Source organism: Haliotis rubra, unplaced genomic scaffold (genome assembly GCF_003918875.1).
Source record: "Haliotis rubra isolate DU_JTF1 unplaced genomic scaffold, ASM391887v1 Scf156, whole genome shotgun sequence".
NCBI classification, from domain to species: Eukaryota; Metazoa; Mollusca; class Gastropoda; order Lepetellida; family Haliotidae; genus Haliotis; species Haliotis rubra.
This window is the reverse complement of record NW_025765514.1, coordinates 1,405,317-1,549,495: the sequence shown is the minus strand read 5'-3', so window position 1 is coordinate 1,549,495 and position 144,179 is coordinate 1,405,317. Positions and strand designations below refer to the sequence as shown.

At 40.1% G+C, this 144,179-nt stretch overlaps 5 protein-coding genes and 1 long non-coding RNA gene across 8 annotated transcripts; 3 read left to right on the top strand and 3 right to left on the bottom strand.

The window, feature by feature from the left end:
- The first annotated feature begins 6,423 nt into the window (after positions 1-6,423).
- On the top strand, positions 6,424-7,324 carry LOC124270914 (sperm-specific protein Don juan-like). The gene is made up of 3 exons (XM_046705975.1): positions 6,424-6,597; positions 6,867-7,030; positions 7,123-7,324. Exons 1-3 carry the CDS (start codon positions 6,424-6,426, stop codon positions 7,322-7,324), a joined length of 540 nt encoding a protein of 179 aa, XP_046561931.1.
- Positions 7,325-8,070: 746 nt separating this feature from the next.
- LOC124270961 (proto-oncogene c-Fos-like) lies at positions 8,071-12,193 on the bottom strand. Its single transcript, XM_046706031.1, has 3 exons — positions 11,805-12,193; positions 11,329-11,433; positions 8,071-9,670 (listed from the first exon to the last, which is right to left on the bottom strand). Exons 1-3 carry the CDS (start codon positions 12,051-12,053, stop codon positions 9,437-9,439), a joined length of 588 nt encoding a protein of 195 aa, XP_046561987.1. The 5' UTR covers positions 12,054-12,193; the 3' UTR covers positions 8,071-9,436.
- A 43,552-nt stretch (positions 12,194-55,745) lies between these two features.
- LOC124270960 (activating transcription factor 3-like) lies at positions 55,746-60,197 on the bottom strand. Of its 2 annotated transcripts, none has more exons than XM_046706028.1 (4): positions 59,989-60,197; positions 58,330-58,760; positions 57,803-57,910; positions 55,746-57,411 (listed from the first exon to the last, which is right to left on the bottom strand). In XM_046706028.1, the coding sequence occupies exons 2-4, from the start codon at positions 58,756-58,758 to the stop codon at positions 57,271-57,273; spliced, it is 678 nt and encodes a 225-aa protein (XP_046561984.1). In that variant the 5' UTR covers positions 58,759-58,760; positions 59,989-60,197; the 3' UTR covers positions 55,746-57,270. The 2 variants fall into 2 exon arrangements, with proteins under 2 accessions (XP_046561984.1, XP_046561986.1); XM_046706030.1 differs by lacking the exon at positions 59,989-60,197 and adding an exon at positions 59,377-59,489.
- A 241-nt stretch (positions 60,198-60,438) lies between these two features.
- On the top strand, positions 60,439-125,878 carry LOC124270959. The gene is made up of 2 exons (XR_006896911.1): positions 60,439-60,582; positions 124,906-125,878. It is a non-coding gene; the product is annotated as an uncharacterized LOC124270959 (long non-coding RNA).
- Positions 87,766-91,319, bottom strand: LOC124270958 (transcription factor kayak-like). Of its 2 annotated transcripts, none has more exons than XM_046706026.1 (4): positions 91,064-91,319; positions 89,683-90,015; positions 89,066-89,176; positions 87,766-88,798 (listed from the first exon to the last, which is right to left on the bottom strand). In XM_046706026.1, exons 1-4 carry the CDS (start codon positions 91,163-91,165, stop codon positions 88,343-88,345), a joined length of 1,002 nt encoding a protein of 333 aa, XP_046561982.1. In that variant the 5' UTR covers positions 91,166-91,319; the 3' UTR covers positions 87,766-88,342. The 2 variants fall into 2 exon arrangements, with proteins under 2 accessions (XP_046561982.1, XP_046561983.1); XM_046706027.1 differs by lacking the exon at positions 91,064-91,319 and adding an exon at positions 90,228-90,403.
- Positions 125,879-141,734: 15,856 nt separating the features above from the next.
- Positions 141,735-142,055, top strand: LOC124270913 (probable serine/threonine-protein kinase DDB_G0280133). The gene has a single exon (XM_046705974.1). It carries the CDS (start codon positions 141,735-141,737, stop codon positions 142,053-142,055), a length of 321 nt encoding a protein of 106 aa, XP_046561930.1.
- The last annotated feature ends 2,124 nt before the right edge of the window (positions 142,056-144,179 follow it).

The following is a 144,179-nucleotide window of genomic DNA, read 5'->3' as shown; positions in this document are numbered from 1 at the left end:
GGTGTACGCAAGACGCGATGTACGTCCCACCTCATGGGTCCTTAGAGTACACAAGACGAGAGGTACGTCACGCCCCGTGGGTCCTTAATGTGCAAAAGAGGAGAGATATGCCATATGTCCGTGTGAGTACAAGAAGAGTGAGTGAGTGAGTTTAGTTTTACAACGCACTCAGCAGTATTCCAGCTATATGGCGGCGGTCTGTAAATAATCGAGTCCGGACCAGACAATCCAGTGATCAACAGCATGAGCATCGATCTACACAATTGGGAACCGATGACGTGTCAACCAAGCCAGCGAGCCTGACCGTTAGTCTCCTCTGACGACAAGCATCAGTTACTGAAGATTCATTCTAACCCGGACTTTCACGGGTGAGTACAAGGGGAGATGTAAGTCACGCCTTTAAGGTCTCATGCCTACACACTATGGATTCGTGTTAAATAACGATAACATATAATTCTCAGCCTGAACTGAACTGAACTTCATTAATTTCAAGCCGTGGTGCACGGCATTAGAAGAACATATACCTATATTATAAAGATACAAATACCATGGCATTCAGAGGACAGGCAGTTACAACAAAACATATACATACAATTATAAGATACAGGTTAACATGTGATCGATATGTTTGCATAATTAATTTACAAAAGGTACTTAATTTTGTTAACAATCCAATCTGTTTAGCTGATAGTAGCAGGGGAAAGAATCTGAATATTGGGATATTTACGATAATATATAGGTATTCAAGTATTTCTCTGTTCTTTTAACCAAGGACATATAAATATATAACGTAACTCGTCACCGGCATCTCTTATGTCACATAATGGGCATACTCTATTTGTTATGGTAGTCGGTTCCATCTACCTTTTTCAGCTGTAAGTCGACGATTTGAAGTTCTAAAATTTCATATTAGTATTCTATAATTATTATCCAATATTTCAAGATATGGCTCAAACAATATATCATACTTAAATAGCTTTTATGTAGTACATTACGAGGTATTTTCTATTTCGTTTCTCCATGCTTGTAGATATTGATCTATATAATCTTGTGTAAATAACATTATTTGGCAAAAGGGTGAAGAAACCGTCTTTAGGTTGCCATATATTACTGAAACCCAGGTTATCCAGATTGTATTTTACAAAGTTAATCCATTCATGTTTGTAATAATCAAATTCATAATCTGGTAATAAAATTTATACACAATAAAGGTCAAGTTATTAGTTTTACTTTATACAAGTTTAGACCTATAACACAATATATAGTTTGTAACGTCAGTAGATATGTGATATAAACCATCATCAACGGTGTAGGCGGTAACATGGTTCGGTGTAGGAGTTAACATGACTAAATTCGTACGTACACTGGAATTTTAATCGTGATGCAGTGGGCGGAGGATATTCAGCACGGGCTTCTACATATTTTCATTACAAAGACGAAATTCCCAACCACTAACTTTATAAAGTTTAAATTAGCACCCAACACATATATCCGGTAGTTGATATTTACATTTAATTAACTGCGACAAAGAAATTCACCCTGACATGTCCCTATTTTGATATCGGAAATATGTAGTAATCATGAGTTTGTTGAACCGATTCTGTTTATTATCAGCGACAAGGGAGAGGGTTGGGGACGTTAAAGGACCAGTTCCCATTGTGTACAATGAGGTTCTACTTGAGGGGTTGATTTGGTATCCAGAGTTGTATGTAAAACATAAATCAATTATTTCTACTTTTGAAACCACTGATTCTAGATAAAAATGTGTGTAATATGAAACAGTTTGTGAACTACTACATATTCAAAACAGAATTAACATGTAAACAATTACAGTAATTTTTGACTGTGAATTTATATTTCTGTAAGACAGTGATTTTCACAAATATACAAAGGCTGTTGTGTCATTAACGTTAATATGATCGCACAACACTGGTCGCGTGGTGTTGACACCTTAATCTTAATTCGTATTTATAAAGATATTTAACTATTCAGTTGATATTAATGTAAGTCAAACGGACAAACTAACAACTCGAAACAATTATGAATACATCTCACCTCGCTATGATAAATATACCTTCCTTTTTACGCTTGAGAAATTTCGTAAGACCATGCAACACTCGACTTAACTCCTAGAGTTACCTCCCTTACTCTTCTTCCCTAACGTTTCATTTGTTTCAACCATTGCGTCAGTGAACGACCAACATGCATTCGATTAAGTTCTAGAACATTTCCAATTTAGTCATACACTCATGCGAGTGTTGATACGAAATATGAGTCTAATGGGGGTGACCGAACATATGAAACTGTTTCGTCATGCTAAAAGTCCTCAAAGGACACGTCAGCTTCTAATATTTTCCCGATTGGTAGATTCGATTTGAGCGTCGTCGTTTGTCTCACAGGTCAAGGTTGCTCAAGGTGCCTTCTGTTCCTGACAGTCGTCTACATGATGCAAGCTTGCATCAGCCAGCAGGGTCAGAGGTCACAGCACCTCAACTGGAAGAGTCTATCATGAACAATCACAGATTGCACTAATAGGCTCGAGTGTCTGCGTGAGATGTTAAGTTGGATAAATCCAAATTCGTATCTTGTCTCACTATAAGTTTATGACTTTCCATATCTTTGATTCCAGCTTTTTGTATTTTTTCTCGTACTTCAAGACGAATGAAATATTTTCGTTGTTTGAATAGATATGATAGTTATATATTATCCTACTCTTATAACTATTGTCACCCCCAACATACTAGACTAGACTAACGCTTAGTCCCTGGATATATATAACTATTGTCACCCCCAACATACTAGACTAGACTAACGCTTAGTCCCTGGATATATATAACTATTGTCACGCTTAGTCCCTGGATATATATAACCCAACATACTAGACTAGACTAACGCTTAGTCCCTGGATATATATAAACTATACTGTCTAACGCTTAGTCCCTGGATATATATAAACATAACATACTAGACTAGACTAACGCTTAGTCCCTGGATATATATAACTATTGTCACCCCCAACATACTAGACTAGACTAACGCTTAGTCCCTGGATATATATAACTATTGTCACCCCCAACATACTAGACTAGACTAACGCTTAGTCCCTGGATATATATAACTATTGTCACCCCCAACATACTAGACTAGACTAACGCTTAGTCCCTGGATATATATAACTATGACAGCAACAAAAAGAACCCATTTAAATTGAAAATGAGCCCCAGTGAGTTGGAACATGGGGGAATCTAGACTTGCTTCACTTAGGGCTTTAGCATTGCAGGGAGGACTAGGCAGAGGGGAACATAATGCGGTTCAGGGACTGTGAAACAGACAAGCACTGGGTGACAATATTTATGAGTGTGGACGTACATTCGAATAGCACAATAACGGTTGAAGCTTAACGAGTGAGTGAAAGCGTTTCGGTTTACGCCATTTTTGCAATAATCCCAAAACATAATCCACAGCATGAGACACCAGCAACGGCCTTCACACATGGTGCCTATGTGGGGAATCGAACCCAGGCTTTCGGCTTGACGAGCGAACGCTTTAACCACTAGGTTACCCCATTGCCCCACAATCTTAATGAATAGTGTATTAACACATAGATGCACAATTCACCATTAAGTATTCGTGCTGTGTAAACCCGGTTAGAGCTGATCTTCAGTAACCCATGCTTGTAGTAAGAGGCGACTAACGGGATCGGGTGGTCAGGATCACTAACTTGGTTGACACATGTCATCGGTTCCCAATTGGTAGATCGATGTTCATGCTGTTGATCACTGGATTGTCTGGCCCAGATCCGATTATTTACAGACCGCCGCCATAAAGCTGGAATATTGCTGAGTGCGGCGTAAAATTAAACTCACTCACTCACTCGTGGTGTGTATATAGATTTCCTCTTGTCTGCAAGAATCCGTTTTGACTGTAAAATACTAAAGAAGGAGGCCACGTAAATGTTTCTGGCTTTAACACAATCCAATTCTTTGCAGTCTCAATATACAATATCATCAGCATTTAATAACACTTTCACTTGTCACTGTGAAACTATGAAAGTGCATTTTGTCAAACAATGGTCAGTGGATATTGGCATATATACCTTTGTATATATGTAGCTTCGAGATAATAACCAGTAAGGTTTATACTTTAATTGGCAAATAAATCTTTGGCAATAACTACAGATCATGACACACTGTCAGGTATGCGGTGTGGTGTGATTGTCTCCTGGCGGCCACGTGTGTGTGTGACGTAACAATAGCGTCACTTGTCTGTGGGTGTATTGTTACACTGTATATATGTATGTAGGCAGTTAATGAGAGCATAGGTTACAACTGTTCTTTGTTCTCCGACACCACGACTAATTTAGATTAGACTAAAGTCGTCACGATGTGTCTGATAAACCCGGATTTAGTTATGCACTTTAGAAACTTTGGAATAATCTCCCTTTATATGTTAAAGAATCAGTTTCGCATATAAGCTCGCGTAAGTCAAAAGCACCAGGATATTTCTCATTTGGTAATAGAAAACTCAATGTAATTCCTACCCAGCTAAGACATTCAAATAGTAGATTAAATGGTGATCTATATAGGGTTGGTCTTATAGAGAACCCCGAATGTAATTGTAAATTTACCTGTGAAAATTCTCATCATTATTTTATGGAATGTTCAAAAATATATATCAAACTCCAAAAGGTTCAGTAATTGGATATAATGTTTATGATCCAAATAATTCATGTATTCATTGTATTGTATATATCCTTCAGTATGTATCTTTCTATCCCTGTACATATAGTTTGTTTCACTTTTGCATGTAAGCACTGTAAATAGGAGAGGGTTTCACTAAGTTGGCATAACTTGTACCCAATCCATTCTCTTGAATAAATATGTTTAAATCAAAATGTGTCTGATAATCCAGGATTTAGTTATGCACTGTAGAAATGATTGTTTATATATTACACGCAAAATTAAACATTTATTTGTCCTATGTTTTTAAACACTATGTGTTTATTACCTAAACGTTGTTTATGTTATAAACAAGTGTTTACCAACTAAACAATGGTTTAGTTTCTAAACGGTACTGGTGTTTACAATTTAATCACTTAACTCTGTTTAACGCAAGAACATGTTTACATTATCGCTAGTATTTAGGAATAAAACATATTGCGATTAAACACAACTAAAGAAAAACTGACAAGGTACCTGTATAAGTGTGAGAGAGAGCTCGCTGGTAGACCTTCTTGGTCACGTTTTACCCATATTGCTGTAAATATACCTGTTAAAAGCAAAGGTGTGTAATGATGGAGTTATGTATACTGTCTAATATGCTAAGGCTGATAGCACTAGGTAGGTATAATAGAAGTAGAGAGATGTATGCTAAACATTATATTTATTTCGTCTTACCTAAAACATGAATTTTACCAACACTATGACATAGCTGTGGAACACAACCTCACAATGAAAAACGGAATTTTTTGACAAATTCATTTGGACTTAAAGTCAGGAACAGGATATAAAATATCAAACCAAGTGTCAGAAACATTAACAAAAATTTGCGTGTTTTTAATATTTTTGACAACTGTACCATGCCATATACGTTTTTAATGCATTCATTATATTATACTGTACCGTTTTCTAATGTACCGTAATATGAACATATATGATTGTAGGTTCGAGTCTCAGATTGGGCTTGATAATGCTTCCATAAATATTAATCCCCCCAAATCGGTAATGGAATAAGACCTACAGCACTGTTCTAATCTGAAACATTTTTCAAATCGGCCTTTAACGCATCCAGTCAACTATACTCCCCATCTAGTATAAAAACTTACGAAAGTCAATTAAAAACGTTCGGATGGTCGCGCCGGGGAAACAGGCGAATGCCGTGAATGAAAATTGTACATATTATTAATAATATATATCTTTGGATGAATCATTGGCACTGGTTGGCCGGGCCAACACCCGATAAGTTCATGTCATCGCGATATTTGAGTGAGTGAGTGAGTGAGTGAGTGAGTGAGTGAGTGGAGTGAGTGAGTGAAGTGAGTGAATGAGTGAGTGAGTGAGTGAGTGAGTGAGTGAGTGAGTGAGTGAGTGAGTGAGTGAGTGAGTGAGTGAGTGAGTTGAGTGAGTGAACGTCAGTGTGTCTGTATATGCGCGCGTCGAGTTTGTATGTCAGCCTGTGTGTGTCAATATTGGCGCTGCATATGCTGTTCATGAACGCAGGCAGTGTACAGAATGGGTCGGGTCACCGACTTACACAGTTCCAGGTATCTAGAGTGAACTCGGCAGGCTGTCATCACCTGTGTCTGAAGAAGGAATATTTGATTCTTACTCATACATGCACGCTTATCCACTATTTTCAAACGCATTGTTTCAGTACAATGAACGATGTCTGGCTCGTTGCTCATGTGGTCAACCACGGGTTTGCATGGAAAAAACTGTAACCATTGCCGTCCACTGTAACAACGCAGGGACCCACTACAAGAAGTGTCCCTGTAACTATCGAGGGCCCCACTACAAGAAGTGTCCCTGCATCTACCGAGGGCCACACTACAAGAAGTGTCTCTGTAACTACGAGGGCCCCACTGCAAGAAGTGTCCCTGTAACTATCGAGGGCCCCACTACAAGAAGTGTCCCTGTCCCTGTAACCACCGAGGGCCCCATTACAAGAAGTGTCCCTGTAACCAGGGAGTGCCCCACTACAAAGAGCGTTCGTGTAACCAGGGAGTGCCCCACTACAAGAAAAGAAGTGTCCCTGTAACCAGGGAGTGCCCCACTGCAAGAAGTGTCCCTGTAAGCAGGGAGTGCCCCACTACAAGAAGTGTCCTGTAACCACCGAGCCCCCACTACAAGAAGTGTCCCTGTAACCAGGGAGTGCCCCACTACAAGAAGTGTCCCTGTAACCAGGAAGAGCCCCACTACAAGAAGTGTCCCTGTAACCAGGAAGAGCCCCACTACAAGAAGTGTCCCTGTAACCAGGAAGAGCCCCACTACAAGAAGTGTCCCTGTAACCAGGAAGAGCCCCACTACAAGAAGTGTCCCTGTAACCAGGAAGAGCCCCCCACTACAAGAAGTGTCCCTGTAACCAGGAAGAGTGCCCCACTACAAGAAGTGTCCCTGTAACCAGGAAGAGCCCCCACTACAAGAAGTGTCCCTGTACAACCACCAGGAAGCCCCACTACAAGAAGTGTCCCTGTAACCAGGAAGAGCCCCACTACAAGAAGTGTCCCTGTAACCAGGAAGAGCCCCACTACAAGAAGTGTGCCCCACTACAAGAAGTGTTCCGTGTAACCACCGAGGAGGCCCCACTACAAGAAGTGTCCCTGTAACCAGTGTCCCTGGAGGGGTGCCCCACTAACCACCGAGGGCCCCACTACAAGAAGTGTCCCTGTAACCAGGGAGGGCCCCACTACAAGAAGTGTCCCTGTAACCAGGGAGTGCCCCACTACAAGAAGTATCCTTGTAACCAGGGAGCGCCCCACTACAAGAAGTGTCCCTGTAACCAGGGAGTGCCCCACTACAAGAAGTGTCCCTGTAACCACCAACTGATTGATTTCGATCACTAGAGACGTGTATGGTCCCGTTGCCGTAGTGCCGAGTTTCGCTTTTAAACAATGATCTGCAGGATAAAGTTCGCATCCAAGTATGATCTTCGTCAGTAAGCACCGCACTGTTAGTTTACTGACTTCTTGAACATGCTTTACCTGTGACTTTACTCCCCCGTTAAAACACGGAGCCTTAAATGGCGTTAATCTTACCCACTCACTCCCTGCATCATCCACACCCCCGTAAGAAATGAACCCGTGAAGGTCCGGGTTAGAATGAACCTTCAGCAACCCATGCTTGTCGTAAGAGGCGACAAACGGGATCGGGTCGTCAGGCTCGCTGGCTTGTTTGACGCATGTCATCGGTTCCCAAATGCGCAGATCGATGCTCATGCTGTTGATCACTGGATTGGCTGGTCCAGACTCGATTATTTACAGACCGCCGCCATATAGCTGGAATATTGCTGAGTGTGGTGTAAAACTAAACTCACTCACTCTGTCCGTAAACAATGATAACATACGCTTCTTGGTTAACTTGAGTGCAATAAACACAGTTTTATTGTACAAAAATATGAAAGACTTATGCAATTTGAATATTAAAGACGTATACATCCAGTAACGAATACATGTCACTTCGCCAGTCTGGCTGTTACCATGGTAACGTATATCAACACTACTGTACCATCATGTGATCATTCGTCGGGAGAAGAGCGCACAGATGCCAGAAAACCAGTGTAACCGCATGCATTGTATTGCGCATGGCGATTCACTGTGTAGGTAGTGGTCAGTTGATTCACATTTTAACAATCTCAAAATGCCATTTTGTGTTCGTAACACGCTTTGACAGGGTTTTCCCTGAATAAAAATAGACTATGCATTTACAACCAATCGTTAGAACAGTAGTGTTCTGCATACAATCAAAACCCTAATGTTTTGTCTGTGCAGCTTTTCTCGACTACTGAATAGCACCGCTACAACTTCTAGATTTATGGTAAGGAAAATGAGAAGTACAAATCTGAAGAGCATGTACAACAAATCAATTGCGAGTAAATCTTGTAAAAAGCAAGGAAAATGGTGACATGACACTACAATGCTGGGAGTGTTTGATTACTGTCATCCCTAGAGGTAAATTGGAACGAGTATTGTTAATCTCGGATGCTGGCCTTGACATAATTACCTCTTTCTGATGCAAGATCCTCTGAATAAAGCGTCATGTTGCCATAGGTTACTGACTTTGACTGATGCAATCGTTAAAATAAGTGACGTCAGTGTCACGTGACCTCACGCTAAGATGGGAGATAACTGTTGACAGATCACGATGAGCGACTGAGGAAACAAATAAGGCAAGACAATACCATGACGTCACTAACATTGGATCTGCAGATAAATATAATATACTGTCCGACATTGACCAGACTGTCCAAATACGAACTGAATGACAGACAATATGGAGATTGACCACGATCAAGTACGACGACAGCAATGTTCAGCTATAAGTCATAGAGGTAGGGTTATGTAGTAACTACACTGACATGAAAGATGATGAGTAAACAAGGCGATTCCGTTCTGTGGTTTGCCAAGTTCCCCGCCCCCCGCTCGGGGCTCCATCACCAGTCTCCGTCCACTTACGGGTCTCCTTGATATGATTCGAGATGATGGTACGCGAGATATATGACGAGATATAGACTGTCTCAAAATGGGATTCAATGTCAATAAACACAAATCTCATAAAGAAAGATTCGGTCACCGAGGTGGTCGAACTCGTCACTTCCTTTTGGATCCCTCCCCAAGATCAGCGAGACATCCCAGCTCACCCCAGGTTTCCGTGGTACCCTGGGTCCAATCCGTCCGTGCCGGGCTCCGCTGTGAACTCCCTTCACCGATGATGCCTTCTCCTCACGATACGCTCATGATTGCAGGAATGTTGGAAGAACGACACAGATTCTCATGATGTCGATGATTATTATGGAAATGATGAGCCATGGTATCCATGGATGAAGAAGCCTGAGGGGCTGGCTCCTGTCGAGTGAAACAGCTACGGAGGAAGGTCTCAACCTGACACTTTTCCTTCTGCAGTTTCTCGATCTGCTCAAGCAGTTCCTTCTTGTGGTCCTCCAACTGAGTCAGGATCTGCAAGGGGAGATAACCGGATTAGCCATTGTTCAAGTGGTGGAGTCATTGTAATGAGGAATTACTAGCAAACACGGGATCGAATCCGCACCTTCGGAAAGAAAAGAGGTGACATTTTGTACGAAAGGATAACCTTATTACTTTACGCAGAAGTTTGAAACATGCAAATGACAACAATATAATTCAAGTCCACAATGTAATAAAGCATGCCATTAACAATCCACCTGATGCATACTCAGCTGTCACGTGACCACGAGAATGCGGAAGTAGCATTTAGTTTCGTTATCGTTTCTATTTTCACATCAATGTCCTGCTCGAGAATCACATGACTGATACAACGGCATTTGTTAAAAGCTATATCACCACTGTGATGACTACATAATTAATCAAGCTGTACTTTGCCCTACAGGTGCTACGGAAAATGTAACAAAATAGATTTTCGTTTCATACGAGACTCTAAAAGTGTATTCCGGTTCGCAGAATGTAACAGATGTTACAATATATGATTAGAAGAGGGAAGTTCTTCTGTATAAAATCTCAACTGATCTGTGACAGGAGTTTTCAGTTTACATTCCATCACTAAATAAGCCTAGCAACTATTCGGAGTAACAATAGACACAGCGATGGTATAAAGCTCTTCAGAAGTGTTCACAAAGTAATTTTGATTACGATCGCGGCTTAATGTAAAAACAATAAAATATAGATGTGATACATTTAGCCATCGGAAACATCATTTACCGCTTACAACATTGTATTAGAGCTATGACTAGACTCTACGTGAGCAGTAAATTAAAATAGTTACAACATAACGGACAAAATTTGTGACGCAAGCCTCTGGGTTATTTTAATGAAGGTTACAATAAGCAACCATTTTTCTCGACCAAAATGTTCAAGGGATTTCGCTTTATTTATCCTACAAAAACATCTGAATCTGCAGTACTGCATTACTGACAACCCTGACATTCACTAAAAAACAAACCAAAAAACAAACAAACACAAAACATGCCTACACTCACTAACCCAGATATTGCATATGAATATGAATCATAATTTATCACCGATGCAATTACGCAGGGAATTTACCATGCGGGGTGGGAATTGTCGTGTTTTGGGTGCTTCGAAAACTGAAATCTGAAAACTGACTTTCAAAATAATTTATCACTGATGACAATGACCTCGATCACTATTCCGAGCCACCCACACGTAATGATGGAAACGTGACATCTTTCAGGTCATACAGTTATGACAAATGACATGATGACTGGATCACGCATTCCATTCCATGGTAACGATACATCACTGAGGTGAATCTAGGATTTTGAAAAAAGGGGTTGCACATAATACCCCAAACGACGTGAATAGGCTGACATCTAAGCACACACCACCACCCCCCAACACCATCCCACCCCCACCCATCGTGATCCGCTCCATCATATTATGAGAGAAACAAATAAACGAAGCGAAAATCATGTTTTAATATTAATGTCGACGGTAACGAATGAATAACGAAGTATAATCAAATCGAATTTGTTAAAACCATTACACCAGGGACAACAATTTGTTCGAATTTAAGATTTTAAAACTTTTTATCAGAATGCCTTTTTTTAAACACCCAATGTAAAAATGGAGACATTATCTTCCCGCTTCATATATCTTACCTTCTGCTGAGAGAGTGTCTGTTCTTTCCTCCGCTGGCGGTAAGCTTGTGCTGAAACCTTATTTCGCTCCCTCCGTCTTGCTTTGCGTTTCTTCAACAGCGCGTCCTACAATACAACCAAATCCATCAATACTTCGTGTGCCGATATCGCGCTAATATTGATCAGCGAGTTACCTCCCTTTTCAATGCAACCTGCGCAGTAGGTGAATAGGGTCGGCAACGGATCAGCTGAGCGTAACTGCTGACGGAAGACTTTTTGCGCAATTTCATTTAGCATGACTTGGATCTATTATTGCACAATCGCATAGTCCCGTGACGGTGATATATGAATAGGCAACTCCACTAACAATTAATGAATGTCGTCAACACTTGTTATCATGTAAACAGCTTTATCTATACGGGAGTGCAGTTTCTACGTGCGGCCCCTCACAGCTGATCGTCAGCTGAAACTCGGTGAATTAGGTCAAGCTAACCTACCTTGTCTTTGGGTGGCTCTGCTCCGCTGTCGCTAGTTCCAGCATCCCAACATGTACCTCCATCCGATTCCCAACAGGCATCGCTAGATGTTTCTGTATCTGAATCAAACTTGCGTCCCTCCGCGGCGGTCATCGTGGTCAAGGCCTCTGCGGCTCTCCGTGCCAAGTCCGAATCAACGGAATAAGGCGACTCGCCCGAGGTATGCCGGCTTCTCGGCCGCTGGAAATTCTGACACACGACGCGAACCATCTTGAAATGAAGCTTTTAGATACTGAGATCAAGCAGAATAAAATCCAGTGTTGTTTAAAGTGAACTGTCAGGGTAAATATCCGTCCGTTCAACGAGGAAACTTAAACTGACAATGAAATCAGCTGGTCTACTTGCCGGTATATATATTCAGTGGGCTTGCGTCACTGTAACCTCTTCAACTCTGACCCTACTTGCATATTTATTAACCAGTCAACAACCAATAGCTTTTCTGCATCACGTTTTAAGCCCGTTTGATCATGAATATTCATGAGGTAAACGACCTTGCCCTTCGTGAAATGAATTCTAGATGTCTCTTTGTGATGAAATCCCAGCTGTACCAGTCGGACGGGCAGCGAAGTTAGAAATGACGTGTATGAGAGGAAGGAAACGTGGGGAAGACCGTTACTATATTCGGAACAACACGTCAGTAATCGATGAATCAATTCACAGAGCACGATTGTTTTGTTGTGTTGAAACAGATCGCTGTCAACAAATATTCGTTGTTGCGTTTCGTAATATTCCCATCGATTTCATTTGTTAGTGAAATAATACGTTATATGGAGTCGTGATTATTGTGTTGAGGCTGAGTGGCTTGACGGGCAGGACAGTTTATAACACTCGCTATTGAATAACTGAATGTCGCCGTGTACATGGGCTATAAGTGGGTCCCGACAAACGGTGCAATAATGCTTGACTGTTGCGTGTGATAGCTCTATAAACGATAATGTTCATTCGTTTGTACAATTCTTTAATTTTGAAGTTCATTGGAGATAGGTACATTGATTACAATGCACTCAGTGGCTCTTGTGTTGGTTGATATTGTTATCAGCTATGAAGTATGATTTTTTTAAAGAACCAAGGCACTTGACTGAGGCCTGGGACATAAACGCAGACGGTTACAGTCCAAACGATTTCTGATGCAAGCTTTGATGTGAAACATATGCGCAGATGAAGTAAGGTAGCTGAAATAGTAACACAAACAAACACACACAGACACTTACAACACGCACGTACGTACGCACGCACGCACATACGCAGATACTCGCACGCACACACTGAGAAAGATGGATCAGGGTGAATTTGTACATGAACATATTTCCAACGGGTTTGAAAATTTTGACTTCAATGCCATAAAAACGTAAAAGCATTGTATTGGTGTATATTCGAGCACTGCATGTTCACAAATCAAATCAAATTGTTCGTGTTGACAGGTATTCCTAAAGAGTTGTAATCTGCAGGAATTATGATTAGTATCTTGATTTATATCCTTGTATACACCGACTACTCCCACCCGCGCAGCACGAATCATATCTAAATTTAAACAAGAAGTGATATATGTTCAAGAAACAACTCACCCACATGTTGGTGATAGAGGTGACTTTAGTGCAGTGCATATATATATCCCTTATCCAAGTCCTCAACCTAACACTATATATATACACCAACCCAGCCCTCAACGCTAAACCTCAACCCAGGACTCAAGGCTCACCCTCAAAACAGCCCTCAACGCTCACTCTTAAAACAGCCCCCAACCCTCAGCCCCAATCCAGCCCTCAACGCTCACCCCCAACCCAGGACTCAAAACTCACCCTCAAAACAGCCCTCAACGCTCACTCTCAAAACAGCCCCCAACCCTCAGCCCCAATCCAGCCCTCAACGCTCGCCCTCAATCCAGGACTCAAAATTCACCCTCAAAACAAGGTTCACCCTCACCTTCAAACTAGGACTCTACGGTCACCCTCAACCCAGCCCTGAACGCTCACCCTCAAAACAGCCCTCAACGCCCACCTTCAGCCCAGCCCTCAACGCATACCTTCAACCCAGCTCTCAACGCTCATCCTCAACTCAGCCCTTAACGCTCACACACAACCCAGGACTCAACGCGCACCCTCAAACAGCCCTCAACGCTCACCTTCAACCTAGCAGTCAACGCATACCTTCAACCCAACTCTCACCGCTCACCCTCAAAACAGCCCTCAACGCTCAGCCCAACATAGCCCTCAACGCTCATCCTCAACTCAGCCCTCAACGCGGAAACTTAAGCTAGACCTCAACGCTCACCCTCAACACAGCCATCAACGCTCACCTTCAACCTAGCAGTCAACGCATACCTTCAACCCAACTCTCAACGCTCATCCTCAAAACAGCCCTCAACGCTCATCCTCAACTCAGCCCTCAACGCTAACCCTCAACCCAGGACACAAAGCTCACCCTCAAAACAGCCCTCAACGCTCACCCTCAAAACAGCCCTCAACGCTCATCCTCAACTCAGCCCTCAACGCTCACACTCAACCCAGACCTCAACGCTCACCTTCAACCCAGCTCTTAACGCTCACCCGCAATTCAGCCCTCATAGCTCACCTTCAATCCAGCCCTCAACGCTTACACCCTCAACCTAGCCCTCAACGCTCACCCTCAACCCAGCCCTCAACGCAAACCTCAACCCAGGACTATAGCTCACCCTCAAAACAGCACTCAACGCTCAGCCTCAACCTAGCCCTCAATAGCTAACCCTCAAAACAACGTTCACCCTCAACGCTAAACCCTCAAAGCAGTCTTCAACGCTCACCCTGAAACCTGGACTCAACGCTCACCCTCAAAACAGCCATCAACGCTCACCATGAACCCTGGACTCAACGCTCACCCTGAACCCTGCCCTCAACGCTCACCCTCAAAACGGCCCTTGAGCGACGCTCACCCTGAACCCTGGGTTCAACGCTCACCCTCAAAGCAGGCTTCAACGCTCACCCTGAAACCTGGACTCAATGCTCACCCTCAAAACAGCCATCAACGCTCACCATGAACCCTGGACTCAACGCTCACCCTGAACCCTACCCTCAACGCTCACCCTCAAAACGGCCCTTGAGCGACGCTCACCCTGAACCCTGGGTTCAACGCTCACCCTCAAAGCAGGCTTCAACGCTCACCCTGAAACCTGGACTCAATGCTCACCCTCAAAACAGCCATCAACGCTCACCATGAACCCTGGACTCAACGCTGACCCTCAAAACAGCCCTCAACGCTTAGCCTCAATCCAGCCCTCAACGCTAACCCTGAACAGTCACCCTCACTCTCCAACACCCCGTTCCGCCTCCACACAACACATATTCTCAGTCCAAACACCAATATTTAGTCTTAATCATCTCTAATTCCCTGATGCAACACTAAAATTGACCCTAGCTCCCTCGTCCGTGTAAAGATATACTGTATAACTATCAAGTTTGAATAAAAGTATTTAATCTATTTATTTTATTTATTTATTTATTTATTTATTTATCAATTTTGTATTTATTTATTTATTTATATATTTTATCTATTTCATTTTATTTTATTATTATTATTATTTATTTATTTATTTTTTTTTTGGGGGGGAGGGCGTTCGGGAGGGAGATAGCAAAACATATTATTCATATACAAACCTCACTAAGTCTATGTTTTGTGAGTACCAAAACGGCAAAACCAATCGTTAACCGAGCGATATCTCAGTTCTCCTGTTAATTCACAACTCTTCAATATCATAAATCGGACATGACTTTGTTAAACAATCCACGAGTAGGTAAAGGCAGAGATTGTAAACCTGACCCTCGTCGTGTTCTCTCTAACCTGTCCGTGGTAACGGAGTGTGTTAGCTGCGTCCCGTCACATACACACATTGTCTCCGGTCAGATAACGCCTCTCAAGGTCCTTGCTATCTGCCCCCAGTGTTCGGCATACCTTCAGTACACCCCCGCACTCACATTGCTTATCTGATAACAGCTCTTTGTTTGGGTGACGAATCGAAATGTTTGTTCATAATCTACATTAACTGTACAACTGACTGACTGACTGAGTTTGGTTTTACGCCGCTTTTAGCAATATTCCAGCAATATCACGGCGGGGGACACCAGAAATGGGCTTCACACATTGTACCCATGTGGGGATTCGAACCCGGGTCTTCGGCGTGACGAGCCAACGCTTTAACCATTAGGCTACCCCACCGCCCCTTAACTGTACAAACTATACAAGGCTGAATAATTTTTAGTGCTAAATACCGTAAGAGTTTTTCCCTGATCTAGTTTGCTGGGCATATTATTCCTGTTTATGAATCATATATCCGCATTGTCTGTTCTGCACTATCCGGGTTTATTTATATTTAAACTTTCACCACGCTTCAGGTAATGCGGTTATGATAACAACATAATGTCATGGTGACAATGAAAACAACCTGTGGTTGTAAACGGGGACAGAAAGCGAATAGTGTATTTTTTATGCATGCGATTATTAATCTTAAGTCGTTATGTATTTAGCTCGCTGAGAATAGCTGCAAGATTGCTGACGCTAAGGTAAACAATGCCCCGTCACTCACTCATGCAGGATAGCACGCAAGCAAGAATGAAACAATAAGATACTGCTTGTTGTATTCGACTTTAATAAATAATCTGTCTGTCTGTATTTCATGAGGGTATCACCGTTTCAACATTAAGTTTGCAGTGTTTTGGCGGTTGTTGTTGGCACATTTAAGCTTTGATAACGTTTTATTCGTGTTGTTGCTCAAAACCAATTGATTTGCATGCTACCATTTGTCCGTCGGTGTATTTGTGAGTTGGCTTTTACGCCGCTTTTAGAAATATCACAGCGATATCACGAACGGGGAACACCAGAAATGGGCTTCACACATTGTACCCATGTGGGAAATCGAACCCGGGTCTTCGGCGTGACGAGCGAACGCTTTAACCACTACGCTACCCTGCGATTTGTGTAAAATCCGCGGAAAGGCGTGAATGTATTATTGACAACAGAAAGGTCTGGACTGGTTCCCTATATCAGAGTGGGGGTGTACGTATTTCATTCTCTAGTATAGGAGCCTTGTCAGGAGAGTCACTTGTGAATCATCGTTGGAGTTGAGTTTCATGATGTGATGAAATATCCGCGACCATTGAAGCTCGATATCAGTGACCTACCCACTCTCTGAACCCACTGCGATAATGACTCGATTACAAGATACGATTTAGGTCAGAGTTGCCTTCACTGTGCTGAAGGGCTATATACCTGTGTCCTCGGGATGTTACTGACTGAACGTACCAACACTAGGTATGGTATCCTGTTGTAGGGTGAGTGAGTGTATTTTTACGCAGCACTCAGCAATATTCCAGCTATATGGCGGCAGTCTGTAAATAATCGAGTCTAGACCAGACAATCCAGTGATCAACATCATGAGCATCGATCTGCGCAATTGGGAACAGATGACATGTGTCAACCAAGCCAGCGAGCCTGACCACCCGATCCCGTTGGTCGCCTCTTGCGACAAGCATGGGTTACTGAAGGTTCATTCTAACCCGGACCTTCACGGGTACCTACTGTAGGCCCGGTGGGACAATTAAACTGTGGGGGGATGTGTAGTACATACTTAAAGGTTTGCATATATCCAGTACAATCATTTTCATACAGGCACTAGGTATGGTATCCAATTGTACGACCGGTGGGGCAATTAAGGCGCTGAACTGCGAGGGTTGTTTAAGGACATCCTTAACCGTTTGCATATGTTCAGTGCAATAATTTCCAAACAGGCTGGGTTTCAACAAAGACACAACCTGGCAGCATATTTCAGCGGGTATCAAAATGAAGTATAAGTGGATGCACAACATTGTTAACAGAAGACTCATCAAGCATCTGACAGGCCCGAACCTAACAACCCACGTGGTCTTTGTGTGAACTTAAGGGGATTGTGCTCCTTCTCTTTCCCCAAGGTAGGAGATGCGGCACCAGAGTTCGAAGGGGAGACCCAAGATGGTCCGAGATCAGGAACGCCTTCATCCGCCACCACTAAGGAAAATGTTAGAAGAAATATTCTGACTGATGATCGACGATGAGCCGAGCATGACCAATGGTTCCAAGGCTTATGACTCCTGGTCAGAAACGTTCCGACTTCATCATTTGTTGAGCGATTTGTAATCATAAATGTCTGTGGTTCACTACTGTCAACCAACCATCAGTCAGTGAATGGACACATCGAACGTGTTCTCCGAAGGTTAAGACAAACTGTGTTCCATCCCCTGTCGAAAAGATGGCGTTGTCTTTGGCATCGTACACGTGGACAACATCAACATGGTCCTTACTATATTGTACAAAAATAAAAGTAAATATATTTCTTTTTAAATACATTTGTCTGTGAAACAGACAATCCTAGTGTATTTTCTTAAGAAAAAAGTATTAGTTTTAAATGAAATTGTGTGTTAAAGAATATAATCACGTTGAAGTATTCGTTGAGCCATTACAGGGGGCCTCTCCAGACTAGTGAGACCTAAGTTTAATCCCTACCGTGCGACTTTGTATGCCTGACACTATTATGCTGCGTATTTGTCTACCCTCAGGTTTAGGCACCAAGTCTAAATTGCTACTCGAGAAGTTTAAACATCACTAGCTATATATTATTATTCAATGTGTATATTCATTCCTCCACATGTATTTATATACTTATGAATCTTTGCAAATGATTACATGAAATGTATGACCACGCGCTCACGCTACTAAACAGTCTGTATTGCCATGTCTTCTCGGCCTCGTGGCTTCATATACGAATAAAGTCTGTCTATATTATTGGTCTGGATCTAAACTACATCGAACATATTTCATTTGAATAACCTTTATGGATGACTTAAAAAAATATTCGTTGAGCGGTGGCTAACGGTACAGTTCCTTTCAACAGACTATCACTAACTCAGAATTATTTCAAAGTAAAATTAAACATGAAAAAATAAGTTAAAGGGCATAGTTTCTCATGCTTCTCCGTTTACAAACAGGAAACAATGCTGCAATACAATAATCTCCATTTCAATGAAACCAAGGGCTAACCTCAGTCTTCTGTTTGAGTACAGTAAACAACGGATATAACGAACTCAATGGGACCACTCATTTTAGTTCGTTATAACAGTAGTTCGTTATAACAGTAGTTCGTTATAAGCGTGTTCGTTATAGCAGTAGTTCGTCATAAGCGTGTTCGTTGTAACAGTAGTTCGTTATAACAGTAGTTCGTTATAAGCGTGTTCGTTATAACAGTAGTTCGTTATAAACGGACGGGGTTGCGTGATCAGGCTCGCTGACTTGGTTGACACGTGTCATCGGTTCCCAATTGCGTAGATCGATGCTCATGCTGTTGATCACAGATTTGTCTGGTCCAGACTCGATTATTTACAGACTGCCGCCATATAGCTGGAATATTGCCGAGTGCGTCGTAAAACTAAACTCAGTCAGTCAGTCAGTATAAACGGAGTTTCACAAAGATGATGCACGAATGCGAAGTGAATTATTCGACCGTCTAATCGTCCGTTTTATCACAGGATATGCACTGGAGGAGCAGTCATTGAAGTCCGTGACAAGGCGAGAGAGCATTGCGGGAGGAGGGGTGTTTGGGGTGCGTGCATCAAAGAATGCATTGACAGATCAGCTAGTCCAGGATTGCGCATGCATTGTGAGGGGAGCAGTCCTCTTATCCTTTTCTGCAAAGTCAATACATGGAAAGTCAACGCTATCGTCTCGGTTATCTGCCGGAACAAATTCTTTAGATTAAAAGACATAATAGTGGGGAAATTATATCAATGAATCACCGAATATCAGTCCTGATACCTTGTGTGGTGAAAAGGGTATCCATTGCCTTTCCTAAATGTTTAGTGTTTGTCAAGCCTTACGCCACACTACCTCTGTGGCCTGTACACAAACTAGTCTTGGCCAGATAATCCACTGATTATAAACCAGACAGCCCAGTGGTACATGACAGCGGATTTGCTGATTAGTTGAAACTTAAAACAATGTCTTACTTCTGTAACACGTCATTTCGTACAAGTGCAGCGATTCTACTGCTTATAGGTAAATGAGAAACACTTCAGAAATATGTTCGGTTAACAACGCAATAAGAAGGTGGGGCAGTTAAAATACCTCAACCGTAGACTGCAATGGTATGGGAGTCACAGAATGCATTGGGAGGTATGTGGTGTGGTTGGGTTTAGTCACAGAATGCATTGGGAGGTATGTGGTGTGGTGGCGTTTAGTCACAGAATACATTGGGAGGTATGGTGGTGTGGTGGCGTTTAGTCACAGAATGCATTGGGAGGTATGGGTGGCGTTTAGTCACAGAATACATTGGGAGGTATGGTGGTGTGGTGGCGTTTAGTCACAGAATGCATTGGGAGGTATGGTGGTGTGGTGGCGTTTAGTCACAGAATGCATTGGGAGGTATGGTGGTGTGGTGGCGTTTAGTCACAGAATGCATTGGGAGGTATGTGGTGTGGTTGGGTTTAGTCACAGAATACATTGGGAGGTATGGTGGCGTTTAGTCACAGAATACATTGGGAGGTATGTGGTGTGGCTGGGTTTAGTCACAGAACACATTGGGAGGTATGTGGTGTGGCTGGGTTTAGTCACAGAATACATTGGGAGGTATGGTAGTGTGGTTGGGTTTAGTCACAGAATACATTGGGAGGTATGGTGGTGTGGTGGTGATGGTGTTTGGGTTTTGTCACAGAATGCATTGGGAGGTATGTGGTGTGGTGGTGATGGTGTTTGGGTTTTGTCACAGAATGCATTGGGAGGTATGCCGTGGTGGTGTGTTTGGGTTTTGTCACAGAATGCATCAGGAGAATATTCTATGAAATCAAAGAATGTATTGGGAGGGCGGTCATAGAATTATTTGTTGGGCGGCAATCAAAGAATGGCCTCGCACACTGGAAAGCAAACAGCGTACCTATCCTGTGGTTGACTTTGTATTGATCCAGGCGACAGTAACTGTAAATAAACCCAACGATCCATTTCCCTGGTCACGTGACCTGCATATGATATCCTATCGCCAGCTTGTGTTAGCTTCACACGTTTTAACACTGTCAGATAGGGCTGATAATGAATACAACGTTTATGTGATTTTATCCCTTAGTCGACAAGAATAGATACATGTACGGTAAACAATATATGTAATATCTACCTTTGCACTAACTCTCTGTAGAATAGGGCCCAGTTCCCCGTGTTTGGGAAGGGACGATTAGTGGATTGAATGGTTATAGAGAGAGAATTGGGTGGCCAAACGTGCGACAAGACAACTCTGTGGATTCGTCTCATGTTATCAACCACAATATATGTGATATCTACCTTTGCACAAACTCTATGTAGGGTAGGGCCCAGTTCCCCATGTTTGAGAAGGGACGATTAGTGGATTGGATGGTCATAAAGAGAGAACTGAGTGGCAAAACTCTGTGAATTCGTCTCATGTTATCAACCACAATATATATAATATCTACCTTTGTACCAACTCTCTGTAGGGTAGGGCCCAGTTCCCCATGTTTGAGAAGGGACGATTAGTGGATTGGATGGTCATAAAGAGAGAACTGAGTGGCAAAACTCTGTGAATTCGTCTCATGTTATCAACCACAATATATGTGATATCTACCTTTGCACAAACTCTCTGTAGGGTAGGGCACAGTTCCCCACGTTTGGGAAGGGACGATTAGTGAATTGGGTGGTCATAAAGAGAGAATTGGGTGGCAAAATGCGTCTCATGTTATCAACCACCTTTATGTCTGGACTTGATTATATATTGGGATTTACGACATTCATCCACTTTTTGACAATGTAATATAGCGAGAACATGATATACAGAGTATGCGTTGCCATCGACAAAAACATGATATACAGAGAATATCGCGGGTGTTATGTCACAATGTCTAAGAGTTTCCGACGCAGTTTGTAATCGATAACAGGCTGTAAAAGTGTATTGCTAACCAGACAGAAGTGGCAGAAATATTATTGAAGTCATTACATCGTGACGTCATAGTAACTGGTGACATCACAGTGGTCTGTAAAACATCGTGATGCAATGTCATTGCAACGATATCTCCTACGAAGGCCAGTTTATGATGACAAATCTGTTCCAGGCAATGTATATACTGTTTGTTTGTTTGTTGTTTAATGCCGCACTCAGCAACATTCCAGCTGTATGGCGGCAGTCAGTAGATAGTCGAGTCTGGACCAGACATTCCAGTGATCAACAGCATGAGCATCGATCTACGCAGTTTGGATACGATGACATGTGTCAACCACATTAATTAGTGAGCCTGGCCACCGATCCCGTTAGTCGCCTCTGATGGCAAGCAGGGGTTGCTGAAGAACAATTCTAATAAGAGGCCCTCGTGTCTTTGCGAGGATTAATGATTTAAAAACTATTGTTCTTGAGATGACCCCCGACTCGAAATTCTTCACAGTACAATACATCATGATGCATTTCGAGTCGGGGGTCATCTCAAATTTTATATTTTTAGTCAAATCTTTAATCTTCGCAAAGACACGAGGGCCTGTGATTCTAACCCGTATCTTCACGGGTCCTCTATATATGTTACGGTCTGAAGTCTCGGGCCACAACCAACACGGGTTAGTTCAGATTGGCCAGAGATGACAGAGGTTTAAATATAAACATGATAGATGTAAACATTGTTACATGAACATTATCAGTCATCGTGCTCTTGAACAAAAATACACATTGCAACACCCGATTGCAAGAAGAGGTCACCCGACTTGCTCCAAACCTATACATGTATACCGCTTACACAGATTTAGTTGCGCATCTGGCTTGTGTCCAAGCCTCTCATGTTATTCGGAGTCTTAAATAGTTTATCTACGTAGTACATACCCTTACTTACAACATTGTTTGTTCACACTCGCTGACCTGAGGACTGTCGGCGAAAAGGCACCTGTCATGCAAGGAAAAAATACAATGTGAATCGTAAAGTATGTAAGAAGCTATTGCTTAAAGCGCTTTCACCTTTCGCTGACACAGCAGTTCTTACGTGGCCTTGCGCATTACACAAGTACTCGAGGCTGTGACAAACATGTAACGGCTGTGATGTTCCCATTTCGCCTACATCCCATTTCGCCTACAGTCTTAAAACAACAATTCATGGTCTGGTGACTGTTATTTCATGCATGAGTAATAAGTTTACCCCCTTCAGATATAAATGGAATCCCCCTTAGTTTTCCTTTAATTTGATTAGTAGCACATGTAGACAACATGGCTTTTTGCATTAAAATAAAAAATTGTTCTTCTTTCATATTTTTTATTCACAGCAAATCATAGTACAATATAATACAATAATCAAAATAACACTGGCTGTTAACTAGTACACTGTACTTGAGTTCATGGATGTCTGAGTTTATTGAAGCTTCAATAAGTGATCTGCTGCGTCCTGGAGCTGAATAGGTGATCTTCTTCCACTTTCAAGTTGTTGTCTCAGTCGGTTGAGACGCTGGTCAAGATCTCTGTAAGCTCGTGAGCATGGCCGAGTTGTTGCACCATGGTCAATCTGAAGGCGAGTGATCTTGTTGGTGGATTCAATGTTCTTGATAGCTGTTATGAATTCATAAATGTTCGGATGGTGCTTTCCCACATGTTTTTTTCAGACCATTATGGTGCTGCATCTTCCTTTACATCCCTGGATCACACACTTCCAGTGTGTAGCTAGCTGACGCTCCACATCCAGGCGGTATATGTGACCTGCTAGTCTGTCGTACAGACCCTGAAGTAAATATATCCAAGAAAGCCCACGCAAGTCTAGAAAATGTGGCAAGTCTAGATTTCCACAGCTTCTGAAAATGAAGAAAGTCTCAGGGCTCCGTTTCATTATATATTTTTTTTTTACTATGAACTATTTTTTCAGTAAAATATGTTCATTTCAGAGACTCGTTGTTAGTCAAGTGACCTGCTTGTAACACTTGTCTTGCTCCCCTCGGTGACCTGACAAACTCTGCTTGCTGAAGATTAGCCATTTTCGATGACTTTCTGGCCTTTTGACTTTCCCATTTTATACATCAGTATGAGATCACCCTATCTCAATTTTAAACAAAGTAATTAGTTTTAACTTTGATCTTTTAATTTTATATTGAATAGCTAATTAAAACTATGTACACAATCCCTTTTACTCATGTGCAACAAAAGGATTAATATTTGTTTATAATCACAAACTGGTGTAAGTATGTCACTGCTACTTTTGATCTTCATAGCCGTAATCCTTAAGCCAATTGCTTATATAAACACTGGTTATAAGTTGACTCCATTTAAAGACAACATGGTATACTTCTCTTTTTACTCATACATTGTGAACTGACATTCCTTAATTCCACTAAGTCAAGTCCATTCTCTCAATAGGGGTGCATATTGTATTCCCTATTCGCCTACATCTTTACTGTAGGCGAAATGGGATGTAGGCGAAATGGGACTCAACCGACGGCAAGTGTGGTCTGCAGAACTGTGTTAAGGACAGATCTTCACTAGTGGGTGTTATTTAGACAATACTTTATTACCTTAAAAGGAATTCGTTTTGGATCACAGAGCTTGAGAATAACAACATAAAATATGAAATTACTAAAAACATAAAAAGAGATAAATATGTGCTTAAAAATATTTAAATGAATAAGATGATAACTGGACAATCAACATTTGTTTAAAACTGCAATACTTTTAGGTACAAAAGACGTTCGAGCTCTTTTAGTCTCGGTGATTGGTACTGTGTAGCGGCGACCAGATGGTGAAAGCTTATACTCTTGATTTAAAAAATGTGTTGGGTCATTAATGATTTCTTCAGACGTTGAGAGTACTTGCCGCTCATAGAGAAGTGAAAGATTATCGAAAGTGACCCCGGCTATTTTACTAGCTGTATTTACAATTTTGTTAAGTTTTTATTTGTTTTTGACTGAAAGAGATTCGAACCAGCACTGAGAAGAAAAAGTGAGTATTCTGTGCATAAAAGTTGTATAAAACAACATCATAACAGATTGGGAAACATTAAAACATCGCAGTTTGCGCATTAGATGGAGGCGTTGTTGGCATTTACTATACAGGGCATCTGTGTTGGTATTCCACGTTAACCTGCTATCAATAAAGGTTCCAAGGTACTTGTATCCAGTGACTGTCTCAATTGGTTCATCATTAATGAACAAAGGTGGTACTGTTGAGGAGTTCGTTCTGAAATCAATACACAGTTCTTTTGTCTTTTTCACATTTAAAATCAAATGATTCTCTGTACACCATGATGTGAAATTATGTACATTATCTATGTATCGTCGCTCTGATTCGTAATCATACATCGGACCAACAATGGCTGCATCATCAGCAAACTTCACATTTATACAGTTATTTTCTACGCTAGTGCAGTCATTGGTGTATAGAGTGAACAGTACTGGTGACATAACACAACCCTGCGGCACTCCTGTATTGGTAACCTTCATGGCCGATACACTGTCGTTAACTTCACACACTGAAATCTTGCATGGAGGAAATCTCAGATCCATCTAATCAGTTGTGAATTCACTCCTATAGTTTGCAGCTTTCTTACCATGATGTGCGGTTGGATCGTGTTGAAGGCAGAAGAGAAATCAACGAATAGTAATCTAACGTAGGATTTGGGGGTCTCGAGATAATTGTATACGTTGTTGACAAAGAGACAGTGTGGCGTCAACAACTCCGCGCTTGGATCTGTATGCAAACTGTAGAGGGTCTAGTAGATGGTTTACTTCTGTCTTCAGAAACTACAAAACGATGCGCTCGAGACACTTCTTAGCAATGGAGGTTAATGCGACTGGCCGATAATCATTTAGTTCTTGTGGCTTGCACTTCTTTGGAATGGGTATGATCTCTGACGTTTTCCAAACATTTGGAATGGAGTGATTGTCCAATGAATGTTGGTATAGGCGTGTGAATGCTGAAGCCAGATGTAGTCTACACTCCTTGAGTACCATACCATCCGGTTTGTCTGGTCCCGAAGCCTTTCTGATGTTGATACGTGCGAAGCTCTGTAGGACGTCATGGTGATGGTTACGGAAGTGTCCGAATGTTCGATGTTATCGTATATGTCCTCTCTCTCTTGACTGAAATCATGACAGTCAAAACGACAATAAAATGAATTCAATTCTTCTGCAAAGACTTCGTTGTCTGTTGTATGAATGTCCTCACGTTGCTTTGTATCGCCAATCATTGTCTTGATCCCCTGCCACGCTTGTTTCAGATTGCACTGCTGGAACTGGCGTTCCACCTGTCCTTTGTACTCGGCTTTACATTGGCGTGTCTTCAAATTGATTTCTTTCTGTGTTAGCCTAAGTTGAATAATATCATTTTTCATGAAGGCTCGCTTTTTGTCATTAAGCAAGGATTTGAAGTCTTTAGTGACCCAGGGTTTATTGTTTGGGAATATTTTGATATTTTTTGTAGGTACCACATTGTCTTCACACAAGTTGATATAACTTGTGATGACATCATTTAGATTATCAGGGTTGTTATTGTCAACGTAAAATACAGTCCAGTCGGTGCAATCAAAACAGCCTTTAAGATTTTCTATAGAGTCACTAGTCCATGATTTCACTGTTTTAACTTCAGTCTCTTCTGTCTATACGTTGGTAGGAGAAATACACTATTGTGATCTGATAGTCCAATAGGAGGCTTCTTGTATGATTTGTAGGCTTTCCGTATATTTCCATAGCACAAATCAATTGTTCTTTCTTTCCTTGTTTCACATTTGACATATTGTTCGTAATTGGGTAGAACTGATTTCAAAGTACATCCATTGAAATCGCCGAGCACAAATTTCGGCGCATCTGGGGAAATTGAGTCAAGATTTTGGACATGCTCGTGGATAACATCCGCAGCTTTCTTATTGTCCGCACTTGGGGGATATAAACAAGCACAACAAATACTTGACCAAATTCACGTGGCTAATATATTGGTCGCATTGACACAGATGACAGTTCGATGTTAACTGAACACAGTTTGTCTCTAACAACAACGTTCTTACACCACTTCTCGTTAATGTACATGCATACTCTCCATCCAATTGTCTTCCCTGTATCCTGCACACTTTTATCCAAACGGATGGGGGAATCGAATCCTTCAAGACGAAGAGATTCACTGCTGACTGTCAAGTTTCCGTGAGACACAACACACAACTGTTTCTATATTCAAACAGATATCTCGTGCTGGGGTAAAGTTCATCAAATTTGTTCCTCAGTGATCGAACGTTAGAGAGGAGTAAGGTCGGTGGAGGATGTCTTGATTTCCGCGCCCGGACCCGCCGGCGGACTCCTCCTCGCTTACCTCTTTTCCTGGAGCGTTTCTTTTCAGATTTGAAACTAGAATTACATTCAGGGGGTAAGACTATAGCAGATGTCCTTGCAGTGCCAGCAGCTCATCACGCCCATACTGGAGCCGATGACGTCCATCTTGGTTCGCCGTTATTGAGTTCAATAACGGCCTCCAATTCGACGACTCGTAACGGATTAACATATTCAACGTCATGGCCAAGATGACACACCGGTGGAATCCGTCCATATTTGCTGGGTTGCCAAACACAAAAATAATGGCCTTCAGCACTGATTCACATGTGTAAATACAAAAAACAATAGGAGCTCTGTTGACACCTGTTGCCAGCAGAGCAGCGCCACCTATTTATATTACGTGAAACAAATTAAAGAACATCTGATTGATAAGAAATCTAGATCATGACATGGGCATTCTTAAAGTAAGTGCATTTAAAGTATAAGAATGCTAGTGCTTAATTGTTATAATTTACAATTTGTCATTATAAGCACAAAAGTGGTTAATTTATGTTGTTTAGTGTACAAAAACAAAAAGTTAAAAAGTATATAACATCTTCCCATATGATTGTTTGGTGATTTTTCATGTCAGTTTCATTTTGTATGCCTGAAGATGCGGTGGGGCTTGGGGTTGGAGGATGGGCGCATTCACCACCTAAATCTGCATCTCCAGCGCCCTGGTATTTGCAAATCAGTGGGTGTGACTGACTTTAGTTTTACGCCGCACTCAGCAATATTCCAGCTAGATGGCAGCGGTCTGTAAATAATCGAGTCTGGACCAGACAATCAAGTGATCAACAGTATGAGCATCGATCAACGCAATTGGGATACGATGACATTTGTCAACCAAGTCAGCGAGCCTGACCACCCGATCCCATTAGTCGCCTCTCACGACAAGCATGGGTTACTCATGATCAACCCGGTTGTGTTTGCATATCAAGCGCACTCACTGCCCATTTCAGGTGTACCCCGCCGTCACGTTGCTGGAATATTGCTAAAAGCGGCGTAAAACTGAACTGACTAACTCACTCACTCACTAAATGTTCCCCACATGGGTACAATGTGTGAAGCCCATTTCTGGTGTCCCCTGCCGTGATATTGCTGGAATTTTGCTAAAGGCGACGTAAAACCTCACTCACTCACTCACTGAATGTTCCCCACATGGCTACAATGTGTGAAGCCCAATTGTGGTGTCCCCTTCCGTGATCTTGCTGGAATATTGCAAAAACAGCATAAAACCATACTCACTCACTCATTATATGGGTGAGTGATTCCACTTCTTTGAGTCCATTTGTCTTCGGTCTGGAATACTACATTTTGTTTGGCCAGTACTTCTAATCTTGGAGTCACTTATAATTCAGCATTGGCTATTGATACTCGTATCTCCATCATAAGTAACAGCATGTTTTCATCTACTGGATACTCCAACAGCTACATTGTTGATGCAGCGCCTTGTGTCTTCCAGGCTTCATTATTGTAAATCTTAAATATGTAAATCTGACAAATATGTAAATCTTAAATATGTAAATCTGACAAATATGTAAATCTGACAATATGTAAATCTTGAATATGTAAATCTGACTAATATGTAAATCTGACAAATATGTAAATCTCAAATATCTAAATCATACATATCACTCTAGTCTGTCATACAGACCCCGAAGCAAACATATCCAAGAAAGCCCACGCAAGTCTAGAAATGTGGCATATATAGATTTCCACAGCTCTGAAAATGAAGAAAGTCTCAGGGCTCCTTTTCATTATATCTTAATATTTTTTTTACTATTTTACTATGAACTTTTTTCAGTAAAATATGTTCATTTCAGAGACTAGTTGTCAGTCTTATATCACTCCTGCTCTCAAAATCTTGCACAGACTTCCCGTCCCTTCTCGAATTATCTCCAAGATGTATACCATCACCCATGACTGCCTCCACAATGAGGACTGTCCTTCACCCTGTATTCTCCAGATCGTGCACTTCGATCCTACAGTGGAGCTCTACTCTACCAGCCTCTGTTTACTGCTGTCATGTCTGACCGAGCCTTCTCAGTTTGCAGTCTCCAGTAATGGGGACCTAGAAACACAAAATTTACACGTCTCTCTGCAAAGCTACCCTCTCTCGCTCAGCCTTTCACAAGACTTTCAGGATTGTATGTATACATGTGCATGGACTCAGTTTTAACTTACGCACTTAAGAAATGAGTTGTTGTTAATGTTGTCAATTATTATTATTATTATTATTGTTATTATAATTGCCTTAAAGCGTTCGTACGTCTCAGCGAAGACCCAGGTTCGATTCCTCATTTGAGTACACTGTATGAAGTCCACTGTTGATGTCCGCCGCCGTGATATTGCTAAAAGCGGAGTAAACCATTCTCACTCACTCACTCACTCACTCACTCACTCACTCTTATTATTGTCATTGTCAAAACCGACGGAAAGGTTGGCTTTCACACTGGCTTGTCTGGTCCAGTATTGACCACTCTTTGTAAACCGCCGTCATATTTTTTACATATATGGTGCTTCACAAACCCAAGTATACCTCACTCACTCCAGAATGTAAGAATTCTAACCCATACTTCACGCGTAAGGACATTGTGGTGTAAACTTTGAAAACGTTTTTCGATTGTAAATGATAATTTATCAAAATGTCCACCAAAAGCAGAAATATATAAAAGTTGTACTGAGTATTTTGACATGAGATTATCAAACATGACCTTGTCGCCATAAGGGTTAGAGTCTCACTTGAGAGTTTGTATTAAAACAGTATTTATATTTATATAGCTTTGTAATCTAACATTCACGCTTAGAACACACTACAAGGAATAACTGATCTATGTGAGCTTCAACTCCCGAGGGAGTATACTGTAAGCAATAGAGTGAGTGAGTTTGGTTTTACGCCTTTTTTAGCAATATTCCAACATTATCATAGCGGGGGACACCCGAAATGAGCTTCACACATTGTACCATGTAGGGAATCGAACCCGGGTCTTCGGCGTGACGAGTGAACGCTTTAACCGCTAGACTACCCCACCGCCCACGTAAACATCAAAGAATTCAATATCTTTATTTGAACATATATGTCATATATATGGTTTACTTACTACCTTTTACTTCATTAGAAAATATCAGACTGTTATTCCCATAAATGCTTTATTGGACATTACATCAATGTCAAACTGGAAACTAGTTTCCGACGAATGTCAACTGGATATGTACAATTAATTCACCTCTCGGCTGTCTAAGAGACATGTGCACTGCATTCACATGTTGAGTCTAAACACGCAATGCTCTATTCTGGGTTGTACAACAACCACATCGCTGTCAGTCCTATTTATAGTTGTACGTAAACGTAGATCTGGCACTCGGGCAAAACCGGTATCGGTGATCACGCGCGGAGACCGTGATACAAATACCCGGCGCGGAGCATGCCGGGAGCGTTCCAGCCAATGACAGCTGAGCGTTGCGCTGTGACCGCCGTGAGCAAGAATCAGCTGAGTGCTGGCGCGGTGATGTAATGTTAGCTGAGAGGGGCTGTAGTTTTAACTCATTCAGCATCACTACATACAAATGACTCTGACGGAAGTACGACTTTGTCACACAATGCTTTAGTAGGGATAGGCATTTTATTCATATCGCGCAAAAATGTCGTGTAATTAAATATGTCACAGGTCACCATGTAGTGAGCTTCGAGAAGAAATAATTCATGAATATGTAATATAAACATGATCCTTGACATAGCTTCTTGGGCATTGTAGCGGTCAGACATTTGATACCATTATCCTTAGCACGATTTACAAGTGGTAGCGTAGTCCTTGACGGTTCCGTTTCGGTGCATTCTCTGCAAACCCATCTCAACTCTCAGATCTCTTGTTGTACGTCTTAATCCAAATGTTTTTCAGCTATTTTAGAGTTATTGCAACTAGCCAACCTAATATCTCTTACAATTTAACTGCCTTTTCTGTCATTAAAAAACTTCTACTATGCGTGTAATTTTGACACTTAACAAGAGGTTCAAAAGTCGAGAAGTCTAGACCCTAACCTTCACCGCATTTTCACAATAAGTGAAAAAGTAGCTTTCAAGAAAACGGTAACCGATCGATGTTATTATCGAACAGTAGATGTCGAAACTGGAACACTCTTATATATATAGGCACACATGAACATCTGAACGGTTAATTTGTTCACCGGAGTATAATTACTGCACGTGATCAGCTGATATATTATGTTGACCGAGAAACGCTGAAGAGCTGGAACGCAGCCAAGGTTCGCTCACTGTGAAAGGCCGAGAACGAAGGCCAAGCATAAAGGCGGATATCTAACGCATTCGATCAGGGCTGCTGCTCTGTTCAACCCGTGCCCCGATCGAGCTCTATGCATTGTTAGCGAGATGTACTGTCGACTAGTAATCAGACTGTGACAGCCTGGTTGCCGCTGTCATCGACGACTTTAGCCGTGTCAATATTGACAATACACCATACATAGTTGGAATTCCGCACGAACGCAATCGATCTGCCAAGCAGAGGGATTTTATTGACGCTTCAAATAGGCTTATTGAAAAATTATTGTGAACAATTAAAGAATATGTCAGATTTCCATATTATGGGTGGGCGTGTCTCAACACATTTCTTTAAGAGTGTGTAATATAAGCAGGGACTTCATGCAACGTTTCAACCAAGTTCACCTCATGCCGCACACTGCTCTACAAATTAGGTTAATCCATCCCCCTCACCTCCGGCAATCGTTCAAGGCTATATCCACTGGCTTGCTTCAATGATTTACCTAACACAGTACCCTCTCGAGATCTACCCTGACCTATCAATACGTATTCTTTGGGGATATTTCACTGATCTACCCAAAATGGTACCCTGATCTACCACAAGGGTACGATTTCGATACTTCACATATCTACTTACTATGGCATCTATCATTATGGTACCCTTGGTCGGTCATACAGACCCTGAAACAAAACTATACCCAATACAGCCCATGCATGTCGAAAATATGAGGACAGTCTAGATTACCAGCTTCAGAAAAGGGAGCGTCGCCACTGTCCTTTTTGTTATACGCTATACTCATGGAGTTGTCAACCCCCACACACACACCCACCCCCTCCAATTAAAAAGATTTACCATTATTTTATGAATATTTTATGAATATGTTATGAATGTAATTTATGTTCATTTCAGAGACTAGATGTTAGAGTACCGTCAGAGACTAGATGTTAGAGTACCGTTTTTGGATAGTTCATACAGACACTAAAACAAACATATCCAAGAAAGCCAATGCAAGTCTAGATTATGTGGCAAGTCTAGATTTCCACAGTTTCTGAAAACGAAGAAAGTCTCATGGCTCTTGAACATCATATTTTATTTTATTGTATTATGAACTTTTTTTTCTGTAAAATATGTTCATTTCAGAGACTAATGTTAGTCTAGATAGTTCACTGACCAACCGGTACCCTCTGGGTTTATTCCCTGCTCTACAACTTGTGGATACCTCCCTCATCCACCCGCTTGGGTACCCGTATCTACAACAAGCATACCCTTACGGATCTATACTGATCTATCACTACTGTATCTTTGGAGGTACGTCACTAGTCTACCCAACCCTATACCGTTTGGCAATACCTCCCCGATCTACCGACTGTGGTATTGGAATACATAGACTTGCTCCAAGGCTGGAGTGAAAGCTAAGTCCGCTAATGTATAGTAATTCTATCCTTTAAAGACCCGTGAAGATCCGTGTTAGAATTGATCTTCAGTAACCCATGCTTGTCGAAAGAGGCGACTAACGGGAACGGGTGGTTGACACATCGTATCCCAAATGCGTAGATCGATGCTCATAATGTTGATCACTGGATTGTCTGGTCAAGACTCAATTATTTACAGACCGCTGCTTATAGCTGGAAAAATGCTGAGTGCGGCGTAAAACTCACTCACTGTCCTTTGGAGGGACCAGTCTGGATAATCGGACAGTGATATTTATATTTCTTAGAAATTATCATTTAAACTATTAATTATTACCTTAGAGACTTGTGCAAGTCTGTGTAATACCCAACAAGTCGGGTTACAGACGAATGTCAAATAGATTACATCAATTTTGCTGACCCACTTTAGACTTCACACGTCATCTTTGTCTCTGCAAGTCTAAACACTGTCTCATTACGTAATTAAAGCTTATACGGTTGGTCATAATGACTTGTCCTTTCAGATTAGTCACAAACAAAATACATCTTCGCCAATTTATTTGTTTTAAATTGATACTCTTCACGACCCCCTTACCTGGGATCAATGAAATAAAAAACTACTTGATGCCGGCATAAATAGTCTTTTCAAAGTAAAAAAACCCACATACCCAGCATACGTGACAGCAACTATGGAAATTGAAACCCAATACGCCATTACTCAGTGAACTGGCGGTGGGGTAGTCTAGTGGTTAAAGCGTTGGCTCGTCGCGCCGAAGACCCGGGTTCGAATCCCCACATGGGTACAATGAGTGAAGCCCATTTCTGGTGTCCCCCGCCGTGATATTGCTGGAATATTGCTAAAAGCGGCGTAAAACCAAACTCAGTCAAATGACTGTTAAAGACAGGTAAAGAACATATGAAGGTGTAAAATCCAGCCCACTGTCTGAATCAAACCGTCTGAAGCGCCCATACAATCCTTGTACATGACGTAATACACACACTCGAAACAAACAAAGAAGAGATCTTGCCATATAGATCGACTAAGACAATGACAAACTGATTTTCATCTTGTGTGGATTCATTGGAGTAAGTTGTTATAGAATAGGATTCAACTAATTAGCTACGGGGTGTGCGGCGACGTCTGTACCATGTTGCCCCTCGTTAATGTTTTTACTCCATGTTTTATCCCTGTTCTACTATGTCAGGGTGGATGTCATTACGTACGCCTCACACAACAACCGGCTATATGGGAGATATGCAGAGTTCCCGAAAACGAGACTTGACATAGGCGTATGCATGCTGTACATGGTCTAAACAAACATCTGATTGTACAGAACCAGCATTCCATCTGAAAGGTCTGTTAAGAACTTGTCAGTCAGTCACATTCATTATAATTATGGCCAAGAGCTAAATGCAACGTGAAAGAGTGTGTGAGTGAGTGATAATGGTTTGACACCGACTTCACACATTCTGACCATGCTGGGGATCGAACCCGGGTCTTCAGCGTGACGAAGAGAGAGAGAGAGAGAGAGAGAGAGAGAGAGAGAGAGAGAGAGAGAGAGAGAGAGAAGAGAGAGAGAGAGAGAGAGAGAGAGAGAGAGAGAGAGAGAGAGAGAGAGAGAGAGAGAGAGAGAGAGAGAGAGAGAGAGAGAGAGAGAGAGAGAGAGAGAGAGAGAGAGAGAGAGAGAGAGAGAGAGAGAGAGAGAAAGAGAGAGGAGGGAGAGAGAGAGAGAGAGAGAGAGAGAGAGAGAGGAGAGAGAGAGAGAGAGAGAGAGAGAGAGAGAGAGAGAGAGAGAGAGAGGGAGAAGAGAGAGAGAGAGAGAGAGAGAGAGAGAGAGAGAGAGAGAGAGAGAGAGAGAGAGAGAGAGAGAGAGAGAGACACACAGAGAGAGAGAGAGAGAGAGAGTCAAGGCTATATGACAGAGACACATGATATATCCAGAAAAAACCCTTCAATAACAAACGTACTGAATGTCCACTGTCACGTGGGATTTACAAGTGCTTCAGCTTATCTCCCCGAGCCTGCCATTGACCTACTTAGTAAACTCGTGACTTAAGTAAACAAACGATAGCTAATACTTCCACAAACATAGGATAGTGGCGGCTAACTGCACATCGACATTCCTGACACGGCTTGGAGAACTAATACACCATTAGACTGGCGTTAATTGATGCAAGGGCTCGTGTCAATAGAGATTTCGGCCCCGCAAAGGTCCCGTTTACCAAATCAGACACAGCTCAATGGGACAGGTGGTTCCAGCACTTGGATTGGTGATCACATTAGGTGTAAATCTTACCTGCAACTTGGCAGGTAGACTAACGCTTAGTCTCTGAACATATAAAAATTATGGTAACAAATAACCCAATTTAAATTGAAAAGGAGCCCCGGTGAGATATGAAATTCACCTGAGGAAATCTAGACTTGCTTCATTCAGGGCTGTAGTATTGCAGGGAGGGCTTGACAGTAGGGTAAATAATGTGGTTCAGGGACTGTGAGCCAAACAACTTGGTTGGTTGTGTTTCCCCAATGCTCAGACCGACAACCACTGGTTTGTGACGCATTGGATGCAGAGTTTATTTCCTCCTATTTAAAAATCCAAATATATTTATTCTGCCGGTGATAAACATTAAAACTTTGAAGGCAACATAGTTTAACACTAACCTCGCTATACTATCTTTCACTAGAGACACTCTTCATTATCAGAAGTGCAGAAATATATACTTGCATAAAGTTGTGGTTTCGTATTTTGGGATACCTTTGTGTGTGCATATATATCTATGTATTATACTTACCTTCAAAATATAATTCGTAAAAATGTAATTAGCTTTGTAAAAAGATATGCGTTATATCATAAATGTGAATTATATATCACAAAAGTATCGCAGAAATACGAAACCAGTTCCCATAACTTTATGTATGATCAAGCATGTAGCACCGATGGAACTTTTTTCATAAACCGTATCCGTTTCCGCACCATGTTGATGTATGTCCATTGACTGTTAGATATTCACCGCACGTACTTGTGTTTGAAACAGACACGCCCCGTCAGCTGATAACTCTTATATAGCAGGTTTAGGAGCGTCGTGTTGTGACATAACATGACAATCCCCTAAAACCATATTACATATTCGATTCCCACAAGGAAAACTCATCCATAAATAAACATATTTTATCAGCCTCTCAACTAAATTAATTGGTAGCTCAGCCGCATCCACATCTCACCTGAATATAATTTTTAAAGGATTTAGTCTGTTCACTGGAAGCGCAGTAGGAAGCTGTCTCAGTACGGTATTATATCGGGCCTAACACGTACTTTAGCCCTCTATTTTGTTATCAAAGACGCCCAAATTGGAGTACGGCAGTACCACGGATTCTGTGGTCGTGGGTTCGAATCTCAGATTTGGCTTCACCATGTTCCCTGGTTTGTCTGTACCACGCCAGTGACCGATGTTTCACTAAGTTTGTAAATGTCCACAACCTGTACAATTTCTGACTTACGTCCGACATAAAGCTGTCAATTTACCTTATTTACTCTGATTTACTGTCAAACTTTACAAAGCGAGAGGAAACATGACTCACTAACTTTAAAACATCGTGTTAAACTTTAAAACAACTTTTCTCATTCGCGAATTTACAATGACTGTGCCTATTAAGCGAATACACGTTGCCGTCCGAAAGTGTACGTCAGTCAGATAATGTATCAGTTGAAATATAGCTCCAAAATTTTACAATGTCTTTCACGTGATAGTTTTAAAGGTATGTCATTTTGATTTGAAACCGCTGATTGTATACTAAACAAAACAAATCAATGAACGCCCATAACAGAAACACCGTTTGTTGGAATACTCACAATGCATTACAGTGAGTGAGTTTAGTTTTACGCCGCTTTTAGCAATATTCAAGAGATATCACTGCGGGGGACACCAGAAATAGGCTTCACACATTGTACCCATGTGGGGAATTGAACCCCGGTTTTTGGCGTGACGAGCGAACACTACCACTAGGTTACCCCACCACCCCTACAATCCATTACTAACTAACTGTAGTACTTTTTTAAATATCAGATCTTCTTTAACCTCTTTTGAGAAGCAAAACAGCAATTTTTATTTGTATTATTTGTCACTTCACATGAGACAGATATTCAAAAAACATAAACCCACAGGTAAAGTAATGTTTAAATCAGAAACAATGAACCTGTATTAACTCTGACACATACAAATTCAGAAAAAGAATGTTTCGAATCGGGTGTGAAGACGTCCCCTATCTCTCTGTCATGAGTCAGTTATGAATCAAAGGCGATGTGTAATGAGACAAACGCTTGAGGTTTGACCTCCCTACGTGTACGAGACGGGTACTGATAGCGGGCCAGTCACCAGCGTGTTACTTCTGTCCTGGTCAATATTGAGGTCACTATGATCACAGGTGACGATTACACCAGATACTTAGCTGGGGAATCGTGTCTGATAGCTCATGTTATCTAAGTAATAAAACTATGATGATAATATCAGACTGTTTGTTTGTATATGATAAAAAAAGTCATATACTACTTTAAAAAGTTAAGAACACCAATTATTTCATTTCTCTACAGTTGGCCTCTTATGACATTAAAACTCACAGTTACAGTCTGGGTACAGGTTAACTGTAATAATATGACATAATCTGTCTTCTTTAAGTGTTTTCTCTAACATTTAAGAATAAGAAGGCAGGAAAAATACGTCTTGAACTGCTTTTTAGAATTGCCGTAAAATAAACGTGATCAGCTCCCAGTCAGCCCAATGTCCATGGTCAATTGACCAGCATGTTTCTCTGTACCAATCCCCTGACCGAACCAAGGGACCAGCCGTATCCCCTAGCTTACAGTCTATAGTAAGCAGCCAACAGGCCTGTTGACATGATCACTCGGAGCACAGTAACATGTGGGATGACCTAGATGTGCAATATGTAACACAGACTCAGTAAGACTTGAAATGACCTCGCTCATGGTAAAATAACACGTTAGGCGACTTGGCCTTGCAACTTGAAGCACCACATACAGCGCAGTTACATAAAGGATGACCTATCACGGTATCATATAAGTATACCTGGAGCAGTAACATGTAACATGAAGTAGCTCAGTAGCATGTAACATGGCGTAGCTCAGTAACCTGTAACACCAATCCTCACAGAGAATACCCAATTGGAAACACGCAAACTGTAAAAAAATGTCGACACTATTTCTGTCACTTGTTGTTGCTGTTTTATTGAAGAAAGTGTCCAGAACGAAAATCAGAAATTGTAAGACTCAAGGGGAGCTTGTAAAAATTCCATCATATCTCATACAACACCACCCTACACGATCGTTGTAATCTACGTGACTTTTCTTCTTGATGACTGTATAACATGTTGAAAGGAGATATTATTCACACAGTTCAGTCGTTAATTCCAAAGTTGTGTTTCTTTAAGAAAACAACATTACATTGTGTACATGTAACGTACTCTCCAATCAGTTGAGTTTGTTAACACTATAACTATTACCTTGATCAAGTCAAAGCTCTTGAAAATATTACCTTATAAACTTGATGATTCTTGCCCATTCTGAATTCATAAATGATATTGTGTAATCTACGTTACTTTACAAGCTAATTCATTGTACGTAAAATCGTCCTCCAATAGATGAAGGTATACCATATATGAAAGTCATTATTGCTACTAGATTAGCAGTAAATACAATGTTTATAACAGTTACCGAAACATGTTTTGTAGTTGTGAGGGTGTTACTTGATTCATTGCAATCTACGTTACCATGCTTTGAGGAGCGAGTACAAAATTGAGGTGAAAGATATGTTGAAGTATTCTTAAGAGATCGAAATATCATACATTTACTGTTAATGTCACTATTTCTTTAAAAATATTATGTTGTGTTAGCAGACTTCATACAAGCTTCATGAAATACAACTTCTATCAACTGAAATGATGGCCAACGACACCGAAATATATTCATTCATCATTTCCAAATGCTTCTACCAAAGAAATTCTCTACAGCAGAAAAATAGTTTTGAAATATTGTGAAACTACATCACTATAATGAAGTAAATAAACAAACATTCTTACCTGTTGTTTCATTGGGAATTACCCGAATTAAGATGAAGTTTCCCTTCCAAATTTGAATTTTGTCAAATGTTACTGAAGTGTTGCGACCACGTGACAGCAAAGGGTGGTAACTGTTGATGGTCATTAAATTAATTGCATGAGTTCTATGACTATGTTACGAAGCGGAATGTTCTATTTCTAGTCATTGTTTGTAGAATTCCATATCAGGTGGTAACGTAGATTTCATAACGTAGATTACTTTCACCGTGTGCAAACTACCATATGGAAGCATATTACTCCCTTTTCGGTTTTATTACACTATAAAAACACAAAGCATTCATTCTAATAACTTTTATTGGTAGCTGTTATTCATGTTTCTGTACAGTAATGGTAACGTAGCTTTCATGCTTAACGCAACTCTCTTTATAGACCGGGTTCGTGTTTGTGTACAGTTATAAATGGTATGATGTATTCCAAGATGACACTTTTAGTACATATAATATATATAGTAAAATGTTTGCGAGCATTCAAAACAAATGTTTGTCAATATACATGCATTGTACGCTGCATTTTACGTTCTGTAACGTAGATTAACGCTACTAATTTTACCATGTTTACTTGGTAGTACTGGAGGCGTATTTGACTTTTATTCGTGTTTATTCGTCTGCTAAAAAATACAAATCAAAACGACATCAGCAATAGATGATTGAGCATTTTCTCTCAGAATTGGTGGTAAGATGACGTAGCTCAGTAATATGTAAGATCACGTTGCTCAGTAACATGTAAGATCACGTGGCTCAGTAATATGTAAGATCACGTGGCTCACTAACATGTAAGATGATGTAGCTCAGTAACGTGTAACATGACGTAGTTCAGTAACATGTAACATGAGGTAGCTTAGTAACATGTAAAATGGCGTTGCTCAGTAACATGTAAGATGATGTAGCTCAGTAACGTAAAAAATGACGTAGTTCAGTAACATGTAAAATGACGTAGCCCAGTAACATGTAAAATGACGTAACCCAGTAACGTGTAAAATGACGTAGTTCAGTAACATGTAAGATGATGTAGCTCAGTAACATGTAAAATGACGTAAGCTCAGTAAGTAACGTAGCTCAGTAACATGATGACGTAACTCAGTAACATGTAAAATGACGTAGCTCAGTAACATGTAAAATGACGTAACTCAGTAACATGTAAAATGACGTAACCAGTAATGTATAATAAAATGACGTAAAGCTCAGTAACATGTAAAATGACGTAAGCTCAGTAACATGTAAAATGACGTAGCTCAGTAACATGTAAAATGACGTAACTCAGTAACATGTAAAATGACGTAGCTCAGTAACATGTAAAATGACGTAGCTCAGTAACATGTAACATGACGTAACTCAGTAACATGTAAAATGACGTAGCTCAGTAACGTGTAAAATGACGTAGCTCATGTAAAATGATGTAGCTCAGTAACATGTAAAATGAGTAGCCCAGTAACATGTAACATGACGTAGCTCAGTAACATGTAAATGATGACGTAACTCAGTAACATGTAAAATGACGTAGCTCAGTAACAGTAACATGTAAAATGACGTAACTCAGTAACAGTAACGTAGCTCAGTGTAAAATGACGTAGCTCAGTAACATGTAAAATGACGTAACTCAGTAACATGTAAAATGACGTAGCTCAGTAACATGTAAAATGACGTAACTCAGTAACATGTAAAATGACGTAACGTAGCTCAGTAACCAGTAACTCAGTAACATGTAAAATGACGTAGTCCCAGTGTAACGTAACTCAGTAACATGTAAAATGACGTCAGTAACATGTAAAATGACGTAACTCAGTAACATGTAAAATGACGTAGCTCAGTAACATGTAAAATGACGTAGCTCAGTAACATGTAACGTAATGACGTAACTCAGTAACATGTAAAATGACGTAACTCAGTAACGTGTAAAATCGCGTACTCATGACGTAGCTCAGTAACATGTAAAATGACGTAGCTCAGTAACATGTAAAATGACGTAACTCAGTAACATGTAAAATGACGTAGCTCAGTAACATGTAACATGACGTAACTCAGTAACGATGTAAAATGACGTAGCCCAGTAACATGTAACATGACGTAACTCAGTAACATGTAAAATGACGTAACTCAGTAACGTGTAAAATGACGTAGCCCAGTAACATGTAAAATGATGTAACTCAGTAACATGTAAAATGACGTAGCCCAGTAACATGAACATGACGTAGCTCAGTAACGTGTAAAATGACGTAGCCCAGTAACGTGTAAAATGACGTAACTCAGTAACGTGTAAAATGACGTAGCTCAGTAACATGTAAAATGACGTTGCTCAGTAACATGTAAGATCACGTGGCTCACGTGGCTCAGTAACATGTAAGATCACGTGGCTCAGTAACATGTAAGATGACGTAGCTCAGTAACATGTAAGATGATGTAGCTCAGTAACGTGTAACATGACGTAGTTCAGTAACATGTAACATGAGGTAGCTTAGTAACATGTAAAATGGCGTTGCTCAGTAACATGTAAGATGATGTAGCTCAGTAACGTGTAAAATGACGTAGTTCAGTAACGTGTAACATGACGTAGCTTTGTAACATGTAAAATGACGTAGCCCAGTAACACGTAACATGACGTAACTCAGTAACGTGTAAAATGACGTAGCTCAGTAACATGTAAAATGACGTAACTCAGTAACATGTAAAATGACGTAGCTCAGTAACATGTAAAATGACGTAACTCAGTAACATGTAAAATGACGTAGCTCAGTAACATGTAACATGACGTAACTCAGTAACATGTAAAATGACGTAGCTCAGTAACATGTAACATGACGTAACTCAGTAACGTGTAAAATGACGTAGCCCAGTAACATGTAACATGAGGTAACTCAGTAACATGTAAAATGACGTAGTTCAGTAACATGAAACATGACGTAACTCAGTAATGTGTAAAATGACGTAGTTCAGTAGCATGTATCATGACGTAACTCAGTAACTTGTAAAATGGCGTAGCCCAGTAACATGTAACATGACGAAACGTGCAAAATGACGTAGCCCAATAACATGTAACAAGACGTAGCTCAGTTACATGTAAAATGACGTAGCCCAGTAACATGTAACATGACGTAACTTAGTAACATGTAATATGGCGTAGTTCAGTAACGTGTAAAATGACGTAGTTCAGTAACATGTAACATGACGTACCTCAGTAAGGTGTAACTTGACGTAGCTCAGTAACATGTAACATGACGTAACTTAGTAACGTGTAAAATGACGTAGCTCAGTAACGAGTAAAACGACGTAGCTCAGTAGCATGTAAAATGACGTAGCTCAGTAGCATGTAACATGACGTAACTTAGTAACATGTAATATGGCGTAGTTCAGTAACGTGTAAAATGACGTAGTTCAGTAACATGTAAAATGATGTAACTTAGTAACGTGTAAAATGACGTAGCGTAGTAACATGTAAAATGACGTAACTTAGTAACGTGTAAAATGACGTAGCGTAGTAACATGTTAAATAACGTAACTTAGTAACGTGTAAAATGACGTAGCGTAGTAATATGTAAAATGACGTAGCTCAGTAACGTGTAAAATGACGTAGCTCAGTAATATGTAAAATGACGTAGCTTAGTAACATGTAAAATGACGTAGCTCACAAAAGTGTAGAATGACGTAGCTCAGTAACTTTTTTGTGGCACCGAGCAATAGTATAGTAAAGGCCATGAGTACGTTATGGGGAACTGATGACTCGTTTTGTCGACAATCACTCGTGACTGATGGCGTGGGTTCGAATCCCTGATGGGACTCAAGTACTGGAATCTGTTCTTTAATGAGAAAGTGTAAACCCAAATATACCACAGGTTACATATGACTACTTTCTAAATGTCATCATAACCACGCGCATCTTGTGGAGTGTGACATGCTGATACAGATCTTCCATATGAATAAATGCAGACAATAGTCGGCACGACCGAATTGCTGCAAAATATTTATTTATAATTTCTGATGACTACATTCTATTATATTCGCTAATTGGGGAAACAGCTGGTGAAACAGCTGTCGTATTCTAGCACACACGATTACCAAATCAACAATCAATTTGCTTCAGCTATTATGATGGTCCCCTGAGCATGTGCGATTAAAATATTTACATTGAAATGTCTCCAGCACAGGCATGTTGTATTATTTATTTGCTTTGTGTTAAAACATGCGGTTTATTTAAAGTGTTTTAGGTTTGATCTGCAAGCTTTTGTAGGTGTCGGTACCAGCTGTTCATTAACGGTATTCTGCCATTAGGCTATGCGGTAGTGAGGTGAGGTGAAATTGGGTTTTACGTCGTGCTTGAGTATATTTCGCTCATATGATGACGTGCGTGCGTGTGTATGTGTATGTGCGGTTACTTGTACTAGCCCAGACTTAAGCTGGTTTTATAGTGCTAGCCCACTGAGATACCGTGCCGCAGTGAAGCATGAATACCCCACTCAGACACATTATACTGACTCCGAGCCGACCAGTCCTTGTTGTACCCATTAATGCCGAGCACCAGGCAGGGACCAACAAGTACCATATTTTAACGTCTTTTTGGTATGACGCGGTCGGGGATCGAACCCGCGACCTTCCGCTCTCCGGGCGGACGCTCTAACCACTACACCACGGAGGCGGTCCTATGCGGTAGCCGTTTGTCATGACTCAGGATCAGGAGTACTGCATTGTACTTTCCAGGAGTATTGTATTTATTCGATGGCGTTGAAACATATCTAAATCATGTATTACAGAAAAACAAGAGAGAGGAACACCTCTGACAGCTTCCTGCGACATCTCCCAACTTCTGTTTTCACGAATCTCCCAACTTCGGTTGTCCCGAATGTCACGGTGCGTGTGACAGTTAAGGGCGCAGTTGCAATCACCTTGAAAATAACAGCTACAATCTGTGAACTCATTCTTGCCAGGTACCGCTGGTTTGAATCCCATAATTGTTTTTGATGATGATTAAAACTAACTGCTTTGTCTGCTGCATCTGACCAACCTGCTTATCTCATTAATCAGACATTTCATAAATTCAGACATATGATAACTTTGCGTGAAGATCTGATGGCTGTTCATGGACAGATCGCACCATGTGGATGAGGCCTCGTGTTCGGTATGAGTGAGTAAAGCATTGAGACCGGCATATCGGACTTCTGTATCTCGAAACCGAACTTAAACGACCAGTCCCGAATGTGAAATGAAATGTTGCAAACGTGCCATTTCTGAACTTGATAGTACCTACACCAAAAACCATCTCAACATATGTTTGGTTTGTGATTTTCTCTTTTGTTAAAATCGACATTTCCGAATCGGATTGGCACTGAAATGAAGCTGAATCGTTTTTAGAATACAGAATGCTGTCTGTGTTCTCCTGACACCGAAGTGGTGGCGGGGTAGCATAGTGGTTAAAACGTTCGCTTCCCCACATGACCCGGGTTCGATTCCCACATGGGTACCATATGTGAAGCCCTTGTCTAGTGTCCCCCGCCATGATATTGCTGGAATATTGCTATAGGCGGCGTAAAACGAAAGTCACTCTATGGAGAAGCTGTCACGTGCTCACGCACATGAAGACAAATGAAGTGGTTGATAAGGGTGAAACTTTTAGGGTTTTCTTTTCACATATACAGATACTTGAAAGACTACCGAGCTGTTCAAACCTCACTGAATTCCAGCAGTACAGTGCATCTATACACGCAATATCGGCGTATAGATGTAAACAAGTCACAACGAAAATCAAGTTTACTGTCACTGTGATCGTTCTGTCTGAAATGAATGCAAAGCCTTAGAGAGGAGCGCATCCCACGTCGGGTGGGCTTGAAGCAGAAATGCTCGAATCGGTCAAATATGGAATTCATGGCGAATATGGAATTCGACTCACAGTCATATGGATCATAGGATCATAGAACATTTGCTTTTACAATTCTTAGAATTTGTGTACGTTCTTCAATTCTGCAATGCAAAAGCGTCTCATATTTGTCGAGCTATTAGGAATGCCTCGTGTCCGATGACTCATGACCAGACACACAGACAACAGATGAGCATCCCGTGTGCGCATCCTGTCACAAGTATATCTGAAACACGTGCTTAACGTTGCTAAAGGTATTTTTAGAGGTAGTATAATTTTAGTTATTTGTTCCAATGGCCAATATCCACTTTAGAATAATCTCACTGATGGTTACTGGAACGTTCCACACAATACACAGGCTTCAATGCCCGGTCGTGTCTGAGCGCAATGGCCTCTATGCTCCAAAAGGGATTGTTATGAGGTTGTTTCGCAATATTGAATGCTTAACCGTTCTTACAGTAGGGCACGGACACAACCATTATTGGCATGCGTATATGTCCATTTCATGACTAGATGTTAGTCTAGTGGAGGTGTTGTCAAAAGAATACTATCAAATTAGATAAACTGAACCTATTATGATGTAAGACTTTGTGAAACCGGCTTTAAAGCCTTTACGTGATGTATAGCCTTAATCAATGCCTTAACAAAATGAGACTCAAAGAAGTTACAGTCTTAACCAATTTGTGTTCAGATTCACTCATATATTCAAAACAGTTATGTACAACAAGTTCGTTAATTTCAAGAGCCTCTGCCGTTAATTAACTAAAAAAATAATTTGTGAGGCTTTTGTTTAGGTGAGTTTAAAGAATGTGGTAACTATGGTAACAACTCAATAGTGCTATTAAAGACATCAATTTTGTTTAGTTATTTAAAAAAAAGTTAATTCATGTTCCCTATCATCAGTTAATTTCAAGACACATAGGTGTCCAGATCTTATTGTTTAAAAGGTGTAATTAATTTATAGATTAAAATCTTAGAGTGTAAACGTATGTAGTAAAGTTTCATGCGTTGGGTACACGCATATATAGGTTATAGTATACGAGTTACAATCTCAGTGGTGGTAAACATGTGTGCAGTATTATTGACAGTCATGTTTACCTTTGGTCATGATCTCACCAGTTACTCACAAACCTACACCCGAGTGTGAGTCAGTGATAAATTGGTGGGTATTAATCACCAAAGTCCTACCCTTAAACGACCTCGACTTATACAAAGTGTCAAACGTATCCGTGTGTGCGGTGGAGGCCGCCTGGTCGGGAGACAGCCATGGCTGATATCTCTATCTGCCTCACGCCGTGATTCAAGCTCACGTCTCAGTATATATTATTGTACACTATTGTGGGTATCAGTTTCAATTCATATGAATACCAGAAACGGGTCGAATTCTTTCTCTAAAGTGTTTATTTACTAGTCCACATAATCTGGCTGTTTTCAGATTGGGTAAACCGTGAACAGTCGGTATCTCTACTTTCTCGAACTGAGACCCCACCGCCGTTTCCCCCACATCGGATTAGACACTATATCGAGTATGTCGACTTCGAGTTTTAACTAATCGGATTAGACACTATATCGAGTATGTCGACTTCGAGTTTTAACTAATCGGATTAGACACTATATCGAGTATGTCGACTTCGAGTTTTAACTAATCGATGCTCTAACCACAAACTTGTTACATCGTTATGTAGGTCGAGGATTCTTGGCCGCGGCTTACTGCAACGTTCACTCACTCACCCACTTTGTTGTCAAGTCGAGTTGAATACAAACACATTGATAAATTGCAATGAGTGTTACGTAAGAGAACACTGTGAGAGATGATTTGGCCACATCGATTTGTAGGTCGCCGATGTATAAAAAGGTTGATCTTGAATATCCGTAGATATCGACACAGACCCGAATGTGTCGATGTGGAGTGACCTTCGTAAATTTATCCGCAGTATTCAATGTAGAAAAGGAATACACAGTAATGAATACAGAAAAGGAATGCACAGTAATGAATATAGACTGACTGACTGACTGAGTTTGGTTTTACGCCGCTTTTAGCAATATTCCAGCAACATCACGGCGGGGCACACCAGAAATGGGCCTCACACATTGTACCCATGTGGGGATTCGAACCCGGGTCTTCGGCGTGACGAGCCAACGCTTTAACGATTAGGCTACCCCACCGCCCCAATGAATATAGAAAAGGAATGCACAGTAATGAACATAGAAAAGGAATGCACAATAATGAATATAGAAAAGGAATGCACAGTAATGAATATAGAAAAGGAATGCACAGTAATGAATATAGAAAAGGAATACACAGTAATGAATATAGAAAAGGAATGTACAGTAATGAATATGGAAAAGGAATACACAGTAATGAACATAGAAAAGGAATACACAGTAATGAATATGGAAAAGGAATACACAGTAATGAATATGGAAAAGGAATACACAGTAATGAATAAAGAAAAGGAATGTACAGTAATGAATATGGAAAAGGAATGCACAGTAATGAATATAGAAAAGGAATGTACAGTAATGAATATAGAAAAGGAATACACAGTAATGAATATAGAAAAGGAATGCACAGTAATGAATATAGAAAAGGAATGCACAGTAATGAATATAGAAAAGGAATACACAGTAATGAATATAGAAAAGGAATGCACAGTAATGAATATAGAAAAGGAATACACAGTAATGAATATAGAAAAGGAATGTACAGTAATGAATATGGAAAAGGAATACACAGTAATGAACATAGAAAAGAAATGTACAGTAATGAATATGGAAAAGGAATACACAGTAATGAATATAGAAAAGGAATACACAGTAATGAATATAGAAAAGGAATGTACAGTAATGAATATAGAAAAGGAATACACAGTAATGAATATAGAAAAGGAATGTACAGTAATGAATATGGAAAAGGAATACACAGTAATGAATATAGAAACGGAATGTACAGTAATGAATATGGAAAAGGAATACACAGTAATGAATATAGAAAAGGAATGTACAGTAATGAATATTGAAAAGGAATACACAGTAATGAACATAGAAAAGGAATGCACAATAATGAATATAGAAAAGGAATGCACAGTAATGAATATAGAAAAGGAATGCACAGTAATGAATATAGAAAAGGAATACACAGTAATGAATATAGAAAAGGAATGTACAGTAATGAATATGGAAAAGGAATACACAGTAATGAATATAGAAAAGGAATGTACAGTAATGAATATGGAAAAGGAATACACAGTAATGAATATAGAAAAGGAATGTACAGTAATGAATATGGAAAAGGAATACACAGTAATGAATATAGAAAAGGAATGTACAGTAATGAATATGGAAAAGGAATGTACAGTAATGAATATAGAAAAGGAATGTACAGTAATGAATATAGAAAAGGAATACACAATAATGAATATAGAAAAGGAATGTACAGTAATGAATATGGAAAAAGAATACACAGAAATGAATATAGAAAAGGAAAACACAGTAATGAATATGGAAAAGGAATACACAGTAATGAATATGGAAAAGGAATACACAGAAATGAAAAAAGAAAGAACCGAGCTTTTACTTCGAAATAAGAGTAGTGAGTGAGTGGGTATGGTTTTACGCCGCTTTTAGGCAATGCTTTTACGTTACTTGTGTCCTGGTCAATATGGAGGTCACTATGATCACAGGTGACGATTACAGCAAGTACTCAGCTGGGGAATAGTGTCTGATAGGTCATGTTATCTAAGTAATATAACTATGATGATAATATCAGACTGTTTGTTTGTACATATATCACATATAACAGCATATATTACTTAAAAGAAGCTAAAGAGTGAGTGAGTTGTGTTTTACGCCGCTTTTAGCAATATTCCAGCAATATCACGGCGTGGGACACCAGACTGACTGACTTACTGAGTTTGGGTTTACGCCGCTTTTAGCAATATTCCAGCAATATCACGGCGGGGGACACCAGACTGACTGATTTACTGAGTTTGGGTTTACGCCGCTTTTAGCAATATTCCAGCAATATCACGGCGGGGGACACCAGACTGACTGACTTACTGAGTTTGGGTTTACGCCGCTTTTAGCAATATTCCAGCAATATCACGGCGGGGACACCAGACTGACTGACTTACTGAGTTTGGGTTTACGCCGCTTTTAGCAATATTCCAGCAATATCACGGCGGGGACACCAGACTGACTGACTTACTGAGTTTGGGTTTACGCCGCTTTTAGCAATATTCCAGCAATATCACGGCGGGGGACACCAGACTGACTGACTTACTGAGTTTGGGTTTACGCCGCTTTTAGCAATATTCCAGCAATATCACGGCGTGGGACACCAGACTGACTGACTTACTGAGTTTGGGTTTACGCCGCTTTTAGCAATATTCCAGCAATATCACGGCGGGGGACACCAGACTGACTGACTTACTGAGTTTGGGTTTACGCCGCTTTTAGCAATATTCCAGCAATATCACGGCATTGTACACATGTGGGGAATCGAACCTGGGTCTTCGGCGTAACGAGCAAACGCTTTAACCACCAGGCTACCCAACCGCCCCTCGAAATAAGAGTAATTTTTGTCACATAAAATTTCGACGCAACGGCATGTCTACGAAATGAATTACTACGTTTACAGTTCCAGGATTAATTACTGATCATGACATTAACGTTTTCCTCATCAGGAAAATGACATTAATAAATCAGTCAACAAAATATGACACATAATTATTTCTTCTAGTACCAAGAATACCACATACGTGTAGCTGATGACGTCACGAGAGATGTCCGCGGGGTACAACCAGTTGACGGATTATCATCCTCAAATACCACGACTCATGACTTATGTTATTTCAGCTTGGTTATAGGCTGATACCTTACAGCACGTCGTAATAACTCTGTTAAATCTTGATAGTTGGGACAGTATCGGGATCCCTTTCAGTAGAATGGTAAACTTACTGGATTATTGGATTATTCTGTATATAGATGGTCGTAATCCACAATGACCGCGAATCTGTCCATTACGGATGTAAATCCTACTTACACCATGTGATGATTTATATTTCCTTATGATTTGTCACTTTTACACCCACACAATGGCAACTGAATTTTTTAGCTCCGTATAAACCGCGAAACTAGTAGCGTAACGTCATCAGAATGCGTTAAAACAAGGAATCACATGAATGGTATAGTGGACATGGTCTCTTTATTAGCAAGTGTGTCTGGGCGCGAGTGTGTGTACTTTATTGGTATCTGTGTGTAAGTGGTGTTTGTGTAAGAATATGTGTGTACATGTGTGTGTTGTGTGTACGTGATGTGTGTGTCTGCCTGCGTGTCTGTGTGTGTTGTGTTTGTATGTGTGTATCTGTGTCTGTGTGTGTTGTCTCTGTATGTGTGTATCTGTGTCTGTGTGTGTTGTCTCTGTCTGTGTGTATCTGTGTCTGTGTGTGTTGTGTCTGTATGTGTGTATCTGTGTCTGTGTGTGTATCTGTGTCTGTGTGTGTTGTCTCTGTATGTGTGTATCTGTGTCTGTATGTGTGTATCTGTGTCTGTATGTGTGTATCTGTGTCTGTCTGTGTGTATCTGTGTCTGTGTGTGTTGTCTCTGTATGTGTGTATCTGTGTCTGTGTATGTTGTCTCTGTCTGTATCTGTGTGTGTATGTGTGTATCTGTGTTTGTATGTGTGTATCTGTGTGTGTGTGTTGTCTCTGTGCTGTGTCTGTGTGTGTGTATGTTGTCTGTGTGTGTATCTGTGTCTGTGTGTGCTGTGTTTGTATGTGTGTATCTGTGTCTGTGTGTGTTGTCTCTGTATGTGTGTATCTGTGTCTGTATGTGTGTATCTGTGTCTGTATGTGTGTATCTGTGTCTGTGTGTGTTGTCTCTGTATGTGTGTATCTGTGTCTGTGTATGTTGTCTCTGTCTGTGTGTATCTGTGTCTGTGTGTGTTGTGTCTGTATGTGTGTATCTGTGTTTGTATGTGTGTAGCTGTGTCTGTGTGTGTTGTCTCTGTCTGTGTGTGTTGTGTCTGTATGTGTGTGTGTTTTGTGTGTGTCTTAGTGTGTACGTGGTCTGTTTATGTGTGTAAATGTGTGTGAGTGTGTGTAAATGTGTGTATTTGAGTGAGTGTGTGTGTGTGTGTGTGTGTAAATGTGTGTACGTTTTTTGTGTACGCGTCTGTGTCTTTTCGTGTATGTGTCTGTTAGTATGTTGGTATTTCACCATAACCATCGGGAAAACATGGTCTCACTGCAGTAGACTCTACCGATATTGTTTGAATATCGGGCTGAATATAAAGAAAGCTATTTACTTCATGAATCATTACCAGCTGCTGATGTAAAACGTGTTTATATATACCTTTGTCGAAATGTAGGAGGAAAATACTACAGTTTCTGTACACCTGTGTGATATGTATTACCCGCCTGGTTGCATGTACACAGATCCGTCACGTGGTACCTTGTACTTCACCGCCATGTTCAGTCACCGATAGTCTGGAATATATGCTGAGTTAGTGCCCCTATTATGTATAACAAAACAGCTGTTGATCAATAACAGTCACGAGATCCCGTGACGTCACGAATAAGAAGGATCTTCTGTGACCAGGCAGCGGAGCGTTGAGTTTACACAATGAGGAAGGTGGCAGAGGGAAGGAGAGGGCGGGCACGTGTCGTCCTGCTGAATGTGTCGACACCGGCCCAGTATGTTGCCTTGTCAAGGGTACATACTTGTGTTGAACGAAAGACCTGTACCAGTATGAATGTAGTATTTGTATCAGATCTCTGACAGCGTGGTGTGAGTGTACAGAATAATTTGCCTCCAGCATTTTGAATCAATTGTCGTTAATGTGATCAACAAACAGGTACAAATCTTGAACTCATATAACGTTGAAACTGAAGTAATAACTCACTGGCCTGTCAGTTACTGAAATGAATGTGTGTAATGGAGATGTGTGTGTGTGTGTGTGTGTGTGTGTGTGTGTGTGTGTGTGTGTGTGTGTGTGTGTGTGTGTGTGTGTGAGAGAGAGACAGAGAATGTTGAGAGAATGATGTTAACGTGTGTATACCCATGTGTGTGTGTGTGTGTGTTAGACTAAGGCTTAGTCTCTGAATATATATAATTTTGATAGTAACAAACAAGCCCATTTATATTGAAAAGGAGCCCTAGGAAGACCAGAGATTCAGAACCTGAGGAAATCAAGACTTGCCTTAATTAGGGCTTTAGCACTGCAAAGGGGGCTTGGCAGTAAGGAAATTAATGTGGTTCAGGGACTGTGAGACAGACTATGTGTGTGTGTGTGTCTGTGTATGTGTGACTGTCGTCCGTGTTTTTATGTATATGCTTGTATGGTGTGTGTGTGTGTGTGTGTATCTATATATATCTATATCTATATCTGTATCTTAGTACCTGTACCACTCTGAGTGAGGTTGAAAGTATATCAATCTTAGTACCTGTACCACTCTGAGTGAGGTTGAAAGTATATCAATCTTAGTACCTGTACCACTCTGAGTGAGGTTGAAAGTATATGTATCTTAGTATGTGTACCACTCTGAGTGAAGTTGAAAGTATATGTATCTTAGGACCTGCACCACTCTGAGTGAGGTTGAAAGTATATGTATCTTAGTATATGTACCACTCTGAGTGAGGTTGAAAGTATATGTGTCTTAGTATGTGTACCACTCTGAGTGAGGTTGAAAGTATATGTATCTTAGTATATGTACCACTCTGAGTGAGGTTGAAAGTATATGTATCTTAGTATGTGTACCACTCTGAGTGAGGTTGAAAGTATATGTATCTTAGTATATGTACCACTCTGAGTGAGGATGAAAGTATATGTATCTTAGTATGTGTACCACTCTGAGTGAGGTTGAAAGTATATGTATCTTAGGACCTGTACCACTCTCAGTGAGGTTGAAAGTATATGTATCTGAGTATCTGTACCACTCTGAGTGAGGTTGAAAGTATATGTATCTCAGTATGTGTACCACTCTGAATGAGGTTTAAAGTACATGTATCTTAGTACCTGTACCATTCTCAGTGAGGTTGAAAGTATATGTATCTGAGGACCTGTACCACTCTCAGTGAGGTTGAAAGTATATGTATCTGAGCATCTGTACCACTCTGAGTGAGGTTGAAAGTATATGTGTCTTAGCATATATGTACCATTCTCAGTGAGGTTGAAAGTATATGTATCTGAGGACCTGTACCATTCTCAGTGAGGTTGAAAGTATATGTATCTTAGTATATGTACCACTCTGAGTGAGGTTGAAAGTATATGTATCTTAGTATGTGTACCACTCTGAGTGAGGTTGAAAGTATATGTGTCTTAGGACCTGTACCACTCTGAGTGAGGTTGAAAGTATATGTATCTGAGCATCTGTACCACTCTGAGTGAGGTTGAAAGTATATGTGTCTTAGGACCTGTACCACTCTGAGTGAGGTTGAAAGTATATGTATCTGAGCATCTGTACCACTCTGAGTGAGGTTGAAAGTATATGTGTCTTAGGACCTGTACCACTCTGAGTGAGGTTGAAAGTATATGTATCTGAGCATCTGTACCACTCTGAGTGAGGTTGAAAGTATATGTGTCTTAGGACCTGTACCACTCTGAGTGAGGTTGAAAGTATATGTATCTGAGCATCTGTACCACTCTGAGTGAGGTTGAAAGTATATGTATCTCAGTATCTGTACCATTCTGAGTGAGGTTGAAAGTATATGTATCTCAGTATGTGTACCACTCTGAATGAGGTTGAAAGTATATGTATCTTAGTACCTGTACCATTCTCAGTGAGGTTGAAAGTATATTATCTTAGTATCTGTACCCCTCTGAGTGAGGTTGAAAGTATATGTATCTTAGTACCTGTACCACTCTGAGTGAGGATGAAAGTATATGTATCTTAGTATGTGTACCACTCTGAGTGAGGTTGAAAGTATATGTATCTTAGGACCTGTACCACTCTGAGTGAGGTTGAAAGTATATGTATCTTAGTACCTGTACCACTCTGAGTGAGGTTGAAAGTATATGTATCTTAGGACCTGTACCACTCTGAGTGAGGTTGAAAGTATATGTATCTGAGCATCTGTACCACTCTGACTGAGGTTGAAAGTATATGTGTCTTAGGACCTGTACCACTCTGAGTGAGGTTGAAAGTATATGTATCTGAGCATCTGTACCACTCTGAGTGAGGTTGAAAGTATATGTATCTCAGTATCTGTACCATTCTGAGTGAGGTTGAAAGTATATGTATCTTAGTATCTGTACCACTCTGAGTGAGGTTGAAAGTATATGTATCTTAGTACCTGTACCATTCTCAGTGAGGTTGAAAGTATATGTATCTTAGTATCTGTACCACTCTGAGTGAGGTTGAAAGTATATGTATCTTAGTACCTGTACCACTCTGAGTGAGGTTGAAAGTATATGTATCTTAGTACCTGTGTACCACTCTGAGTGAGGTTGAAAGTATATGAATCTTAGTATGTGTACCACTCTGAGTGAGGTTGAAAGTATATGTATCTTAGTACCTGTACCACTCTGAGTGAGGTTGAAAGTATATGTATCTTAGTATGTGTACCACTCTCAGTGTACCACTCTCAGTGAGGTTGAAAGTATATGTATCTTAGTATGTGTACCACCCTGAGTGAGGTTGAAAGTAAGTATGAATCTTAGAAAAGTATATGTGTACCACTCTCAGTGAGGTTGAAAGTATATGTATCTTAGTATGGGTACCACCCTGAGTGAGGTTGAAAGTAAATGAATCTTAGTATGTGTACCACTCTGACTGAGGATGAAAGTATATGTATCTTAGTACCTGTACCACTCTGAGTGAGGTTGGAAGTATAAGAATCTTAGTATGTGTACCACTCTGACTGAGGTTGAAAGTAAATTAATCTTAGTATGTGTACCACTCTGCGTGAGGTTGAAAGTATATGTATCTTAGTACCTGTACCACTCTCAGTGAGTTTGAAAGTATATGTATCTTCGTATATGTACCACTCTGACTGAGTTTGAAAGTATATGAATCTTAGTATGTGTACCACTCTGACTGAGGTTGAACGCATATGTATCTTAGGACCTGTACCACTCTGAGTGAGGTTGAAAGTATATGTATCTTAGTACCTGTACCACTCTCAGTGAGGGTGAAAGTACATGTATCTTAGTACCTGTACCACTCTCAGTGAGGTTGGAAGTATATTATCTTAGTACCTGTACCACTCTCAGTGAGGTTGAAAGTATATGTATCTTAGTATGTGTACTCTCAGTGAGGTTGAAAGTATATTATCTTAGTATGTGTACCACTCTCTATGAGATTGAAAGTATATGTATCTTAGTACCTGTACCACTCTGAGTGAGGTTGAAAGCATATTATCTTAGTATGTGTGAGGTGAGATGGAATTGGGTTTAACGTCGTACTTGAGAATATATCGCTAATATGACGACTCGCATGCGTGTGTATGTCTATGTGCGGGTACTTGTACTAGCCCAGACTGAAGCTGGTTTTATAGTGCTAGCCCATTGAGATACCATGCCGCAGTGAAGCATGAATACCCCACTCAGACACATTATACTGACTCCGAGCCGACCAGTCCTTGTTGTACCCATTAATGCCAAGCGCCAGGCAGGGACCAACAGTACCATATTTTAACGTCTTTTGGTATGACGCGGTCGGGGATCGAACCCGCGACCTTCCGCTCTCCGGGCGGACGCTCTAACCAGTACATAGTATATATATACGTGCATATAATATGTGCAACATTGACAGTGGGTCTGTATGACATCATTCTTTAGTATCTGCACCAAATGAGGGTTGAAGGCATTCGTGCCTGCGGTCGGACTTTTCCGCATAGATCATGGACAAATCTGTACCGTCGTCCGTATCAGCCAACACACAAAATTGTTGAATGACATGTAGATACAGAATAGATAAACACAAGAAAACAAACATAATAGAAACAATTTTATATTTTTAAAACAAACATATAACAACATCAACACAATGATAACACCGTTCATATTCAACCTACGTGACACCACGCTCAGACAGAGAAGCCATCTTAACATACATTCATAAATAGAAAAAATACAACCGTCGATCTCACATCTTTCATAGTCTATTTGAGCCTACTCTTCTTCGTTCTTAAATCTTTCAAGTTCTGACACCGTCGTAACAGCCATGGAGTCATTCTTGTCACGTACCACGCGATTCTTCAAACACACTGATTCGCTCAATCTCGTTCACGTTCTCAACCTGTCGGGTGGTTCGAGGGTCGGGGGTCGGGTAATGACGACATACCACCCTCGTCCCCATCTCCGGACAGCAGGGCCGGCACTTGTAGGGAGTATTACCCAGAGATTCCGACGAATGTTTCAAAGGGTAAAAAAACTACGATTTCTTTCTCAAATGGAAATAAGATGAATGATGATGATAAAACAGTTGGCAAGTCTTACACAGATCGAGTACGGGTATATGCTATTAAATTCTTGGTTACAGCTGACACTAGTTTCACAAAATACAAAAACAAATACCAAAAACATGGCACCACAATCTTGCATAGGTCAACTGTCGGTCTGCCTCTTCCAGAGTAAGGCACTACTTCGTTCATGAAGACCTTCACTGAAGTAATAGTTGAGCGCTCAATCAACAAAGATATAAAATATTAATAACTCCTAATTAAGACATGGGCTACACAAGGCTTGAAGGTCTTAAATGGCTTCCTTCATATTTCTTTTTGAACCTGTTTCTCAGACTATTGCAACTGGCGCAACACAACTGAATGACTTTTGTCTTTTGCATCTTGTGAAGTAATTCTACCTGATGACTCTCATCCAGAACTCCTAAACCTTTAACGAATATAAAACCACTTCTATATTCCTCTACACTTTAACTTTAATTATATCTTGTCTGTAATCCAGTATTCCTATGAACTGTCTTTTATCCAGAATTGACTATGCCATTAATCCAGAATCCATATCTTCAATCCAATATGTCCCCATGCATTTAACCCTAAAACTAGACACATAGATTACATAAACGCATGCCTCAGTCTATAATGCCCCTCAGAGTACTGGGTACTTGGCGTATCGTCTAAACCCTGTTAAGTACTGTTTACTGGCTTGTCAAATACACAGGGGTGTATATATAACCATCAATACAAGGCGAGTACCCGTCTATTGTACTAAACACCATGTTAGTTCTGTTAGTGTCTCCAGTGACAACCATTACAAGGCAGACTATGCCCCTGTAGCCACAGAAGAGACACCTCGCCACCAAATGTTCCTTCTATGGAATACGCAATCTTCTGTCTTCCTTGTTACCTGGTAACTACAAACTATCATAGATACGAGTCGTCATATAGTTTCTAGCGTCACAGATGTGCTGCCAGTTGAGCTATAGTTCATGTCGCCTTGTTGGGGACAAGGTTAGATCAGACACTGCCTGAAAATGTTCATGACCTTGACCTTCAGAGTCTTAGGAGTCGGAGATCTTCCTGATCTTTGGGCAGACGACACTGTGGATGTTGATGACTTCTTCCAAATGTTCTCTCTCGTCCTGCAGACGCTGAATCTCTTCCTTCAGGTGGTCCTGTTTGTTCTCCAGGCGGTTAATGTCCTGTTGACAAATACACCAAACCATAAAGTCACGTTTGACAAAAAAATGGGATGTTCCCTATCCACAAAGCTTCTAATACCTACTTCCAATGATCCATTATACGGTGGTTGAGGTCCCTACTCTACACTATGCTCTTCCAAACAAATATAATGTTGACAGGGCGTAACATCTCCTGGATGACTTTATGACAATGCACCCTTTCCTGTCATGCTTTCAAAAAAAAGTTGTCAGATCCAGACTCGACTATTCATAGATAGTCGTAATACAGCTATTAATCATAATACAGAATTAAAACGCATTCACTTTCCACAAACAAATTATGATTCCACCTCCTTGAAATAGCGAGAAATGTTTGTCACATGGCATCAACAAAGGATCTACATTTACTTACATTTTCCAGATGATCTGCGCGCTCCCGTTTCTTGTTCCGACACTTCTGCGCAGCCACCCTATTTTTCTCCTTCCGCTCCAGGTGCAGCTGTAGTGCCTCTTCTGTCAGCTGAAACAAACATGGCTGCATTGTGGAAACAGCTTACTCGGTAGAAACATCTAAGGACGTTGATAGAAGCAGTAAGTGATAATATGAGTTGCAAATTAGATGAGTTGGACAGAACACGCGTGGAAGGCTATCATCTTCCTCGCAGACAAAAACAAAAGATCAAAACGTGAGGAATAATATGGACAGTTTGCAATACTACTTTCAGGCCGGGGCTTCTTTGTCGTAATTATATATTTGCTTTTGAAATATTCTCTACTATTGTTGATTTACTGACCCCTCAACTCAGAAAAGCACCACTCTACTGAAATTCTATAGTACATCGACATCGAATGTCAGGGTGGTAGTTTCATACATTCAAAGAACATAAAGGAACTTGTCGGGACATATCTTATTTTCAGGATATGTATATTTAAACGTACCGGTTCTTTTGGAGAGGTTGGTCTTTCCAAGTCTACAATGATCTCCTCTTGACCTGATGCAAGTCGTTTGGCATGAATACGAGACTTCAACGACCCCTTGACAACATCAGTAACAGACGCATCCAGGAAACTGTCCTGTGACAGGAAGTCCAGAGAGTTATCTCCCCCAAATGTTGAGCTGGCGTCGGATGTTGAGTTCGGGTTCCACAAAGGGTCAGACTGGGAGTCGTCTTCACTGTATAAGCTCTGTAACGTCTCTTCATAGCTGGGGTCGATGGTCACTTCGCTGGTGTCAAGTCTCAGCTCCTCATGGCCGAAGCTGACGATGGATTCAACGGTGTCGTTGGAGGTGGAGGGAATGGGAGAATCAGCTCGCCAGTCGTCGTTCATGATGGATGTCAGCAGCTCAAACGCCAATGTTTCCCTCATAACTGTTGACAACAGAAACAGATATGTATAATGCCCCAAATCTGCATAGGATAAGTTGGTAGCCTAAGTGAGTGAGTATAGTTTTACGCCGCTTTTAGCAATATTCCAGCAATATCACGGCGAGGGACACCAGAAAATGGGCTTCACATATTGTACCCATGTGGGGAATCGAACCCGGGTCTTCAGCGTGACGAGCCAAAGCTTTAACCACTAGGCTACCCCACTGCCTAACACCCTGGTTCGAATCACAACTTGGATAACACGTGTGAAGGCCTCTATAGCTACTTGTTATCTTCGAAGTGAAACCACAGCAAAATCCCGAAAACGACATAAAAAAACCACTCACGTATTTGTTAAACCGTCTCTAAAAGAAATATATCATTGAAATTTGGTAAGGTAAGGGTGTACGGGGTAAGAGGACCCTGGGGAGGGGTTCCCAACCCCTCCCAGGTTGTGTTCTGAATGAACTGTAATATTAAAGACATAAAAAAACAAAACAACCCCAAACACATCTCAGTTGTAAATAAACTAAATAAGCAGCCCGCGTTTACAACGTACAGTTGTGAAAAATGAATAAACCCTTTGAGCTCAGCCGATAAGGACCCAGTGTTAACCTACAAGCAACGCAAGTACCGGGGTTCGGGGATTCATTCCTTCTGACCCCGGGGCTCTAGCACGTGACGGTGGTCTGACAGGTGCCCCATCCTAAGCACACACGGTCCAGTGACTGGAATTGGGTGGGTGAAAGGGTTTCCTGGCCGAGTTGCGCAATCAGACATGCTGACGTCGACACAACTCGACTTATGAATGAGCCGGTTCAGCCAGAGCGTAATTTGAGACTATGATGTGAACTCAAAATTGTATTTTGCAACACCAGTATTCGACTTACACGGTACAGAAGCACTCCACAGCTGGGCTATCTATACGTTTATGATATCAGATAACAATTTCACACACTAAACAATGGTAGTCAACACAACAGCGGGATAATGTTCAGTAGTATTTCGCAATCCAATTTTACTCGCTTCGTTTGCGTTCAATGGAAACGGCTTATCGCTGTAGCAAAATACACTATACGAACTGTATTCACAATACCATGTCAACCAAATATGAAGTATATTCAGTTATAAGTAAAAGTCATGTTGTTGACAATTTCATCACTGACATTCCTGCTGTAGCTATGTCCAACCGCCTACGCTAAATCACGTGGCATGTATAAACAAAACTCACCTGTTATTTTCTAGAACATTCGCTGGTGTTAAACGTGTACAGAAAGCACAGTAAATTCAGTCCAGTTGTTAAGGAAAGAACAACGATGGAGGAAATTGAATAAAATACAGCTGACATGCGCTACAGGACGAGGATAAGAGTATAATCTAGACACCAGCCGACGCGGCCTGCGGTTTTATACTCGGGGAACACGCTGCTATTTACAGCACTAGAGCCATACCCCACGTGACCAAACTGGTGATATGACGTCACAAACTAGGTCATGGATTCGCACTTGAATAAACGACAAATACACCCATAATATTTTAAAAAGACTTGCAATTAACATCTTATCGTCTTCCCCCCGTTCTCCTTTCTCAAATCACACCAACACATGATGCTGATTTATTTAGGGAAATTGAAACTAATTTTTCCGCGTTCTAGCGGGCATGTTTGTATTTAGCGGCCGGCTCGTCAGTGTCATGTTGGCCGAAGTGACTCACTATCATGAATGACTTAGTCATACAGGTAAAAGAAGGTCATACACTACACTCAAGCAGAACCAATAATTATATTTACTCCTGCATCTTCGTTCCCTACTCCTGAATCAAAGTGGTGAGTAATTTTCAAACCAAGACATTCTCAATTCCATGGGTCATTCCATGCCACGTGCATTGCGAGCCATTGTTGACATCCTGTTTATGGGCAATGTTTAGGGAAATTTGGGCATGACACACCGAGACTGGGTGACTAATGCTTGTATGGACGCCCATATCGTCCCTAACTCTATATGTCCCACAGCATTAGATGGATACCATAGCTAGGATGGCAGAGGTAATATTTTTTACTTATCACCTGCTTTAATAATTGCTTATGTATTTATTTCATGCCGTTCAATGTTTAATATGAATAGTCGAATACCCTCATACCAAAAATGTGATATATATCTATATACTTGACGAGACTTGCATGCATGGCTGTATGTTTTGGTTGTTCAAGATTTGTTGTTCATTATTAATCAGATAAACTGTGTCATGATTTAATCGTTATTTTATTATTTCAGGGTAGTTTAAACATTATGCTTACTTCTCATCTAATTGTACTGTATGTGATGTTTTTTTTTACGTGCTAGCAAATGGTTTCTTCAAGCTGCTTGTTTGATTATTTGTGATAGTTTTTACAAATACTGTGCTTATACCGGTATGTAATGTATATCTTGTTTATTCTATAGTTATGATGATGTATACATTGTGACCAGTTGTTTATGTTATTGTTTTGGCGATCATGCAAAGCAAACCTGATATTCTGTTTGTCGCCATGGTTATTTGTGGTAAATACAGACAATGTAATAGGCACGTGAAGATTATTCTGTAATCAATGTTACCATGGTACTAAGGTCATGGAATCAGATCTGAATGACAGCCAATGTTGAGACAATTCACACACAGCGTGGAGGATGACGGCATTCCACGTGGAATTTGTAATACCTTATAAATAGCTATGAACATTATCTGACTCACGGCTTATCTTCGCGCATGCTCAGTGTCCGGTGTCTATTGACAGGGGATTCCCCTTGTTCTAGTTACCTGATCACGTGATCACTCAGCGCGAACAGGCTTTTGTTGGGAACAGCTTGTAAAACAGGCAAATTGTTGTTTAATGCGTGTGGTATTATCGGATATGGGCGATATGTTCAGAGATGTATAACGTATGACCTGGTACACAATTTCGTCATATATTCTGTACATTCAATGAAAGCTGAGAACAAATGATTATGATGAAACGGGTCTTTCATTTTGCGTGTACAGTACAGTATATTTCGTCAGGTTTGATGAAGGAGAAAGAATATACGTGTACTCCGAAATGTCGTGTCTCTCATATTACAGAAATTGACATTCATAAATGTTCACCCTTGTATAGTTCGTCATTTTGAGCAGAGGACATGTTACTGTGAGAAAATGCTGGTAAATATTCATCAACTGATGTAAAACACGAAAGTATCAGTTTGATAGAATTTAATGGATTAAAGCAGAGGAAATATGAAAAAAATGATATGTTAGTTTTTAAGTCGTACCTTTAGGTATATACGAGGGTCCTGTTGGACCGTATTTCCTGAAGACAGAGAAGGTAATATTTTGCATTTTGATTATCGAACTGAAAAAAGGTTAATCACATTGCTCTGTTGGGAAGCGTGGCAGCTTATTTTATCTAAGAAATATAAAAAATGAGAACAGCAGCGGAGCGAAAAATATTAAACAATATATAGTACTGTTCAACTTCGGTGGGCGAATGAAAGGCCCTCGAAAAGATAGGGAATGTCTGTTTCGGATTGAACTAGGCAACTGTGTACAAACTTCTGTAAGGGAATGCCTGTTTCGGATTGAACGAGGCAACTCTGTACAAACTTCTGTAAGGGAATGCCTGTTTCGGATTGAACGAGGCAACTGTGTACAAACTTCTGTAAGGGAATGCATGTTTCGGATTGAACGAGGCAACTGTGTACAAACTTCTGTAAGGGAATGCCTGTTTCGTATTGAACGAGGCAACTGTGTACAAACTTCTGTAAGGGAATGCCTGTTTCGGATTGAACGAGGCAACTGTGTACAAACTTCTGTAAGGGAATGCCTGTTTCGGATTGAACGAGGCAACTGTGTACAAACTTCTGTCTGTTTAAGTCACAGAATAACCAGATTTCACAGCGGTATTTCGGACCAATGTTGCATTGAGCATCATCATTTTGAGGGTATTTGTCTTTACGCAACATTCAAAATGTCTTCTTTTTTGTTTGAGCTGCGGATGGCCATACAGGTTTGTTGTCTGGATTTTTGTGGGCTTTTGTGTTTCCCCATTTAGCATGTTTGTAGGTGGTCATGTGATCCTATGATCATTACAATGTATTTCGTTCTTTCACGTGGTGCGGCCGTGCTGTAACTGTCGTAGACGTTTGGGTTTTTTAGATGCATTCTGTAAAATGTTTATATAGCATATTGATATATGTGCTTGTGGTTACATTAGAGGTGGTTGTTCAATATAATCGTCAGTGTTTGTGTTGTGATTATCAATGTACCGTGCAGTCTTTGGGGTTAAGGCGTTTATACATAGATTGTACGTACGCTTCTCATAGGTGGTGCATCAGTCCTAACAAGATCTCATGAGTTATCTCCCTTATATCCCTGCCTCGACGTATCTCAATAGTTAGTGCATCGATAGGTTGCCTTGGAAACATAAACGTAACACATTTTCCTTAAAGCAATGTTTGCAATATGATCATAATTTTAACGTTATGTGACATTAATTCATAATGGTGAATTTGAGCTTTTAAACACTTTTTTTAGTATGGAAGTTTGACTGACTTGACATTTTAACGTTATTCAGTACATTTGCAGTTTTAACTTGTCCTTTCTGAAATATTAGAAGTCAGATAATGTCCCAGATGTTTCTAATTACGACTACACGTGACATTAAATTAAGAAAATGTTAACTTGTTAATTAACTTTTTCATTTTAACAAACTCTTTCATTTCAATGCATTCTGTATTGCGTTTATTTACATGTTTACCAAATCTTTCTCAGTAGAGTAGATGGTGTACTTCAGTGTACATACTGTGTACGTTTTCAAGAAGCAGAATATATTGTGGTGTTACGTATACCACCCAAGCCTGACCCAATCCCTACTAGTCTAATCTGGACATACTGTTCTGTTAACATGAAGATGCGAAAGTGCAAAAGGACATACCTTGATGTACGCGAGTAGCCATATGTGTTGTCTGTGAGAAAGTTCTGTTTTACAGAGCTGGCGTTCATGTTCATGAAATTATAAGTCGATGTGCATGAATACTTTCTGGCGGTGTCTAGCCATATATGGTTGGGGCATTTAAACTGGGTCACAATCAGGACTCGTATAATACCATAGTACGCTGTCTATCCGGCTGATATTTCCATAAATGGGTAGTAATCATAACATAGACCTGTTAGTACACCTGAACCCTGCGGCGTTATCCGGTGTGGACTTCTCCATGGATGCCCTTGTAAGGCAACCTGGATATTCCTTATTTGGCAGTGTCCCTCCAAGTGATATTGATTATTGCTGGCGGTGGCCGATGTCACGTGATACACTATAGTATACGACTGACATCTATACTCGCGTTGTCTATGGTTGTGTGGAGATGTGGAAACTACAGTTGTAAGTAGGTCTGTTAATAACTTTCATATATTTTCATGTAATATTAATATTCAATATGTTCTATATTATTTTACATTAATATATTTTAATTACAATCTCCTCTTTCTCACTCTGTATCTAGCATGCAAATACGGTGCACAATTAAATGTATGTCTTTTTGGTTCGCAAAATACTCTGTTTAATGACGATAATTCCAAATATTATCGATCTACACTATTTTTCGCCCCTCTCCCTCTCTCCTCTCTCTCTCTCTCTCTCTCTCTCTCTCTCTCTCTCTCTCTCAGTATGCAAATAGGTGGCACAATTAATGTGGGTACTTTTTTTATTAACAGTGTTTATTATTACTTACGTAACACTCACTGCAATGTTTTACAGAACTTCGTCGAAAATATGTTTACATTTTGAAATGTACACACCGTGATAAACCGAAATAATAATTCCACTTTGTATTCCCGTTGATCGAGTGTAAACACTTGCCGATATTTGCACATCAGCATTTCGGCTAATCTCCGTGCTGATTGGTCAGTTGAAGTGTCATGACGTCGCAATGCTTTAATGATAACTGCAATACGATATGGCGTTACAAAGGTATCTGTGAAGTCGCAGATTTATAACACAGCGTTATCTGAACATTAGAGAGAAGGGTACAGTTTCTCAAAACGGACGACATTTTGTGCGGTCTACTCAAAGTGGTATTAAGAAATATGTCGAACAATGATCTGGAACCTCGGAACCACGGAGTGACAAATGGTTTGTTTATCGTGCATTTTATAGTGATCTTCGCGCTCTTAATGTGAAAACCATCTTGTAATTCATGCAGACTGACGTTCTGATATAGCTGGCTGTATTTCCCTTGTATTTTGGATCTGACGATAAATACAGCGTCGCCAGTGTGCGAAATTTACGCTGGTCCTGTGGTCCGTGACTAGTAAAAATTCATCAGGACTACTAAATGATAAGTTTGCAGTGGTCCTGGTGGCCAGTGATTTTTTTCAAACTTTAAAAGATGTTAAATGAATATAATAGTATTGATCTACGAATGTTATTTTGGACCAGTGAAGTACAGGACCACTAATTATTGTCCACTCACTGGTCCTGAGGGAAATTTTGAAAGGTTTTAACACTGCCGCCGTCGCTGGTTGATCCCAGGATTAACATCAGCTGTTAGTCGGAGGTTTTTATTATGATCAGTGTTTCATTGAGTATGTTATGTTTATTAGTTTTCGAGTAAGATTGCAATTCATCGGTCCGCTTTTGAGCTAAACGGACTATAGTGTGAACCATATGACCAGTTGACTTTACAACCATCTAAATAATCGACGTGACCCCAAACACGTTCTTTGTCACAATGTTATTGATAGAGAATTATGCTATGGCTACACGTTGGACCCCTTCAGTTATCAGGTACGGATACAGCTTTTTGAGAAAGGGGGTTGGGGGTGGGTGCACACTTCATTTTCACCCGAGTTTCAATGGTCATTCAAACTTTCAGGGGTGGTGGTGCGCGCGCACCCTGCAACCCCCCCCGGATCCGCCTATGGTTATGCCTTGTGTTTTAGCAAACAGCTTTTTGAAACATTGTTTGTCTAATTTACTCGTGTATCTTTCCTCAGTAATGTATCCGTTTCATCCAACCGACATCAATTATGATTATTTAATCACACACTACAGTTTGGCCTTGAAATACAGTACCGGGTCTATGTAACATTGTTTATATACACGGCATGTGTGTCTATATAGTGTACTGGCAACAGGTGAACTGACGATACGTGTTACTCGCTGTACTATACAACACGGGAACAATAGTGAAATACACGTTACCTTGTACATATCCTGCCGTCTATGCCGCTTACCGCCAAGTGGGAAACTAGGTTGTTTAGGGCGCTCCGGCTCCTTTTGTGATCACGTGACTTGACAAGGTACCACGGCAAGGGTGATACTAACTTGCGGAAATAATTTGGGTTTGAAAATGATTAAGCTATTACTGGTTTGAATATTCCGGTTTCGAAGGAAATACTATTGTACCAGGTATCGCATATATAAATATATGTTGACCCGTGAAGATCTGGGGTAGAATAGGTCTTCAGCAACCCATGCTTGCCACAACAGGCGACTATGCTTGTCGTAAGAGGCGACTAACGGGATCGGGTGGTCAGGCTCGCTGACTTGGTTGACACATGTCAGCGGTTCCCAATTGCACAGATCGATGCTTATGTTGTTGATCCTGGATTGTCTGGTCCAAACTCGATTATTTACAGACAGCCGCCATATAGCCGGACTATTGCTGAGTACGGCGTAAAACTAAACTCACTCACTCACTATAAATATATGTTGTATGTGATTGTCAATGCAATTTTGTCATAACCTATATTTGCATGCGAAATTCGTTTCGAGTTGCACTTTTTTACTGAAGTTGCACTTTATATGGCACTGGTTGTGACACTTTATATATATTAGATTATAAGTCTAATAAATATTTCTCTTCTTCTTTTTATCCATATACTCATTAGAATATAATCATGTGAATTTGGATTAGAATGGTGGTGGGGAATAGAACTTACGTCACATACGTCAAATCATGGAGCGCAATAGTGCAGTGGTAAGACGTCTGCCTATCACGCTGAAGGTCCGGGTTCGATCCCCGTTGGAGGCACCTAAGTTCGAGTCCCGAGGTGGGCACATTTGCGTAGTATCCTTGGACAAGATACTTAGATCCACATTGTCTCAGTTCACCAAGCTGTAAAATGGGTGCCCGTGAGGATGTGCTGGTAATGTGAGTGATTAGTTCCTAACAGGCAGCATGGCTGTATGATCCCCAGGGAGTTGAAAAAGTGCGATAGTGTCCTATGACCGGGGATAGTAATGTACGTAGCACCGTGAGCTGGCAATGGGCCTGGATATGAACGCCATATAATATAACTGTTACTTTTTTTTAACTTACAATCATTTTTAAGACAAAAATTGTGTTTTACAGTTTTACAACTCGTGTTGCGAAGTTTGTCACCCATATGTTTCCCCGGGAGATACCACCCATCATCAATACTATCGAATGGTCATCAGTGGTCATAGTGATCATATTATCGGTGTTATAGTGAGTTTTAGGGCCGAACGATTCACCCACACCTCGATTCGATTCCATTTTTGATATTGGACCTTCGATTCGATCATTTTCGATTCGATTCTTCATACAAGTAAAAACATCAGATTTCATTTAACTCTCAGAGTCGGCTCTTTTAGCGTGAAATCCATCGTCAACTTGGCCATGTCTACTAACAACAATTCTCCGAGGATAATCAACTAATCACGTTTCGCCTTATTTCAGTGTTTGTTCTGTTTGTGTGGAAATAATTTATATAGGTATTCAACTATCGATTCGAAATAGTGATAATGGTTATCGAAAATCGAAACTAAGGTGTCAGATTCGATTTTCGGAACCGAATCGTTGCAGCCCTAGTGAGTTTCAGAACAGCCTTTGAATCGGCAGTATACTGGACAGGTGTCTATTACAGGAAGATTCTTCAACTAGATGTGTGTTGCCATGCTTAATATATACAGAATACATACACCGTTTCTGTGAGTGGTGACGAGACGCAAAAGACTGTGAATACATAATCATACATTCTATGACAATCGCTATACACTTACGGTGAACACATATGGTAATTAACTGTTTTTATAAACTGACTATAGTCCGTTTGGCTCAAAAGCGGACCGATGAATTGCAATCTAACTCGAAAACTAATAAACATAACAAACTCAATGAAACGCTGATCATAATCAAAACATCATACCCACTCTGTGAGGTTTTTTGCAGAATTTTTGTCCTAAAAATAATAAAGTTGTTTAACAAACTATCATTAAAATATTGACACAGTTCACTGTTTGTTACGAGGGAGGAGTGCACAGAAAGGGACAGCCAGGTGTGCGAGAACGGATGGAGACGGCACAGCACAGGTTAATTAATCTGTGAACGTGCTTCTCGAACACCTGGCTGTCCCTTTCTCTGCACTCCTCCCCTCGTAACAAACAGTGAACTGTGTCAATATTTTAATGATAGTTTGTTAAACAACTATTTTATTTTTAGGACATAAATTCTGCAAAAACCTCACAGAGTTTGTCTGATGTTTTGATTATGATCAGTGTTTCATTGAGTATTTTATGTTTATTAGTTTTCGAGTGAGATTGCATTTCATCGGTCCGCTTTTGAGCCAAACGGACTATAATATGAATACACTCATAGATGAGCTACCATATCTACAAGTGTACACGTGTACAAATTGTTTTGTTGTATACATGTATCTATATTAATTGATAGATCAGTACCTTTTGATCACAGCACCGGCATATTGTTGGAAAATTGCTAAAACCGGCGTAAAACTAAACTCACTCCTTCACTCACTATGGTCACAAATCCTCATAACGATCACTTAACACTGACGGGTTCTATTGAAACTCACTTTGAAATTGTACTGTTCTGCTACGACAAATTTCCCTTTAATTATCATCATTGTTTGATTTAAATATATTTCATTCACAAAAGTGAAAGGGATTGGGGACAAGTTATCCAACTTAAAATACCCGCTCCCTAATATTCACATACATACAATTTCAATTATATACATCTTAGGAAAGCATACAGAGAAGAGATAGGAAAGTAAAAGAGAGAAGAGAGGAAGGGACACGACTTATGTGATCACTCAAAAGGTTTTGATTGATGAATAAAAGTTTGCACACATTTGAAAATGCATTCATTCTGTTGAATAGTCAGGTCAGGACTTCCAAGTAACGTCAGTGACAATGTGATTGGAGAATCACGTTTTACAATATTTTTAATATTTAACATTAATATCTCTTTTTGAATGCTGTACAGTCTACATTCTAATAGGAAGTGATGTACATTTTCACAAGTATTGCCACAGTAACAAGAAGCTGAATCTTTTATGTTGAAACGATACAGATCATAATTTAACTGACTAGTCATATTTCTCAACTTTGTGTGAATAATATTAAATTTTCTAATACCAAACGAGTAATATGATGAGCTACAGGTTGCTCACCCTTTAAATATGACTTGAAACTTTGTAATGAAGGTCGATTTCTTTCGGTTTCAGAAATATTATTCCATATTCTTACAGTTGATGGAAAAAAGGAATCATACGAAAGTCTTAACCATGCAGAAGGAAGGATAATATTGTTAGCATTCCTAAGGTTATAGTTAGATCTGGATCCCACACTATCTGGAGTAATATCTTTTAAGTATACAGGAGCTAAATTATTTTGAATTTTATAAAATAGACAAAGTTTTCTTCTTTTCCTTCGTTCATCCAGTCTTTCCCACCCTGTCTCATAACATAGGATTTCCCGTGAGGTATATCTAGGAAGACCCGTAACTATTCTGGCAGCTTTTAACTGAAGTTTCTCTAAGTTTTCCTTCTGTTGTACGGTACAACCATCCCATAATTCACAAGCATATTCAAAGTGTGGTCTGATACATATCTGATAAATATTGTTGTATTTCTGTTTATTATTCCCAGATGTTTATGATTGTATTAATTTGCTTTCCGCCAAAAAATAATTTCAATTCTTCAGTTTCATCAATTATGGAAAACAGCACTGCTTCTGTTTTTGCAGGATTATATGAGACCAACCAGTTTTTGCTCCAGCTATGTAATATGACTAAATTGGCATTAAGAGAAGTTTCGATTTCTTTAGTAATTTTCGATGATTTTCCAAGCGAAGTGTCATCAGCAAAAAGTCTTGTGACACAATCTAATTATATCGTTAACATAGACCACGAATAAAAAGGGTCCCAATACTGATCCCTGGGGGACGCCAGCTGTTAAATACCTGGGCTTGGATATAGCTCCATTTACAAAGACGTGTTGACTGCGATCACTTATATAACTCGAAATCCATTGTAAAAGCTGGCCTCTAATACCGTACTTCTCTAAGTACATGCCCTTTGTGCCATACACGATCAAAAGCTTTGGATACATCCCAAAATATCATACAATATTTTTTCTTTGCTATCTAGAGATGTACAAATATGATGGTAAAGTTCAAGTAATTGATGGACAGTTGAATGACCTGCTTTAAACCCCGATTGGTACTTATATAAAAGTTTGTTAACATGGAAATAGTTATACAAGTGTTTATATACAACTCTTTCAAATAGTTTTCCTATGCAACTTATAAGAGAAATAGGTCTTTAATTGGAAACAATAGAGTGATCACCTTTCTTATACAGTGGCATGACGTGCACTTTTTCCACATATTTTGATACACACTATGCTTTAATGATAAATTGAACAGTAAACACAGGGGCTCAGATATAGAATCAACGGTGTTCTTTAATAATTTATTACTTATTCTATCCGGCCCTGAAGCTTTGTTTACCTGCAAACATTTTATAACATCAGATATTTCATCATTGTTTAACTCCTGATCCGTCGAATCACGTGTCGAAAGTTGGTTGTCTCGAACTGAGTTTGCGTTCGACAATGGCAATTGAAAGTTGTGTTTAATGCCTCTCCACCTTGAGAAAATGAAATGTCAGAAATCGCCCGAAACCAAGCAGGAATTAACCAGCCGAAACTAAGCAGGACTTTACCTGAAAGCTTTTGCTGACAATGACGTTTGGAATCTGTTTTCGAGTGTGTCGAGGGGCGGTGGGGTAGCCTAGTGGTTATAGCGTTGGCTCGTCTCGCCGAAGACCCGGGTTCGAATCCCCACATGGGTACAATGTGTGAAGCCCATTTCTGGTGTCCCCCGCCGTGATGTTGCTGGAATATTGCTAAAAGCGGCGTAAAACCAAACTCAGTCAGTCAGTCAGTCGAGTGTGTCGAACCCGCTTATGCGTGTTATACTAGCTATAAGTAACAAGTCCAAGCATTACTTCGAATTCTCTTTCGTTGAAATCCGTTTTTGTGTGTTTGAAATAAGCAAACGTACTCGACGGTAGAGAAACCCTAAAACAAAGTGGGGCAGTAGGGTAGCCTAGTGGTTACGGCGTTCGCTCGTCAGGCCGAAGACCCGGGTTCGATTCCCCACATGGGTACAATGTGTGATGTCTGGTGTCCCCCGCCGTGATATTGCTGGAATATTGCTAAAGGCGGCGTCAAACTAAAAACTCACTCACTCACTCACTCAAACAAAGTAAAATTATTAATGACACGTTGTTCAACAACTATGTACTACAAACAAAAGTCTAGAGCGTCCTCCCGGAGAGCGGAAGGTCGCGGGTTCGATCCCCGACCGCGTCAAACCAAAAGACGTTAAAATATGGTACTTGTTGGTCCCTACCTGGCGCTGGCATTAATGGGTACAACAAGGACTGGTCGGCTCGGAGTCAGTATAATGTGTCTGAGTGGGGTATTCATGCTTCACTGCGGCATGGTATCTCAGTGGGCTAGCACTATAAAACCAGCTTAAGTCTGGGCTAGTACAAGCAGCCGCACATACACATACACACGCATGCACGTCGTCATATGAGCGAAATATTCTCAAGCACGACGTTAAACCCAATTTCACCTCACCTCACCTCACAAACAAAAGTCAATATCAGTATTTTATCCCCAAACAACTGACATTGTCATCTTAAACTGTCAGGAAATATCTGTCAGATATATTTCTTTCAGTCTAAAACATTAACATTAACACTTAAAACATCCGTACTAATAATACAAACCTTTATCTGGGACACGAGTCGCCTTTATGTAATTTTACTGACAATAATATAAGCGAATTTTCCAGCAGATATTTTTGGTTCTTTACAGTATGATCTCAACAAAAATTGGTGATACAAAAACTGTTATTATTTTTATTGATAAATGTAATAATTATAAAACACAATAACTGTCAGAACTTACGTAAACTATATATCGTGGTTGTTGGTATGAGAGAATGCTGGACACATGTTAATAACGTTATTTGGAACACCAAGCAAGGGCATCTCTTAAGTGTGAAATCGAACCCGAACATTATACGTGACGAGCCAACACATTAGCCACTGAGCTATCCCAAATCCGAAGTGCCAGTTTTGACAAATATGATTATAATTAATAACCGTAACACCAGTTTGATCATCGTGTTCAGAGAACAACGATCTCCGATTTGTTTTGAATAGTGATGAGACACAAATAATTATAAATTGTAGTACTTGTACTTTCGATGAATGTTAGGAGAGTTTGCGGTTTTTGTACACAATATCTTTGTTTAATCGGTAAACAATACACTGGCACCTACCTTTACACTTTTTAAAAACCTATATTATGACCTTATTTTGCATAATTTCTACTATTATCTTGTAAATTCGAAATTACAAATATTCATATCGAAATTAAACGCATTGTTTCATAATTGTAATGTGGGGTTTTTTTTCAATTAAATTTTTTTCAATTTTCTTTTAAAATTTAGTGTTTTTTTTTCGTTAATTCGAATAATTAGATAAAATCAAATTTTAGAGTTTTCCCGAAATTTCACTAATGTATACTCATGCCAATAATGGTTGTCACCCCCATTGTTTATTGGAGAGGGTTGTGGGGTTGGGGTGGGGAGCGGGATGACAACCATTATTGGCATGAGTATATTATTATTTACCTTTTTCGAAATTTCGGGTTTTTTTTATCTTATTATTTGATGTTAAAATATATCGTATTTGGTTTGTTTTGTTTATTCTTTATATGCACTGTCATGTTTATAGAGTATTTTTCATAATGTATTTTCATGTGTTTGGCAATGAACCACGAACATGTCAGTGTAAGTCCATAACGGTATTTTGGTGTAACTTAACCATGTGAACACAGATTTTCACACTGATACTTCACAATGACTAGATTTTCAGTTAATTCTGCCAATGCAAAGTAAATTAGATACGAGAAATACACGTATGATTTGCACATATTTCCTGCTGGTAACGCCGGTGTACTGTAATAGATACACGTGATTCCCTGTGCGCATGGTCTAAATGACGCAGGAGTAAAAATAAATATTGAGACAAAAACACGTAATAAGCGTGCCACGTGCGATACGAGCCGTAGCAGATGACTCATTAAGATTATAGTCGGTATTTCAAAATGCAATAATTATTAGTCAAAGTATGCACATTTATTTCATATGTAATCTAAACGGAGAAGTTTAGTTTTATAACTAGCGATTCCTTGGATCTGTAAACAAATAGGAACACCTACAACACCTCTTTGATGTGATAAAAAACAAAACAATAGATCACTATGTCCAGTAAATCACTGAGTTGTATTTTGGAACCGTGGCCCTAATGCATGCATCTAGGTACCTATTGAGGCGCAATTGCCATGATTTTTCTACCAGGATTTCAAATAGTTGAGACGACTCTTGCTCAAAAGTGAGTGAGTATGATTTTACGCCGCTTTTAGCAATATTCCAGCAATATCACGGCGGGGGATACCTGACATGGGCTTCACGCATTGTACCCATGTGGTGAATCGAACCCAGGTCTTCGGCGTGACGAGCGGACGCTTTAACCTTTTGACTACCGTACCGCACCTCTTGATCAAAATGTGTTTGAGTAGCACTATGGCCTCAGCAACAATTTCAAAAGGTTTATGGTAGAGACGTAGGCATTTCCAAATTTGTTATATCAGTGACACAAATGACATCTTGTTCACTTCCTGTTTCCCTGTGAGATATTCCCGTAGTTTCCTTTTGAAGATGGAAACTTGACCCGCCTTTGAGTGTATTTGTGACTGATGCTACCAGTGGGGCTGGATGTGCTCGCCTCAAGCAACACTCGCTGTTGATAGTGGCACATAAACACATACTCGTGATATTGTCGGAATTGAATAATCGATTTCTGGGTGAGAGATTTGTTATGATTATGGAAATGTTTGGTCTATTTATCTTAACTGTTTGTTTCATTTACGCCCAGACATAGTGATTCGCTCTACCATCTGGCCAACTGTACACTCAATATTATAAGAATATCGATTAATCCAGAGTCACGTAAACGTAGACTGGCTTCCTGACATACTCTGCTGCTGGACTTGTCACTATCAAGCCTACAGACCCGTGAAGATCTGGGGTAGACTAGGTCTTCAGCAACCCATGCTTGCTACAAAAGGCGACTATGCTTGTCGTAAGAGGCGACTAACGGGATCGGGTGGTCAGGCTCGCTGACTTGGTTGACACATATCATCGGTTCCCAATTGCGCAGATCGATGCTCATGCTGTTTATCACTGGATTGTCTGGTCCAGACTCGATTATTTACAGACCGCCGCCATGTAGCTGGAATATTGCTGAGTGCGGCGTAAAACTAAACTCACTCACTCACTCACTCACTCAAGCTTACAACAAGTGTAACTCCATTGCAAGAAAAGGATGAAGCCGTTGTATAGATGCGTCACACTCCACCCTCTCTATATTTTGTATACCCGTGAAGATCCGGGTTAGAATTGTCCTTCAGCAGCCCACCCTTGTTGTAAGAGGTGACTAACGGGATCGGGTGGTCAGGCTCGCTGATTTAGTTGACACATGTCATCGTATCCCAACTGCGTACTGGCAAACAAGGATAAGTTGAGCGCCGACCTGACAATTGACCCGTATTAGCATGCGCTTGCCATTGTTAGGGAAGGGGCCACAGGTTGTCCACGATCAAGTGTAGTGCGACTTGCTACACCGACCTGAGCGTCTTATGAGCAAGGCGTGTGCAGATACGCGAGGAATCAATTTCATGGTCATGTAATGCAAGTGCACTAAAATACTTTTGCCTACATATGCTCTACCTTTCACAAACGTTTCACATTGCCGTGCACCGCCTACTTCTCGTAAACACGGTTCCCGGCGCCGGTCCAACTTATCCTTGTTTGCCAGTAGATCGTTGCTCATCACTGGATTGTCTGGCCCAGACTCGAGTATTTAGAGACTGCCGTTTAGAGACTGCCAGCGCACTGAGCATGCACTAGTTGCGTGGATATGTGCGCTATACAAATATCCTATAATAATAATATAGCTGGAGTATTGTTGAGTGCGGCGTAAAACAACAAACCAACAAACTATTCTATAAAGTGACTGATGACATGAAGCCCGCTCTTACTCATCTCACATCAGTGACTACTCACATCGTCAAGTGGTTGATCAGAAACATTGAGTTACTGAATAGGTTCTGATTTAAGGCTATATATCAAGGATAATTTGGGATGAAATAGCGTATAATGCATATATCATAACGCCGAAACCGTTGCCAATGGCCATGATGTTCACGTGCACAACTTGCTACAATGTTGAGTGAGTGAGTTTAGTTTACGCCGTACTCTGCTACAATGTTGAGTTTGTTTGTATAGCTCTAACTACAATGGTTCCACTGCACCCAATATAATAGTTGTGCGTGTATACATGCATCCACTAAGATGTGCACGTATTTATCCAGGGAAATGTGCGGTGTATGCATTCTGTGTATGCATTCAGTGTATGCATTGTAGTAAAACCGTTCACGCGTGGATCCAGTCACATGTGCGTATTGGCATTTTGTAACACGTGCGTTTTCGAAGTGTATGAATGCATTATAAAAGACGTGCATGTATGCATCCAGTACGAAGTGCATGTAAGCGTACATATCGCATTATGACCATCGTTTTTACACGGCTTGGATTTATAATCATATGTCCCGATAAAAGTATATGTATTAAAATTATGAAAACCGACTTTGTCACTGTTGAACCCTTCTCAAACTTGCAGAATGTCTATGATATTCGAAAGGCGTGCACCTGTCTCTCCTTGCTGTGACACAACAGAGGAGTATTAAGACATGAATATATGACCCTGGGTGAACAGCACAATATGTCCTTGGGTATGTTAATTCATAGGGGATCCCCAAGGTCGACTCACCCCCGCACAACCTAGATGTCAAGGTCACACACCACGTGGTAACTATCGGAATGGCGGAACTGCTAGCTGCAGAGTCTGCGGGGTTTTGTGAACGAGCGAATTTCAAGTTGGTAACAAACCACATGTATCTGTTACAGAAACCCAGTTTGTTCGCTTCTTCAGTGTTTACTATGATAAAATCACAAACATTAATTTCAAAGATAAAAGGAGCTAAGATGAATAGGTTTGGGTTTTTCACTACCCTCGCATGTTTCACGTAAGTCTTTCAAATACAGAAACTGAGATTGTAATCCAAATAAGGCATTTGTCATCATAGTCTTTTTGTCAAATGGCAAGGAAATGTGTTGGAAATTCCCATATACTTGATCTGACATTCGCATGGCGGAAGGAAACTGCTGTTGTGTAATCGATCAAAGTATTCTGCTGTTACATTGTCTGATTGGTCAATATGTTTTAAAGGCAGAACGGTGATTGGTTATTATCGGCGTGTTGTTGTGTCCATTTAAAATCTTGGGCGACGTTTCACAGAATACTAAGCGTCTAGTGCAGGAACGGCGTCCTGTGGTAGCGCCGTCATTACTGAATACCTGTGTATCCTGCAGGTGTGCGGGTAAGTGCAATTAAGGGGGGTCTTCCATCCATAAACATCAATACTGCTTATTATAATTCGCGTTTATGTTCGGTGATCTTCTTGCACGTGGAGAAAGGACTATATTTTACCGACGCTTCATTTAGTTTGTGCAACGTATTCTACTGGGTAATAGATCTCATAAAGGCATCTACACCGGGGCCATGTTAGTTCGAGTCCTACACTTCTACTGCGCATATTAGTTGAGATTATCTACACTTCTGTCAATATTCACTTGTATATACGCGGAGTAGTTGAGATTACCTACACTTTTGTCAGTATTCACTTGGATATGCGCATATTAGTTGAGATTATCTACACTTCTGTCAATATTCACTTGTATATACGCGGAGTAGTTGAGATTACCTACACTTGTGTCAGTATTCACTTGTATATAAGCAGAATAGTTGAGATTACCCACACTTCTGTCAATATTCACTTGCATATGCGCATATTAGTTGAGATTATCTACCCTTCTGTCAGTATTCACGTGTAGTGTATATAAGCAGAGTAGTTGAGATTACCTACACTTCTGTCAATATTCACTTGTATATAAGCAGAGTAGTTGAGATTACCTACACTTCTGTCAATATTCACTTGTATATAGAGGAGTAGTTGAGATTACCTACACTTCTGTCAGTATTCACTTGTATATAAGCAGAGTAGTTGAGATTACCTACACTTCTGTCAATATTCACTTGTATATAGAGGAGTAGTTGAGATTACCTACACTTCTGTCAATATTCACTTGGATATAAGCAGAGTAGTTGAGATTACCTACACTTCTGTCAATATTCACTTGGATATAAGCAGAGTAGTTGAGATTACCTACACTTCTGTCAATATTCACTTGTATATAAGCAGAGTAGTTGAGATTGCCTACACTTCTGTCAATATTCACTTGTATATAAGCAGAGTAGTTGAGATTACCTACACTTCTGTCAATATTCACTTGTATATAGAGGAGTAGTTGAGATTACCTACACTTCTGTCAATATTCACTTGTATATAAGCAGAGTAGTTGAGATTACCTACACTTCTGTCAATATTCACTTGTATATAAGCAGAATAGTTGAGATTACCCACACTTCTGTCAATATTCACTTGCATATGCGCATATTAGTTGAGATTATCTACCCTTCTGTCAGTATTCACGTGTAGTGTGTATATAAGCAGAGTAGTTGAGATTACCTACACTTCTGTCAATATTCACTTGTATATAAGCAGAGTAGTTGAGATTACCTACACTTCTGTCAATATTCACTTGTATATAGAGGAGTAGTTGAGATTACCTACACTTCTGTCAGTATTCACTTGTATATAAGCAGAGTAGTTGAGATTACCTACACTTCTGTCAATATTCACTTGGATATAGAGGAGTAGTTGAGATTACCTACACTTCTGTCAATATTCACTTGGATATAAGCAGAGTAGTTGAGATTACCTACACTTCTGTCAATATTCACTTGGATATAAGCAGAGTAGTTGAGATTACCTACACTTCTGTCAATATTCACTTGTATATAAGCAGAGTAGTTGAGATTGCCTACACTTCTGTCAATATTCACTTGTATATAAGCAGAGTAGTTGAGATTACCTACACTTCTGTCAATATTCACTTGTATATAGAGGAGTAGTTGAGATTACCTACACTTCTGTCAATATTCACTTGTATATAAGCAGAGTAGTTGAGATTACCTACACTTCTGTCAATATTCACTTGTATATAAGCAGAATAGTTGAGATTACCCACACTTCTGTCAATATTCACTTGCATATGCGCATATTAGTTGAGATTATCTACCCTTCTGTCAGTATTCACGTGTAGTGTATATAAGCAGAGTAGTTGAGATTACCTACACTTCTGTCAATATTCACTTGTATATAAGCAGAGTAGTTGAGATTACCTACACTTCTGTCAATATTCACTTGTATATAGAGGAGTAGTTGAGATTACCTACACTTCTGTCAGTATTCACTTGTATATAAGCAGAGTAGTTGAGATTACCTACACTTCTGTCAATATTCACTCGTATATAAGCAGAGTAGTTGAGATTACCTACACTTCTGTCAGTATTCACTTGCATATGCGCATATTAGTTGAGATTATCTACCCTTCTGTCAGTATTCACGTGTAGTGTATATAAGCAGAGTAGTTGAGATTACCTACACTTCTTTCAATATTCACTTGTATATAAGCAGAGTAGTTGAGATTACCTACACTTCTGTCAATATTCACTTGTATATAGAGGAGTAGTTGAGATTACCTACACTTCTGTCAATATTCACTTGTATATAGAGGAGTAGGTGAGATTACCTACACTTCTGTCAATATTCACTTGTATATAGAGGAGTAGTTGAGATTACCTACACTTCTGTCAATATTCACTTGTATATAGAGGAGTAGTTGAGATTACCTACACTTCTGTCAATATTCACTTGGATATAGAGGAGTAGTTGAGATTACCTACACTTCTGTCAATATTCACTTGTATATAAGCAGAGTAGTTGAGATTACCTACACTTCTGTCAATATTCACTTGTATATAGAGGAGTAGTTGAGATTACCTACACTTCTGTCAGTATTCACGTGTAGTGTATATAAGCAGAGTAGTTGAGATTACCTACACTTCTGTCAATATTCACTTGGATATAGAGGAGTAGTTGAGATTACCTACACTTCTGTCAATATTCACGTGTAGTGTATATAAGCAGAGTAGTTGAGATTACCTACACTTCTGTCAATATTCACTTGTATATAAGCAGAGTAGTTGAGATTACCTACACTTCTGTCAATATTCACTTGTATATAAGCAGAGTAGTTGAGATTACCTACACTTCTGTCAATATTCACTTGTATATAAGAGGAGTAGTTGAGATTACCTACACTTCTGTCAATATTCACTTGTGTATAGAGGAGTAGTTGAGATTACCTACACTTCTGTCAATATTCACTTGTATATAGAGGAGTAGTTGAGATTACCTACACTTCTGTCAGTATTCAACTGAGAAGTAACATTTAGAAACGATCATATGGTATGAACAAGCTACACTTTACAGAACATTGTAACAGGATAACTTTTATGTTCCAACGAACGATAAAACTTTAGAGGAGACACCAGTCACTCAGTGTTCAAAATGACAGAAGCGTATGTAAAATCAACTTACATGACTGCTTGCGAGACAAATACAGTCGATGCTTATTAAGATATATTTCAGGACACGATGAATAATAGAACAATGCTCGATTCAGGATGGCAGAAAATCAAGGTCCATACATTCCGAAAAGTTGACTGGACCTCAAAGTCTGACAACTACTACCACGAGCAGTACACACACGTCACGAAACTAAACCGAAATACAACGTATAAGATTATTACGTCATCTGAAGCGCAAGAATTGCTTTATGTATGAATTACCGCACTAAATTTGCTAAATACCCTAAGTCTCATCTAGTGCACTACCGTAATGTACGGCCTTCTTACATTGCCATGAGATCGTCAAATATATGTCTTAATGTCCTTTGTTTTGTACTCCTCCGTTAAGCTCCTCAGTGTGATACCCGTGAAGATCCGGGTTAGAATATTGGTCTTCAGTAACCCATGCTTGTCGTAAGAGACGAGTAAATGGGATCGGGTGGTTAGGCTCGCTGACTTGGTTGAAATATGTCATCGGTTCCCATTTACGCAGATCGATATTCATGTTGTTGATCACTGGATTGTCTGGTCCAGACTCGATTATTTACAGACCGCCGCCATATAGCTGGAGTATTGCCGAGTGCGGCGTAAAACTAAACTCACTCACTCCTTAGTGTGATTCGAGGTACGAATAGAACTCCCCAGTAACCTGGGGTGGTCGTAAGAGGGGACTAAAACGATCGGGTGGTCAAGCTTGATGAATCGATTGCACGTCGTTGTATTTACAGTGTGTCTGGTCCAGGCTCGATTGTTTACATTCTGTCGTCGATTATTTCGCTGGATTAGTGCTGCGTGCGGCGTTTATTAACAAACAAACAAATCCTTCAGGAGACTGGATGCTAGGGTAGTTTAGAGGACAAAGCAATCGTTTGTCACACCGTCAACCGAGGTTCAGTTCACCACGTAGGAGCTCTTTGCAAAAACATTTTTCGTTTGTTTACAATACAAATCCACCGTGTCGTATCTCCACGTGTTACACATGCTGCACGTGCAAGGAGTGTCCGTATTGTTGTTCTAACGGCAGTACCTGACAAGTTGAACATCTCACATTTTGTTTGCATCTCAACTTCTGGCTGCACCGTCTGCTGCGACGTATACTCTGTCTGCAACCACTCCTACATCCGCCATCGCACTGCGTAACCAGATAACATCTAGCTCGCTTCTAACCTTAAAAACTACGGTGAAGGAGTGCAGCAAGCCCCGATACATATATGCGTATACGAATCGACTCTAGCCCTACAAAACAAGGGGAAAGAAACTCAGAACTTGCAAGTTTTAATTACACAAGCACAGTTATCAACTCTATGAAGAACATGAAAGGGAGATAACTCTATTAAGCTTATTCCTCCCGAGCATTGCGAAACAAATTAACCCGCTGTCAATTGGCAATCATTTCTGTCTCTGAGTCAGTTATCGATATGTATTGATCAAATTTGCTATTCTCATCATCATTAACCTATTTTGCGCGGAGGTTCTGAAAAACTGAATTAGTCAAAGTTTTAGTCATGAATATGAATCAGCCTTGGCACAGAACCGGTTCCAGCCTGGCACGCTTACAGCCATCTGGAGGACGAGTTACCCTTATCGTGATCATCAGTGCTAACACTGAACCCATGATGTGATATCTGCATGAGGTATTCCAGAATATAGATTTGATAAAACCTTGATACTATTGATTTTATATGTGTATAATCTAACAACATTGTCATGCTTCTGGATACAATTATGTTAGTTGATAGAATACAGCGATACGCATTTCTCTGTCTTTACTGGTATAAGTACATTAGCTGTGATAAACTTCTGTTGCTGCCATTATGCGCATATACTTGTTGTGATGATATCTAGTGCCATCGTACAGATATGGCAACGTATGTTCGTATAGATATAGCTAAACTTCTTTGCGTGCACCAATGCTTATTGAGACGGCAAATACTCTTTTCTCGTCATACGAGATTTTACACAAAATTTCTTGGTAGAGACTATGTTTCATTTCTATGGATGAATTCAAGAAAACATATACTTAGTACACTATCATTGACCACATGAGAAGTGTTGCCTTTCTCAACACACCAGCTATGTAATGCTGTGTAACATGTGAATGCGTTAGGTCAGGTATTTATGTTTTAAGTATATAGACTATATACGTTTAGTGTGCCGACTCTGTGTCTGAGGTTTATGGTGTGTCTGGCAGTTGTGTCATCCACCGACAGGTACGGTATGTGACGGTAGGAATTCCGACACTGTCATCCACGCAACAGCTTTCAGCGCCATTTTATATGAATTGTAGTGTATTACCAAGTGACGTTAATAATGGCTGCCTTGATGGACTGAACTTACAGATACCATGAAGCTGGTTGTGTATTACCAAGTGACGTTAATAATGGCTGCCTTGATGCACTGAACTTACAGATACCATGAAGCTGGTGTAACGAATACTGGTTACCGTTACTTAGTAACTGTTGTGACGTTTCGAAGATGCAGTTACTTATTAGCTGTTGTGGCGTATTGAATCTGCAATTAGTTAGTAGTTTTTGTGACGTATTGAAGCTTCAGTTACTTAGAAGCTGTTGTGAGGTATTGAAGCTTCAGTTACTTAGTAGCTGTTGTGAGGTATTGAAGCTTCAGTTACTTAGTAGCTGTTGTGAGGTATTGAAGCTTCAGTTACTTAGAAGCTGTTGTGACGTATTGAAGCTTCAGTTACTTAGAAGCTGTTGTGAGGTATTGAAGCTTCAGTTACTTAGTAGCTGTTGTGAGGTATTGAAGCTTCAGTTACTTAGTAGCTGTTGTGAGGTATTGAAGCTTCAGTTACTTAGAAGCTGTTGTGAGCTGGTGATTGAAGCTTCAGTTACTTAGAAGCTGTTGTGAGGTATTGAAGCTTCAGTTACTTAGAAGCTGTTGTGACGTATTGAAGCTTCAGTTACTTAGAAGCTGTTGTGAGGTATTGAAGCTTCAGTTACTTAGAAGCTGTTGTGAGGTATTGAAGCTTCAGTTACTTAGAAGCTGTTGTGACGTATTGAAGCTTCAGTTACTTAGAAGCTGTTGTGAGGTATTGAAGCTTCAGTTACTTAGAAGCTGTTGTGAGGTATTGAAGCTTCAGTTACTTAGAAGCTGTTGTGCCACTACTTCAGAAGCTGTTGTGAGGTATTGAAGCTTCAGTTACTTAGAAGCTGTTTGAGGTATTGAAGCTTCAGTTACTTAGAAGCTGTTGTGAGGTATTGAAGTTGCTGTTGTGTAGGTATTGAAGCTTCAGTTACTTAGAAGCTGTTGTGACGTATTGAAGCTTCAGTTACTTAGAAGCTGTTGTGAGGTATTGAAGCTTCAGTTACTTAGAAGCTGTTGTGACGTATTGAAGCTTCAGTTACTTAGAAGCTGTTGTGACGTATTGAAGCTTCAGTTACTTAGTAACTGTGTTTGACGTTTGTAAGTTTACGTTATTTAGTAGCTTATGTGGCGTATGGAAGTTACAGGTGCTTAGTAGCTGATATATGCTGAAGTTACATTAACTGTGATGTATTAAGTTACCGAAGTTTCAGCTATGTAGTTGATGACGTATCGAAGAAGTAGAAACTTGTCAAATAGATCCGCATTCAAAGTGAACGTTTAGGACAAAAACATGAATATATGTTACTGAGTTAACGAGAGTACCGAAATAGAAGCCGGACAGTTCCCCCTCCCCCTATCCTACCCCATGACGTTATCCTGATGCCTTCGACCCCCTCCCCATAATCGACCCCCTCCCCATAATCGACCCACGCAGTATCGTGGCTTCCTTCCCGCCAACGACATGTACGACAGCTGACTTCCCGTCCTCGACATCAAACGACTCGGGGAGACTATATTGCCGGTTTATTGCTGTCCTGGGACGTGGGGTGGCCTTGTGGTTAAAGTGTTCGCTCTTCACGCCAAGGTCCGGGTTCGATTTCCCACACATGTATAATGTTTAAGCCGATTCCAGTTGTCTCCACCGTGACGTCCTGGAATACTGCTAAAAGCGGCGTACAACAATATTCACTCATTCATTGATATCCCAAACATAATATTACTTATATGAATTTATAAAAATGTGTCAGCAATTGAATTTTACATCAGTACCTCTTAATTATTATATCTAGTTCTTTAATGTTATGAAGCCCATTTCTGGTGCCCCCCGCCGTGATATTGCTGGAATATTGCTAAAATGCGGCGTAAAACCATACTCACTCACTCATATAATGTTATCCAGTCTAATACCGAACATCGCCCATTGTTTTGTTGTTGTGCAATAGGTACATTATAACATTCATACTATCACGGATGTTCCAGTATTGTCAAGCATGTCAAACTGTGCTATATAAATAAATATATATATGTTTATACTTCCTTATTTAGATTGAGTCAGTGGGTGTATTTTGTTTACCGCCGTGCTCAGCAATATTCCATCTATATGATGGCCACCAGAACTGAGTCTGGACTAGACAACCCAGTGATTGACTGTGGGCAAAGGTCCACGTTATCTGGCCTCGACGGCATACCGTCAATCACGTCAGCCTTACCACCCTATCCAATACGTCACCTCTTACGACCAGCACAGGTGATTGGAACCGCCATCAGTAGATCCCAAAACGGCCAAGGGCCGCAACTCCACATCATGTGACCAAGTTTGCGTTTGAAATAGAATATTCTGCATGTAATCGTTTGTATTGTAGCTGAAACAAACATCAGTTCTGTTTGTTTGAATATATAATAAATTCCGAGCGAATATTTCATGTAATTTCAATGAGAGGATAGTTTATGAAGTCCTTACTGCACGGGAAAGGTAAAGTGTCGTAAAAAGTTCGATGTTAACTTGTTATGATATCCTACATAGCGAGAGTTGAAACTTTGATGTACACGTGTGATTCATTTGTGTGTTGATGTATTCGGTTCAGCCATTTCAGAAATGAATAACAAAGTAATTCTTTTTTAAACAACTTGAACATTAATCTTGAAATGAGATAATATTCATCATTTTTGTTTTCTAAACTATTTCATACTTAGACAGTCTATATCTTCTGTAAAGTAATCTTGAAATGAGATAATATTCATCATTTTTGTTTTCTAAACTATTTCATACTTAGACAATCTATATCTTCTGTAAAGTAATCTTGAAATGAGATAATATTCATCATTTTTGTTTTCTAAACTATTTCATACTTAGACAATCTATATCTTCTGTAAAGTAATCTTGAAATGAGATAATATTCATCATTTTTGTTTTCTAAACTATTTCATACTTAGACAATCTATATCTTCTGTAAAGTAATCTTGAAATGAGATAATATTCATCATTTTTGTTTTCTAAACTATTTCATACTTAGACAATCTATATTTTGTGTAAAGCCACCCAGTATACATGAAAAGCCACCTCAAAATCTCCATGACAACCGTCCTCTGTTTATCACGGACTTAAATGACACTGTTACATTTCTACATAACGTGATACCATCGAACTTACTTACCATCCCCATGACCCGCTGCCATGGCAACGTATATAACTCTGTGGAAAACAATAGGAAGTGAATGTGGCCGACCTATGACTAACCCATCTGAGTAATCACATCCCGAACAGGTTTCCATACATTTCCTGACCTACATGAGAAGGGGGGCGACGAAGTCCGAATGTCAACCCATGCACATTCTGTATTCAACAACTTTTAACTAATATATTTCAAATTGAAGATCTCAGACTGTTTCAAATCAGTCGCATGTTTTTTAATTATTCTACAGCTTTGCCTTATTAGCAGACTCGGTCACTGTATTTGACGTACTCGTTTGAATTTCGGTTAAAATACATATAAACAATTGTTTATAAGCATAATACATATTTTGGTAATATATACCGGGTTGTAAATGCACTAGTTTTGTTTGTTTCTCTGGGCGTTTCCTAGCTCAGTCTTACCCTTAACAATATTTATACATGTCAGTTACGATGGACGAGGATGGGACATTATTTAGGTGTAATCTGTTATAAAATATTGATATTTACGGATATATATGTGTTCTTGTTTCTGTATATTGAGTAACTATTTATTTGAGCATGTTATATCCATATTGGATAAGTTTTCAATATGATGGCAATTTCGACATTCATTTCATATTTGCTTTGCGTTAACTCAATTCTTTGTGACATTTTTTTTATAATTACCATGGTTTTACCATACTTACACGCAGGTATGTTTGCATGACAATAATCAAACGATATGCGTCCTTTCTGAGATTTTAATTCATGGTTCCAAAACGTTTTTCACATAGAATATTAGTGTTTCAGGATATTCATTCTGAGTATATGTCTCTGTCTGTACAGACACCCATATATCTGTCAGGTGATCATCCTGAGTATATATACCTGTTGATGTTATTAAATAAGCTAGGGGCGGTGGGGTAGCCTAATGGTTAAAGCGTTGGCTCGTCACGCCGAAGACCCGGGTTCGAATCCCCACATGGGCACAATGTGTGAAGCCCATTTCTGGTGTCCCCGCCGTGATGTTGCTGGAATATTGCTACAAGCGGCTTAAAACCGAAACTGAGTCAGTCAGTCAGTTAAATAAGCTAACATATATAACACCCCGAGTATATAAAACATCAGTGTATTCTGTATATATTGCTTCTAATGTTGAGAAGTCGGCCTATATAGTACCTAAGATCTTACTGATCCTGCGAGATAGGCTTATAGTTTGTACCGTGAATATATGTACTGGCTCAACCTGCAGTTACTTGGATGCTGTCCAAGACTTGTATATATGTATACAACATATTTTCTGCTTGGTGAATCTGGTGTGGACCGTGTTTTTTCATGGACAGCTGTTCCCACCTGTTCTGCGGTGTTAGTATCGACAGCAAATTCAGCTGTATATGTATTTATGACGGTCATCATGATGTATCTTATTGCAACTAAAAAAATATAGTCATTTAATGTTACAGTCATTACACATATTGCAACCGTAAAAAATGTTTAGAGGAGAGAAATATATTGTGACATATAATACCTTATTGACTTATATTAGTCTACTGTCTCAGGGGCGTCACACACATTCCCAGGGTCATTTTACACTGGACCTCCCTCCTTCCCCACGTGCACGCCCCCGTGGGGTAGAGAGTGCGCAAGAGGCACTTATTCGCCACCAGGTGTCGGAAATCAAGACGAGTCACATGACTTCGTGTAATTGACCCAGTATCCTGACCCAAGACCTCATATTTGCGACTTCATCATAACGTAGACTGCAGCTGTGCTGTCACAGTCACGTGCGTACACAGCATGTGACAAGGGATATTTGTTTCATACTATAGAGTGACGTTATTTTAGTGATAACAATCCAGGGCTAACATGTGACAGGTCACATTTACTCCGATTCTCGATTTATTTTACTTTGCAGCGTATTTGACAGCCAATTTTAAACATGTGCCCGTCATGTGGCTCCAGGGTTGTTTTTGTGATGGTTTAATAATTTTTTTAATTTTCGTCGCAACTGAGCTGCTGAGCGTGTCGGGAGTGTATGTTAATGGGGAGAGTGGATGTGTGTATTGGTGGGGAGGGCAGCTATAACGGGTATGAGCTGTGGTGGGTGGGTGTGATGAGTGTGTATATTGGTGCCATGGACGGCTGTCACGAGTATGTATTGGTGTTGAGGGTGGTGAGACGGGTGAGTATATTAGTGAGGCGGATGGGTGTTTGTGCTGGTGGGGAGGGTGAGTGTAACGGGTGTGTATATTGCCGGGGAGGGTGGTGTGCACATCGCTGGGTGTAACGGGTAGGTATTTGTGTTGAGGGTGGTGTAACAGGTGCGTATACTACTTGCGAGAGTTGGGTGTGAATACTGGAGGGGAGGGTGGGTGTTATGGAGGTGGGGAGGGTGGGTGTATGTGACTATGTAGGATGGTACTCCACAATCCACCATAGGAAGAAATCAAACATATTTTCAGCATATGACAATAATTTAATTGTCTCATTTTTTCTATAAACAAAGATGAAAAGAACATAATAAAAGCCCTAGACGTGATACTTCATATTCATGATATAAAAACATGCGCAGCACCAAATTGTCACGTGACCAGCACGAATCTGTTCCCATGTTCACAGAAATATATAATTGAGTCCCTCTTTCTCAGTCTTTGTATTACACTTGCACCCGATCTTCACAGAAACCGCGAGGTCAACGTGGAAAATAAATATCTGTCCATGACATACATATAAAGTCCATTGAGGCTACCATAAAAGGCCAGCCAGGAACCATGAAGCATTGTCCACATGTAAGAGTCGTACAAAATGTATTAGAAATCCGTACAAAAGCGTATGAATACGGCAAGGCTGGGTGTGGAGAGGCTGTCGCGGAGGCACTTCCGCGCGTCCGTCTCTCTCCGTGCATACGTCCGCCACACCGACACGAGGACACAGAACCCAGTCAGCTGACCCCCTCCGGGAAAACCTCGGATGGGGTAAAGGCAAAGTCATACTGGCTCAATGATGAGGTAAAATAAAGATGAGGGAAGTCCTTACAATGAAATGAGTGTAGGTGAACCAACAGCTTCGGAGCCGCTCTCGCTGGAGCTGCGATGAGCCTGGCTTGCACACGATGTCGAGACTGGCGTCAAACCCGTGCCTCCATCCACTAAACTATCTAATCCGTTGAAGGAGAACAGGCCATTGGAAGGCGTGCTGATTGGAACTCCGGCCACAGACTTCTTCTCCTGTTTGACGAGGGACAGAGAGTTGGGTCTGTGGGTGTTGGGGGTTGAGAACTTCGAGTCTGAACTTCTAGCTGCACAGTTAACATGGCTGTGGGGCTCAGTCTTCACCTTAACTGTGTCCACTTTCATGTTGATGGCGGACTCGACCTTGCAGAGAGGCTGGTGAGCCTGTAGGATGAACTCAAGCTGGTCCTTCTGCTGCTGCAAGCTCTGGATCTCACTCTCCAGGACACTCCTCTCACTCTCCAGCTTGTCAGTCTCCTGCAATACAACATACAGCACATGAGTACAAGCATTGCAAGGGTGCAATATCGGTGTTTAAAAACCCCTAAACATTCAGGATACAGATGAACTGGAATTGTATTCATTGACTTTGTGTTAACCCTATTAAATGACATTTTTGATAATATTCATTTATAAGTCGTTATTGGCAAAAGTACTGTCCATAATATATTGTAACCATTTTACACTTGATAACTCCCCTGTATGTAGAGATATATTCCATAGGTTAGACAGAACAGTACTTACATCGACAAGTTGGTTTGTATGGTCAACACGTCGTTGTCTACATTTAGCAGCGGCAACCTTATTTCTCTCTCGGCGGACTCGGCGGCGCTCGCTCTCTTCCGGAGTTAAATCCTGAAAATAAATTTAAGCATTATTAGTCTATGACCTTAATACCTCCTATAGTCAAACAAATAAATTATTTTCTGTGGAACTAAACATGAACCGTTAATCTCTGATCGGTCATTAGTGTCAGAACAAAGACACGTTGATGATATCCTTTTTTAACAATGGTTTTACCCTAGGGTATTAGCCTTAACACAGATGGCATCCCTCAGGCCATAGAGACCATATATCTCAATGGGTTCTCTGGGAAGGAGATACCCTTAGGCTGTAGCAGTAGGAAGTGTCTGTTATAGTCAATGTTTTAAAGAAATATGCCGGAGGGATATTTTCAGTCGCGACTGAATACCTTTTCTAATCAGCCATGACAAGACAGTGATCATTAAAATACCTTGACAGGTCACTTAGTGAATGTTTTTATTCTAAGTGCCAGCGGCTGCGCTCTTATGCGATAACTGGCAAATGTTTGATTTTGAAACAACAAAATAATATTATATTTAATGGATAATATTATTTACCTTATCGTCAAAACGTCTTCTTTTGCGTCCGGATCCACCTTGGTACGATGGTGTATTTCCATCGACGTCGGAGTATGGCCGTTTGGCTGAGGTGAGCCATTCTTGGTCGGAGTTGGAATCGCTGTAGTCGTAACCGTCGTGAGAGTGTTCCTGCGACACGGGGTCGACGATAGGGGGGACGAAGCCACTTTGGGTGAGAGGGTCCTGGCTTGCCGAGCTGACCGGCACCGATTGGAGCTCGATGAATGTGCGCTCAATACTGGCAAGGGTTGTCGGGGTCAGGGTGGGCGTGGTGGCCGTTGTCACCCCGCTCAGATACCCTGGCAACGAGTACTGCAATCCAAAATACATAAATACAATAATTTTGTTTAAAGCAAACATATTTTCATACTTTTTCAATTCTAAGCGCGCTTCATTTTTCAAATCAATTTAACCACACACAAAATCGATACGAGTTTTAAATGACAAGAATTAATTTTTAAAACAAATCGCATTGGAAACATTTTCAGAAAGTTTGAAAGTTTGACACGTTGCCGTCTACCTACCCATGGGTACGGATTAGGGTTACAGTTATAGTCCATTCGATAGTAATCCGACATTGTTGGTAGGGTACAGAATCTCGCGAGTGTACAGAACTGACAAGCGCTCTCCCTTCGCGTGAGAATGCAAGTGCAACAACTCGCGGCCTCGCGAGCCTCCTATCTTTTATATCTGTCAAATGTCATCGTTACGGATCTAACCAAGCGTTCAGAACGGAACCTAAAGTATTAGAAGCCTGTATAGCCCGGGTCAGGTCATGACCCCGCTCCGCCAGCCAATCAACGCGGACCCCACGCGCTGTAGCTGCAGGCGAGACTGCTGTCATTAGTATCAAAACTAAAGCATGCTCGCTTTGTTCGCTGAACTAACCGCTGCTGATAGCCACATACTATCGCGGTATGGATTTGAAATTTGAAACTGAAATCGTTGATTCTCAAAGTTTTATGCCACTTTTGAACAATTTTTGCAACATTTAAACAGTTAACGGTACATGTTATGTAAGAATTCTTTTGTCCACTTACCCTGGCCATTTTGGCACACGAAGATGCCATATAGCATGGCGGGAGGTGAGGTGGACAAGGCGGTGTATCTACGTACAACATTGTAACTGCTTCTCTCTCAACTCCCAATACAACACAACCTCCTGGTGCGGGACAGAACTACACACTGTCAAGTTCAAGACCGACCGCCAGTTTTATCCACGACAAAAATTTACTCTGTCAATACAGTGAGGTTAGCGAGTTCGGCCACGCGGTGCACAACCTAAGCCCTAGCCAGTGCTTGCGCCAAAACTAACAAGAAATGTGTTCTTAGAACAAATATGATAGAAGACAATACGTACATTAGGGGTGACGGGCTCGCCATTTGCCATGGACGACAGAATGTCGGCCACGTATTTGGACTCGGTCGTGTAGCTTGAGTCCTCCTCTCGAGATGTAAACATTTTGGAAGCCAGTTTGACGGTTTTGTGGGATACACAGTAGTTCCAGTGAAGTTGTGACTTATATTTCGTCGTTACCCGGCTAGACTGTTACTTCCGTGGTTTTACTGGAGATTCTCGCTATGAGTCAGGTTATATTCTGTGGAGGGAATACCTCTACCGTGCTTTATACTGGCGTGACTCACTGTTAGTCATTCGCTAAAAATAGCACAATGATCTCACCCCGTCACGTGACGCGTGGTCTACTCTGCCTTATTTGGGTGTTGATTGTGACGTCACAGGTGTTTACGATAAGGTGTGACGTGATGTTTGGCCGTTCTCCAAGCATGAGAGGGCAACACGGGGATTCCACTGCTCTGAAGGCTGAATATATTAGTATATTTCCTAATTATGTTGATTCGTGAACTAGTTCTACGGACCACGAGTATCGGCGAGGCTCAGGGAAAATGGCTATATCGTGTGATATGTACTTCGCTGATGGCACATTCGCTTCAGATATAGGTCAAAGAAATCATACGTCATATATCGCAAGATTAAATTGCTTAAAACGTTCTAGATTGGCAAATACCGCATCATTCTAGAGCACATGTGCTTGTATATTATTAGCCGTTTGTGGACTATAAATAGCTAATGAGCTAATATTGTTATATCGATCTGTTGTCCTGGATGTCTCGCCAATATTCTCCGCACTCGCTCAACTCTGTCTACACCGGCTAGTTCAATAATTAAACGTTGTTTATGTTTACAAGATCAACAACAACAAAAATACGGCACCCATGACTATATTTGTCAAAATACGAGAGAGAGAAAAGGTATTGATCTGAAAGAAGTTCTACTATATATTAACCCAAAGGTGACGAATAATATATTTTTTAAATGCTGGGTCATAGGTAATACTGTTAAACTTGAAATCATACTCAAACTCAATGGGAAAAAAGGATGATATCTCATGAATTAGTTAGAAAGTGTATTGAAGATATTTTGTATGCTGGGCAATAATTTTCGTTTCAATCTAGGTAAACAATTTCAGATTATGTGGAATGACGCCATTTTTTTGTACCATGAATCCCGAAACAATTTTACGACGTAAAATGCACCAGGCAAACGTAAACCAAATTACCGCTTTGTAACTTGTTTGTGTATCATTTCATATTCACAGTCGTGTATATTCGAATAAATTATATATAATGTACTTCTAAGGGATCGATGATATCATTGTATAAATATATCGATCGTTATTAAAAACAACAGTCTGACTAATTTGTGAGACATTCATCGTATTCTTCACTGGCACCAGTCTCACCATTCTACGCAGCGTATATCTATTTTTGGCTGTGACGTAGCGGTGACTGTCTTTGACTGGTAGCGGCGGTGCCAGTCGTTGAGGTAGAGATGGTGAATCTGAAGAACACAGTAGGCTAATGTACCAAATCGAACACTTATGGCTAGGGTTCTTCACTCGTGTATACTACGTACTTTGTACTTACGAATCTCATACCGGATGGACGTGCGGAATCCAACAACTGGTCACTCACGAGTCCATAGGGCTGTCCAGACAGGCTGGACCCTTCCGAGGTGAAGGCCAGCTGACCAGTAGCAAACACATACCACTTATCAAAAGGAAAGGCCTCTCTTATACTGTTATAATGTGTAACAATTGTTCCAGGAATGAAATGAAAATCGTATGTGACAATATATTGTGTGTGCGTGTGCGTGTGCGTGTGCGTGTGTGCAGTCGGAATTAATACAAAAGGCATCATTATTATTAACATACAATATATTCCGATTCCTGGAGACCCCAGCTAGGTAACTATGGTATCCATACTGTCGATACAGTAATTTACAGGTGTCCCGTCAGTTGAACACATCTAACATATGGTCTGAAGTCGAGATTATAGATGACTTCTATAGTACAACAGACCAACCACAACTAATTAATGCGCATTTAGATCTCAACAGTTTCCGTGTCACTATTACAAGGTAAATATCTCGGACAATGCTGAATGGGAAAATCAACTATAAGGGGTCATTTCTTCATCCTTTATAACGACACATGCACACATCACATTTAAATCATTTTCGAGGGGAATATTGGGAGGGAAAATTAAGAATTAACACCCCTCCTTTCCTCACCACATATGTATCAGTTATATGTTTACTTGGGAGAATATTTGAGAGAAGAATAACAATTTGGGGTAGTTTCTCTTTGGGAGAATATATATGTTTACTTGGGAGAATATTTGAGAGAAGAATAACAATTTGGGGTAGTTTCTCAATCATCTTGTCACCACATATGTATCAGTTATATGTTTACTTGGGAGAATATTTGAGAGAAGAATAACAATTTGGGGTAGTTTCTCCATCATCTTGTCACCACATATGTATCAGTTATATGTTTACTTGGGAGAATATTTGAGAGAAGAATAACAATTTGGGGTAGTTTCTCCATCATCTTGTCACCACATATGTATCAGTTATATGTTTACTTGGGAGAATATTTGAGAGAAGAATAACAATTTGGGGTAGTTTCTCCATCATCTTGTCACCACATATGTATCAGTTATATGTTTACTTGGGAGAATATTTGAGAGAAGAATAACAATTTGGGGTAGTTTCTCCATCATCTTGTCACCACATATGTATCAGTTATATGTTTACTTGGGAGAATATTTGGGAGAATATTTGAGAATATTTGAGAGAAGAATAACAATTTGGGGTAGTTTCTCCATCATCTTGTCACCACATATGTCTCAATTGTCTATTTCCCTGGGAATATTTGAGGGACGAATAACATCGTCATCTTCAACAACACCACATATCTCTCAGTTATATACTGTTATTTTAGTGTTAGTGTTCTCGTGAAATATTATATCAGCGGTTATATAAGGGCTATCAATCATTCCTCTATATTATAAAGACAACCCACGTGATAATGAAACTGCCACATGACTTTATGTGGAATATATATGGGGAACATATTAAATTTAATATCGCAACGGTTGTCATTGGCACACGCTTGTACATACTGAATTGTGAGTACAGTTTTTAAATAAACACTTTCATGTTATATTATGAATACGTGAGGTCAGTATGACCTTGGCATACGATGTCGTGGCCGAAATTTTTCATCACCGAAATCGCTGCTGCTGCAGATAGCCAAGATTGACGCTGTGCATATAGCGCCATCTAGTGACACATTCTCAAAGTTACAAGTTCACAACGCCTTTCCGCCAGATTTGCTAACTTGTATTAGGCCGCGTTCCGCCAACGCACGAAGTCTCGGAATGCGACCGCCGCCTTCGTGCTGTTGCTGATGCAAGGGATGCAGAAAGTGCTGTCACAGACGAAAAATGCAAATGCACACAGCCTAATGTTAAGTTGTGTTGTAAAAAGCTTATCGCTTTTACACACGCACTTGCATTATGAAATATAACTCAAATGTTACGGTCACATGTTTATTCTAATGATCTGAAAAACCCCAGAAACCTACTCAATTACCGTAAATATGTACATTAGTGCCACCTTAAGCTATTTATTCCTATTTGTGGGAGTAACGTTATTCAGCGTGACACAGTGTGACAGAGTGTCACGACATACGAGGCTCCGTACCGATGATAATTATTTTCCAACAAAATAGAACAAGTATTTGTAGATCGATTTTCCCAAACCACCTGGTATCAGACTCCCGGTGCTGGAGGATTATTATAATCTCCGTTTCACATCTCTCGGCTGTTTGGGGTCGAATGTTGCATCTTACACATTCTTGATTGCACATGCATCTTTCCCTTCCTGCAAATAGCGATATGAGAAAAGGTTACTTTCGAAGTACTGCTATGCGACACCCACCATAGTGTGTTGGCTGAGAATAGCTTCTCGACCTTGACAAGACCATATATCACGCTATCAATGTTGTTTTGTCTTTTGATGCAGTTAGGTAATGTTCTGAAAACGTGATTACAAGTGAAAACATATTTGTGGGGGTATCTACATGTGTAACTATTTTGAAAATAGTTCGTTGTTTAAAATGACCAATGTTCACATTGGTCATTTTAAACAATAGCTGACAAGAATCGACTGCCATGGATCTGACAAATAGCAAGGATTATTTACATGTATATATATTATATAACCCTCATTAAAAACAACGAAGGTCCCTTAGCCTTGATCTTATGCATTTGTTAACACTCTTGTTTGGGGAAAATATGTTTGTCGTTATATAATTCTTATATAATGTAAAAGAAACTATTTCTTCAAGTGATTAAGTCAAATGCTTCGACATGTTAAAAGTGGGCGGTGGGGTAGCCCAGTGGTTAAAGCATTCGCTCGTCACGCCAAAGACCCGGGTTCGATTCCCAACATGGGTACAATTTGTGAAGCCCATTGCTGGTGTCCCCGCCATGATATTGCTGGAATAGCGACGAAAAGCCATACTCACCCACTCGAAATGTTAATTTTAGAGACCGTGGTTCAAATGACGCAAGTCAAAACTAGACGATTAAGAAACAAGTCAAACTGTTAACAAAGGTGAAAGAAATATATGTACATGCCAATGTCTTTGATGAAGGTGCATGTTCTGAAAACCTCATTTTCTTATGTTCAGCTGTTGAATATTTATGAGCTGTGACAAACACACTACCCGTGAAGAACCGCGATCTTAGCAACCTATACTTGTCGTAAGAGACGACTAACGGGATCGGGTTGTCTCGCTCGCTCACGTGGTTGACACATGTCACCGTAGATCGATGCACATGGTGTCAATCACTGACTTGTTTGGTCCAGTATCAACTATTTACAAACCACCGTCGTATGGATAGAATATTTCTGAGTGTGACTTTAAAAAACAATCAAACAAAAACAAACGAGCATTTTCATACCAAATAGGATCAGTAAGCTAGTATCCGTGTTTATGAATACGATAGGTAAATACCGAAGAGATAGCATAAGATATAAAACTGAAACATCGTTGGACTTAAGAAATGTCAAACAGTTAAAAGCGCAAGTCATGCTGAATGAAGTTCATGAATTATAAATAACCACGACCTTGTATATTTTTAGAAATATTCATCATGGATGAACTGTGTATACTATAGTTTATTAAGTTCCCTTTGACAATCATTCTGTCAATGGAATATATCGTTCATATTTCCAACATTCCTTTTCCAAATATAGCGTTACTGTTGTTATCGCTGTGATAATAATAAAATATAGTCTTGTCCTCGGACGAGTTACAGCGCCCGCGTCATGAATGAACGGGTGGCCACACACCCATTCAGCTGAGACTCTTATCACGTGACACAGGGTTGCGATTGACGTCAGTGGAACGGATGTTGTGACGTAAATACAAGATTTCATTCAATTTGTATGCATGGCAGAGTGTAAGGCTTATTTTTGTCGGTTGAGACGCCTATGGACTTTGTGCTATCGCTACCATAGTAGTGTTTAGCTCTTGAGGACGTTCGGCTCTGTTTAGTGGGACAGTTGTTGAATTACAACCCACAAACACGTCATAAACTAGCTTATTTGTGGACACCTTTACCGTGTATATACAGCCTGTTTGAAACTTGCATGATCTAATTATTAACAGGCAGTGAAGTACTGACAAGGGCATATCCCTGATGATTCTGTTTGTGTTTATTTAGCGTTGGTATTAAGAATAACCGAGCTGTTTTGGTTACAGGTGGTGGACCTTCCCCTGAGTGTTGTACATTACGGGAGTTAAATAATGGCAACTATTCAAACCACTAGGGGTGCGTGAATATGTATATTCGAAAGAACAAAATTGACACCTAAAACTAGATTATTTCGATAACCATTGTGTGACTATAAACTTACTGTTAAACCATTATAGCATGCGTCGAAAACAGAGCTGGAGGTCAACAAATGACGTCTGCGCTTAAAACACAGACACACACACACACACACACACACACACACACACACACAAAGTACTCTCAAAAGTATATATATATATCCTCCTCCACCCACCAAGACTAACAACTAGTCTCTGAAATGGACATAGTTTACTGAAAAAGTTCAAAGTAAAAAAAATATATAATATAATGAAAAGGAGCCCTGAGACTTTCTTCATTATCAGGGCCTGTACGGCAGACTACCACCCACCCACCTCTCTCTCTCACTGTAATATGGTGACTTAACCTGGTACATTGCCCTTCACCTACTGACCTATATTTTTTATACAACAATAGTAATAAGGAGACATAATAGGATGTTGCCTGAGACAGGAATTGTAAAACAAACGCACGTCTAGTGTTGATGATATAATGTACATCCGGGTTACTGTCTGTCCAGCCAGGACGGGAGATGATCACATGGTCTATCTATATATATACCTGATGGCGACAACCATGTTGAAGGCACGACCTATGCAGGATACGAAATGCCTTATAAGGATAAAATATTTTTATGTGGTACACATTGTTAAAATGAACTCACACAACGATAATATATACTAATGTACATATATACTGCACTTATTCCAGACAAACATGGCTACTCAAGCTCTACAAAGAATAATGAAAAAAATACATGCCTTCATGTGTAGCACTTCTGGGGCGGTGGGGTAGCCTAATGGTTAAAGCGTTGGCTCGTCACGCCGAAGACCCGGGTTCGAATCCCCACATGGGCACAATGTGTGAAGCCCATTTCTGGTGTCCTCCGCCGTGATGTTGCTGGAATATTGCTAAAAGCGGCGTAAAACCAAACTCAGTCAGTCAGTGTATCACTTCTAAATGCCTTTCAAATACTGTGTAAAGTTTTGTTTGCCATGACGTAATTCAAATTGAGGATAGAAATGAGGTGTCAAACAATGCTGTAGAAGCTTGCAAATGGGCGAGGGTTAGGCTTATGTTGACTTCAAGAACGCAGGTTGTATTGTGCAGATATGCTTTGAATGCCGATTGCGTGTAACTCTAAACAGCCCAAGTCACAACTTTTGAAGTACAGTCGAGCATGCTCCTTTTACCAAGATTTCAAAGAGCGTCATGCCACTCTTGCACAGAAGTTGTTCGATAAAGGTTGCTGCAGAAAGTTTTATCGTAGACACGCGGAGAACATTAAAAAAATTGATGCATCAGTGGCAAACGCGTGTCCGATGCAATTCCCTATTTTGATGTGTACCATACATTCCCGAAATATTTCAGGTGAACAATTGACTAGACTTTGCATGTGTTTTTGACAGGTGCCACTGGTGGTCCAGGATACGCTCACCTTTTTGCGAACACCTGATAGCAGCACTATTTGATTGTGATTCAGACACACATGCTCCGTCATCGTATCTATCATTGGAATGTCTGGTCCAGACTCGATTGCTAATACTGTTGCAATGAATACATACCCTTGATGTAGTCAGAATTCTACAATCGGCTCGTGTGGATGTGGAAAGGGTTTTGTCCCATCTAGTTTAGTAAGTTATTACCCATGCTGCACAAAAATAACCATTTGTTATTTTGCTCATCTCTTAGTAATCGATGCCCTGAACCACATTATTTACCCCACTGACTATTCCTCCCTACAATGCTAAAGCCATAAATGAATCAAGTCTCTCTGGTCTCCCTGGGGCTCCTTTTCAATTTAATTGTTTTTTTTGTTGTTACTATCAAAATTATATATATTCAGAGGCTAAGTGTTAGTCTATTCCATCATTGACAACACAGACAGAGAAACGCACACACGCAGACACAGACGCACACACGCAGACACACACAGGCACGCAGACACATATTCAGTGTATAACTTTGAGCGGTATGGACGTTTAAAATGGAGTCATATTGAATGTATCTTACAAACAGGAAAATCCGTTTTATGTAATTGTCAGTCACATTTCTCGTGTTTCAAGTGTTGAGATGGTTTTCATTATGAGTCACAAGTTGTGATTGTATGTTGTGTATTTTTTGTGATTATGTAAAAACACGGGTTTCTTATAACTCTCTATGGAGTATGTTCCTGTGTTATGTTTGTTCATAATTTTGTTTCGTTTTGAGACGAAACAGATATACTGTCTGTCTGACTGTCTGACTGTCTGAATGTACAGGCATGGAGCCACACGAGCAGACACGTACATAGATAAATTATTCAAGAGTATGTGTCTGTGTTGTTTGGACATGTTTAGCACAACACTTTAAATCTACGTTTGTTCATTATTACGTTCTCAAGTCGAAATGTATACCCGGCACCATAGAAAGATACATTTGTCCACCACCCCAACAAATCACGCCTACGCTCATGCCCTCACGAAATATTGGGCACAGACATGTGCACAGGCAGAAATACTCTCCTACAGCATTCTCTGGGTTTCTATGTCATGTCTATTTATAGAGCACAATAGCAAGTTATATCCTTCCGAGCGTTATACATCCGCAATAGGCTTAAAGTTGACCTTCTTTACTATTCCTTACTTTTCAATATGACGCCATACTTTTCCTATCACTGCTGACTAAAAGACACTAAAAGGAAATGTTTCCTTGGACCAGGACGTTAGGTGACAATAGCTCAAAGACGAAACTTCGTGTAGGCGGTGTTTTTACACCCACTGGTTGAGGGTAGCGTGTATTTACGCACATTGAACATGTTTTGAAGAGAATGTCTCTTTAGTGGATAAATACCAGATGGAATAGTGTCAGCTCAAAATGCAACCCATGAAGATCCGGGTTAGAACTGGTCTTCACCAACCCATGCTTGTCGTGAGAGGCGACTAACGGGATCGGATGGTCAGGCTCGCTGACTTGGTTGACATATATCATATCCCAATTCCTGCTCTTGATCACTGGATTATCTGGTCCAGACTTGATTATGTACATATCGACGCCGAATAGCTGGAATATTGCTGAGTGCGGCGTTAAACAATAGCTTAAACACCACTGTGTAGCTATAAAGACAATCTGTGTTCTGCATGTAACGGTCGATGTAACAGTAATGGTGGCAGATACAATAAGTAAGGCATTGCCTAAACTCATCACACCCAATACCTCCTTCAATACCTTCCATAGTCTTTTCCAGTCGGAGGTAGGGTTGTATTCACCAACATAGTGCAGGTCTGTTCAGTGTATATGCAATATAGATGATACAAACATTGTTGAATGTGGTACGAATCATCGGCTTATAAACATTTCGCTAAAAGCATGACCTTAAAATGTGTCACCCAAAGCATTGCGTCAAACACATAATATAGTCGGAATCCTACAACGGAGCCTGCATTCAGCGATTATAGAAATGGGTTCACCACTTTTTATTATTAAGCCAAACATGTCACGTTCAGCATTCTCCAGCAAACGTGACACCAAACTTGTATTGAATACTCATGTGGCCAAAAGCATCTTATAAAAAGCATTGTCTTTCAAACATCCTACCAATTATTAAAGCATTGTCTTATATATGTCACCAAATGTAACATCATAGTCTTACATATGTCTCCAAATGTAACAACATTGTGTTACAAATATGTCACCAAATGTATCAACATTGTCTTACAAACATGTCACCAAATGTAACAACATTGTGTTACAAGTATGTCACCAAATGTAACAACATTGTCTTACATATATGTCACCAAATGTAACAACATTGTCTTACAAATATGTCACCAAATGTAACATTGTCTTTCAAACATCCTACCAATTATTAAAGCATTGTCTTACATATATGTCACCAAATGTAACAACATTGTCTTACAAATATGTCACCAAATGTAACAACATTGTCTCACAAGTATGTCACCAAATGTAACAACATTGTCTTCCAAATATGTCACCAAATGTAACTACATTGTCTTACATATATGTCACCAAATGTAACAACATTGTCTTACAAGTATATCACCAAATGTAACAACATTGTCTTACAGATATGTCACCAAATGTAACAACATTGTCTTACATATATGTCACCAAATGTAACAACATTGTCTTCCAAATATGTCACCAAATGTAACAACATTGTCTTACATATATGTCACCAAATGTAACAACATTGTCTTACATATATGTCACCAAATGTAACAACATTGTCTTACAAATATGTCACCAAATGTAACGACATTGTCTTTCAAACATCCTACCAATTATTAAAGCATTGACTTACAAATATGTCACCAAATGTAACAACATTATCTTACAAATATGTCACCAAATGTAACAACATTGTCTTACAAATATGTCACCAAATGTCGTAACATTGTCTTACATATATGTCACCAAATGTAACATTGTCTTACAAATATGTCACCAAATGTAACAACATTGTCTTACAAATATGTCACTAAATGTAACAACATTGTCTTACAAATATGTCACCAAATGTAACAACATTGTCTTACAAATATGTCACCAAATGTAACAACATTGTCTTACACATATGTGACCAAATGTAACAACATTGTCTTACATATATGTCACCAAATGTAACAACATTGTCTTACATATATGCCACCAAATGTAACAACATTGTCTTACCAATATGTCACCAAATGTAACAACATTGTCTTAAAAATATGTCACCAAATGTAACAACATTGTCTTAAATATATGTCACCAAATGTAACAACATCGTCTTACATATATGCCACCAAATGTAACAACATTGTCTTACCTATATGTCACCAAATGTAACAACATTGTCTTAAAAATATGTCATCAAATGTAACAACATTGTCTTACATATATGCCACCAAATGTAACAACATTGTCTTACAAATATATCACCAAATGTAACAACATAGTCTTACAAACATGTCACCAAGTGTAACAACATTGTCTTACAAATATGTCACCAAATGTAACAACATTGTCTTACAAATATGTCAACAAATGTAACAACATTGTCTTACATATATGTCACCAAATGTAACAACATTGTCTTACAAATATGTCATCAAATGTATCAAATTGTCTTACATATATCACCAAATGTAACAACATTGTCTTACATATATGCCACCAAATGTAACAACATTGTCTTACAAATATGTCACCAAATGTAACAACATTGTCTTACAAATATGTCACCAAATGTAACAACATTGTCTTACAAATATGTCACCAAATGTAACAACATTGTCTTCCAAATATGTCACCAAATGTAACAACATTGTCTTACATATATGTCACCAAATGTAACAACATTGTCTTACATATATGTCACCAAATGTAACAACATTGTCTTACAAATATGTCACCAAATGTAACGACATTGTCTTTCAAACATCCTACCAATTATTAAAGCATTGTCTTACATATATGTCACCAAATGTAACAACATTATCTTACAAATATGTCACCAAATGTAACAACACTGTCTTACATATATGCCACCAAATGTAACAACATTGTCTTACCAATATGTCACCAAATGTAACAACATTGTCTTAAAAATATGTCACCAAATGTAACAACATCGTCTTACATATATGCCACCAAATGTAACAACATTGTCTTACCTATATGTCACCAAATGTAACAGCATTGTCTTAAAAATATGTCACCAAATGTAACAACATTGTCTTACATATATGCCACCAAATGTAACAACATTGTCTTACAAATATATCACCAAATGTAACAACATAGTCTTACAAACATGTCACCAAGTGTAACAACATTGTCTTACAAATATGTCACCAAATGTAACAACATTGTCTTACAAATATGTCAACAAATGTAACAACATAGTCTTACATATATGTCACCAAATGTAACAACATTGTCTCACAAATATGTCATCAAATGTATCAATATTGTCTTACATATATGCCACCAAATGTAACAACATTGTCTTACAAATATGTCACCAAATGTAACAACATTGTCTTACAAATATGTCACCAAATGTAACAACATTGCCTTACAAATATGTCACTAAATGTAACAACATTGTCTCACAAATATGTCACCGAATGTATCAACATTGTCTCACAAATATGTCACCAAATGTAACAACATTGTCTTACATATATGCCACCAAATGTAACAACATTGTCTCACAAATATGTCACCAAATGTAACAACATTGTCTTACAAATATGTCAACAAATGTAACAACATAGTCTTACATATATGTCACCAAATGTAACAACATTATCTCACAAATATGTCATCAAATGTATCAATATTGTCTTACATATATGCCACCAAATGTAACAACATTGTCTTACAAATATGTCACCAAATGTAACAACATTGTCTTACAAATATGTCACCAAATGTAACAACATTGTCTTACAAATATGTCACTAAATGTAACAACATGGTCTCACAAATATGTCACCGAATGTATCAACATTGTCTCACAAATATGTCACCAAATGTAACAACATTGTCTTACATATATGCCACCAAATGTAACAACATTGTCTCACAAATATGTCACCAAATGTAACAACATTGTCTTACAAATATGTCACCAAAGGTAACAACATTGTCTCACAAATATGTCACCGAATGTATCAACATTGTCTCACAAATATGTCACCAAATGTAACAACATTGTCTTACAAATATGCCACCAAATGTAACAACATTGTCTCACAAATATGTCACCAAATGTAACAACATTGTCTTTCATATATGTCACCAAATGTATCAACATTGTCTTACAAGGATGTCACCAAATGTAACAACATTGTCTCACAAATATGTCACCAAATGTAGCAACATTGTCTTACAAACATGTCACCAAATGTAACAACATTGTCTTACAAACATGTCACCAAATGTATCAACATTGTCTTACCAATATGTCACCAAATGTAACAACATAGTCTTACAAACATGTCACCAAATGAAACAACATTGTCTTACAAATATGCCACCAAATGTAACAACATTGTCTTACACATATGTCACCAAATGTAACAACATTGTCTTACATATGTCACCAAATGTAACCACAATGTCTTACAAAACATGTCACAACGTTTGGGTAACAACATATATTCTCTCAAAGATGTCACCAAATGTAACTCATTGTCTCTACAAATATGTCCAACATTGTCTTACAAACATGTCTCTCTCTCAAATGTAACAACATTGTCACAAATATGTCACCAAATGTAACACATAGTCTTACAAACACACACACACACACACACACTGTGATGTTCTCTTACAAACATGTCACATTCTCGATGTGCACTAGGGTTAGTTTGGATCACAAAACAACTGTTGACATGTACGTATAATTTACGGTAGATTAACCACTTGGTCCTCACCGTCATGCACAAACATAACTAACAAAATGCTACATCAGCGTATTTCTTGTAAACAGAACAGCTGTGTTACCTTGGCAATCGATATCTATCTCATCCAATCACCTGATTGGCTGACGGAGTCAGGAGATTTCAGAACAGCTGATGCTAGAAATATATATTACATATGCAACGACATACATGCACATACGATATATGTCGTAAAATTTATTTAAGGCATTAAAAATGTGAATGTTATGAAAGTAAAATTTGGTATCGACTATTAGCATATCTATACTATTCGACGACTCTGATCAGCAGAGATGTCTTTTGAAAATTGAAAACTGTTTTTTAGTAGTGTTTATCCGATACTATTGTTAGTATAATACATTCTTGTCAGTGATTATTTTTTACTAAGAAATACTCATACCAACAGTACTCACTTCATGGAAGTCAATGTGTGAGTGAGTGACTTTAGTTTTACGCCGCTTTTAGCAATATTCTAGCAACATCACGGCGGGGGACACCAGAAATTGGCTTCACACATTGTACCCATGTGGCGAATCGAACCCGGGTCTTCGACGTGACGAGCGAACGCTTTAACCACTAGGCTACCCTACCCAATGTAAATTATATAATTTAACACAGAGATAAGAAACACGTGAAACTAGGTGTATATCGGGGAAGTACATATTCTTCAGCTGACAAGATGCAAACCAATGATCTATAATGCATGTGAAAAAAATCAAATACTTGTTATAATAAATTTATGGGTTTCGGATCTGTAAGATGCTAAATTACTTTCGTGAGAAATGACTGCTGTCTGACAAGACATTTTTACAAGTTCAACACGCAGTTTATCGGGTAGTCCGAGGCATGGTCGTGACCAGTTTTGATATATATCACGGAACACTGAAACCATTATTGTTGTAATGTATAGCAGACATGTGATGGTGAGCCAACTCACGATTCTTGGTATAATTAGAACCTGACCTGTGGGATATTGAAATAAACGTCAGTCGCGTGCTCTGTTGCAACAGCTGGCGACGGGTCAGGGCAACACACAATGTAGACAAACTATGTCGCTATTCGGAATATATGGCTGAGATATAGCAGAGAAGGATATTTGCAGTATATTGGACCTTTCTTACTTAAACAATAGCTAAAAAATATTGATTTATAAATGATATGAATGCTGTACCTAACCCTCACTATTGTGTTCGAAGAAGTGCATGTTAGTAGCGGAAGAGTACGACAAAACTAACGCCTCCAAAAAATATCTTGTAATATACTTAGGTGTACGTGAATCATATATAACATCGACTGTACGTCGTATAAAAGCTGTAGTTGTTAAATGTATGAAGACTGTATTTGTACTGTATGAAGGTCAGGCGTTTCACGGAGCAAAGAGGCTCCGAGCCGGGTATTGTGGTTGTTAATGAAGGATTGCGATGGCAGCCGTATTTTTGGGGTAGTTTGTGGGCGTGACAAACAGTATCGACATAGATGGACTGTATTTTGTATTAGAAGAAAGGATTTCAGAAATGTAGATGAAATAATTCCTGCATGAATCATTACATCGGACTGTACTCCACCGTAGCTCAACTTTAGTTGTGGTTCAAACGTTGCTGAAACGTGGCTCAACTGTTATCTCAACTGTGGTTCAACTATTATCTCAACCGTGGCTCAACCATTGCTGAAACGTGGTTCAACTGTTATCTCAACTGTGGTTCAACTGTTATCTCAACCGTGGCTCAAGCGTTGTCTCAACCGTGTCTCAACTGTTATCTCAACTGTGGTTCAACTGTTATCTCAACTGTGGTTCAACTGTTATCTCAACCGTGTCTCAACTGTTATCTCAACCATTGCTGAAACGTGGCTTAACTATGGCTTAACAGCATCACGTGTCTGTGCACGTGTCCACTAACATGGACATAAGTAATTGTCCTGGTGCTCTGTTCATCCGAGCAAGTGACTTCATCGACTTGATTTTGGTATAACAACTGTCACATGTATACAAGATGATTATTCAGCAATATTGCACTTACTGTTACCATTTGCCATCCCTCGGGGCGTTGTGGTAGCCTAGACGTTAAAGCGGCACTCGTCACGCCGCAGGCATGGGTTCGATTCCCCACGTGGGTACAATGTGTGAACCCCATTTCTGGTGCCTCACGCCGAGATGTTGCTGGAATATTGCTAAAACCGGCCTTATATCTCATTATAATATTCAAGCAAGCAACATGTACTGACTGCAAAAGTACATAAGAATCGATTTCAATAATGTTTATTTTAATAACGGGTTAAACGTGAAAACTTATGCGTACTGTGTAAGTACGCGTAGACTGTTACTTTTTCGGTTCATTAAAAGATAAACGCTAAAAATTGCTTGGCCAGTCCAATGTCGAAGGAATCATTTGAACCGATATTTTATCCACAGTTAATCACGTTTGTTACGAACTGACGGTTAAGATGAACTGTTTGGGATCCCTGGCTCGAAATTGGTATAACGAACTACGGATATGACGAGTTCGTTTTAATTGTAGTTTACTGTATCTGTGTATGGCTGTCAACCATCAGTCATCTGTCAACCATCTGTCATCTGTCAACCATCTATCATGTTATCAACCACTGATGTGTCCGACGAAGGCTCGTGTGCATGATACAATTCTGAATATTGCTGAATACATCACTCTCTCACTCGTAACATAGGGACGGACACGTGGGTACAATGTGTGAACCCCATTTCTGGTGCCTCACGCCGAGATGTTGCTGGAATATTGCTAAAACCGGCCTTATATCTCATTATAATATTCAAGCAAGCAACATGTACTGACTGCAAAAGTACATAAGAATCGATTTCAATAATGTTTATTTTAATAACGGGTTAAACGTGAAAACTTATGCGTACTGTGTAAGTACGCGTAGACTGTTACTTTTTCGGTTCATTAAAAGATAAACGCTAAAAATTGCTTGGCCAGTCCAATGTCGAAGGAATCATTTGAACCGATATTTTATCCACAGTTAATCACGTTTGTTACGAACTGACGGTTAAGATGAACTGTTTGGGGATCCCTGGCTCGAAATTGGTATAACGAACTACGGATATGACGAGTTCGTTTTAATTGTAGTTTACTGTATCTGTGTATGGCTGTCAACCATCAGTCATCTGTCAACCATCTGTCATCTGTCAACCATCTATCATGTTATCAACCACTGATGTGTCTGACGAAGGCTCGTGTACATGATACAATTTGAATATTGCTGAATACATCACTCTCTCACTCGTAACATAGGGACGGATGGGTAGCCCAGTGGTTCAAGCGTTCAACAGAGTCACGTCTCATCTCATCGTCCTCTCGTACATTGATCTCATTTGGGTGATCTGTCGTCATATAAGTTGTTAAATATACCGGTGTTGTACTCAATTGTACTCTTGGTCATGTGGCCATAATACTGAATAAAGCTCTTCTTCTTCTTCAAATATGTCCGGTGTCTAGATCCGAACCCTCGTACACCTGTATGAACCAGTCTGACGAGTGCCATGATCTCACTCACCCCCCAAACCCGTTCTTAAAACACGCATGCACGTCTTCACATAGCCCACAGTTGTCGCGAGACCTTCTGACGTCATCGGTCAACAGCCTTCCCATTTTCTCTGATGAAATATTTTATTTAAATCTGCGCATGTAAACTTGAATTCCGAGTGTGAAGTCAAACAGGAATGTACATGTATCTACCATTCACCATGAAATAAGTCTTCAACGTCCAGCAAGGGTGGGTGGGTGAATCGGGATTAACGATAATAACTCCCAAGCCCGCAGGATGTCGACATTTACCATTCTGGTGAAACCCATGAACACCGGTATAGTGAATGCCAAGGATCATAAACAGTTCGAATCCAACATTCCAACCACAATCCCTCACATGGGTACAATGTGTGAAGCCCATTCCTGGTGTCCCCCTGCCGTGATGTTGCTGGAATATTGCTAAAAGCGGCGTAAAACCAAACTCAGTCAGTCAGTCAGTCCAACCACAATCATCCGATAATGACACAATTAGGGGCTGAAACTCAATACAACGAATAGCGGAGATTCTATACGACTGGGCCCATATTGCCCACTCCCATCCTCACCCACTCATCCACCCATCCATCCATCGAACCATCCATCCATCCACCATTCACCATCCGCAAGTTAATGCCGTATTACGATATGATCACAGCAAATGGAAACTATTCTACTATAGGTCATAGCAGTGATTTATTTTCTTAGCTGTAAATTATTTAGATAAAAAGCTTTACAACTGGTAACGGAAAGTGACCATGAATAATGCGATAAAAATACTCCATTCGTGATCCAGTTACAATCATGAGTAATTTATACACATATAAGGAGTGAGTGGTTTGTCCTCTCTACACATATAGAACATGAATATAATTGGAAAGTACCCTAATACTTAGTCTGAGATTAAATATATGAAGTCTAATTAATTAGCTAATTATGATTATTAAATTTCAGTCCACCTATCTAGACCTGTCTAGTTTAATTATCTACTTAGAATTACGACCACCATAAATTAACGCCACTATTCAACAGTTATGGTGCAGGATTTTAATCACTGTGAACATCAAATTTTATCAAGTGTATTTTCTTAAAAATATTAAATATTTACCAGCTGAAGTAATCATTTGATTTTTAAAGTAAAAAGTGTTTAATCGCAAAGTAGTGCGTTTAAATTCGAAGTACAATGTATCTAATAAACTTATAATGTTTGTTGGGTGCAATCGACAAATGGTACGCAATTACACGTGTACTGTACACTTCAAAATTAGGAATTTGAATCAACGACTTTTAACAGATATATTAACAAAATATTGGTACAAAAGGTAATAGCTTTTTGAATGATATCAATTTTGGAAATAATCACATTTGCCGTGTCTAGCAACGGATTTTAGAAATTCAGTGACTATGATGAATTGAGTTATCAAATATTCCCTGTGGACTGACACAAGAATATTTTTTACTAGCATTGAGGTCATATTTGAGCTCAGTAAGACAAAACTGATGTGACATTTCTGTGACCTTATTTAAAAAAAGATTAATTTTCAAAGCTGATTGCAAAATGTTTTGCAGATAGTGTTGCACGTGTTTGTAGGGTACACTATGATATAACAATTTAATATTCAATTTCTTACAAAAGGTAAACAGAATTCGTATGATATTCAGTGCTATAGCGCACCAACACGCCTTGTTGTGTGCGCCGTGTTGATCAGGGCAGAGGTCGCCGGCATTCTGATCGATACAGCAGGATTTAGACTATTTCCAGCTGAATGTTTGTTATTGTGTTGTCTGAATGTGAACTTGACCTGCTTTAGGTCAAGTAAACAATACAACAACAACAGTGGAGTGATGCTGACCCCTAGGGCTGCTTCTAGAGTGCAGTGACCGACTCTGTAGGTGCACTCCCGCACCGGCTGCCAGGAGGAGGGAGGAATGCACGATTTCTCATGCTCCCTGGAATTTGTAGAAGTACATTTGAAAAAGTTAGTAGCTGTCAATGTTAACTAGACAAATACCAGTAACGCCGATTATCAGATGTTTTTGGTTTCATTGTTCGTGTTGTGATCAAACTGAACTTAAGGAACAGGTGAATGATAGGGACTCAGTAGATTCTTGGCATTAACAGAATAGGCTTCGTGGGAGAGTGGACTATTAGGTTGTGTGGGTGTAATATTAGGCTCTGTGAAAGCGTGTAATATTAAATTGTCTGGAAGAGTGTAATATTACTGTGTGGAAGTAGATACAATAGAAAAAAGGCTGCCCGTAAGAATATGATATTAAGGTGTCATCAAGAATGTGATATTAGGATGTGTGGAACAGTGTAATTTTGGGCTGTTTGGAGGAGTGTAGTATTCCACTCTGTGGAACAGTGTAATATTTGGCTGTGTGAAAGTGTTTATTAGGCCGTGTGGAAGAATTTTTCTGCTGCGAATGAATTCAACTTTCTTTTAATCTGTAAATATCAGCGACAAAGACCATTTTCATGATCATAAGAAATCTTTACTGAAAGCTGAGATGATTGTACGATACAGAATATATCCTGAGCATGTGTTTATGAGTCACTATGAAATAGCATGATGACATTGAAAAGGGAACCGTATCCTGCCCCACCGGTGACCCGGTCCCAAACACACGCAAAGCCAAGTAAGACGTTTCCCCTAAAAAAACACAGGACCATGTGGTACAAGTCAAAATAGTGAATAGAGTCGCGTCGTCTCTGATGACTCGAATTTGATTTACCATTCTACATATCGCCAAAGTATCTACTGGTATACTCTGGTATTTCTGCATTGCATTCGACGTTTTGTCGTTTGTGGTTGAAATATTTTACTGTTGTACTTGTATAATGCACAATGTGCCAACATACTCGTCTTCTTAAAAGAACTGAATCTGGCCATCTTAATGTTTTCTTTATGTTACATGTGCTGTACGCTCAGTGACATCTGACATTTCGTCCGATAATCGAGACTGGGTAGTCTCTGGCCTTGGCATTTATGCCACGAAGTTGTGTGAAGTTGCAATCCAATGTGTTAATCACAGCTACAGCGAAAACGAATAATCAGTAAAGTGGACCACAAGACGTTCTACGTTGGTGTTCTAATGACTGGAGTCATGGGGTCTGGGAATGTCTCAAACCATTCCCTCAGGCACCTTAATCGGGCGTTAGGGTAGCCTAGTGGTTTAAGTATTCGCCCTTCACGCCGAAGGTCTGGGTTCGATTCCCCACGTGGGTACAATGTTTCAAGCCCATTTCTGTGTCCTCCGCTGTGATATTGCTGGAATATTGCTAAAAGCGGCACATAACCCAACTCACTCACTCTTGCACCTTAATAAGACATTTCTAATGAATACGGAATTTGTTTGTTGATATTTTCTAAATTAGTTCTGCAATAATAGAAATTCACATTGCATTTCCGTATTGTTTACACAATACAATAGGTTATTTGACGTAATCTCTTCCCAGTCTCTTAATGATCAAGGAACATTTTATGATGAAATATGTAAATAATATGATAGCTAAATATGGTCAAACATACTACGTATGTATGTGTCATTGTGCATCAGTGTCATTCTGATGATGGTGTTCCTGTCGTAGGAAATGACACACTCTCACCACATCAGTGTGTAGTATACCACTACAGACCACCACTACAGGCCCACACAGCAGCAGTAGGTGAACAGTGGGAGTTAAGAGGAATGATGGGGATGGGGGTGGTGATGAAGCCCTCGGATCATATTTTTTCATAATTATCTTTTTTGTGTTTTGTTAATCAAACATGAACTGCGTGGAAGGTAATGCAAATACCCTCGCGCCTGTCCTGCCCCTGCCAACCCTCTCGCCTCCTCTCTAACTTATGTAATTTATTTATTATATATTTCAATAAATGGAAACTCTGTTCTCATTTCTTTGCCCATACCAATTCAAGTACAAGGGTACAGTATAGGCAAACCACAGTAAGTGCAACCAACCATAAATTGTGTTGTTTTAAAGCTTCTGCGTTTTGGGAGGACAACCTCTGTCTCTGTCTCTCCCTCTCTCTCTCTCTCTCACCGAATTTTCTGGTCCACATCTTGATTTTCTTGTTTGTCAACATGTCTCCGTCACATGGCAGTATTGCGTCAGACAACAAACAAACACTTTTTAATTCAAATTGCTTGAGCGCCAGGTGTTACCGGTAGACCAGGATACACTTATCCTTTTCCAGAAAAACTGGTGTCGTGTGATTTTTCAGGAATCCATTAATAACATTTTCACCGCTACCATGCCCAGTAGAGTCTGTTCCGGGGGTTAATCAAGATTAGTTATTCTCTGGTATTGATGCTAATAGCAACTACAAACATGTAACTCGCATCCACGCATATATCGTCCCAACTGAATTCATTTGCATACTTACACTTTCAAAATATATTAATGTTGTGAACTCAAATCAATTTTCACTCATGGTTGCCATGTTACAGTTTGGGAATGAGAGGTTTTCGTGTGCAAACATTATATAATTTTAATTCATTCGAAAAGCTTAAACCGTAAAACACTGCCGGAAATATGTTCTCTTTCTGATAAAAGAATAGTATGCACAAAGTACTATAGGCACTGCATATCTCGTCTAGTTGTGGGGCGGTGGGGTAGCCTAGTGGTTAAAGCGTTGGATCGTCACGCCGAAGACCCGGGTTCGAATCTCCACATGGGTACAATGAGTGAAGCCCATTTCTGGTGTCCCCCGGCGTGATATTGCTGGAGTATTGCTAAAAGCGGCGTAAAGCCAAACTCAGTCAGTCAGTCGTCTAGTTGTGTTTCGTTACGATCCGAAGCATTCGCTGGGACGCTCAGTGCTCTGTATTCAAGGTTTATCGTTCAAGTGGCTGTACGCTATCCCTCCTATCTATATACCACGGCCATCCATGTATACAATGGTTAAAACAGGTCACGTGACGTATGTGACACATTTTTAATAGCTCAACATTGGCTTGCGGTATCGCGTACCACGTTGTTTCCTATGTGCGATGCATTGGACACATATCAAATAATATGTAATTTATTTCCATATCTCATCCTTGCTATCGAAAATGCACACTTAGTAAAACATGTATATGAGTAATCTCGTCTTACATCATCGCTCCTGATATTACCATCCCATAATCACAGTCTGCAGTGTATATAGTGCGACAAAACCCTTCTCATAATTAAATCCAAGTACCTTCACAAACACGTGCAAAGGCATGTCAAGTATTCAAGTCAGTAAATGAGTCGAGTTACAATTAGTCTTACTGAACATGTATATGTGCACATTGTAACGATTGTGTAAGATGCATTTAATGCATTAACTTTAAAATGCAACATACATGATGAATAAATGCATTCTCCCACATGCATACTGTATTTACCACTTGCATAATTAGTAAGAATCAGATACGTTGTTGCTATGCATACAACCCGTATGGCATGATACTATATAAATTCTACGGACATAAGTCCATTAAAATGAAATATGTGTAATGTATGCATATTTTTCATATGCACGATATCCAAATATCCGTTCGTTTTATAATGATTCCAATATTTCACCTTAGAGTCGATAGGTCATGTCCTCAACTGCCTTAACGCTCAGGTGAATGATAATCAGTGCGCGCCAGGTGAGAGGACGCCGCAGGTAGATAGGCTGAGGTAACCCTGTACTATGAGTCATCGCTAAAGCATCTACAGGTGACCTGATATACCGCTTATGTTATACAAAATGTAGGCTTTAGTTGGTGTTTATACGACGGTCGCAGGTGACCTGGTGATGATACGGGTCAGGGGTTGCAGATGTAAACCCGAAGTGTGGGAACCAGGTCTCCTCGGGTGGGGTATTCGGGTACAAGAATACCTATACACGGTATATGAATACCCAGATTAAATATCATACCCTACAGGCTGTTTTGAGTTTGAGGCTGTTTTTTGACACAATTGCGCTCATGCATATATAAGAAAACGAGATTATCATGAAGCATGAATATATATCCTATATTATCATGAAGCATGTATATATATCCTATATTATCATGTAGCAGGTAATGTACTCTGCAGCTGCTCGCTGATGGTGTACATGTGTATCATGCATGCAAAAGAAAATTAAGAATAATGAGCAGTTCAATTTTCTATGGCTTGTATTATGTTGCATGCAATTAGTTTTTGAAAAGTGAGAAAGTGACGCTCATATTGAAAGTGAAATCATGGGTAGCAGGTGCTTTTTTAAGAATGTTTCCCACCAAGCCGTCTGTATTTTTGTGGTGTAGCATGTTTATGTTTACGAGTAAAACAGCCTCTCTTACATCTCTCTAATTTTGTTTGGTTCTAAAGATGGCTCTCCATTTTTGGTGAATTTGTCTGATACATAGAAAAGGCCTTGTGTTCGTAGTTTCTTGTTACTAGTATGTTGCAGCATGATTTACACACGGTCTACCTGTGGTAGCTATATATTTGCATGAATTACAAACGGTTTAACTGTGCCAGTCATATTTGCATCGTTCACACACAAAGCATTTTGTATTTATGTGGTGTAGCATGTTTATGTTTGCGAGTAAAACAGTCTCTCCTTCATAATTTTTGTTTGGTTTTAAAGATGGCTCTCCGTTTTGGTGACTTTGCCTGATCCATAGAAAATGTCTAGTTTTTGCTTGATTTTACCGTGGTACTTAATTTTACATTTGCATGATTAACACGTGGTCTAACTTTTGTGGTTATATTTGCTTGATTTAACTCAACTGTAGTAGTTCCTAGTATATTGTATGATTTACGCTCGGTCTAACTGTGCTAGTTATATTTGCAATATTCACACACGGTCCTTCTGTGGCAGTTATTTTTTGCAGTATTCGCGCACGGTCATTCAGTGGCAGTTATATTTGCAATATTCACACAGGTCCTATCGTGGCAGTTGCAATATTCACACAGGTCCTTCTGCGGCAGTTATATTTGCAATATTCTCACAGGTCCTTCTGCGGCAGTTATATTTGCAATATTCACACAGGCCCTTCTGCGGCAGTTCTATTTGCAGTATTAACACAGGTCCATCTGTGGCAGTTATATTTGCAGTATTCACACAGGTCATTCTGTGGTAGTTTATTTGCAATATTCACACAGGTCCTGCGGCAATTATGTTTGCAATATTCACACAGGTCCTTCTGTGGCAGATATATTTGCAATATTCACACAGGTCCTTCTGTGGCAGTTATATTTGCAATATTCACACAGGTCCTTCTGTGGCAGATATATTTGCAATATTCACGCAGGTCCTTCTGTGACAGTTATATTTGCAATATTCACACAGGTCCTTCTGTGGCAGTTATATCTGCAATATTCACGCAGGTCCTTCTGTGGCAGATATATTTGCAATATTCACACAAGTCCTTCTGTGGCAGTTATATTTGCAATATTCACACAGGTCCTTCTGTGGCAGATATATTTGCAATATTCACACACGGCTATTCCGTGGCAGTTATATTTGCAGTATTCACGCATGGTCCTTCCATGGCAATGATATTTGCAATATTCGCACAGGTCCTTCTGCGGCTGTTGTATTTGCAATATTCACACAGGTCCTTCTGTGGCAGATATATTTGCAATATTCACGCAGGTCCTTCTGTGGCAGTTATATTTGCAATATTCACGCAGGTCCTTCTGTGGCAGATATATTTGCAATATTCACACAGATCCTTCTGTGGCAGTTATATTTGCAATATTCACACAGGTCCTTCTGTGGCAGATATATTTGCAATATTCACACACGGCTATTCCGTGGCAGTTATATTTGCAGTATTCACGCACGGTCCTTCCATGGCAGTTATATTTGCAATATTCGCACGGTCCTTCTGCGGCTGTTGTATTTGCAATATTCACACAGGTCCTTCTGTGGCAGTTATATTTGCAATATTCACACAGGTCATTCTGTGGCAGATATATTTGCAATATTCACACACGGCTATTCCGTGGCAGTTATATTTGCAGTATTCACGCATGGTCCTTCCATGGCAATGATATTTGCAATATTCGCACAGGTCCTTCTGTGGCAGATATATTTGCAATATTCACGCAGGTCCTTCTGTGGCAGTTATATTTGCAATATTCACGCAGGTCCTTCTGTGGCAGATATATTTGCAATATTCACACAGATCCTTCTGTGGCAGTTATATTTGCAATATTCACACAGGTCCTTCTGTGGCAGATATATTTGCAATATTCACACACGGCTATTCCGTGGCAGTTATATTTGCAGTATTCACGCACGGTCCTTCCATGGCAGTTATATTTGCAATATTCGCACGGTCCTTCTGCGGCTGTTGTATTTGCAATATTCACACAGGTCCTTCTGTGGCAGTTATATTTGCAATATTCACACAGGTCATTCTGTGGCAGATATATTTGCAATATTCACACACGGCTATTCCGTGGCAGTTATATTTGCAGTATTCACGCATGGTCCTTCCATGGCAATGATATTTGCAATATTCGCACAGGTCCTTCTGCGGCTGTTGTATTTGCAATATTCACACAGGTCCTTCTGTGGCAGATATATTTGCAATATTCACGCAGGTCCTTCTGTGGCAGTTATATTTGCAATATTCACGCAGGTCCTTCTGTGGCAGATATATTTGCAATATTCACACAGATCCTTCTGTGGCAGTTATATTTGCAATATTCACACAGGTCCTTCTGTGGCAGATATATTTGCAATATTCACACACGGCTATTCCGTGGCAGTTATATTTGCAGTATTCACGCACGGTCCTTCCATGGCAGTTATATTTGCAATATTCGCACGGTCCTTCTGCGGCTGTTGTATTTGCAATATTCACACAGGTCCTTCTGTGGCAGTTATATTTGCAATATTCACACAGGTCCTTCTGTGGCAGTTATATTTGCAATATTCACACACGGCTATTCCGTGGCAGTTATATTTGCAGTATTCACGCATGGTCCTTCCATGGCAGTGATATTTGCAATATTCGCACAGGTCCTTCTGCGGCTGTTGTATTTGCAATATTCACACAGGTCCTTCTGTGGCAGATATATTTGCAATATTCACGCAGGTCCTTCTGTGGCAGTTATATTTGCAATATTCACGCAGGTCCTTCTGTGGCAGATATATTTGCAATATTCACACAGATCCTTCTGTGGCAGTTATATTTGCAATATTCACACAGGTCCTTCTGTGGCAGATATATTTGCAATATTCACACACGGCTATTCCGTGGCAGTTATATTTGCAGTATTCACGCACGGTCCTTCCATGGCAGTTATATTTGCAATATTCGCACGGTCCTTCTGCGGCTGTTGTATTTGCAATATTCACACAGGTCCTTCTGTGGCAGTTATATTTGCAATATTCACACAGGTCCTTCTGTGGCAGTTATATTTGCAATATTCACACACGGCTATTCCGTGGCAGTTATATTTGCAGTATTCACGCATGGTCCTTCCATGGCAGATATATTTGCAATATTCGCACGGTCCTTCTGCGGCTGTTGTATTTGCAATATTCACACAGGTCCTTCTGTGGCAGATATATTTACAATATTCACACAGGTCCTTCTGTGGCAGTTATATTTGTAATATTCACACAGGTCCTTCTGTGGCAGATATATTTGCAATATTCACACACGGCTATTCCGTGGCAGTTATATTTGCAGTATTCACGCATGGTCCTTCCATGGCAGTGATATTTGCAATATTCGCACGGTCCTTCTGCGGCTGTTGTATTTGCAATATTCACACAGGTCCTTCTGTGGCAGATATATTTGCAATATTCTCACAGGTCCTTCTGTGGCAGTTATATTTGCAATATTCACACACGGCTATTCCGTGGCAGTTATATTTGCAGTATTCACGCATGGTCCTTCCATGGCAGTGATATTTGCAATATTCGCACAGGTCCTTCTGTGGCAGTTATATTTGCAATATTCACACAGGTCCTTCTGTGGCAGATATATTTGCAATATTCACACAGGTCCTTCTGTGGCAGTTATATTTACAATATTCACACAGGTCCTTCTGTGGCAGTTATATTTGCAATATTCACACGGTCCTTCTGCGGCTGTTGTATTTGCAATATTCCCACATATTTTTCTGTGGCAGTTATATTTGCAATATTCACACAGGTCCTTCTGTGGCAGTTATATATGCAATATTCACACAGGTCCTTCTGTGGCAGTTATATTTGCAATAATCACATTGATCTTTCTGTGGCAGTTATATTTGCAATATTCACACAGGTCCTTCTGTGGCAGTTATATATGCAATATTCACACAGGTCCTGCGGCAATTATGTTTGCAATATTCACACAGGTCCTTCTGCGGCTGTTTTATTTGCAATATTCACACAGGTCCTTCTGCGGCAGTTATATTTGCAATATTCACACAGATCTTTCTGTGACAGTTATAATTGCATAGTTTACACCAATGTATACCGTGAATGTTGTGAATGTACCTTCGTTTGCCAAGTCAAGCTGCGTAGTACACCATACAAAAAACTAGTTGAGTTATTTCAGTTTATTCAGGCTCTAACCTTGGTGACAATAGCAATGAAATGACATTCTACTGTAGCTTAAACTGCAACAAAAGACCGATCCTGTTAGAGACCTGTCAAAATTCAAAGAAAGATAATACATATTGGCTGTTATAACCTATCTTTTTATTCTCACCTGATGTTTAAGCCGATTCAGAATGAATTACCAATACGATAACCATCGACCCATATCGAGACAGCCATAATGAAAGTCGTGGATGAAATATTGCTGTGGCCCGATCATAAAGGATTTATAGGTTTTATCCAGATACATGAAACACTTGACAAATGTTTCATGATACTGTGTTGTGGCAAAACTGATGACTCAAAGGATAATTGTAATTATTTATCATGTGTTGTACAATATGCTGGGGCATCAAAGTGTCGCAGTGTTGTAGCAATGTGTACAACAGAACCTCATAAATCAGGACGACATCGCTGTCGGCGAAGACGTCATTACGATCTGTGTACTTTACGGAGTATACTTCATTTCCGATATATGGGGCGTTCTCTACAGTAAAATTTCGAAAATGGGGGTTTCCCCACTGGTTATAACGCTTGTTAAATCATTCCCTTTTCACATCAGGGGGTTGATATATTCACAGGAAAACCCTACAGACTCAAACTGATTTTTGAAAAATATATGCATGTAAACATGATTATAATTTAATCGGGCAATATCCAGTTTCGCTATTAAAGCAGCGCTATTGCAAGAACCAACCTGTTATTAAAGTATCGGATATTCAGTATCGGATCTTGGCCTCCCAAGCCTTCAAACGTCCTCACTCACAAAAAAGCGATATTTGATCTTCTTGCCCGATTCCTGTCTGAAAATGGATCGTGTCGTTCTGATTTCAAAATTATGACATATGAAACATAAAGATGAAGGGCGGTTCGGTGTGTACTGTAACCGAAAAATCTACACAGTGCATTGGCAAATTAAAAAGAGAACATTGTTCTTATTCCCAATATGATGTGGCGCTGAATGTGTAGAGATCTACCTTCAATTGTAAATGTATAAAACTATTTCTCTAGCGGATCAGCAAAATGTTTAACGTTCTTATTAAAGATGCAGCTAACCCACACTCTACGAACTTTCTCGTTGGGTAGTCCGGGCTCCAGTCATTTACCCACCAAGTCAATTCCCCACCTGCCATTTCCCCAACCGGACAATACCCCACCCAAATATATACCTGGTCGGTCATTTCCCCACCTTCCTGATTTTTGGTTGTTATTTCACTCAAATATATGAATGAATGAACAAGAAATAGTGTTAATTACATGGACAGACTTCTACCCGTATCCCCCCTTAAAGTTCATTTTGCAAGCCCCTAACCTAAACTAACCTAACCCTAAGCCTTATTTTATTGCTTCTAGTCAAATCATATTACCTAGATATATATTTTTTCCCCATGGTTAACATTTAGCGGGGATAGGGGTGGAAATCTTACCAAATATATTACATTCTTTAATACTCAGGCGGATTTTCTTCGCAACTGAGTTAATAAATTATCCGATACATTTTTCACCGTCCGCATATGAAACACAGTTTTATTTTCTTTCAATATTGTTTACAGTGAGATGTTAACTGCGTGTTCCATTCAGATGCACTTATTAACTCATCAATTTTGGGAGGTGTTTTCAAAGAGGTGGGGAAATGGCCAGGCAATAATATTCTTGGGTGGGGAAATGTTCAGGTGGGGAAATGGCAGATGGGGTAATGACTTGGTGGGGAAATGGCAGATGGGGTAATGACTTTGTGGGGAAAAGACCTGGTGGGATTTGCCCTACACCTGGATAGTCCAGTGGAAACATATAGAACATTATTAAACATCCCCCCAGACCTCCATCAGTGTTACGTTTAAGTTGAACCAGAATCGGTATTTACACTCTTCTTATATCCAGCTTCACAAAAGTCTGAAGGAATTCGAGTTAAAGATGTAATGACTACTGGTAAATGTGCATCAATTCATCCACGAAATGAATACAGTAAACTACCGTTTTAACGAACTCAATGTACAACCAGTTTTGTTCATTATAACCGTAGTTCGTTATAAGCATAGAATAGAATATTCAGCAAGTGTTCGGGACAAAAAATATACCGTTCGTCACAACCATGTTCGTTATAAACGTAGTTAATGTGCATCAATAATATTGCTTTCCATGTTATCAGAGAAATGGTGGCCTCTCCGTTATTCTGATGCAAGAGGTTTCTTGTATGGTGAAACTGTCATTGCATGAGAACGTACGGAATTACCTTACGGTTCTTTGCGAAAGAATCCGTTAGAAACAAATTGAGAAAATTCTGGATGAAAATTAGCGTGGTTACTGAAGAACTGAAGTTATCTATCACTGAAATTGTTATTACACATAATGGTAATCACATGTAAATGTATCCTGTGCTAATCTACACTTTCTGACTTACGTAATGTTCTTTTTATATTCAGATATAAATATTGAGTCAGCTCTTCCTTTGAAATGAGATGTGGCTCGGTGGAGATGAAAGCGCTTGTCTATGAAAGGATCAGTTTACTTCAAGCCCTAATTCTATCTGGTCTAAACTTTAATATATATATTGCTAACATTTGCAAATGCTATCAGCTTTAAATCGATGTTCATGTATGTTGAAATTTACAGCATGGTTTAAATGTATCGCAGAGATCTTTGCTAGAAGCGGATTGAGAAATCCTTCAAATATCAGTTTCGTTTTTCAAAAATGATCGTTCGACCACCTTACATGTTATTCCATAAATGCAATGCCAACTTTAAAAATGGTAAACATGTATTCGCTATGTATGCAAATGATATCGTTCCACCCCAAGATTATAAATTGTTTCAATAACAAAATTTAGAATTTAAAATGAATTGATCATGACTGAATGGTCATATATGGAATTAATATCTTTGATGATTTTAGCACAATCACGAATTACGTTCATCGTGACCAAGGCCAATTATTAGTTGTCATTGTTCAGAGTGTAATCTCATTTCGGAGCTGACCTTTCAAAGGATCTCTCTTGAGCTTTATCACAGCCGACTTCAATTGCGTGGGAAGTAAATCTGAATAATGCGCATATGGCTGTCTGCACTTTGATATTTCAAAATGCATTAACTCTACATATGAAAAGTGCAGACGGGGTGGGTGTATTCATTAACGTCAACGGCGGTAGGAAACGTCACCCTTCAACAAAGAGCTCGGCCTGAATTGCTGCTTGTTGTATATTTGTAGTAATTAAATAATTGCGGCTATTATACAAAGCCCTGCCTTGAATGCATTGTCGCTGGGCGGGCTACATAAGCATCCAGACACTATTAACGAAACCTTTTGTACTGAATATTCAGCTTAGCATTCTCAGTTCTTTCAAGTCGAAACAACAACAGATTTTTTTAATCATGGACATCAGATTGTAAGCTTAACGGCAAATTAAAATAGTTCTTAAACTTCTCAAAGGATTTTTTAGAATGTAGTCATTTCAAAATATCTGCACACCGAGTTCGGTATCATGAGTATATCATTATAAGAAGGGGCGGTGGGGTAGCCTAGTGGTTAAAGCGTTGGCTCGTCACGCCGCAGACCCGGGTTCGAATCCCCACATGGGTACAATGAGTGAAGCCCATTTCTGGTGTCCCCCGCCCTGATGTTGCTGGAATATTGCTAAAAGCGGCGTAAAGCCAAACTCAGTCAGTCAATATAAGAAGCTAACCGGTCTTTTGCAAATACTTGACCCACTGTGCTACCAATCTATCTAAACAGATACAGCCTGCAGTGCAAATAATGTTATTGATAATTTTGATGGTGTTCTATTTTCGGTGTAATAATATGTTCTGTGTACGTGTACAAGCTCATGACTGCAGTGAAGTGGATTACACTGCATATAGACATGTTGCCTGTCAGGTTTAACTACACACACAGTGGCGATCTCTGTAGGGCACCCGGCCACACTGTGAAGTTTCTGTGTACAATGTATGAAATATTCCTAGTGTAAAGTCCATTCTCATCGTGTGCAGTAAAAGGGTTACACATGCCTGCTGGGTGAGTCACTAGGGTCAGACTTGGACCCCGGGGGGTCGGACCAGCGTACAGCTACTGTGATTGTAGGGTAGAGTTAGCCGATACTATACGACTTCCAACATGCAACCTACACACCGCTGTATTCATCTGTCAACATTGTCAACATTGTCAACACACACACAGGCATGTGACCTGTGCCATTTACTGGAACTGATGGCGACGTTTATGTTTAAATGGGTCCCTGCAATTTTCACCAGTGACAGATTGTTTATTGTGATTGTCTCTGTTGTATATGTAGTATATTAGAGTACCTAAACACAGAAGGCTGCAATGACACGTTTGTTTAAACACATTAAATATTTTAAAACGTAAAACATGAATAATATGACTATGGATTAAACATATTTTATTCACAAAGTGAAACGCATCGGTGACAAGTTCTTACAACTTATTAAAACCCTCTCCAAGAATATTTACAGCAACAAATGACAGCACAGGCAATCATTAGAAACAAACACAGAGGGAGATTGGGAGCTAAGATGAAATATTATAAAACATAAGGTACGAAGAAAGAAACTACTGGAATTTTAGTTAAACATGATACACGAACCACTCCATCATAGTTCGATGGTTGGGCATGAACTTTTTATGTAAGTTGTGGAACGTTGTTTCAAACCGGTTTGCTGATCAGTGAAGGCAATGTTGAAAATCTACAAACTTAATACTTAGTCGGATGGCAGTGCTTGCATTAATTGCACCAAGGCGTATGCTGGATTATCGGTAGAAACAAAGGCAGTATAAAACACCGTAGTCTGTCTCAAAGTCCCTGAACCACATTATTTTCCCTACTGCCAAGCCCTCTCTGCAGTGCTAAAGCCCTAAACGAAGCAAGTCTAGATTTCCTCAGGTTCAGGTTCTGAATCTCTGGTCTCCCTGGGGCTCCTTCTCAATTTAAATGGGCTTGTTTGTTACTATCAAAATTATATATATTCAGAGACTAAGCATTAGTCTAAAAACACCGCTTCATTGACGGATGCATAAATCGTAGATATATAAGACTATCATGAAGCATGTTTTTTACAAAACGTGTCGTATTCAGCAACTCTACGAACACAAAATATCAGAAGAGAAAGGCAGTAAATAAATAATGTTTTTTCATTTTACTATTATTTATGATGACAGTATGTTCTTTCCCGAACACCTGGTGTCATCTTTGATCTTAAGTGATCTATTTATATGTTTTTATCGCTATCTTGCAGTTTATATCCAATTTAATCGGTTTCTGCGAATAACAATATCATCTGGGCTTGCCGATATGTTATATAAACGTTATTTGTCTTAACTAAAAGTACATATGAAATTATACCAGATACATGATATATGAAAGCTTGGGAGCCGGACATATGTCGCCACTGATATAGAACTATTGTATGAATATATGTCTGGCTAGAAATATGTTGTCTAGGTTTTCCCGAGAATGTATTCAAAATGAATGCCCGTAGTGAGATGAATGTCAACTGTACAGTGCACGCACGAGATCTGTCATCGTGTTGGGAAGCTAGTTCATTAAATCAATTTACGTGATAGTTATTTCATATATTTCCAGTTTGGCATGTATAATATTGAATATTAAATGCCATCAATGCATCCATAGAAGATTGTAATTCTTTACTTAATGTTGAACACTACTTGTCCTGTGACCTCCTTCCATATCAAAGGAAAGTTATGGCTATGTTCCGCTGTAACAACTTTAGATTAGCAGTGGAAACTTGTCGCCACACAAATAGACCCTATGATCAACGTCTCTGTCTTTACTGCCACTCTGTTGGCCTAAACTATGTTGAAGACGAGCTCCATGTCCTACTTATCTGTGACAAATATTCTGAAATAAGAAATAATTGTTTCACAACCCACCAGACCCACCCTCCAACAATTGAAACTTTTGTGCGTTTAATTACTTGCAACAACATACATTATCTAAAACCATTAACTACATTCCTCTCCACTGTATTAAAACTAAGAAGTAAACCCACTACTACAACTAATTGACCCTGTATTCCAATCGTTATCCTACATCCAGCATGTATGTATTCTTTATATTTGCTCTATGTTGTATTATTGGTCAATGGCCTACATTACTGAAATAAAATGTCTGTCTGTCTGGCTGGCTGGCTGGCTGGATGTAATGCGTTACAGTTAGTGACAGAAACGCGACCACTGCAGGCCATGTACACTGATGGTAGAGGCACATCAAAGAGAAACATTCGACACCCAAAACGACGATCTGTGAATGTTCCGGGTGACCCTCCTATGTGATAATATTTAGTTTTTGGCACTGTATATGTTTGTGAAGCAACAAATTTCAGGTGTCATTTAACATGTATAAGAGCGCAAATTTGCGTTTTACTATCTAAAGATGTTGTTTTTTCTTTCAGAGGTATAATCCTGCACGAAGAACCTGGACCAATGCCAAACTCCAAGAACTCCTAAAGACGTCCGTATTCTGGACTAACGTGATGAAAAGGTTCTCCAGAGTTGCAGTTGGTTGCTTTGGTTAAACACTTCATTTAACGAATATTTTAGAGAAAATATATATTGCCTTTCCCTTTTTATACAACTGACTTCGTAAGATTCATATGTTCTCTTTAAATTGTATGTTTTCGTACAACATGTTATGTTATTTGGCAAACAGACAGTTGCAAACTTCCCTTCTGAATTTATGGCTGTGGTTTAACGAACCATTAACGAATATCTTTGAGAAAATATATATTGCATTTTCCCTTTTTATACAACTGACTTCGTAAGATTCATATGTTCTGTTTAAACTGTATGTTTTCGTACAACATGTTATGTTATTTGGCAAACAGACAGTTGCAAACTTCCCTTCTGAATTTATGGCTGTGGTTTAACGAACCATTAACGAATATCTTTGAGAAAATATATATTGCATTTTCCCTTTTTATACAACTGACTTCGTAAGATTCATATGTTCTGTTTAAACTGTATGTTTTCGTATGTACAATATGTTATGTTAATGGGCAAAAAGACAAACTTTCACCCGATCATTTAAATTATCTGTTATCAATTATTTTTCTGAAAAAAGTTTCTACAGCGTGTCGCCTAAAAATGTAATAGAAAAACCTGTGAGGTGCCGAGGGCAGCAGTACCATGGCACTAGTAAATATTAATGATATACTTATCTAGTATATACATACATATTCATATCCTGCATCATGTCTTACACATGAAGCATCACGGGTGTCAATGCATTCACTTGGGGCAGAAATATGGTTATCATTAATATGCATAGATCAGTTGCAAGTACGCCCTGTGACATTTTTATAGTGTATGCTTCCATTATGTCACAGTGACCAGCCTATTCAATAAAAAAAATATTTCCTCGATCGATTTCCGGCGTTTCGTCTCTGAATATTTAGTTTGGGGTACTTTTTTTTATAGAATTATGTTTTACTTAACGAGGTATCCTTTTGATTTTAAAATATTAAGAGCATCTGCAAAACCAGCAATGGCAGATTAACTGTGGTATGTTGAAAAAGTCGAAACCAAAATCAGGCGTGATAAATTAAACAGATTCAGAGATACATGTAACTTATACGATTAAACTAGTTTCGTCATATGCCAGGCTGCCCGGTCGAAAATGTTCAGGGAACTATATTCATTACTCATTGAAAATATTGCATTTTTCGTAAATCTAAAAGATTTCACTGGCGGGATCGCGTGCTCGATGACAAGGTTGATCCATGACGTATTTTTATTTGCGTACATCGATGCTCATTATGTCAATCACTGCATTGCCTTGTCCAGATTCGATTATTTACAGCCCACTCTCATAGAGCTGGAATATTTTTCAATGTTAACAAAACTCACAGACATACATTGGGAACATACCATACGGATTAAAACAGTTTATCTGCACATCATCACTCACTCACTCACTCACGCACGCACGACCTACATACCACTGGCGTTGGATTACCTCAGTGGCCAAGGCGCTGGCCTCTTATCCCGAACAGAGCCGTGAAGGTCCGGGTTAGAATGAACCTTCAGTAACCCATGCTTGTCGTAAGAGGCGACTAACGGGTGGTCGGGTGGTCAGGCTCGCTGGCTTGGTTGCCACATGTCATCGCTTCCCAATTGCGCAGATCGATGCTCATGCTGTTGATCACTGGTTTGTCTGGTCCAGACTCGATTATTTACAGACTGCCGCCATATAGCTGGAATATTGCTGAGTGCGGCGTAAAACTAAACTCACTCACTCACTTAAACTGAACACAAGGGTCCTCTGGAGGTTCCTCCAAAGCATGATGCTATCTTCTTGTTTCAGCACCCGATGAAATGGGCTGGCTGTTGCTTAACAGATTACTCAATCACTAATAAAAAAATTTCATTTCACGTTTCACTGAAACCTTCCAAAACCATGCTTTCATATAAAGTTTGATAGAATTTAACAAAGCTACTGAATGATGAAGTACTCCAACTCGGAAAAATATTTCGAAGAAGAAACACTATCATCTATTGTATCCTTATATAAACGACGTGTATTCAGTGGAAGTGGTTAATGCCTCGACAGACTGCAATGAATGCAGGTGTTAGGTTAGTTAGCTCACAGTGTTGTCACATTTACCAGCACGACACCTACTTATTGACACAACCAACAACAGATGCCGATAGCTACTTGCCACAAGAGAGCATTAGTCCGCTGTTTATGGAGTCAGCATTATCGCTAAATCTCCGAGGTTGTCTCGGTCACATGATAAACTCAGCAACTGTTGCTAAATGTCAGCTTACACCAGAGTGAGGGAGTGAGTGAGGTGGTGTTACCAATTCTAACTGTATTTAATATATAACCCTCGGAATACCCTGGGTACACAGGTCGAAGACAATTACTACTTTAGGCTTGTCAGCTTGTTTTACGCCGCACTCAACAATTGCGCAGTTATATGACGGCTGTCCGTTAACAATCATGTGATTGACATCATGAGCACGTATGCATTTGGGGTACGTTGGCATGCATCAGCCACTTAAGCTAGCTTGACACCCGGTTTCGTTACCCTCGAGCTTTGTTGGGCGGGAGGATAGCCTAGTGGTTTCATAGTTCGCTCGTCATGCCGAATACCCGGGTTCGATTCCCAATATGGGTACAATGTTTGAGAATGCTGGTGTTCCTCATCGTGATATTGCTGGAATATTGCTAAAAGGGGCATAAAACCATACTCACTCACTCCTCCGAGCATTGTCCTGACAAACACAGAAACGTAACCGGAAGTAATCTAAATTTATGATCAGCGGATCCGGGCTGCTCATAAGGCCACTTACTACAAAAGCAGAAAGAGCACCACATTTATATTGTGTGTATGTGCGACAACATCCCGATCAAGCTCTTGACGTCCTTACTCGAGGTCACCTGAATCTGCCTCGTTTGCGAGTCACTTAAGAGATTGTCATTTACCTACTCAAACCACCCAAAGGATTTTAACTTTTGTCTTTTAGTTGTAGCCAAAGACTTCAGCTCATGAAACCAGCGGTCAAATTACACACCGGCGTCTAATCGGTCTAATGCAGAGAGGGCGTAATCGTTTTTTAAGACTTAAAAGATTAGCCTCCGTGCTTATTATACTGCTAACGTCATAGTCTGGGTCGTTCTAGTCTACAGCCAGATTTACATCCTTCTTCAATTTAAGCCAAATTACAAATTGTTCAAATTTGCAAATATAATGTATACAGCTGAATTGCCACAAGCAACACAGAGGTTTTTTGTGAGCATATATGTATGTATATGTGTGTGGGTGAGAGAGAGAGAGAGAGAGATGTGTGAGAGAGAGAGAGAGAGAGAGAGAGAGAGAGAGAGAGAGAGGCGTGTGTGACAACAAATACCTCTACTTGTTCCACGTTACGGTCAATTTAACCGTTGTACGAGACAATGTTTTTACACGTTGTTTATCCGGCTGTTGGTCGTGTATGCATGTTATAAATGTCGTGGGCCATATAATCTTAGCAACCGTTGCCTACTGCTCATCAAATAGAGGTCAAATATTTAATAAAAACAGCTCATTTTTTTAATTGCATATTTTTCCTTCTGTACCCCCTGTGCAGAGTTGGGGCGATTTCATATCTCGGTCAACCTCGTACACATTTCTACCAGTGTTGCTCCCTTGACTGCAAACAGAACCAAGACGTCTACTGATTCCACAAAAGACAATCTACACCATCAGGCGCATCACAAATATAAAAGCTGAATTCAAAATATGCATTGTATGTGATGAATATATTTCATCAACTGACATAGTTGTATAACAGTTATAAAACCCTGATTCATCATTCAAAATACAGCAACGTCTAATCCGGACTTCACCTTGAACCACACACAATATCAACAGCACTAGGGTGTTTCTTAGTCTGTTTTTGTGTCAGAATTTTATCATACTAAATTCAGATATTGAATTGAGTTAATCTAAACCAGTAATATGTACATTTGTCATAAGAATTTGAAGTGCATGCATGAATGCATGTGGAACCTGGTGTTTGTTTTTATGCATGGACATATTTACTTACATCCCGGTTGTGTCTCGACGAGCCAGCAGGCCCCTAGATGTCCTGTGACCCACATGTTGTATGACTCACCCACCAGGAACGAACAATTATCAATGTGTACAAAGATAAAGTTTGAATGGATCTGCAGTATTAGGCCTACGTGTGTTCATGGTCGGTGTGAAAGGTGTACGGGGACCTGTATACGGTGCAGGCCGTACCAGAGGACATTGAGTATCATTACACTGACTTATATACCTCCCAGACATGTCCAATCAGGTACTGAAGGTATACAGTGAATAAAATATGTCGGACTTATCGTGGAGAGGGTTACCACAAGGCACAGCTTAAACTTTACATCCATTTTTTGTGCATGTACGTAAGACATAAAAATACATTGCTTCGTAGATGATACTGCAGGTGTTCTAGAAGGTAAAGCACAGAACATGTTTCAATATCAACCAATAACAGCATCATTTGTTCATGTTCACATCTCTGGTGTTATTTTATTGTCCATTTCTCTTTTATGTTCACAGAAACATTGCTGGAAAGTAAATACATGTGTTTATCAATAATCAGATTTTTTCTCTGATAATATTTTCGCTACGAATAGGTATGCATCACGTATAACTATTGTTGCGGCAATATGCAATGCCCGTTCACTCCGATTACCAACTGCAGGTTGTAGAAGAGCATATGCACGAAGTTACATGCCTGCACGCATGCATATGGTGTGTGAACGGAGTGGTAGGTTATATATGTAGTAAAATACAATAAAATGTCTACATATTGTGTATAATATAGCAGATAACATTGCATATAAATGTCGTGGATATCCAGCAATGCACAACGCACCATGCATCATGCATAACCATTGCATTTGTGTATGCATCTGAACAGACAACGAAATTAAACCCATGACACAGTTGTCTGTGCAGAATGTTGACATGTTTACTTAAAATTCATATGTGCACAATTAAAATCAACGTATTCTTTGTCGTAATAACAAAGTATATAAGAAAGCTTGATTTAATTTTTCAATCCATTTTATTTCTTCCCATCATGCCAAGCTGCCAAGCACACACATATACACAACTTGCTTCTATCTCACCATGAAGGTCAACGAGTTAACTTCCTTTACGTACAGCACAACCTATCTGTACGATGGAGGTTGTGAAGGGTTGGACACCGGACATCTTGTCAGTACTGATAACGGATAACAAGAGCTCTACCAGCAAGTGCAAAGTGCCCTATACATTGTCTGTCCCAAATTGCTGTATACTTGTATACGTGCATCCCATAACAGTTGATATTTTCTCGGGGCGGTGGGGTAGCCTAGTGGTTAAAGCGTTGGCTCGTCACGTCGAAGACCCGGGTTCGAATCCCCACATGGGTACAATGTGTGAAGCCCATTTCTGGTGTCACCCGCCGTGTTGTTTCTGGAATATTGCTAAAAGCGGCGTAAAACCAAACTCACTCAGTCAGTGATATTTTCTCGTTATTTCTCATAGTTCTTTGATGCGATTTGTACTGAAGACGTGTGGCGAGCACTGACAACGGTCAATACTATAGGGATTAGGGGAGGTTTCACCGACGTGTTCAAGTGATCACTAATACTTTAAGCATGTACATTGACACTTGCCTGTGGGCTTTGAAGCAGATAACGCTGGTATTAACCAATACGGATATCACAGTCTCTCAGTATGGGAGTCAGTACACACTGGCACGGGATTCATCAGGTGCATGTTATGTTGAGGACAGCTGAATGGAAGACCGTGGGTTTAAAGCATCAGAACATAATGACATGTACAAACCCATCGCTACAGCCTGTATGCATTACGTGATGTGTATATATACCTGTTTTATATTGACTGCGTACATATTCACTAGGGAATACGTGATGCATACAAAAAAATTCACCCGAATGTCTTCCGATGTCAGGTGGCGGTGGGGTAGTCTAGTTGTTAAAGCGTTGGCCCGTCACGCCGAAGACCCGGGTTCAAACCCCACATAGGTACAATGAGTGAAGCCCGTTTCTGGTGTCCCCCGTGATATTGCTGGAATATTGCTAAAAGCGGCGTAAAACCGAACTCAGTCAGTCAGTCTTCCTATGTCAAATATACTAGGCACATAAAGAAACTGTGCATACAAAAAATTAAAATAGAAATTTATCAAACCTGTGTAGACATATAAGGATTTAAACTTAGAGATTAGTGACATGTATCCAACATGCATGCACGTACCACGTTCCGTGACGTCAGTGGGTTCGTCCTTGAGACGTGCAATACGTTGTTGTACGTGCATTCCGGGAAAGAGAAACAGAGCAAATGAATGCCACACAATACTGTCACTTTGGAAAGCTCAACCCCTGCCCTTGCGATCGTTAAAAAAATTTAACGGCTATTGAAACGCATAGCATGCCAAGGCTCACGTCTGCACAACGTCATGAGGCCATTGGGATGGTCCGTGGGGAATGTCTCAACAACAAGTGGCTGCACATTTCCACTGCCACCGAAACACCATTTCTGCACTGGTGAGACGCTACCAGAACACAAATGACGTCATCGATCGGCCACGTTCTGGACGTCCACGTGTAACAACGCCAAGACAGGACATATGGATAAGGGTGACCCATCTTCGCCACAGGTTGCAGACTGCAGTGATGACTGCCCGAAGCATCCCAGGACTTGGCCGTATCCACCCCAACACAGTTCGACAACGTTTACGTCATCACGGGATCAGACCACGACGTCCCGCCATACGGCCTATCCTGACACAACGTCATCGACAAGTTTAAGCTCGTCGAATGTGGTGCCGAAATCATGTCCGCAGACCCTTGTTTGGTGGAGAAATGTTGTTTTTACAGATGAGTCGAGGTTTAACATTTCCCATAGTGATGGACGTCAACGTGCCTATAGACGCGTGGGAGAACGTTATGCACAGGCCTGTGTCTTGGAGAGGAATCGCTTTGGTGGTGGTTCCGTGATGATTTGGGGTGGAATAACAGCACGCCAAAGAACTCCTTTGGTGATTGTTCAGGGCAACTTAACTGGTGTGGGCTACAGGCATCAGATTCTTCGACCTGTGGCAATTCCTTTTCTGCAACGTCATGGCCCTGGGTTAACATTCCAACAGGACAATGCCCGCCCTCATACGGCAAGGGTTGCTATGGACTTCTTGCAACACCGCAACGTTGACTTACTGCCTTGGCCTGCAAATTCACCGGATCTCTCCCCGATAGAGCATGTTTGGGACGAGATGGATCGACGTCTACGCCGTCTTCCTCATCCGCCAGATAACGTCCTTGACCTTGCAACAGAACTTGAGAGAATCTGGCGTGACATCCCACAAGCCTTCCTTGCACGTTTGATAGGCTCTATGCGTCGTCGATGCACTGCTGTTCTCAATGCCGATGGTGGACGTACCCGTTATTGAGCTTGTGACATGGTCGTTTGACCCCTGTCCCGCTTGTGGACTCGTGACGTCATTGTGATTGACTTTTCAATTGAAATTCTCCCGACTTGTTATGGTCTCATGATCCCTCCATTAAAGTTTATATGTACCTTTGACATTGTTATCGTACTTATCAACTGGGATAATATTTTGACAATGCACAGTTTCTTTATGTGGCTAGTATATATCAACCCACGTTGATAAAAGTTCAAATGATAAACTCCGAGATTTTTATCAACGCTTGACTTTGATATATTTGATACTGAAATACACTCAGGCGAGTTTCAATTTATCCTCAAAATGATTCATCAGGCTCTTTCAGTTTGTAAACAGCGATAAAAAGTGTACTGAGTGTAAAAAAGTAGAGCTAACCAGACTCAGTAGCAGAGAGATCCATGACGCCATCTGACGTCAACGGTGACATCTGCAACGTAATGTGGTGCAACGAAAGGTCACTTGATATCACACAAGCGATATCTTCTATGAACCCAATTTGGGAACATAAAGCACTTTAATTTTCTTATTGATGAACTTAATCATTCGATGCTGCGATTTCGATTCGAGATAATGTTTAGGGCATTTAAATCTGAAGTTAACATTTAAACGCACATGATGAGTCTGAGAGGGTGCAGAGTCAAGCAACGTTGGTAAATTTTATGTTTAAATTTATATTGTTAAAAATACGAATTTCGTTATGGCGCAATATATACTCACAACCTAAATTCACATCAGTATGCTTTACAAGCATGCACTACAGGCACTGAAGAAACACTTCTAAAGAAACGCAGGCTATCTTGTTGAACTTGAAATACACTCCTTCAAGTTTCTCCCGTGTTTTTCCTAACATCTGATGCTACACATGATTTGAATATTCTTTTAACCGGAATTGCACTTAGTAACCTTCAAGGTGCATATCGTTATTTCAAAACGCCTACGGACAGCGGTTGAGGGAGCTACTTATTCAGGAATGTGGCCGTCAATCAGCGGTTTTCAATTCGAGGTGGTTGGCATAATTTGAAACCTGTTTGACCGATCGGTATCGAATATTGTCCTAATTTAATTAAGAATTGTTCATAATCATACTGTGATATGGGCTAATATGTTGTGCAGCATGTAACATCACATAATGCATGGTAGGCGACCACGACATGAACAGCTAAATCGTATTCTCAGCTCCCCGAGGAACATACATCGATGACGCAAATGTAAGTTCGACTCCTTGCTTGGGCTCATTCCGCATTGTTCAATTCATATGTAGATGAGGAGAAAAAAAACCTGGAAGATAGTAGAGGGTAGTGCATGACGTGTAAATATGTACTTACCCCGTGCCTGCATATAATCCGAACCTCAAACCAAGACAAATAGAACATGTGTTTAAGACCTACTCAACAGGGACATGTGTACAAAGGCCTTGGAATATCTCAACACCTGCATGAACGTCAGTAAGCTTCTCAACAGTGAACCTGCATGAACGTCAGTAAATATCGCAACAGTGAACCTGCATGAACGTCAGTAAATATCTCAACAGTGAACCTGCATGAACGTCAGCAAATATCTCAACAGTGATCCTGCATGAACGTCAGCAAATATCTCAACAGTGAACCTGCATGAACATCAGCAAATATCTCAACAGTGAACCTGCATGAACGTCAGTAAATATCTCAACAGTGAACCTGCATGAACGTCAGTAAATATCTCAACAGTGAACCTGCATGAACGTCAGCAAATATCTCAACAGTGAACCTGCATGAACATCAGCAAATATCTCAACAGTGATCCTGCATGAACGTCAGTAAATATCTCAACAGTGAACCTGCATGAACGTCAGTAAATATCTCAACAGTGAACCTGCATGAATATCAGTAAATATTTCAACAGTGAACCTGCATGAACATCAGTAAATATTTCAACAGTGATCCTGCATGAACGTCAATAAATATCTCAACGGTGATCCTGCATGAACGTCAATAAATATCTCAACAGTGAACCTGCATGAACGTCAGTAAATATCTCAACAGTGACCCTGCATGAACACCAATAAATATCTCAACAGTTCACCTGCATGAACACCAATAAATATCTCAACAGTTCACCTGCATGAACGTCAGTAAATATCTCAACAGTGATCCTGCATGGACGTCAGTAAATATCTCAACAGTGAACCTGCATGAACATCAGCAAATATCTCAACAGTGATCCTGCTTGAACATCAGCAAATATCTCAACAGTGAACCTGCATGAACATCAGCAAATATTTCAACAGTGAACCTGCATGAACATCAGTAAAAATTTCAACAGTGATCCTGCATGAACGTCAATAAATATCTCAACAGTGAACCTGCATGAACGTCAATAAATATCTCAACAGTGAACCTGCATGAACGTCAGTAAATATCTCAACAGTGAACCTGCATGAACGTCAGTAAATATCTCAACAGTGACCCTGCATGAACACCAATAAATATCTCAACAGTTCACCTGCATGAACGTCAGTAAATATCTCAACAGTGATCCTGCATGGACGTCAGTAAATATCTCAACAGTGATTCTGCATGAACATCAGCAAATATCTCAACAGTGATCCTGCTTGAACATCAGCAAATATCTCAACAGTGAACCTGCATGAACATCAGCAAATATTTCAACAGTGATCCTGCATGAACATCAGTAAATATTTCAACAGTGATCCTGCATGAACGTCAATAAATATCTCAACAGTGAACCTGCATGAACGTCAATAAATATCTCAACAGTGAACCTGCATGAACGTCAGTAAATATCTCAACAGTGAACCTGCATGAACGTCAGTAAATATCTCAACAGTGAACCTGCATGAACACCAATAAATATCTCAACAGTGAACCTGCATGAACGTCAGTAAATATCTCAACAGTGATCCTGCATGGACGTCAGTAAATATCTTAACAGTTCACCTGCATGAACGCCAGTAAATATCTCAACAGTGACCCTGCATGAACGTCAGTAAATATCTCAACGGTGATCCTACATGGACGTCTGTTAAGGTCTCTACAATATTCATGTGTTTGCACATTTCAACAGTGCAGTACAAACGGCATGTTAAATATACATCTCAATAGCGCTAAATCTAAAGTACAGTTAAACAGTATACAGTCCTTTTATTCATGTATAAATTATCAAGCAAACTATTGTCTACAAAAAGTAGGATTGGGTCTTCGACACTTTATGCAAGACTCAAGTGCACAAAGTCACACACTGACAGGTGTGTCATCAGACTCCAGCGACCCGTGAAGGTCCTGGCTGGAATGAACCTTCAGTAACCCATGCTTTTCGTAAGAGGCGACTAACGGGATCGGGTGGTCAGACTCGCTGGTTCGGTTGACACATGTCAACGGTTCCCAATTGCGCAGATCGATGCTCATGCTGCTGATCACTGGATTGTCTGGTCCAGACTCGATTATTTACAGACCGCTGCCATATAGCTGGAATATTGCTGAGTGCGGCGTAAAACTAAACTCACTCACTCACTCAGATTCGAGCAGTTACTGATGATGATAATGTTACAGATATCGGGGATATAACATGCATTAAACTCCTATAAGTCCCGTGACAACCACAGGCCACCGTGCTCAGTGTTTAAGTCTCCTTATCATTAAAAGGTTCATACAGTCTAGATATTATACACCCAGCACAGCTGAACCCAGACTACAGACTATTGTGATCCGAGTTATCTACAGTCTTTGTAAACTACCGAACAGACTTATACGTATCATTAATTGTTTTCAAATCAAACCATGCATGAAACTGTGTTAAATCCACCCGAGGTGACGCGGGTGCAGCTCAACGGAGTTGTTTCCAACACAAACAGCGGGGACGACGCAGTTTGGCTGAGATGGTAGAGAAAGACAATGAGCCTTGATATAACCCACTTGATATGTAAACATCGCGTCTTAACTCCTTGACAACGCTTACTTTACTACCAAACTACTTCAATATACTTAATGTGAACAGATAGACGGTGTCATTACAAAGTAAGTCAGACTCTGATGTTGAAGGTTATTTATGGGAAATATGTTGTCAGCAGCTGAACAGATCTAGTAGCTCAAATTCTAACCAGTTTTAAAGTAAAAGCAATGAATTATGTTTTCAGTTTTCGTAAATTTTAGTGAGATGATCACAGTTAATGTATTAATGAATTTTTCACGTATAACTATACATCGTCTTCTGATGTTCGTAAAGACACTCATTTCTAATTGTTTTAATGCAACGTGGAAAGATGGAATTTTTTATGATAGGTGAAGCAATATGTTACAGAAGTGAGTGAGTTTAGTTTTACGCCGCTTTAAGCAATATTCCAGCAATATCACGGCGGAGGACCCCAGAAATGGGCTTCACACATTGTACCCATGTGGGGAATCGAACCCGGGTTATTCAGCGTGACGAGTGAACGCTTTAACCACTAGGCTGCCTCACCGCCCCTACCTTACCCCGGACAGTTTTGTTCTTTAATTGTTAGTTTGGAACAGCAATGGGAAACCTGTTTGAAGTGGCAATACGTATTAGTTTTGTAGAGTGGTAGAAAACATATTTTATGAAAAGGATACCATTGTTTGGTACGTTTTCGCTCAGTTATATTTGAAGAAGTGTGACTCGGGCTTGTCTGCTTGTTGACATCAGGAAAGAAAAAAACTATACATGAATATTGGATGGGATCTAACCTGTCGAATAACCCAGGCCCTGTTCATACTGTATGAAGTATTAAGTGTTTACAAATGCAACTGCATCCATGGGTAACGTTGGTTGGTGTGTAACATTGCCCAAGCAGTGTATATTTGTGTAACCGTACTTGCTCGCTTCTTGATTTTGGGGCACATGAATTAACAAGAAGATTATGTATATGAGCAGCTTTTCTAAGTTGCTTTATGAAAAATGTTCTTATTGGCATAAAGGGGTGGTGGATATTTTCTTACGTATCTTTGAAATTGGAGTTAACTTGTATTTGTAATTAAATTTATCAATTCTAAGTGTTTGCATGAATAACTGTCTTATGGCATTTCTTGACACGTGAACACCTTGTTTTGTGTTTTGTATTTATGTATTTAACGTCAAAGTCAGCCATTTTCAGTTTTAAGATATCGTCATGTGCCCGACGGAACCAGAACCAAACAGACGGTGTCCGATACTACCAGCAACGTCCTACGACGTCGCTTCACGACGACACACATTCAAACATGTCATAGTCTCGACAGTCGATCCAGGTCAGTTACCTGTACGACCAGAAGTTAAGGTTTGAGGACTCGTTCTACTACTGATGCTTTCCCATATCACAAGCTACGCATGTCACATGACGCAGCTACAAATCTACGCAAAGGATTTGTTCGTACAAAGTACATAGCACGTTAATTTATTTTTGAGCAGATATCGTTTTACATGACTTCTTCTGCTAGTGTAAATACACTCTAGACGTAATGATGCTTTCACACGAACCGTTTGCGCTCTACAAGTAAATATACTTATCTGTGCACATATACTTACATAAGAATAGGCAGGCATGTGAACATGGTAATAGACACTTTCTGACCTCTCTACAACTGAAAAGAACGCTTCCCTATTCATTTTGAAATTTTGATCCAACTCTGCCTAGTACAAAGATCAATCACAAGAATTTACCTCTAGAACATTCTTCCCTATGACAAACAGCTTCTGTTAAATATACTGATGTATATCTGTAAGTACATGTGTACTCATAAGCATACCTGTTCAGTGGATGTTAGTACACGTGTACCTGTTGAAATAATACTGTTTACGTACATGATGACTGCTTTCGTATGTGGGCGTTGTTGTGAGCATAGTGAATAGGAGCGATGTAATAGAAAACTTTTTACCCCATAAGCAAAATGTATTTTCCTAGTTGATATGCTAGTGTAGGTTTGCACACATGTATGAACTGATGATTGTGAATCGAATATAAGACTATTCAGAAACCAAATATACTCATTGTAGAGATGGCATTTTATGTATACATAATCACTTCAAATGTCATTACACAATTACATTAGTCTCTAAAGTTTGTAATCGTATAAAAAGGAATATGCTATTATGATTTAATCAGTTTAAATCACGGTCATTTCAGCTCTTCTTTTTAAATCAGTACACCTTTAAGGTTCGTCGTTGTTTTGCTGAGGACAGTGACAAACAGAAAGCCATAGGAACTATGAGTCATCTGGCGGTAGTGTTACCAACCCCGGTCATGTACCAGCCATATGAACATATACTTCTTATTTATCATTGTCGTCGTTGAGTCGTTGCTGTTGACGAGCGCTGACTTAGGAAAACATAAAAGCATGGAAGAATGCGTTAAATTCATTTTTTAAATCAAATGTCTTAAAAATAAACTACGAATAGGCGATTTTAAACTCGTACAATGGTTTCAGATGAAATATTGCATTTCTAAACGATATACAATCCTGATCTAAAATAAAATCCTGATTTTCCTTTTCAGGTGGTAAGACAACCGAACGTTGTTGCTATTGGCAACACTAGTATTACGGCACTAAGTCGGCTCACAAACAACATGCACATTAATTTGTGGATGTCTATTTACAGGTGTAGTTTAAATATCTGTAAGTTATGGCCTTGGTATTTATTTAGTCCACATGAAAAATCGTTGATCCATTTGCAGTATATGTTGTAAATACTTACACATGATCAAACTTACACACATATCAACACAAGCAGGGTTCCTCAGCAGAATGGTATCTGATGAATCTGGTTCATGATTACACGTCGCCATGGTAGTCTACGGGTGTGACTATTGACATTATTTGTGTGTAAGTATCATCACTGTAATGTAGAGGAAAATATGAAGGTTTTCATCAAATAAAACGTAGCTTATATGTCTACAATCTATTCTGACATGTTCTTCCTAACGTTTGATGTACCTCTTACCCCTACATCCCCAACCACCCCCACATCCCTCCCCACACATATTTACTCACACAATGCGACACACAGAGTGAGTGAGTTTAGATTTAGCCACTTTTAGCAATATTCCAGCAACATCACGGCGGGGGACACCATGCATGAGCTTCACACGAGACACGCAGAGACGCACGCTATGATTAATACACACAGACACATTCCCACGACATATTTCTTTTGACTGGTGTTTGGTTGATTCTTTTGGACAGGTGTTTTGTAGCCTTTATATAAATTTGCAGTTTGACAAACATTATCTTACTTCTGACGCCATAATAGAAGTAGATGTTACGGCGATCAAATCAGTACAGTCTACAGCTGCAATTCTAAAAGTCTGGGGTTATTCCCACATTTAAATTAACAGCATTAATTTTGAGAAATTTAATTTAATCAGTTTCTTCAAACAGCCAACAACACATACATGTGAGTTATATGGTTGCGTTCTGTATGCATTGTTGTTAACTCACATCCTATAGTGAAGCTTCTGTGGATGTCGCCATAACAGTAAATAGTAGTGATAGAGATCATTTGTAAAATCAGAGTCGACTGTACGCTTACGAGTGAGTGAGTGAGTGACTTTAGTTTTACGCCGCTTTTAGCAATATTCCAGCAATATCACGGCGGGGGACACCAGAAATGGGCTTAACACATTGTACCCATGTGGGGAATCGAACCCGGGTCTTTGGCGTGACGAGCGAACGCCTTAACCACTAGGCTACCTCACCGCCCCTTGTACGCTTACGACTACACTCAGGTATGTGTTTATATATGTAATGAAATACTGGGAATTGTTCGGGAAATGGTAAGAGCATTTAGTCACACCGGTGAAACTAATCATAAACACACGCAAAGGCGAGCCCCAGGGTATACAGCACATCAACCAATACTCCAAACAAACTTCCTCATTTATTTTAAACATACAAATATAGGCTGCTCCGGGTTAAAACTTGCGTTGGAATCTGTGTGATTTCAGATATAAACAACGTCTTGAGTTAGCAACATCAAGCATAGTCATCTGTGGGTAATGTTGGGCTTGTATGTTTAGGTTTGGTTTTGGAAGTCGGTCTTCCAACTCTCTTGAACCTAACTTCTTTGAGAGACATTTAGAAACTGCTTGCGTGTGTGTGAGGGTATGAGTCACGATGTCAAGGGGAACATACCAAGGCCTATCAAGCCATCATGGCAGTGACTGTAGACACTGGTCGCCAACAGGTAAAGGTCTGCTGGACACCGACACCTCCACACGCAATCTGGCCGTAACTGACACGCGCGTGCATTGACCTGTGTCCACTCTGTGGCTATTCTAAAGCACGCTCTTTGTCTGTATGCTTTGTTGGACAATACAAATATTTGCACAGTATCATATCCGTCACTTTACACGGGAAGCTGGGCGAGATTTAATGATATCACCGAAGTGCAAATGTCCTCACTGTTGTAACATATGATGCTCAGTGTTACAGAGGTATGTGGTCCTGTGTATTGAGCTCAGGCCACAAATCAGTTGGAGTTAAGCAGCGGTGGGCGCGGAGAGTCATTGGACGGGTGGCCGTGTGTTAATTATTACAGTTCTTCGTTACTACTGTACTGCATATATAATATTACAGAAGCAAAACACGTATTATCAAATAAAGATTATCTGATATGTGGAACACAGATGGTACCATAGAGAGTCCTTGGATGGGTGATCGTGTTTAGCAGCTCGACTCCTGAGAGTTTCTAGAACTTCAGTCCTGCCCCACAACGAAGCACATGTGATACATGTGGTCTCACTTTAGGTAAGTGAGTTTCTTCAAAATTGCCTCTGTTGACCCAGCAGAAAATGGGTACCCGGTGAAACAACTCGTGAGACTGTTAACCTTGTAGCGCCAAACAGGCAGCTTGGGTTATCCGGGTAATAATGATCAGATTGTGCGCTTATCTAGCAGGATATCTAGCCTGGATAAGGCGCGTTATAAATATTCTCATTATTATTACACAGAGGACCCAAGGCAGAGGACCCAACGCATAGAATCTGACACAGACAACCTCACACAGAGGACCCAACGCATAGAATCTGACACAGACAACCTCACACAGAGGACCCAACACATAGAATCTGACACAGACAACCTCACACAGAGGACCCAACGCATAGAGTCTGACACAGACAACCTCACACAGAGGACCCAACGCATAGAATCTGACACAGACAACCTCACACAGAGGACCCAACGCATAGAATCTGACACAGACAACCTCACACAGAGGACCCAACGCATAGAATCTGACACAGACAACCTCACACAGAGGACCCAACGCATAGAATATGATGCAGAGGACCCAGCACATAGAGTCTCACACAGAGGACCACACGCAGAGGACCCAGCACATAGAGTCTCACACAGAGGACCACACGCAGAGGGCCCAACACATAGGGTCTCTCACAGAGGACCACACGCAGAGGGCCCAACACATAGAGTCTCACACAGAGGACCACACGCAGAGGACCCAGCACATAGAGTCTCAGACAGAGGACCACACGCAGAGAACCCAGCACATAGAGTCTCACACAGAGGACCACACGCAGAGGACCCAACACATAGAGTCTCACACAGAGGACCACACGCAGAGGGCCCAACACACATAATCTGACACAAATGTCCTCACATAGAGGGCTTGAATTTGCACAAGTATTTAAGGTTAAAATTAATAGTTTAAATGATAATTTCTATAAAATGATAATAACAGACTGAGGTGTACTGTCCGCTTACCTAAACTTGCGACACGGAGGATAGAATTACTATACATCCATGGACTCAGCATTCAATACAGCCTCGGAGCAAGGCTAATGGAGGGCCTAACACAGACGTTCTGAGGATGAAGACATTTGAGAGGTTTTGACACATACAGAGGACCTCACAAAGAGGATCTAATGAAAATGACTCTCACAGAAGACCTAATGTAAGGACCTGACACAGAAGACCTTATGACGATGACCTGATACAGATACCCTGATGCCGAGAACACGACATAGGGAACCAAAGGTTGAAGTCTTAATATAGGTGATCCATAATACAACGTGTTCCATAAGCGGTGTGAACTCGACACTAAGGAGTGAGTGAGTATGGTTTTATGCCGCTTTTAGCAATATTCCAGCAATATCACGGCGGGGGACACCAGAAATGGACTTCACACATTGTGCCCATGTGGGGAATCGAACCCGGGTCTTCGGCGTGACGAGCGAACGCTTTATCCACTAGGCTACCTCAACGCCCCGTGATACTAAGGAACCCGTTAATACAGAAACAGCTCCATCTAAAATTAAATAAACTGCACAGATATATTATATAAACTTCGTTTCTAACGAACAATGCTTGTAACGAACTGGTGGATATAACGTCAAAGTTCGATACAACCGTCAATGCGACGCCTCAAAGTTCGATACAACCGCCAATGGGACGCGTCAAAGTTCGATACAACCGTCAGTGGGACGCGTCAAAGTTCGATACAACCGTCAATGCGACGCCTCAAAGTTCGATACAACCGTCAATGGGACGCGTCAAAGTTCGATACAACCGTCAGTGGGACGCGTCAAAGTTCGATACAACCGTCAGTGGGACGCGTCAAAGTTCGATACAACCGTCAGTGGGACGCGCCAAACTTCGATACAACCGTCAGTGGGACGCGCCAAAGTTCGATACAACCGTCAGTGCGACGCGTCAAAGTTCGATACAACCGCCAATGGGACGCGTCAAAGTTCGATACAACCGTCAGTGGGACGCGTCAAAGTTCGATACAACCGTCAATGCGACGCGTCAAAGTTCGATACAACCGTCAGTGGGACGCGTCAAAGTTCGATACAACCGTCATTGCGACACGCCTAAGTTACATACAACGGTGTTTCATTGTATACTAGGCACATAAAGAAACTGTGCATACAAAAATTTAAAATAGAAATTTATCAAACCTGTGTAGACACATAAGGATTTAAAGTCAGAGATGAGTGACATGTATCCAACATGCATGCACGTGCCACGTTCCGCGACGTCAGTGGGTTCGTCCTTGAGACGTGAAATACGTTGTTGTACGTGCATTCCGGGAAAGAGAAACAGAGCAAATGAATGCCACACAATACTGTCACTTTGGAAAGCTCAACCCCTGCCCTTGCGATCGTTCAAAAACTTAAACGGCTATTGAAACGCATAGCATGCCAAGGCTCACGTCTGCACAACGTCATGAGGCCATTGGGATGGTCCGTGGCGAATGTCTCAACAACAAGTGGCTGCACATTTCCACTGCACTGGAACACCATTTCTGCACTGGTGAGACGCTACCTGAACACAAATTCTGGACGTCCACGTTCTGGACGTCCACGTGTAACAACGCCAAGACAGGACAGATGGATAAGGGTGACCCATCTTCGCCACAGGTTTCAGACTGCAGTGATGACTGCCCAAACCATCCCAGGACTTGGCCGTATCCACCCCAACACAGTTCGACAACGTTTACGTCATCACGGGATCAGACCACGACGTCCCGCCATACGGCCTATCCTGACACAACGTCATCGACAAGCTCGTCGAATGTGGTGCCGAAATCATGTCCGCAGACCCTTGTTTTGGTGGAGAAATGTTGTTTTTACAGATGAGTCCAGGTTTAACATTTCCCATAGTGATGGACGTCAACGTGCCTATAGACGCGTGGGAGAACGTTATGCACAGGCCTGTGTCTTGGAGAGGAATCGCTTTGGTGGTGGTTCCGTGATGATTTG

Bases quoted from the DNA above. Each gene is read 5' to 3' on its own strand.
- LOC124270914 (XM_046705975.1), top strand. From the start codon at position 6,424: ATGGAAAAAACTGTAACCATTGCCGTCCACTGTAACAACGCAGGGACC. The intron at 6,598-6,866 runs GTAACTATCGAG...CCCTGTAACCAG, and splicing joins CCACTGCAAGAAGTGTCCCT to GGAGTGCCCCACTACAAGAA. The intron at 7,031-7,122 runs GTGTCCCTGTAA...CCCTGTAACCAG, and splicing joins GAAGAGCCCCACTACAAGAA to GAAGAGCCCCCACTACAAGA.
- LOC124270961 (XM_046706031.1), bottom strand. From the start codon at position 12,053: ATGGTTCGCGTCGTGTGTCAGAATTTCCAGCGGCCGAGAAGCCGGCAT. The intron at 11,434-11,804 runs GTAGGTTAGCTT...GTTGTATTGTAG, and splicing joins CAGAGCCACCCAAAGACAAG to GACGCGCTGTTGAAGAAACG. The intron at 9,671-11,328 runs GTAAGATATATG...CTCCCCTTGCAG, and splicing joins AGACACTCTCTCAGCAGAAG to ATCCTGACTCAGTTGGAGGA.
- LOC124270960 (XM_046706028.1), bottom strand. From the start codon at position 58,758: ATGAGGGAAACATTGGCGTTTGAGCTGCTGACATCCATCATGAACGAC. The intron at 57,911-58,329 runs GTACGTTTAAAT...TGTTTGTTTCAG, and splicing joins CAACCTCTCCAAAAGAACCG to CTGACAGAAGAGGCACTACA. The intron at 57,412-57,802 runs GTAAGTAAATGT...ATTTGTCAACAG, and splicing joins GCGCAGATCATCTGGAAAAT to GACATTAACCGCCTGGAGAA.
- LOC124270958 (XM_046706026.1), bottom strand. From the start codon at position 91,165: ATGTTTACATCTCGAGAGGAGGACTCAAGCTACACGACCGAGTCCAAA. The intron at 89,177-89,682 runs GTAAATAATATT...ATTTATTTTCAG, and splicing joins GAAGACGTTTTGACGATAAG to GATTTAACTCCGGAAGAGAG. The intron at 88,799-89,065 runs GTAAGTACTGTT...GTTGTATTGCAG, and splicing joins ATACAAACCAACTTGTCGAT to GAGACTGACAAGCTGGAGAG.
- LOC124270913 (XM_046705974.1), top strand. From the start codon at position 141,735: ATGATGCAGAGGACCCAGCACATAGAGTCTCACACAGAGGACCACACG.